Source organism: Aquarana catesbeiana, linkage group LG01, assembly GCF_042186555.1.
Source record: "Aquarana catesbeiana isolate 2022-GZ linkage group LG01, ASM4218655v1, whole genome shotgun sequence".
Taxonomy (NCBI): domain Eukaryota; kingdom Metazoa; phylum Chordata; class Amphibia; order Anura; family Ranidae; genus Aquarana; species Aquarana catesbeiana.
The window spans coordinates 795,882,848-796,004,743 of NC_133324.1; the positions used below are offsets into that span (position 1 = coordinate 795,882,848).

General features: G+C 43.4%; 1 protein-coding gene across 7 annotated transcripts; it reads right to left on the reverse strand.

The window, feature by feature from the left end:
* Positions 1–8,013: 8,013 nt before the first annotated feature.
* CENPU (centromere protein U) lies at positions 8,014–119,597 on the reverse strand. Of its 7 annotated transcripts, none has more exons than XM_073607227.1 (15): positions 119,451–119,597; positions 112,259–112,359; positions 107,325–107,423; positions 92,573–92,624; positions 88,734–88,857; positions 74,896–75,019; positions 65,271–65,364; positions 59,029–59,160; positions 49,131–49,203; positions 46,467–46,587; positions 42,368–42,443; positions 27,584–27,631; positions 20,886–20,947; positions 19,495–19,651; positions 8,014–8,371 (listed from the first exon to the last, which is right to left on the reverse strand). In XM_073607227.1, the coding sequence occupies exons 2-15, from the start codon at positions 112,297–112,299 to the stop codon at positions 8,255–8,257; spliced, it is 1,320 nt and encodes a 439-aa protein (XP_073463328.1). In that variant the 5' UTR covers positions 112,300–112,359; positions 119,451–119,597; the 3' UTR covers positions 8,014–8,254. The 7 variants fall into 7 exon arrangements, with proteins under 7 accessions (XP_073463328.1, XP_073463344.1, XP_073463319.1 ...); XM_073607243.1 differs by having other exon boundaries at positions 49,131–49,200; positions 119,191–119,551; XM_073607218.1 differs by having other exon boundaries at positions 119,191–119,550.
* Positions 119,598–121,896: the final 2,299 nt, after the last annotated feature.

Genomic DNA, 121,896 nt, shown 5'->3' on the forward strand with positions numbered 1-121,896 from the left:
GTTCGTTTATTTTTTATAGTGTCAGGGCACCCACTGTTTATTACCGAATAAAGGTTTAGCCCCCTGAGCATCTGATTAGCACCAGTACCGCTAACACCCACGCACGCAGCATACGCCTCCCTTAGTGGTATATTATCTGAACGGATCAATATCTGATCCGATCAGATCTATAATAGCGTCCCCAGCAGTTTAGGGTTCCCAAAAACGCAGTGTTAGCGGGATCAGCCCAGATACCTGCTAGCACTTGCGTTTTGCCCCTCCGCCCGGCCCAGCCCACCCAAGTGCAGTATCGATCGATCACTGTCACTTACAAAATACTAAACGCATAACTGCAGCATTCGCAGAGTCAGGCCTGATCCCTGCGATCGCTAAGTTTTTTTGGTAGCGTTTTGGTGAACTGGCAAGCACCAGTGGCCTAGTACACCCCGGTCGTAGTCAAACCAGCACTGCAGTAACACTTGGTGACGTGGCGAGTCCCATAAGTGCAGTTCAAGCTGGTGAGGTGGCAAGCACAAGTAGTGTCCCGCTGCCACCAAGAAGAAGACAAACACAGCCCCGTCGTGCCCATAGTGCCCTTCCTGCTGCATTCGCCAATCCTAATTGGGAACCCACCACTTCTGCAGCACCCGTACTTCCCCCATTCACATCCCCAACCAAATGCATATGGCTGCATGAAAGGCATTTCTATGTCCTCCCGAGTACCCCTACCCAACGAACCCCCCAAAAAAGATGTCGTGTCTGCAGCAAGCGCGGATATAGGCATGACACCCGCTATTATTGTCCCTCCTGTCCTGACAATCCTGGTCTTTGCATTGGTGAATGTTTTGAACGCTACCATTCACTAGTTGCGTATTAGCGTAGGGTACAGCATTGCACAGACTAGGACACACTTTCACAGGGTCTCCCAAGATGCCATCGCATTTTGAGAGACCCGAACCTGGAACCGGTTAGTTATAAAAGTTAGTTACAAAAAAAAGTGTAAAAAAAAAAAAATATATATATATATAAAATTTTTAAAAAATTGTTGTCGTTTTATTGTTCTCTCTCTCTCTCTATTGTTCTGCTCTTTTTTACTGTATTCTATTCTGCAATGTTTTATGGTTATTATGTTTTATCATGTTTGCTTTTCAGGTATGCAATTTTTTATACTTTACCGTTTACTGTGTTTTATTGTTAACCATTTTTTTGTCTTCAGGTACGCCATTCACGACTTTGAGTGGTTATACCAGAATGATGCCTACAGGTTTAGGTATCATCTTGGTATCATTCTTTTCAGCCAGCGGTCGGCTTTCATGTAAAAGCAATCCTAGTGGCTAATTAGCCTCTAGACTGCTTTTACAAGCAGTGGTAGGGAATGTTTGCTTTTCAGGTATGCAATTTTTTATACTTTACCGTTTACTGTGTTTTATTGTTAACCATTTTTTTGTCTTCAGGTACGCCATTCACGACTTTGAGTGGTTATACCAGAATGATGCCTACAGGTTTAGGTATCATCTTGGTATCATTCTTTTCAGCCAGCGGTCGGCTTTCATGTAAAAGCAATCCTAGTGGCTAATTAGCCTCTAGACTGCTTTTACAAGCAGTGGTAGGGAATGCCCCCCCACCGTCTTCCGTGTTTTTCTCTTGCTCTCCTTTCTCAACAGGGAACCTGAGAATGCAGCCGGTGATTCAGCCAGCTGACCATAGAGCTGATCAGCGACCAGAGTGGCTCCAAACATCTCTATGGCCTAAGAAACCGGAAGCTATGAGCATTTCATGACTTAGATTTCGCCGGATGTAAACAGCGCCATTGGGAAATTGGGAAAGCATTTTATCACACCGATCTTGGTGTGGTTAGATGCTTTGAGGGCAGAGGAGAGATCTAGGGTCTAATAGACCCCAATTTTTTCAAAAAAGAGTACCTGTCACTACCTATTGCTATCATAGGGGATATTTACATTCCCTGAGATAACAATAAAAATGATAAAAAAAAAAAAAATGAAAGGAACAGTTTAAAAATAAGATAAAAAAGCAAAAAAATAATTAAAAAAAAAAAAAAAAGCACCCCTGCTCTCGCGCAAAGGCGAACGCAAGCGTCGGTCTGGTGTCAAATGTAAACAGCAATTGCACCATGCATGTGAGGTGTCACCGCGAACATCAGATCGAGGGCAGTAATTTTAGCAGTAGACCTCCTCTGTAAATCTAAAGTGGTAACCTGTAAAGGCTTTTAAAAATGTATTTAGTTTGTCGCCACTGCACGTTTGTGCGCAATTTTAAAGCATGTCATGTTTGGTATCCATGTACTCGGCCTAAGATCATCTTTTTTATTTCATCAAACATTTGGGCAATATAGTGTGTTTTAGTGCATTACAATTTAAAAAAGTGTGTTTTTTCCCAAAAAAATGCGTTTGAAAAATCGCTGCGCAAATACTGTGTGAAAAAAAAAATGAAACACCCACCATTTTAATCTGTAGGGCATTTGCTTTAAAAAAAATATATAATGTTTGGGGGTTCAAAGTAATTTTCTTGCAAAAAAAAAAAATTTTTTCATGTAAACAAAGTGTCAGAAAGGGCTGTCTTCAAGTGGTTAGAAGAGTGGGTGATGTGTGACATAAGCTTCTAAATGTTGTGCATAAAATGCCAGGACAGTTCAAACCCCCCCCCCAAATGACCCCATTTTGGAAAGTAGACACCCCAAGCTATTTGCTGAGAGTCATGTCGAGTCCATGGAATATTTTATATTGTGACACAAGTTGCGGGAAAGAGACAAATTTTTTTTTTTTTTTTGCACAAAGTTGTCACTAAATGATATATTGCTCAAACATGCCATGGGAATATGTGAAATTACACCCCAAAATACATTCTGTTGCTTCTCCTGAGTTCGGGGATACCACATGCGTGAGACTTTTTGGGAGCCTAGCCGCGTACGGGACCCCGAAAACCAAGCACTGCCTTCAGGCTTTCTAAGGGCGTAAATTTTTGATTTCACTCTTCACTGCCTGTCACAGTTTCGGAGGCCATGGAATGCCCAGGTGGCACAAAACCCCCCCAAATGACCCCATTTTGGAAAGTAGACACCCCAAGCTATTTGCTGAGAGGTATAGTGAGTATTTTGCAGACCTCACTTTTTGTCACAAAGTTTTGGAAATTGAAAAAAGAAAAAAAAAATGTTTTTTCTTGTCTTTCTTCATTTTCAAAAACAAATGAGAGCTGCAAAATACTCACCATGTCTCTCAGCAAATAGCTTGGGGTGTCTACTTTCCAAAATGGGGTCATTTGGGGGGGGGGGGGGTTTGTGCCACCTGGGCATTCCATGGCCTTCGAAACTGTGATAGGCAGTGAAGAGTGAAATAAAAAATTTACACCCTTAGAAATCCTGAAGGCGGTGATTGGTTTTCAGGGCCCCGTACGCGGCTAGGCTTCCAAAAAGTCCCACACATGTGGTATCCCCATACTCAGGAGAAGCAGCTAAATGTATTTTGGGGTGCAATTCCACATATGCCCATGGCCTGTGTGAGCAATATATCATTTAGTGACAACTTTGTGCAAAAAAAAAAAAAAAAAATTTCCCGCAACTTGTGTCAAAATATAAAATATTCCATGGACTCAACATGCCTCTCAGCAAATAGCTTGGGTCTACTTTCCAAAATGGGGTCATTTGGGGAGGTTTTGTGCCATCTGGGCATTTTATGGCCTTCAAAACTGTGATAGGTAGTGAGGAGTGAAATCAAAAATTTACGCCCTCAGAAATCCTGAAGGCGGTGATTGGTTTTCAGGGCCCCGTACGCCGCTAGGCTCCCAAAAAGTCCCACACATGTGGTATCCCCGTACTCAGGAGAAGCAGCTGAATGTATTTTGGGGTGCAATTCCACATATGCCCATGGCCTGTGTGAGCAATATATCATTTAGTGACAACTTTTTGTAATTTTTTTTTTTTTTTGTCATTATTCAATCACTTGGGACAAAAAAAATAAATATTCAACGGGCTCAACATGCCTCTCAGCAATTTCCTTGGGGTGTCTACTTTCCAAAATGGGGTCATTTGGGGGGGTTTTGTACTGCCCTGCCATTTTAACACCTCAAGAAATGACATAGGCAGTCATAAACTAAAAGCTGTGTAAATTCCAGAAAATGTACCCTAGCTTGTAGACGCTATAACTTTTGCGCAAACCAATAAATATACGTTATTGACATTTTTTTTACCAAAGACATGGGGCCGAATACATTTTGGCCTAAATGTATGACTAAAATTGAGTTTATTGGATTTTTTTTATAACAAAAAGTAGAAAATATTTTTTTTCAAAATTTTCGTTTTTTTTCCGTTGATAGCACAAAAAATAAAAACGGCAGAGGTGATCAAATACCATCAAAAGAAAGCTCTATTTGTGGGAAGAAAAGGACGCAAATTTCGTTTGGGTACAGCATTGCATGACCGCACAATTAGCAGTTAAAGCGACGCAGTGCCAAATTGGAAAAAGTCCTCTGGTCCTTATGCAGCATAATGTTCCGGGGCTAAAGTGGTTAAGATCTTGCCCCGGTGGTACAGGACTCCAGCATTCTTAAACAGATGCTACCCGGAGGTATCAGACAATTGCTGGCGCTGTGGGGAGAAGGAGGGGATGCCAGTACATATTTTTTGGTCCTGCCCCAGAATAGAGAACTTCTGGAAAGAAGTTTGGAGAATTGCTCAAAAATTTAGCGACCAGGAGATTCCGGAAGACCCGTCCTTCTTCTTACTGCAGGATATTAAAAGCTCAGTTAAATCATATAAGCAATCTATCCTATGCCACTTGTTGAATGCAGCCAGATCATGTATTCCACTTATGTGGAAGCAGACACAACCACTGGTAGGAATGTGGCTTAAAAGAGTAGAACAGCTGAACCTTATGGAGGATTTGGTTTGAACATATGGTCTTTATGGAATCTTTTCATTAACACAGAGGGAAGAATCCTTATAGATGTGAATTCTAATGATTGAAAAATAAAGAGGTTGCTATTAAAGTCCTGGTAGATAGAGTGGTCAATGGGGAGAGGGGGGTGGGGGAGTTGTGAGACGGGTTCCACGATCCCCCCCCCCTTCTTAATTTTTTAAAACATTTTTGTGAGTGGTTTGTTTAGTTTAATTTTGTTTGGTTTATAAATGTAGAGGTAAGAGAGAGCTTGACACTTTAGGAATACATAGGGAGAACCTCTCAGGGTGGAGTCTGAGACATATTTAGACTCAGGGTGGGAGGCAACCCTTTGTATGATGTTACCCAGGGGACTAAACAGAGATAGAGTTGATTTTGTTGTATCCAGAGTATAAGCCCCGGAAGAAAATGAATTTATTTGTATATTAGATTAGTATATAGATACGTATAAGAGATTATATTTGATGTGGTAAAGTGTAAGCCTCCTTTTTCTTTGAAATAAATAAAATATTAAATTGTAAAAAAAAAAAAAAAAAAAGGAGGGAGGGGCCGAAGAGAGACATTTTTGTGCTATAAGCTTCCGAGCAATAAAGAGAACTCTGATAAAAGCAAGATATGTATTCGGTGTATATAATGCTTCATCTAGCCAGCCTAGGAGGCAAAGTTTTTACGATCTAAAGGAAGAGTAAGGCCTTGTTCACACCTATGCATTTGTTAGTGCAGTTTCAGTTTTGCAGAAACACACTACAGTCCATTTAACATGGTTTCCTATGGATGTAGTTCACATCTGTGCATTTTATGGAAAGGGCCAGGGACTTGAACTCTGGCTTTTGGTTCCATAGACTTCAATGGATGAAAAGCATGTATTGAAAAACAAACACAAAATGCACCTGCAATATGCAAACTGCATAAGAGTGAATCAGAACTAAGTTTCCATATATTGTTAAAGAGGAAGTAAACTTCCATCTTTAAGTTTTACCTATAGGCAAGTCTATAATAAGACTTACCTATAGGTAGTGTAAATATCTCCTAAATGTGCATCACTTAGGAAATAATTTACTGTACATGCAGCCAGTGAAATCACTGGCGCATGCGTTCTGAAGGAACAGCCGCCCGTGCTGTTTCTTCTGGGCCCTGCGCCGTGACCGATGGCTACCACACGCATGCGCAGGAGTGCAGTCATCGCGGCTCCGGCCAATCACAGAGCCGGAGTCCGCGAAGACCGGGTGAAGATGGACGCAGTCTCCAGCGATGAGATCACATCGCTGGAAGGCTTTGTTTTGAGGTAAGTTTGCATACTAGCACATTATGCCTTTGCCTTGCAGGTAAGAAAAAAAAGTGCAGGGGTTTACAACTGCTTTAATAGATCTAATAACATTTTTCCAGTATCTTGTCAAATTTGGACACTTTCAAAACATGTGAATGGGCATGGCATTGTCTATTTCACATCTAGGGCAAAGGGGAGAGTCTCTTCTATGCCATGTATATAACTTTTGGGGAGTACGGCAAGTACGATTTAGGATTAATTGTTGGGTGAGCTTCTGGGCTAGAGATAGAGAGACCTTTGGTATATTTGCGAGGATAGTGGACCATTCCACATCCAAGATGTAACCTATATCCTCTGACCAATGGGTTCTACTATCGAAGGCCATAGTATTCAATACTTTAAACATAAATTAGCTATATAAATTGATAAAATACACTGTTTGGCAGACCATAATCCTCTTTCAGTGTTAGTTGTGGAATGTAATTTAGGCGAAACATGGACCAACAATTAAATCCCTTCAGTTTCTGGAGTTCAGCATAGTTATTGTTATTAAAAATACAAATGAAAGAGGTGAAAACTCAAGTAACTAAAATGTTGCTTGGCTTTAGTAATAATGTAGCAACAATGGAGATACAAACCACTGACCTGAAGTAGCCAGAATGCATAGGATACACAGCGTTCAATTCATGAAACAGTATTTACTGCTTTAAGATTACAAGTAAAATAGCGAATAGCATTTTTCCCAAAAATGTTTGCTATTCATCACAAAAATGCTTGTAAAATAGGGCAATGTTATAAATGTGTGGTATTTATCTCATAAAAGCAATCTGTATTTTATCGCATGATGTCATATCTAGCAGGTTTTACCTCTTTGCTCGTATACATTTCTGAGGGACCTGGCAGAAGGAGGAGCAATGACGGAGAGTCCGGAGGAAAAAAAACACTGTCCTGGGTCTTGTAGAACAAATGGCACTTTTTTTTTTTAAACTACTTCCCACCCAGCCAATGTACATAAACGGCCGAGGGGGGAGTTTCATGTCTGAGTGGACGTACCCGTATGTCCCTTAGAACAGGGGCGCCGCGATTCTGCAAAGGCTGTGAGTGAGCTCTCCTCACTAAGTAACTTCAGCTTTCCACCCCATGCTTTCTGAAAGCTCAGACAAGCTGTATAAATTAACAACTGTAGAGAAGAGGGTAGACAACCAGGTACAGCTTACGTAGGATTTGTTTAATCTCTGTGTATCACCCGATGGTACACTCTTCACTGGGTATATGTAATAGTTTACAACCGCTTTCAACTGTTTGCCACATAGTTGCCCAATCCATACAGTGCATGGTAATTCTATTATAATTTATAAGAGAGGACATACAGCTGGATGGAACTGCACTGTATGAAATAGCTAGTTATATGTTCTGAACCCACAGAAGGTCATTGTCTGAGATGGGCATACGTTCAAGCTTTAACGCAATCAGCCTCATGAACAAAAGTGTCAGGATTCCCCACTGTGCAACAGGCACAGACATATAAAGAAACAAAACTTGATTCATATCAACATTACTTTCAGCTTCTCTATGGCAGATGCAAAATTGAAGTTAGATACTTGACATTTCATTCATGTGCTGAAGCCTAGCCCTCCTTCCCCACTATGCCAGCACACCTCTGGCTCACACATCTACTGAAATTCTATGAAGTGTGTCATCTGCTCACAGGCAATACCAGTCCATACATAGGCCAGGTCCCCCCCCACCCCTCTCGCCCAATAAAAAAAAAAAAAAAAAAAAAAAAAACAAAAAAAAAACAAAAAAAAAAAAAAAAAAAAAAAAAAACACCACACACTTTTTTTTTTTTATTATAAATATTTATTACTCAACTCTTTTATTCATGAAGAACAAAAAATATTGAAAAAAAAATAGTAATTTCAAAGAGAAAGAACAGAAAACGTTTTTTTTTTTTTTTTTACAAAAAAAAGCCTCCAAACAACTCTGCTAGCTATGACAAAGCGTGCAAACTACAACTCAAACGAAAGACAGGAGTTAAAAAACTGAAATAGAACCTATAATTTAAAGTCTTTTCTTTATGTCCTCCGTCCTGTGGCCTTCACTTTCCTTGTGCATGTGCGTTCTGCAGCTGTGCGTTCACATTGTGGAAATGTTGCTCGGCTCTCATAGTGCTTTGTGCTTGTAGTATAAAAGCTGGTAGACTGGATAATCCATACTGAAAGATGAAAGAAAAGATTGCACTGAAGTTTGCCAAGTCTGACACACATTTCAGAGTGAACATGATTTCAAACATTGTCCCATGCTTCCTCTTCCCCAGAGAAATATAGGGCCATTACTGACCTCCTTGTAAAAATACCAGTTGCCTGGAAGTAATGCTGATCCTGTGACTTCAGTACTTTTTTAAATAAGAACACAAAAAGAAATGCTGCTGGTAAATTTAGAGCTCACTGCCAGCATACGTTCCCAGTGAGGCAGGAACTATTGAAGCCATAGTGCAAGCATGACAGCCAAGCACCAAGCATGTTTAAAAGGCCAGAAATGGCAGACTGAATATTCAGGTACAGGTCTGCTTTAAAATTTTGAAAGTGTAGCTGTTTATAAGAGGATTCACCCCATTGAGGTTTTCATGTTTTATGGTCATAGAACTTTCAATCTCAGCAAGTTTTTTTTTTTTTTTTTAAATTCTATTTATTGATTTTTCAGTCAGTACAAAACAATAATACAACAAAACAGTACTTTGCGGTGACCAATTGGACACCCTTGAAGTATGGCCAACATGGCCTTCCTAATCTGACTAACATAGTTCAGCTGTCTATCCTATTTAACCCCCAGTCCCCCCTTCCCTCCCACCTTCCTTCCCACTACTACAAAGGAAAAAAGGGTTCCCAACTTGAGTCACAGCTCATCCTAGCGGATTTTGGATATTTTACTATCCTTAATATGACATTACATTACTCTAAAACAGCCACACATTGTATCTGTGTAAACTACACCGTATTACTATATCCATTAGTTTAGAATCTGCTGGTATTCAATACAATTATGCTGCAGTAGCTATGACATTTATATGTCTATTTACAATATCTTTAATACATAGCACATAACACCAGCTTCTCTCGTTCTATATGATCAGGAGACTCCTGTGTAGAGATATATCAGACTGTGTCTTTCCACTCTATCCCACTGTATTACTAGAGTTGTACCATGTGTGCCAGACTTTATCGAATTTTTTTAAGCAACCTCTTGCTTCATATGTGTGTTTGTAATATGGTAACATAGCATTAACCAAACCTTTCCAAAATTCCACTGTTGGGGCTCCGGGTTTTTTCCAGTGTAGCAAAATGGCTTTTCTACCATAGAATAGTAGGATATTAAGCATGGTTCTCATAGCACGTGACGGCACCACCTCATCCACCAGTCCCAGCAGACAAACTCTGATGGTTGTCGCTATGGGCACTGACAGTAAGTCTGCTATGCAAGATGTTATATCTGTCCAGAATCTTTAAACCTGGGTGCAGCGCCAAAAGACATGATCAGCATCTGCCGGAGACTGAGAGCACCTCCAACATTCAGCTGAGACATTCGGAAAAATCTTTGCTACTCTATCTGGCGTATAATAACTCCTGTGTAGAAATTTAAACTGGATCAAACGATCCCTTGCTGATACGAGGTGTTTAAATGGTTGTGTCCACATATCGTCCCAGTCCTCCCCCTGTACATCTTGTATCTCAGCCTCCCATTTTTCCCGACATCTAGATATTCCCTTCGGAGTGGATTTGAAAAATTCTTTATATGATAGTGATAATGTTTTTACCATATCTTCACTTGACAGTATTGATTCGAGAGACGACGGCAGAGATTCCACCCTCATCTCTCGAAACTGCATCTGAAATGCATGCCTGAGCTGTAGAAACCTGAACAGATATGAGTTTGGGAGATCATGTCTGGATTTTAGTTGAGGAAATGTCAGTAGTTCTCCGAAATATGTAATGTCCCTTAGTGTTTTTATACCCTTAACTGCCCATACCATGGGGTCTTGGAAATTATAGAAGTGGGGCAAAGCTGGGTTCATCCATAAAGGAGCTGATGGCGAGACTCCCCCAAAGCTTGGACTTGCCAGTCTCACCGCCATCTCCCAGGCCTTTGTCGCCTTCATTGTAGTTGTCAGTGGCAGGTCAGATCTAGTTCCTCTAAATAGGGCATATCTAAGGCTTTCATAGTATCCCAGTTGTGCTGCCTCTAACACCGTGGCTGCATCCCCCTCCTCTGCTATTAGCCACCTATGAGCAAAAACCATTTGTCCAGCTAAGTAATATTTTTGCCAGTCCGGAAGTGCTAGCCCCCTTTGATCGCCAGGCTCTTGTAGCGTTTTAAGGCCTATTCTTGGGGGCTTGGGAGCCCAAAGGAAGGAAGATACTATACTGTCAATCTTTTTAAAGTAAGATTTGGGGATCCAGATTGGTGCATTTCTCAGGAAGTAAAGAATTACAGGGAGGAATTTCATTTTGAGCAAGCATATTCTGCCTATTATGCCGCGTACACACGGTCGGACTTTTCAGCTACAAAAGTCCGACAGCCTGTCCGACAGACTTTCGACGGACTTTCGACGGACTTGCGGCGGACTTTCTAACGAACAGACTTGCCTACACACGATCACACAAAAGTCCATCGAATTCTTACGTGATGACGTACACCGGACTAAAATAAGGAAGTTGATAGCCAGTAGCCAATAGCTGCCCTAGCGTGGGTTTTTGTCCGTCAGACTAGCATACAGACGAGCGGATTTTTCGACCGGACTCGAGTCCGTCGGAAAGATTTGAAGCATGTTTCAAATCTAAAGTCCGTCGGATCTGAGGCTGAAAAAGTCAGTTGAAAGTCCGGAGAAGCCCACACACGATCGGATTACCAGCCAGCTTTAGTCCGTCAGCGTCCGTTGGACTTTTGTAGACGAAAAGTCCGACCGTGTGTACGCGGCATTAGGGATAATGGCAGATTTGTCCATGCCTGAAACCTTTGTTTTAGTAATGTTATCAGTGGCACTAGATTAAGGGGCATGTAATCCTGTATGTTGGAGGTAATTTTGACTCCTAAATATTTAAGGGAGGAGACCCACTGAAGTGGAAGATCCGGGTCCACCATATCCCGGGCCGCCAGATCCAAAGGCAGTATAGATGATTTATTCCAATTTACCCGTAGTCCAGAAAACCCTGCAAAACGGTCTATGATTCCCAGAGCTATCCTAAGAGAGTCTCGTGGGTCGCTGAGGAACAGCAGCATATCATCTGCCTTAATCTGCTTTGAAGATCTAAGAGCTACTGCCAATGGCTCCAAAGCAAGTGAAAACATGAATGGGGACAAGGGGTCCGCCGGGTCCCCCTCCCCACTGCGAAGTAGTCTGAAATGAAAGTACCCAATCGTATTGCTATTTTCGGGGATTTGTATAGTAAGGAGATCCATTTCCTGAATCGTGGACCGAATCCCATTACCTCTAGTACCTTGAGCATGTACCTCCAGTCCACAGAGTCAAATGCTTTCTCGAAGTCTATAGAGACTACAACTCTGGTATTTGAGAGATCTGACTGTATCTGTAGACGTGTAAACAATCTCCTCAGATTTGTGTCTGTTGACTTGCCTGGCATAAAGCCTGTCTGGTCAATATTGACAATGGTTTGTATAATTGTGGCCAGTCTAGTTGCCAGTATTTTAGTTAAGATTTTAAGATCCATATTCAATAAGGCTATGGGTCGGTATGACGCACATTCCAGAGGGTCTTTACCTGGTTTCAAAATGAGAACCATGTAATCTTCCAACATGGATTCTGGTAAGGTTGCATGCTCATGGCAATATGCCAACAGTGTATTTAACCTGGGGGCTAAGGTCTCTACATTTATTTTATAGATGTCTGCGGGCAGACCGTCTGGGCCAGGGGCCTTGTGCGGAGGAAAGGCGAAAATCGCCTGTTGTATTTCTTTTACTGTGATTGTAGCCTCTAGAATACTGGAGTCATTTTCTGATAATTTTGGTATGGGTAGATCCATCAGGAGGGAGTCTAAAGCCGATTCATCGTACGATGGGATAGGGGCATAGAGGGAGGAAAAAAAATTAACGAATTCTTGCATGATTAGTTTGGGGTCTCTGATTATGTCTCCCCCCGTACTTTTAATAAACGGAATATTAACGATAGGGTGACAATCAGCTACCAGTAACGCTAAAAGCTTCCCGTTTTTGTCCCCTTCAGCAAACGCTGTGTGTGCCTTTCTAGATATTTCAGATCGGGCCTGGCCCGTGATGTGCAACGATAAGGAACGTCGTGCCTCTAACAGAGACCTGTATGCTTCCCCTGATGAAGTTTTAGCATATTCCTCCTCTCTGTCCTTTACCTGATTCTGTAGGGTTTCATTTTCCTCATTATCCTGTACTCTAGCAGTTTTTATGGCTGAGATGCATTCCCCTCTAGTTACTGCCTTAAAGGCATCCCACACTATCGGGGGTTCAGCCGTTTTCGGGTTGGACGACCAATACGTGGTCATAGCCTCCCCTATCTGCGCCGCTACCTGGTCATGCTGCAGCCAACTAGGAGAAAGTCTCCATCCTCCCCCCTTTAACCCTGATGCAAAAGATATGGTGAGAGAAAGAGGGTTATGGTCTGTCAGGCCCCCTGCCAGATAATCTATGTCTGTCACAAATGGCAAGATACGGTCATTCCCAAAGGCCAAGTCAATCCTAGCTTCAGATCCGTGCGTCAACGATACATGAGAGTAACATCTATCTAAGGGATATTTCCATCTCCATAGTTCTTTAAAGCCTGTTACCGACACCCAGCCCGCCAAACCAGTTGATCCACCTCTGTTTGGATTGGAGGAGTCCAACGCCACCTCCAACACAGCATTGAAATCCCCCATTACCACTACAGGGAGGTGGGAGAATGGTGCCAACCTGGTTGTTAGGTCATATAGTATTTGTCCCTGAAAAGGAGGGGGTACATACACATTTACCACCACAATTGTCTTAAAACACATATCCATTACTACAGCCACATATCTTCCCCCCGGATCTGAGAGTACCTGTTGGATCGTGCAAGGGATAGACTTGCTGATTAGGATTGTCACTCCCCTCACAAACGTGGAGTACGTGGAGTGCAAGGCTCTCTGAATCCACGGTCTGCGAAGGGCTAGAATCCTGGCACCATCCAGGTGTGTCTCCTGCAGGAGAACAATATGTGGCTGGTGCTGCTTAATATATTGGAACACCGAGGCTCTTTTTATTTCGTGATTGAGACCTCGAACGTTCCAAGAAACCATCTTGACTTTACTCGTCATATTTATTTGTCCTATCAATCATTTTTCCCAGGGTAAGCAGTGCCTTATATTTTTCCCAGCTAATATTCCCAGAATTTGAACGGTGTATGAGTTATGAGTATTCTTAGTATTTGTAAATTGAGCTGTGACTCTACCAAACAAAAAAACAGAACTCACCCCTGCTATTATGCTAATAACAAAACTTTCCAGTCCAGCATATAGCTTTATCCCTGAACCAAAAAAACCCTGAACACTTGGTTTGAAATCCCACCGCCGTGGTCGAAAGTCTGGCATTTCCGTTTACAATTTCGTATCCTCTTCTTGTTGCTCCAAGACAGCATACACTGGAGCCTTGGTGGTAAATGCAGCCTTTTTCATTAAGGAGCAGTAGTATGGTGATAAAAAAAAAAAAACTGGAGTGCTCTCTTTAATTAGTTGACCGGATCATCTAGGTCCTGGCCCCTTCCAAATTTTACCTGAGAAAGATGAGTTTAACTCGTATCCAACTGTTGTTTATGGGCAACCACTTGATCATCCTTCACACTCATTTGCTTTAGCAATGTACACTGTTCAGGAGGACCATGTTGGACCAGGTGTTGAAATTATTGCTATTTGTATCAGCATTAACAGGAGCCACGTGTAAACTGTAAAAAGTATTTACCTTCTCAGGCTTATTTCCTCAGATGACTGGCTGTTAGAACTCTTTATCCATCCATTCACAGGCATCTTCTGGGTTTTCAAAGAATTTCACAGTTCCCTTGTATTGAATTCTGAGCTTGCTGGGGTACAGCATACTGTATCTTATTTCTTTTTCCCGCAGGCGTCGCCGGACCTCGTTAAAGGATCTGCGTTTATATTGCGTTGCTGCAGAAAAATCAGGGAAAAGCATGATTTTTGCATTTTCATATCTCAGGTCTTGCTGTTTTCTGGCCTGGGTCAAAATCATGTCACGGTCTCGATAATTCAGGAATCTCACCAGAAAGGGTCTTGGGAAGGCACCAGGGGGTCTATTTCCAGTGGGTACTCTATGCGCTCTATCACATATGTAGGTGGGAGATCTTGCAGCGACAATAGTTGTTTGAAGAAGAGCTCAGCGAATATTGTGGTTTTATCCCCTTCAGCCCCCTCTGGCAGACCGACCACCGGGATATTATTCCTTCTTTGTCTGTCTTCTGCGTCGTCGGCCCTGCGCTGTAATGCCTGTATCTGCTCCCGAAGTTCCGTTATGCGGCCATCATGAATGTGGGAAACATCTTCCACATCTGACACTCTGGTTTCAACAGTAGTCAGCCTGATGCGGATCTTGTCTAAATCATGCCTTATGAGCGTGCATTCAGAGGACAAATGATCTATTCTCCCCATCAGCTCTGCTTTGCTGGCGTTTATAGCTTCTAGGATAGGCCCTGTTATTGCCTCTGCATCCACAGCCATAACCGGATCTTCCTCCGGAATACATGCCGCTGATCCCTGTGCCATCCTACCCGCCGCCGTTTTGGCGCCCTGATCTTTCGGCGATGAAGACAAGATGGCGGGGGCGGAGCCTCTTCCAGCGTCTCCTGCAGAGCGCGCACTCCGGAGGTCCGTGTGAGCCTTGGCAGCCTTTTTGGCAGTTGATGAAGGCATCACTGTACCCAGGACACCTTCTCCTAAATCAGGGTGCAGCTGAGGAGTAGTGGGAGATTCTCCAGTGAGTCGGATAAAGACAGGGCGATGGAGCTGTAGAGGAACGCGCTCTGCCTCGATCACATCCGGCCGGAAGTCCCAATCTCAGCAAGTTTAATTTTTTTGTACTGAATGCAATTAAATACTGGAAAAATACGAATGGAAAACAGTTCTCTAGAAAAGGGAAATTACAACAAAAAAAAAAAAACACAAAATTAAAGTGGATGTAAACCTGATTCATCCAATTTGACCTAGGCACATACAGTGGGGATGGAAAGTATTCAGATCCCCTTAAATTTTTCACTCTTTGTTATATTGCAGCCATTTGCTAAAATCATTTAAGTTCATTTTTTTTCCTCATTAATGTACACACAGCACCCCATATTGACAGAAAAACACAGAATTGTTGACATTTTTGCAGATTTATTAAAAAAGAAAAACTGAAATATCACATGGTCCTAAGTATTCAGACCCTTTGCTGTGACACTCATATATTTAACTCAGGTTCTGCCCATTTCTTCTGATCATCCTTGAGATGGTTCTACACCTTCATTTGAGTCCAGCTGTGTTTGATTATACTGATTGGACTTGATTAGGAAAGCCACACACCTGTCTATATAAGACCTTACAGCTCACAGTGCATGTCAGAGCAAATGAGAATCATGAGGTCAAAAGGAACTGCCTGAAGAGCTCAGAGACAGAATTGTGGCAAGGCACAGATCTGGCCAAGGTTACGGGAAAAATTCTGCTGCACTTAAGGTTCCTAAGAGCACAGTGGCCTCCATAATCCTTAAATGGAAGACGTTTGGGACGACCAGAACCCTTCCTAGAGCTGGCCGTCTGGCCAAACTGAGCTATCGGGGGAGGAGAGCCTTGGTGAGAGAGGTAAAGAAGAATCCAAAGATCACTGTGGCTGCACTCCAGAGATGCAGTCAGGAGAAAGTTGTAGAAAGTCAACCATCACTGCAGCCCTCCACCAGTCGGGGCTTTATGTCAGAGTGGCCTGGCGGAAGCCTCTCCTCAGTGCAAGACACATGAAAGCCCGCATGGAGTTTGCTAAAAAAAACACCTGAAGGACTCCAAGATGGTGAGAAATAAGATTCTCTGGTCTGATGAGACTAAGATAGAACTTTTTGGCCTTAATTCTAAGCCGTATGTGTGGAGAAAACCAGGCACTGCTCATCACCTGTTCAATACAGTCCCAACAATGAAGCATGGTGGTGTCAGCATCATGCTGTGGGGGTGTTTTTCAGCTGCAGGGACAGGACGACTGGTTGCAATCGAGGGAAAGATGAATGCGGCTAAGTACAGGGATATTCTGGACAAAAGCCTTCTCCAGAGTGCTCAGGACCTCAGACTGGGCTGAAGGCTTACCTTCCAACAAGACAATGACCCTAAGCACACAGCTAAAATAACGAAGGAGTGGCTTCACAACAACTTCGTGACTGTTCTTGAATGGCCCAGCCAGAGCCCTGACTTAAACCCAATTGAGCATCTCTGGAGAGACCTAAAAATGGCTGTCCACCAACGTTTACCATCCAACCTGACAGAACTGGAGAGGATCTGCAAGGAGGAATGGCAGAGGATCCCCAAATCCTGGTGTGAAAAACTTGTTGCATCTTTCCCAAAAAGACTCATGGCTGTATTAGATCAAAAGGGTGCTTCTATTAAATACAGAGCAAAAGGTCTGAGTACTTAGGACCATGTGATATTTCAGATTTTCTTTTTTAATAAATCTGCAAAAATGTCAACAATTCTGTCAATATGGGGTGCTGTGTGTACTTTAATGAGGAAAAAAATGAACTTAAATGATTTTAGCAAATGGCTGCAATATAACAAAGAGTGAAAAATTTAAGGGGGTCTGAATACTTTCTGTCCCCACTGTATATCTGTAGTGTTTTCTTATCTCTCCCCAAAACACTAAGTCCTGTGTCTTTCTGCTGCTCGTTCTTCTGTTATCAGCATAACTTCGGGATACGTTTTCTGACAACCAAGATAAAACCAGCCTGAAATTTGTGTCAGGGTGGGTGCTATAGATTAGCAGAGAGCTTGCCTATTCACAGCACAGGTCTGCACATTCTATCCTATGTGGAGTGGGGGTGTGTGCCTTTCCTCCAATCAGCTGTCACACAGTGTATGCCAAGAATCCACACCCAGTGGTGAAAAAAAATAAATCTCTAACACAATGTGCACTTTCTAAAGAATATAGCAAGTTGAAGACAGATATACATGTAAAATATATGTAGGGAGATTTGTTTAATCTCTGTGTATCATCTGAGGTTGTTCACTTTATTGGGTATATATGTGAGGGTTTACAGCCATTTTAACTAAAAAAATCCATATGAACTATGTTTAATTCAGCACACATAAATCATTCTTGGTTCAAATGTTTTTTTTTTTTTCAAATTCTCATAATTAGTTACATAGCGATAACCTGTATGTAACAGTGGGTATAGAAAAGAATCACCTCCCTTTAAAATAATCACGTTATTGCTTTGCAGCCTGAAATGAAGACACAGTTTTTGTTTTATCCAGCTGTATTTACTCAGTGCAACTTATAACATCCAAGTGAAAGCTATAACACCAACACGTCAGAAAAAAAATTTGAAAAACAGAATCGCCGAGTTGAAAAAAGGATCACCTCTCTCCTAAAACGGACTTGTAAACTCAATCAGCTGTTGCAAATCACCTTCTCAATGGCACACAAAGCCATTTGACTTTCAACTGTGATCAGCTGTGGTAATTTTTATTAGCTCAGCATGAAAAGAGCTTTCCAGGAGCATTTCAGACCATGGTAGTGCAATTGAAGCCAACAATCTACTATGGATCGCATGGCACTGTCACTGAGATTCTCCAGCATAAAGCTGTGGACAGGCACAAGTCAGGAGATGGATACAAAAACATTTCAAAGGCGTTATCAATGCCTAGAAGCACAGGGACATCTATTATTAAGAAGTGGAAGGTATTTGGTACAACACAGACCCTCCCTAGATCAGGACATCGCTCCAAACTGGATAAAAAAGAGCCAGGAAGAAACTGATCAGAGAGGCTATCAAGAGGCCTACAGCAACTCTAAAACTGTTGCAGGAATTCATGACAAAGAGTGGTCATTGTGTGCATGTGACAAGATCACAAACTCTCCACATATGTGGCTTGTATGGGACGGTTGCAAGAAAAAAGCCACTCCTAAAGAAAGGCCACAAGCAGTTACGACTGAACTTTGCCAAAACACACCTTGAAGATTCTGAGGCCACATGGAAAAAGGTGTTCAGGTTAGATGAGACTAAAATTGATTTATTTGGCCTCAACACCAAACATTATGTCTGGCGGAAATCCAATACAGCTCACCATCCAAATAACACCATTCCTACAGTAAAGCATGGAGATGGTAATATGTTATGGGGCGTTTCTTGCAGCAGGGACTGGAGCACTTGTCAGGATAGAAGGAAAACTGGATGGGGCAAAATGCTGTCAAATTGTTGAAGAAAGTCTGCTGCCCTCTGCCAGAAAGTTGTCAATGGGAAGAAGGTATAACTTCCAACATGACAATGACCCAAAGCACTGAGCAAAAATGACCTAGTAGTTGAAGGCCTAAAAAGGTGAATGTTCTTGGATGGCCTAGTCAGAGCCCAGACTTAAACCCCAGTGAAAATCTGTGTAATGACTTGAAGATTGCACCATCAAATTTACCTGAACTTGAGCAGTTCTGCAAAGAGGAGTGGGCAAATATTGCAAAAGTTAGTAGCGACATATTCCAACAGACTAAAGGCTGTAATTAAGGTAAAAAGTGGTTCAACAAAACACTGACAAAAACTGCAAAACAACTAAATGTGACCATTTAAAAAGGGTGTATGTGTGATTATTTTCTATACCCACTGTAGTTGAGAGAGAGAGAGAGAGAGAGAGAGAGAGAGAGAGAGAGAGAGAGAGAGAGACTGCAATGACAGCGCTGGATTGTGAGTGGTGCCATGTAATTGTATAGGGGCAAGGAGGGAAAGAAGAGCTATGGGAACTTTTTTTAACCTTAATGCAGGGAATGCATTAAGGTAAAAAAACATTTTGCATTTATACTTTAAAGCAGAGCTAAACAGAAAAACATGATCCACATATTTGAAAAGCCAACATGCCACCTGTGAAATATAGGTTTTGAAAGCCAGGGTGCCTCAGCTAAGCTTGCAATGCAGTAAATCGGGGACTTGCCATTGTAATGTTTACAGTAACATTCCACATATAGTCATATAGTTCTAAATCTTTTTTGTGGTAATACTCAGTGGGGTATAATCCATTACATAAATGATCATTAAAATGGCACCCTTTTAATCTTTCAAAATCTATACGAATTTTCCTAATCAGAGTTGCTGGCTGATTAACCACTTACAGTTTCCTTGGCTCTGGGCTTTTTAGCCCTGCACTTCCTGTAATCCTCCTGTAGCTGCCCAAGGTTGTCTAGGAAGGTTTTGGCATTCTCGATGGATTTCTGCCTTTCCTCTAGTTCTGAACATTCCCTCTGTAGCTGGTTAAGTCTTGGTTGTTTCCTACAAATAGAAAATATGAGCTGTCCATCCATTTCACTTCTTAAGGTCCCTTGCACATGGGCATCATCATTTACTGATGTTTACTCAAGAACTTGTGAAGCCTGTGTGCAAGAGGCCAAAACCTGTGTGTAAAGACCTGATAAATGTTGAGTGTAGGCGAGTAAAGGTGTGTAAAGGTGTGTGAGCGTATAGATGAGTACAATTCTTCTTCATTGTCAGTATTGTAATAGTCTCATTTATACTTATGATGCCCGTGTGCAAGCGAGGCGAGTAAATTACTGCACACGTCTAAATTACTGCACTCGAATGAAAGGTTTTCTATTTTTGTTTTACTGCTCTGTACTCATTGCTATATTACTAATCTTTACTCAGCTGTGTGTAATGCCCCATAGGCAACAATGCATCCCATTTTGGATCAGTAAAAAACTCATAATTTTTTACTCTTTATTGGCTTGTATTGTAAATATCTGGTTCCTTCTTGTATATCAAGATAAAGAATGACATGTTGCACACATTTTAGCACCCATTCAGCTGTCTTGTAACAAGTCACTGACTCATAGTTGGTAAAGTTGAATTTAGAAACCAGTTCATTAAGTTTAACGTGTGTGAGTGTGCGTTCCTGTAAAAAAAAACAAAATAAATGATATCCCATATCCCTGTATGTTGTGCTCACTAAGATGCCCATCTACAAGTTTTTTGAAACCATCAATACTTCCTGCTGACACCACCAATTTTGGAAGAGAGTTCCACATCCTTACTGCCCCAACTGTCATAAAAATCTCCTATGCAGTTTAAGGTTAAACCGCTTATCCTCCAATTTCACTGAGTGGCCTCGTGTCTTCTTATACTTCCTGAGTGCCAGTTCACACTAGTGCGATAACAGACATCGCATGTGATTCACACAGCATTGCTGTGCAGATCACATGCGATGTCTGTGCAATGCGATTTCAGCCTTACAAACTGTATGCCTGAAATTGCATTGCATTTTCACCAAAATGGTGCAAGAGACTGAATAGTTTATTCCCTAGGCGAGAATCAAAACAGTGAGACAGTCAATCATAAAGCCAATCACCTAATATTTTCAGAGATACAAATAGGAATAATTGCTAGAGTGGACTTGATTTGTGGCAGTTATGGATTTGGGCCAATTTGCTCATCATTCATTTTCAGGTTGTAATGGAAATCTATCAGTAAAGTAAAAGTTTTAGCCAAAAGAAAAAAATACCCAACTTACTTAATAATCTCATCTTTCACTTCAATCAAGCGTTTTTGTTTTCTTCCAATTTCTAGTCGTGCCTGTGGGACATATCAAAGGCACACTCCATTAACTTAGTTGTAACAGCAAAGCAATACAAAATGGCACTACAAAACAAGCTGAGCCAGTATTAATCACCTCTACTAAACTTCCTTTCTAAACTGATTTAAAGGGTAGCTATACTATAAGTTATCCTATAGGGTTTGTTAACAGTACAGTGACTGGCAGATTCTGCATTGGATAAACACCAGTCACCACTAGTGCACGTAGAAAACAATCGTTTTCTTTGTGCCTTGTTCACACTGCAACACAGCCAGGAGGTGCGTTGTGGCAAAATGCAAATGTAGCATTTTTTTTCAATTCTTTATTTAGTAATATACCACAATTACAAAGGGTATACATGGTATAAACAAGACAAATATAGTAGCATCTTGGCATGGACAGCAGAATACAATGGTCAACAACTGAACAACAGGCAGATTCTGACATAAAGGTAAATTAGGTGTGTATCTGGCACTGTAACCTGCCGAAGCAGTCTGGTCTTGAAGGAGGGAGAGCCATCTAACAATATGCAACTCAACATGTATTACCCTTAATAAAATTACATTTCAGGGGATTGGATGAAAAAGGGAAATATAAAAGGGTGGAGAAAACCCAGGAGGGATATGCAGTGGATAAACCGGAGCAGGAACAAAACAAGGGTAGGGAAAATTAACATTTCACCCACTGCCAGGCCTTGGAGACTATTCCATGCCACAGCTCACACACCTGGAGTTAGGGCTCTTGCAGCAAGGTTTCATATCCAGGAGTGCAGAAGAATTCATGCCAGTAATCCTACTTTTTTTTTAATTTGTCATGAGTGCCCTTCTCTTTTGCAATCAGGGCCTCCATTTCATTGATTTCCTTTATTCTAGTCAGCCAGGCAACGATCAAGTGTGCCTGTCGCTGTTCCCAGAAATCCAGAATACAGCTTCTCATTGCACTAATCAAAAGTAGCACAATCGAGTGTCTGTAGTTAGAGCTAGGCAAATTGAGGAGGTGCAAAAAAAAAAAAAAAAAAAGGAAAGAGCATGGTCCAGTAGTGGAATCTCCCGGGTACATTTTTGAGTAATGTGCAGCACCTCCGACCAAAAGGTTTGAATAAGTGGTAGGTCCTCCACTGCTTCTCCACACCTTCAGCCAAGCTCCCTGCTTAGCGGATACATTTTATGTAATCTAAGTGGTGTATAGTACCATTTTGTCAGGATTTTGAACCCAGATTCCTGGTACTTAAAACGGAGAGAAGTTTTGTATGTGAAAAAGAGTATTGTATCTATCTGTTCAATGAGAGACTAATTTGATGGTCCCATTCTCATCTAGAGATATATGGCAGTTTGAATTCAGCTGGGGGAGAGATAAGTAGGTGATAGGTCAAGGTGATAGCATGTGTGAAGGGGGTCCTGGAATCACAAACCTGTTCAAATTGTGTAAACTTATGTAAAAAAGAAAATGCAGAAGGAAGGGAGAATGCGATAATTGTATTTTGCTCAAGGTGGACATGATAGGATGCAAGGCCAGCTGTTCTGTAAAGGACCAATGAATGTATACCATAAAGTAGCTAGCTTGGAACAGGTTTTGTAGTAAAAGGTCTTTAAAAGCGTGGATCAGACAGACCCAGGCGAAAGGAAGGGTTACCTAAAATAGGAAAGAACAGAGAGGAACTGGGAAAGATCAGTTTATCATGAAAAAATTTGGAACAAATATACCAAGTCTCTCCAATAGTGGGATGTGATCAATGGCATTGAGGGATCCTGAATGACCATCGTGGGAGGGTTGATAACAGAATAGTCAAGGCTGCCTGCTGAATTGAATGTAAGCTATATAGTATACGAGACACAATAATAATTTTTATAATATTACACCCTTAAGCACTTCAATGCAGGGTATTTTCACCCCCTTCCTGCCTAGACCAATTTTTAGTTTTCATCGCTGTCGAAATTTGAATGACAATTGCGCGGTCGTGCGATGTTGTACCCAAACAAAGTTGATGTCCTTTTTTCCCCACAAATAGAGCTTTCTTTTGGTGGTATTTGATCACCTCTGTGGTTTTAATTTATTTGCGCTATAAACAAAAGAGCGACAATTTAAAAAAAAAAAAAAAAAACAATATTTTTTACGTTTTGCTAATAAAATATCCCATTTTAAAAAAAAAAATACAATTTTTTTTCCTCAGTTTAGGCCGATATGTATTCTTCTACATATTTTTGGTTAAAAAAAAAAAAAAAAAAAAAATCGCAATAAGTGTATATTGATTGGTTTGTGCAAAAGTTATAGCGTCTACAAAATGCGGGATAGATTTATGGCATTTTTTTTTTTTTTTTTACTAGTAATGACGGCGATCTGCGATTTGTTTTGTGACAGAGATGGACACATCGGACACATTTTTGGGACCATTCACATTTATACAGCGATATAAACTGCTATAAAATTGCACCGATTACTGTGTAAATGTGACTGGCAGGGAAGGGTTAACACTAGGGGGTGATCGAGGGGTTAATTATTGTTTCCTAGGGAGTGATTCTAACTGTAGGGGGAGGAGACTGATCAGCGTTCCTCTGTACTGGGAACACATGATTGGTCTCCTCTCACCTGACAGGACGTGGATCTGTGCGTTTACACACGCAGATCCACGGTCCTGCTCGGTTAACGGGCAATCGCGGGTGCCCGGCGGACATTGCGGCCGCCAAGCACGCGCACCAGGTCCTGAGCAACGCGGCGGGCGCGCCCCCTAGACGACCGGGAAGCCCAGGACGTCATATGACGTCTGCCCGGGATGGTAGAGCCCTCCTGTGGGCGTCATATTACTATGGGCGGGTAGGGAAGTGGTTAAAGGAGGTGGTAAACCTTCCTTTATACTTTACCTATAGGTAAGCCTTATTTTAGGCTTGCCTATAGGTACTGTAAATATCTTCTAAACTTGCGCCATTTAGGAAATATGTACTGTATACTGAGCCGATAATGTAATCGCGCATTCTTTCTGAAGGAATGGCCGCCCCTTCAGAAGTGAGAGCAGTGACCGGCGGCTCCTGCCAGTCATAGAGCCGGAGTCCGCGGCCCTGGAAGGAAGACGGGCAAAGATGGATGCGGCCTCCAGTGGGGACGACGCGGGCTTCATTTGCTGGTAAGTGTCACATAATGTGCTAGTATGCGATGCATAATAGCAGAATATGCCTTTACTTTGTAGGGAAAAAAAAAAAAAAAAAAAACAGGAGAAGGTTCCCATTTATCAGACAGGTTTTGTTTGATCTTCGTTAAAAGGGGGAACAAATATATCTGTCAGGTTCTAAAGGAGGTGTCTGACCAACAATAGTGTCCACTTGAAAAGAAAGTTGGTTTTGAAGAGCCGTAGATGAATCTGGGACAGAGAGTTAAAGATTCCAATTTCTGGAAATTGACACAAAAATTGGAAAGTGATCCATATTTTTTTGTGTAGAGTGAAATATACTTGGTTGATTTTGCCTTCAGCTGTCCCTCCCATCTTCTTTGTTTTTCCACTGCAGGTTGAAATTGTGTAAACCAGCTGGTGTCCTTGACAGATCATTCTCAAATTTCAGTTCCCTTCTAAGCTCTTAATTTCTTCCTTTTTCTTATCTGTACAGCCCATGTGACTATTAAATCACACATGTGGGCATATACACAGTGGTAAATTACACTCTTCTCCCTCCCTCCTCCTTCATGCACTTATATTGCTAAACACTATGGGGATGGCATATAGTATGCTTATTGAAACGCTTAGTTTAATATAAAGCAGTATTAAAATGATCTATATAGAATTGATAAGATCCATAAAGTAAAAAAAAATCCTTCGATGCAAATGCCCTTTAAACAAAGTGAAAGCTAGTGTCAATCATCAAAAAATCAAATAAAAAAAATGCACAAGATGTTCAATAAAGATTTTCTGGGAGCTGTAAAACATTTTTTTATATTTATAATCGAAATTGAATTGCTCTTCAGAAACATTTTTTTTTTAACTCATGTGACTGGCACAGCAGCAATCAGGACTGGTCAGACACACAGTGTAGAGAGAATATATCAGCAGAGTAATAGAAGCACATCCCAAAGATCTTGCTCTTCAGATGCCAAAGAAAAGGGAAAGATCATGTGACCACACAACAGCGCTGCAGGAATATGGTACTTGGAGGCTTTAAAAGAGAAGTATGGGATTTTGTTTCCTATTCATAATTACCTAGGTGGATGCAGCATCAGACCGCTGCTGCAGTTGTCCCCCAGAGTCTCTGCACTGAGAACCGAGCCACTGAAGGTTGCCAATGGCTCAGTTCTCACTCCTCCCCGAGAGGAGAGGCAGCTCTCCTGTCTGTTCCTCCATGCTCATTGGAGTGCTGAGCTGTGGAGGGGAGGGGAACAGCCGTCTCAGCGGCTCGCTGAGACTGCCATCAGTCAAGACAGCTGGCGGATCCAGACTTCCAAATTAGGGATGACGTGCTGCAGACTTCAGATCGCTCTCTGCTGAAAAATGGGTCACAGGAGTGCAAAACGAATTGCACACCTGTGACCCATAGGAGAAGCCCAGCCTAAAAAGCTCAGGCTGGACTTTTCCTTTAAAAAATAAATCAAACAAAATAATACATTGCCATGATTTACAGTAGGGAAATTAATTATTTGATCCCCTGCAGATTTTGCAAGTTTGCCCACTTACAAAGAAATGAAGGGTCTATAGTTTTTATCATAGGTGTATTTTAAAATGATAGAGACTAGTCTATCAACCAAAAATCCAGGAAATAAAAAAAAAAAATCACCACATAAAACAAATGTTATAAATTGAGTTGCAGTTCAGTGAGTAAAATATAATATATATTTGATCCCCAAGCAAAACATGACTTGCATAAGGAGAGGATTTGGGACTTTATATGTAGCCAGCAATTCAGCGGTTAGGGATGGAGGCACTTGACCTTTGTCATGTGCCTCATACAAAGTCTCAAACCCTCTTTTTTTTTCTGACTTAGTACTTGGTGGAAAAACCCTTGTTGGCAAGCACAGAGGTAAGACGTTTCTTGAAGTTGGTGACCAGGTTTGTACACATCTCTGGAGGGATTTTGGTCCGCTCTTCATTTCAGATCTTCTCTAAATACTTATGGTTTCTTGGCTGTCGCTTGGCAACTCGAAGTTTCAGCTTTCGCCATAAATTTTCTGTAGGATTAAAGTCTGGAGACTCTCCATTACCTTAATGTGCTTCTTCTTGAGCCACTCCTTTGTTGCCTAGGCGGTTTGTTTTGGGCCATTGTCATGCTGGAAGACCCATCTTCAGTGTTCTGGCTAAGGGAAGAAGGTTCTCATGCAAGATTTTGCAATAAATGGCCCCGTCCATTGGCCTCTCAATGCGGCAAAGTCGGCCTGTACCTTAAGCAGAGAAACAGCCCCAAAGCATAAAGGTTTACCCCTCTGATCTTGACTGTAGGGATAGTGTTCTTAGGGTCATAGTCAGCATTTTTCTTCCTCCAAACACGGCGAGTCGAGTTCATGCCAAAGAGCTCAAATTTGGTCTCATCAGACCACAGCACTTTCTCTGAATCATTTAGATGTTCATCGACAAACTTCAGACATGTGCCTTCTTGAGTAGGGGGACCTTGCGGGCGCTGCAAGATTTCAAGCCATGTCGGTGTTGCGTTACCAATGGTTTGTTTGGTGACTGTGGTCCCAATTGCCTTGAGATCATTTACAAGCTCCTCCCGTGTAGTTCTGGACTGATCTCTCACTTTTCTTATGATCATCCTTAGCCCATGAGGCAAAACGTTGCATGGAGCTCCAGACCAAGGGCGATTGATGGGTATTTTGTATTTCTTCCATTTGCAAATAACCAGCAGTTGTCTCCTCACCAAACTTCTTGCTGATGGTCTTGTAGCCCATTCCAGTCTTGTGCAGGTCTAAAATCTTGCCCCTGATGTCCTTTGACAGCTCTTTGGTCTAGCTCATGAGCGTGAGGTTTGAATGGAAGAAAGATTCTGTGGACAGGTGTCTTTTATACACATAATGAGTTGTCGTTAGGAGCACCTTCTTAAATTGACAGGACTAATCTGTGTACCACATGAGCACATACTGTAGCCAGTCTGTGGGAGCCAGAATTATTGTTGGTTGGTAGGGGATCAAAATACTTATTTTTACTCACTGAACTGCAACTCAATTTATATCATTTAATTTATATCATTTGTATCATGTCTTATAAAATATATAATAAAATATAGATATGATAAAAATTTTAGACCCTTTATTTTTTTGTAAGTGGGCAAACTTACAAAATCTGCAGGGGATCAAATTATTATTTTCCCCACTTTATATGATTTATGTAAATTATGTAGATCTATGTTCAGAAGTGAGATGAATTCTGACATAATAGGGGGGTCTTTTCTCTCCTTAGCAATAACCATGATATTTGCCCTGAGAATTTTTTTTTTTGGGGGGGGGGGGGGGGAGATGAGGACCCAGATCCTACCGCATATGGCTTTACAAAGTAGTAAAGGAGCAAATATTTTGTAGTGCAGCCTTGCCAGCTTGCATCTGTGTCAGGCTCCTACTAATGCCTCCTCCATAATTGGACAACCCAAGTCAGAAAGAGCCATGGTGAGAAGACAGGGCATGCCCACTTCTTCAAGATTTTAATATAGTCTCAAACAAAAACTTACCTTTGCATTTTTTCTTTTCATATCTTTAAGCATTCGCACATTTCTTATCTAAGAAGATCAAATGAGGAAATTAACACAGAAATTGCTCTACTAACAGTCTTTAACCTAAAGACAAATATACAGTCAGGTCCATAAATATTGGGACATTGACACAATTCTAATCTTTTTGGCTCTATACACCACAATGGATATGAAATGAAATGAATAAGATGTGCTTTAAGTGCAGACTTTCAGCTTTAATTTGAGGGTATTTACATCCAAATCAGGTGAACGGTGTAGGAATTACAACAGTTTGTATATGTGCCTCCCACTTTTTAAAGGGACCAAAAGTAATAGGACAATTGGCTGCTCAGCTGTTCCATGGCCAGGTGTGTGTTATTCCCTCATTATCCCATTTACAAGGAGCAGATAAAAGGTCCAGAGTTCATTTCAAGTGTGCTATTTGCATTTGGAATCTGTTGCTGTCAACTCTCAATATGAGATCCAAAGAGCTGTCGATCAGTGAAGCAAGCCATCATTAGGCTGAAAAAACAAAACAAACCCATCAGAGAGATAGCAAAAACATTAGGTGTGGCCAAATCAACTGTTTGGAACATCCTTAAAAAGAAAGAAAGCATTGGTGAGCTCAGCAACACCAAAAGACCCGGAAGACCACGGAACAGTTGGCCAGATCAAGAACACTCCTCCAGGAGGTAGGTGTATGTGTGTCAAAGTCAACAATCAAGAGAAGACTTCACCAGAGTGAGTACAGAGGGTTCACCACAAGATGTAAACCATTGGTGAGCCAGGAAGGCCAGATTAGAGTTTGCCAAACAACATCTAAAAAAGCCTTCACAGTTTTGGATCAACATCCTATGGACAGATGAGACCAAGATCAACTTGTACCAGAGTGATGGGAAGAGAAGAGTATGGAGAAGGAAAGGAACTGCTCATGATCCAAAGCACACCACCTCATCAGTGAAGCATGGTGGTGGTAGCGTCATGGCGTGGGCATGTATGGCTGCCAATGGAACTGGTTTTCTTGTATTTATTGATGATGTGACTGTTGACAAAAGCAGCAGATTGAATTCTGAAGTGTTTCGGGCAATGTTATCTCCTCATATTCAGCAAAATGCTTCAGAACTCATTGGACGGCGCTTCACAGTGCAGATGGACAATGACCTGAAGCATACTGCGAAAGCAACCAAAGAGTTTTTTAAGGGAAAGAAGTGGAATGTTATGCAATGGCCAAGTCAATCACCTGACCTGAATACGATTTCAGCAAGTGAAATGCATGCTCAGACAAAACTGAAGGGAAAATGCCCCAAGAACAAGCAGGAACAGGAAGACAATTGCAGTAGAGGCCTGACAAAGCATCCCCAGGGATGAAACCCAGTGTCTGGTGATGGTTATGCGTTCCAGACTTCAGGCTGTAATTGACTGCAAAGGATTTGCAACCAAGTATTAAAAAGTGAAAGTTTGATGGATGATTGTTAATCTGTCCCATTACTTTTGGTCCCTTAAAAAGTAGGATGCACGTATACAAACTGTTGTAATTCCTACACCGTTCACCTGATTTGGATGTAAATACCCACAAATTAAAGCTGAAAGTCTGCAGTTAAAGCACGTCTTGTTTGTTTCATTTCAAATCCATTGTGGTGGTGTATACAGCCAAAAAATTAGAATTGTGTTGATGTCCCAATATGGACCTGACTGTATATTGCATTGTATGAAGGGTGACATGAACTTCTAAATATTAAGTCTTTAGTTCTTGGCTGAAGCAGCCCATAGTCACCAGTGACCGGGAAGCTGTGAAATCAATCCAGCTGATCTCCTGGTCACCATTAAAACTTTCACATCTTTAACTGATGCCTTGTCTGTTTGGGAGATGCAGTTTTACCCTGGATTGGTAACATTAGCCACACAGAGAACCCCAGAAACTATGGAAAACATCTGTAGGTGTACACACAGAACAGGTAGTAAGGATGATCTCTCCAAATTGATGGGAAATCCCTTCACAGACAGGTGTCAGTGAAACAAGTGACCTTATTGGACAATACCCTTCCAAGCCTGTTTGTGTGACAACTCCATTGACTGTGTGCGGTCAATGGACACACACAGAGCAGCACAGCAGCAAGCCTGCATATGTGCCCTAATAGCAAGCAGCTTGCTATGGGTGCACTCAGCAGGGGGGGAAAGCCAGGAGCTTCGGTGGGGGACCCAAGCAGGAGGAGGAGGATCAGGACTGCTCTGTGCAAAAGCATTGTACAGAGCAGGAAGGTATACCATGCTTGTTATTTTTTTTTACCTTTACAATCACTTTAAAAAGAACAAAAAAGTAACATTACCTAATAACATATCATAGGTTACAGAAAATGGCACAAATATTCTGAGTATATTCAGGGCTATCTCCACCAGCACAAAATGTGCTGACTGGAAAAAGTACCTCCTTTTCTATAAATAAAATGAGAGAAAGGAACTGCACCATGTTTCAGGTCTTGTAAATACGAAGGGATCCTGAGTGTGTACATATGTATGGTATTTTTTTTTAATTTGATATGGTTACAATATTTTTCACTAGGTTATGTATTGATTTTAGTTACCTGATCGATAATGAAAGGTTTATATTTTTATCAGATCGGGTTAAGGGTTGGCAGGTGGTTTTAAAGAATAGGTTGTGTGTGTTTGTGGAATATATATATAGGTCTAGGACTAAGAGATTGAACTGTTGTAATTAAGGTTGGAGAAAATACAAAGTTAGACTTACCAGTAACTAGTTTTCCAGGAGTCTTTCAGGACAGCACGTGAGAGAGTGGCTCCTCCCACTTGCCAACAGGAAACACTACTGCCACCAAACTTAAAAGGCGGCATCTTCCCACATATCGCCAGAGTACCTGCGGCCCAGGCTGGAAAACAATCATAATATGGTTAGTCACAGCATAAAAACAATAAGGGCGGGTCGTTGCTGTCCTAAAAGACTCCTGGAAAACAAGTTACCAGTAAGTCTAACTTGAATTTTCCCCAAACGTCTTTCAGGACAGCACCTGAGAGGATAAAACAAGACTTACCAACTAGGGAGGGACCACAGCCTGCAGGACCTTTCTGCCAAATGCCTGAATACCTGCTGACAGAAGATCCAGTCTCTAATGACAGACAAACGTTAGGGAACTTGACCACGTAACCACCTTACAAATTTGATCTGGGGTGGCAACAGCTATTTCTGCCCACATAGTGGCCAGAGCTCTAGTAGAGTGTGCTCAAATTCCCAGCGGGGGAGACAATCCCATCTGAGTGTAATTTACCAAAATAGCTAATTTAAGCCATCTAGCAATTGACCCCTTTGATGCTTGGTGTCCCTTTTTGTTGCCAGAAAAGAGAACAAACAGAGTCCGAAGACCTAAAGTCTCTTGTTACTTCCAAGTAACGCAATAGGATTCTTCTCACATCCAAATTGTGACTTGACTTTCTTTTTCCCCCCAAAGGGTTTGAGCAAAAGGTTGGCAAGATGATCTCCTGCGACCGATTATGAACTGTCGCTACTTTTGGCAAAAACCCTGGATCTGTTTTAAGTATACTCCTATCTGGGTAAAAAAAAAGGTTCCTTAACTGAGAGCGTTCCATTGTGAAGGCTTGCAGAACTGACAGATCCCATTTAGGAAAATGTTCAGCTGGAGCTGGTCTAGATCTATCTAGTAAGTGTCTTAAAAAATCTTGTGACCAAAGATTCTGAAGAAATTGGTCTCTCCAGAAAAACCCCCAATGCAGCCAACTGCACCTTAAGGGTGCTAACTGCAAGGCCTTTGTCTGTACCGTTTTGAAGAAATTCCAATACTGACACAATATCTTCCAAAGTTCTATTTGCCAAACGACACCAAAAAAAAAATAAAATTGTAGACCTTCCAAACCTTAGTGTAAATAGTTCTAATAACCACTTTACTTTCCAGTAGGAAAAAAGTAACTAGAGGTTCTGACAATCCCTTATTCCTTAATAGTTGCTCCTCAGATACCAGGCGGTGAGGCTTAGCCTGGCTACATCTGGGTAATACACTGGACCCTGCAGTAGTAAATCCTGTCAGAGTAAGCTGCCAGAGTGGTTTGACTGCCATTTGCAGAATGGTGGAAAACCAAGCTCTCTTTGGCCAGAACAGATTAATCAAAATTACAGACACGCTTTCTTTCTGTATCTTCCTTAATACTAATGGAATTAGCTGGAACAGGGGAAAGGCGTAACCCAGGTGAAAATTCCAAGGGTGTGCCAAGGTATATATCTCCCCTTAAAACGGTTGTCTCGGTGAAGGGAAAAGAAATGAGGGAGCTGTGTGATTTGATGCAAACAGGTCCACCTGTGGATGGCCCCAGAGCCTGGTGATCAACGCAAAAAATAGGATTTTTTTAAAGCAGCTTACCTGTAAAATCCTTTTCTTTCGAAGGACATCACGGGACACAGAGCCACAGTAATTACTGATGGGTTATATAGGTATCACTGGTGATTGGACACTGGCACACCCTATCAGGAAGTTCAACCCTCTATATAATCCCTCCCCCTTGCAGGGATACCGCAGTTTTGTAGCCAAGCAATATAGTGTATTAGAAGAGGGGCGGGACCTCTGTGTCCCGTGATGTCCTTCGAAAGAAAAGGATTTTACAGGTAAGCTGTTTTAAAAAATCCTATTTTCTTTCTCGAACATCACGGGACACAGAGCCACAGTAATTATGATGATGTCCCAGAGCAATGCTACCTGAGGGGGGGGGGGGGAACCACGACCAAGTAGGGTGCAATCAGACCTGAGGACCTTGTACCGCTGCCTGCAGCACACTACGCCCAAAGGCGATATCCTCATGCCTTCTCACATCCACCTGATAGAATCTGGTGAATGTATGAACTGAAGACCGGGTTGCGGCCTTGCAGATTTGAGCCATAGAGGCCTGGTGATGCACTGCCCAAGAAGCACCAATAGCCCTTGTGGAATGTGCCCTGATCTGAAACGGAGGAATCTTCTGTTTCAAACCGTAAGCTTGAATGATCAACTGTCGAATCCATTTAGAAATGGTAGCTTTTGACGCTGCCTGTCCTCTATTGGGACCCTCTGGCAGCACAAACAAAACATCCGTCTTGCGGATCTGAGCAGTTGCCCCTAGATAGGCCTTAACTGCTCTTACTACATCCAACGAATGTAGAGATCTCTCTTCCGGAGAACAGGGATCTGGAAAAAAGGAAGGTAGAACAATGTCTTGGTTTAAATGAAAATCAGAAACCACCTTCGGTAAAAAACTAGGATGAGGGCGTAGTACCACTCTATCCTTGTGTATAATCAAATAAGGCTCCTTACAGGAAAGAGCTGCTAATTCTGATACTCTTCTAGCAGAAGAGATGGCCACCAGAAAAATTAATTTCCTTGTCAACAAGACCAAAGGAATCTGACTTATTGGTTCAAAAGGCTGTTTCTGTAACACAGCCAGGACCAAATTCAAGTCCCAGGGGTTTAGGGGCGCTTTAACCGGAGGATTAAGACGCATCACCCCCTGCACAAAGTTTCGGACCAAAGAATGCGAAGCAAGTGGCCGCTGAAATAACACTGATAAAGCAGAGACCTGGCCCTTGATGGTACTCAAGGCCAGCTTCATCTCTAATCTGTAGAAAATCAAGGATTCTACCTATGACATATTTCCTGGGATGCCAACCTCTGGATTCACACCAGGTTATATAAGCCTTCCAGACTCTATGATAAATCATCCTGGAAGCTGGCTTCCTTGCATTAATCAAGGTAGATATGACAGGACCTGAGAGCCCACGACTCTTCAGAACGTGGGTCTCAATAGCCAAACCGTCAAATTTAGCGTTTGTAAGGCAGGATGGAACACTGGACTTTGAGATAACAGGTCTGGGCGTACCGGTAGGGTTCACGGGGAACCTACCGTCATCCTTACTATTTCTGCATACCAAGTCCTTCTGGGCCAAGCGGGGGCCACCAGAAGTACCGACTTCCTTTCCTGCCTGATCCTGCGAAGGAGTCGTGGTAGTAGCAGAATAGGCGGGAATGCGTAAATCAGTGAGAACCGATGCCACGGAATCACCAACGCATCCGTCCCGCATGCAAGAGGATCTTTTGTCCTTGCCACAAATCTGTCTATCTTTTTGTTGAATCGGGATGCAAAGAGATCTACATCTGGAACCCCCCATCTTTGGCATATGGCCCAAAAGACGTCGTGATGCAGAGACCATTCCCCTGGAAGTAACTGCTGGCGACTTAGATAGTCCGCCTGCCAATTCTCTATTCCCGGGATGAAAACTGTCGATATGCATGGCACATGCATCTCTGCCCAGACTAAGATCTGGTTCACCTCTTTTTGAGCAGCTCGGCTCCGGGTGCCTCCCTGATGATTGACATAAGCCACTGCTGTGGCATTGTCGGACTGGATCCTGACCGGACAACCCTGTAGCCTGATAGTCCAGGCCTTTAGAGCTAGATGTATCGCCCGGATCTCCAGAATGTTGATGGGTAAGGTCCTCTCTGTCTTGGACCATACCCCTTGGACCGCAGCCTGTTCCAGAACTGCTCCCCAACCTGACAGACTGGCCTCTGTTGTTACCACCGTCCAGGTAACCGGTAGAAAGGATTTCCCCTTCTGCAGGTTTTCGGGTATGAGCCACCAATTGAGGCTCTGACGCACCGCATGCGACAGGTGCATCGGAAGTCTAATGCCTGAACCTTCTTGTTCCAGGTCGACAGAATACTGTGTTGCAGCATTCTTGAGTGAAACTGAGCATAGGGAACTGCTTCGAATGAAGACACCATCTTCCTTAGTAGCCTCATACAAAGGCGGACTGAGGGACCCTTCTTGGTCCTTACTGTCAGAATCAGCTCTCTCAAAGCAGTGATCTTTGCCTGGGGTAGAAATATTTTCTCCTGGCTTGTGTCTATAATCAGACCTAAATACTCCAGTCTTCTTACTGGTTTTAGGAAAGACTTTTCTAAGTTGAGGATCCAACCCAGGTGTTCTAGATACCTGACCGTGGTCCTCAAGTTTCCATTCAAAGAGGCTACCGACCGGTCTATCAAGAGCAGGTCGTCTAGGTATGCTATGACAGCTATACCCTGAGCCCTTAATCTGGCCAGAGGAGGAGCCAAGATCTTTGTGAACACTCGAGGTGCAGTGGCTATCCCGAAAGGCAGAGCCACAAACTGAAAATGGCGCCCTCCTACCTCGAAGCGCAGAAACTTCTGATGAGCAGGAAAAATGGGCACATGCAGATATGCATCTCTGATGTCTATTGATGCCAGAAATTCTCCTCCCTGGAGGGTGGGAACTACTGTTCGAATTGATTCCATGCGGAAGGATTGAATCCTTAGGAATCGGTTCAGATCCCTTAAGTCCAAAACGGGCCTGACATCCCCATTTGGCTTTTGGACCGTAAAAAGGTTGGAATAGAAGCCCAATCCCTGGTCCTTTGCGGGAACTATCATAATGACCTCCTGCGACAAAAGTCGCTCTAACGCTAGAACGAGCGACTGCTTCTTCTCTGGGTCTCTGGGAACATTTGATCTGAGGAACCGAGGAGAGGGGAATTCCTGAAACTCCAACTTGTACCCTAAGGTTACCGTGGAGATTACCCATCTGTCCTGGAAGTCCTCCTGCCAGAGCTCTGAGAACTGTCACAGTCTTCCCCCCACTCGAGTGAGCGGGGGCGCCCCCTCATGCAGAGGTCTTAGTGTTTTGCCTAGTAGGCTTCTTTCCCCAGGACTTCTTTTGTCCCTGGGGTTGACTCTTGTCTCTGGACCCCGATGGAGGCGGCCGTCGAGACTGCCTGGAGGCTGAAGGCGCTGGGGAAAGAGTCCGTTTGAAAGAGGGACGCTTACTCTTCTTCTTGACAGGTAAGAGAGTGCTTTTCCCACAAGAGATTCTCTTGATATAGTTATCCAAGTCCTCTCCAAACAACCTTGCACCACGAAATGGAAACCCAGCCAGTAGCTTCTTACATGGTGCTTCGGCTGACCAATTTTTCAACCATAGGATTCTACGTATATGCACCAACCCCAGTGAAAGAGGTTTGCACGATAGAATCTCTAATGGCGTCAACCACAAAGCATAAGGCCGCTGGAAGGTTAGCAAACCCCTGGGCCTGCTGTTCAGGTAATACTTTGATGACCTGCTTAACATGGTCTCTTAAGTATTGACAGACTCCAATCGCTGCTACTGCAGGCTGGGCCACTGATCCTGCCAAGGAGAAAACATCCTTTAATAGGGATTCCATCCTTTTATCTACAGGATCCCTGTGCATCTGAGCATTGTCTACAGGACAAGTCAGGCTATTATTTACGGAGGAAATGGCGGCATCAATAGCCGGTATTCCCCACATTTTAATAAACTTTTCTTCCATCGGATAAAGTGTTGAAAACTTTCTCGGCGGAAAAAAACGTTTGTCTGGGTGATCCCACTCAGAATAAATGAGCTTTTCAAGTAAAGTATGAACAGGAAAAGCATGTGCTGCTTGGAAAGGTTTCAGTGACCCCAAAGCAGAAGAGGATTCTTTAGCAGTTTCAGGTATGGGCAACTTAAATGTGGAGCGGACCAATCCAGTGAGGATCTGCACTAAGACTTTCTCCTCTTGGGAAGTCGCAGAGGGTCCCTCTCCACCTGATTCCTCCGAAGAGGAATCATCCGTCCCATCCTGAACCTCTGAAAGGGATTCATCTCCTTTATCCCAGAGCTCCTCTGTCTGATCTGCCTGAACGGCTATCTTCAGAGATGGTGGCCATTAGGCCGCAGAGCCCGGGTGGTATAACCACTTTCTAGACCCCTGTGGCCCCTCTCTAGCCTGGGGGGAACATTCAAACATGAGAAATCTCCCTTTCCATCTTACCTGTTTGCAGCCTGCTTGAGACGCTGGGACATAATCAGCGATGAAAACACCTGAGACAGACAGTCAGCATGTGCAGGTTTGTGCTCTTGGCAGCCCCCGGTGGTCACAATAGGCATAGCATGCATTTACCTTAAAGGAGAAAAACCACTAGAACTCAAAAATTCTGTGGAATCTCCTCTTACCTTATCCAGCCGCAGGGTGCTGTTTACACAGACCCAATCATCACCTCTCACGGTGGGCTCCGTTTGAAAAAACCGTCAGAGACTGGGGCCCCCTACGAATAGGGGGATCCAACAGTTCTGGGACCATAAAGCACCTCGCCAGAAATTAGGAAGTTTAAAGCCATTTTCTGATCTGCGGGGTCCAGCTCTCTAAAAAGAGAAGCATTACGGGTAAAACCTCGTTTCTTCGGACACGAGGCCCAGGTACCATTCAATTCGGCCATGAAAAGACACTTTGAATGGATCCGGTTCGCCTGGCTTGCCCCAGTATAGGATATAGGATATTCCCTTTGGAGCTCAGCACAGGACATCTTTACACGTCCATCACCTAAGACACTGGCGTAAAAACTGAGGTATCCCTGCAAGGGGGAGGGATTATATAGGGGGTTGAACTTCCTGATAGGGTGTGCCAGTGTCCAATCACCAGTGATACCTATATAATCCATCAGTAATTACTGTGGCTCTGTGTCCCGTGATGTTCGAGAAAGAAATATCTAGATCCAAGCTCCACTCCGTCTCCTGAATTTGCCACCTGCTCAAAAAGTCTGCCACTCGGTTTGGTGCGCCTTTGAGATTGACCGCTGACAAGGACAGTAAATAATTTTCTGCCCACTCCAGAATTTCTGTTAACAGCAACTGAAGAGCTTTGCTTCGTGCCCCCCTGCTTGTTCAGGTAGGCTACGGTAGTGGCGTTGTCTGCAAGAATCTGCACATGGAAACCCAGGTTTGGAGAGAAGGCAGCCACTGCTAAGGCGACTGCCTTTATCTCCCTCCAATTTGAGGACTTCACTGCCTCTGTCCGGGACCATACTCCCTGTGCCAAACTCTGATCCAGGTGGGCCCCCCCAATCATCACACGCTGGCGTCTGACGTCACAATTTTTTTTGATCGGGAAGGACCAAAATAGGCCCTTTGACAGAATTGACTGATACCTCCACCACCAAAGTGTCCGCTTGACCCTGGTGAGGATCTTTACCTTTGTCTCTAAAGTTTCCAGCCTGTTCCATACCTTTAGGAGGGAACTCGACAGTGGCCTGAAATGTATCCTTGCCCATTGGATGACTGGCATAGTTGAGGTTAAAGTCCCTAGAGCTGACATAACCTTTCTGACCGACATCTCCGGATTTGTCTGTAGCATGGATACTACACCCTGGACCTTGACTTTCTTCTCTTCCGGAACAAAAATTCTTTGCTCTACTGAGCTTACTCAATACCCCAGAAATTGTACCTGCTGAGGTGGATTGAAGTTTGATTTTTGAAAAAGTTCACAATCCAACCCAAGGCTTCCAAATGACTGCGGGCCTTTCCCAGGTCTTCTTGCAATTTCTCTTTGGAGGGGACAAAGAAGAGGTGGTCGTCCAGATATGGGATTACTGCAATTCCCTGAAGGCGGAGAGAGGCGAGGGCTTCCGCCATTACTTTTGTAAAGACTCACGGGGCAGACGAAAGGAAGGGCCTTGAATTGCAGATGCAGCACCTCCTTCCCCATATTCACCGCCATCCTCAGGAATTATTGGGACTGAGGAGCTATAACAAACATGCAGGTAAGCATCTCTTAAGTCGATTGTTGTCCAAGGAATGCTTCATGGCATCATATTCCTGACCGTAAAGATGGAGTCCACACGAAACCGCTTGTATAGGACTAACTTGTTCAGTGGCAAGTTGAGGATCAAGACAAACTTCTGGATGGCTTCTTTTCTAGAAAGATATGGGAACAGAATCCCTGATGACAGTCCTCTGGAGATACCTGAACCACAACCACCTGTTGCATCAGATCCTTTAACAGGTTCTTCATAGCTAGGGCTTTTGTTGTATCCCTTGGTGGGTTTGTCACAAAAGTAGCTTTCTGGAGGAGGATCCGAAAACTCTATTTTGTATCCCTGGGACAGCATGTTTAGAATATATTGGTTTTCTGTCACGCTAGCCCAGTGAGTGAGGAATTTTTGAAGCCTTCCTCCCACTGGAGTCATTGCGTTTTGTTGGTTGACACAGGAAGATGGAAAAGGACATTCCCTTTGCTCTTCTGCGTTGGCCAATTTCTTCTTTTCTCTTGGAGTTTGCCACTTTGTTCCTGAGCCCTTTGAGGTTGAAAAAGCAGTTTAACCGGTCACTTTTACTTCAACAGGAAATGACTTTGTCGGCTGTCCTATCCAGAACTGAATCGAAATCAGGGCCGAATAATAAATCTCCCATGAATGGAACACCACAAAGTTTACTTCTGAATGCCGCATCCCCCGGCCAGGTCTTCAACCACAGAGCCCTCCTGGCTGAGTTAGTTAGGGCTGCAGATCTTGCTGTCATCTTATAGACTCTACCGATGCGTCTGAAATAGAAGCTACAGCCGCCGACAAGGTTGTGAAGGAATCAAGAATTTCTTGCCTGGTTGAATCCGCTACGATATGGGCCTTATGCTGGTTTACCCAACATTCCATATTTCTATAGACGCAAGTAGTTGCCATCACCGGTTTGAGATTGCCCATGATGGATTGCCAAGCTCTTAAGTTGTTGTTCCATTTTTTTGTCCATGGGGTCCTTCAATATTCCCATAGCCTTGAATACCAGGTCATATCCTTGAATGCCTTGAAACCTGGGAGAAGGCTGCATCGAGTTTAGGAACTTTATTCCAAAGTGCTGCTGGGTCTTCATCAAATGGAAAAATGCCTTTTATGAGCCCTTGGGGAAAAAAGGCTCTCTGGTTCTGCCATTTCCTTCTTAATGGCCTCAGAGATTACAGAGTGTACCGGAAAAGTAAGATGTTTAGGTTCACTGAGACCTGCGTACATCCTGTCATGCAGAGAAAATTTTTTTCTCTCTTCTTCCAAGCCCAAGGTAGCATAAATTGCCTTTAATAGGCCATCTACTTGCTCTAAAGATAGTTTGTATTTAGAGGGCGCATATTCCATCCCTTCCTCCTCCTCTTCCTTTGAATCTTCCTTGGAATGAGGGGAGGAATGTCCCTCTTGGGTAGGAGGACCTACTTCAGCCTCCCGCGTCGGGACTAACAGTGAGCCCTGAGAGTATTAGGAGGTAGCTGGCTGACTCAAAGATGGATTTGTAAGTGAAGAGCGAAACGATTGAATGGTAGCATTCAGGTCTTTAACTGATGCAATCAAATCGCTACATGTGGAAGAAGCTTCTTCTTTAACTAGGGAGTTAATGCATATTTGACACTGTGTCTTCTTCCAGCCCTCGGGTAATTTTGCTTTGCATGAAGGACATTTCCCTTTAACCACTGGGTCAGAGCTCTTGGCCTACCGTGACAAAAAAAGGAAACACAAGACAAAACCATCCCAGTGAGTCAACCTGAATCCTTCAAATATGCTCACCACAGGTACGCAGGAAGAACAATAAAAAAAGTCACATGCCCAGACAGGCCCCTACCACTGAGGCAAGTATTAGAGATAGAGAGACCCCAAAGTAAATAGGGCAGTACACACATCCATCCCTTACCTGGGCCTTGCTGGTGCCTGTCTCACTTGCTGCAGCTGCTGAACCCTCCAGCAGATGTGATGCCACACGCCTGCTCCTTGAATGCCGGCCCTTTCCGGATACCTCACTTCCGATGGACAAAGTCACCCAAATGCCAGTCTCAAGATGGTGGCGGCTGCATACCAGAGAGGCGGGCTGGACAGAAAGAAAATTATGTTCGCTGACAGCCTCACCGCCGCCTAGGAGCGGCATCCCATGGAGCAGTACCAGCTCTCCCTGAGCACTCAAGAGGGAGAAGGAGCCCGTCCAGCAGCTCTCTGTGGTATGGGAGGAAGGGCTCTCTGAAATACAAAAACGGTGGAGCAGGAAGCCGGGTCTCTCAGGACAGCACCTAAGAGCTCCTGACTCTCCACTAGGTGTTCCCTGCCAGAGGAAACACAAAAACTGTCGATATGTGGGAAAATGCCTCCTTTTAAGTTCGGTGGAAGTAGTGTTTCCTGTTGACATGTGGGAGGAGCCACTCTCTCAGGTGCTGTCCTGAAAGACGTTTAGGGAAACATACTGTATGTACACACTACTCTCGGTTCCTTGACTTAACATTTACAACTAAGCCTGGGGTTTGTGAAACAAATCAGAGTGCAGGAGAGTGGAGTGGGGTATTTAGGATTGAAACTGGAATACAATAAATAGCTTCTGATTAGGGCTGAAACAACTAATCGATTAATCGACAACTAATCGATTATGAAAATAATCGATTACTATTTTCATAATCGATTAATCGGCCAGTAACATAATGTGGTTAAAAAAAAAACTAAAATGAGCCCTTTATAGTACAAAAACAGCAAATGATCGCTACTGTAACTATTTCTTTCACAGTTCTACAGTAAAAAAAAAAAAAATGAACCCCCTTACAGTAGTGATTATTTGCTTTTTTGGTACTATAAAGGGCTAATATTCGTTTTTTTTACCCCATTATGTTACTAAACGTCTTACACCTGGTTTACATCTATGTGTTTTTTGGTGCTTTTTGCAGAAACGGACTACAGTTCATTTACATGGTTTCCTATGGGACACGTTCACATCTATGCTTTTTTAGCCGCTGCATATTTGGAAAGCGTCAGTGACTTTAACGCAAAACAGTGCTTTTTTGGTTCAACATACTTCAATTGAGAAGCTGCAGAAAAACATGTAATGCGTTTTTTGCAGCAATTTGTGTTTTTTAATCTGCCCAACAACAAATTGACCAAAAAACATGCAAAAACGCAAATCACAGCAAAATCACGTGCGCAAAAATCAAAACGCACAGAAAAGAGCACTGCAGAAACAGATCAAAAGCAAACTGCATAGGTGTGTACCGAGCCTTATGCTGGCCACACGGATCAATTTTCATATGAGAATATTCAGACGAAAAATCTTTGCACATTCGATGAATGAACGAATGTTTGAAATTTTCACTGGTTTTTAAAATAATTGTAATTTCTGAACGAAAACCACATACACTGTCTGATAATTCCTTTCACCTAGAAGTTTTTTATTATTTCCAAATTTTCCTATTACTGTGGTTGAAAATGAACGCCGATTTGACCCCACTAACGATTAGAAAATCGAAGGAACGTTCTTATCTCTCCTCTAATAGTATATAGAGTATATCTCCTCTTATAGTATATACACAGTATATCTCTTCTGCCTGTTATTCTCAGAGTGGATTAGATATTTTGCTCCCTATATATATAGTTGGCTATTTTTATTTACCACTGCATAGAGCTATTTAAGAATAAATTGCCTTTTTTTAAAACTTTACATATTAACTAAATTATACACAACACTTTTTTTTTTTAAGGTTATTAACCGATTAATCGAAATAATAATCGGCCAACTAATCGATTATGAAAATAATCGTTAGTTGCAGTCCTACTTCTGATGCCAGACATTTATGGATGGTGTAGTTCTCATCTCTCATAATTTACAGAAAATACCAGTATCATAATAAAGACATCATAAAAATGACTGAGGCTCCAATTACATTCCACTGTAAAAAGGATGGAGTCATACCCTACTTTCTATTGTTTTCAATATATATGGAAATGTACCAGATGTTATGCTAGGTAGTCAACACCAGATCCAAGGCCGTCACCAATATACTACTGCAATCAGTGATATCACTTTTTTAAAGATAACACTATTAGGACAAGTAGATGCTAATATTCTATTGCTTTTAAATTCTACTTCAGTTTACACTTGTAAGGTATGTAGTTATATCTGATATTAAACGCATTTCTGTCTAATACTTACAGTTGCAGTTAGTTGATCTTTATAACTGAGAAAAAAATTATCTACTGCTTTTCTACATGCCCCATCAATAGATTCCCTGTAAAAGAATGTTTTTAGCTTATATGACATGTAATGAACCATGGGAAATAGTTTTCATAAGAAATGCTTAATGATTGTACAATGCAAACAAAAAAAATTGTCAATATATGTTACTTTAAGGCACCTTTCACGCGATCGCGCCACTCGGATCCGCCTGTTCATCTGCAAGCGGATCCGAGCAGGTCACCCATTGACTTCTATGGGCAGGTGGATATCAGTGAGATGTGTCCGCTGAAATCCGCCTGCCTTTCCGATCCGAAAAGATCCTCTCAAAACAGACGGATGGCAATATGTTCACCATCCGTCCAATGGATTGGATGAAAATGGAGTCTGTCATTTTCATCCGATCTCACCATAGAGAACAGCAGGGCTGTGACAGGTCCATTCCTGCACAGTGAGCAGAGACGGACCTGTCATCCGCCTGCTCAACAGGGATCAACGGAGCGAACCTCTGGGTGAACTGGCGGAGTCCGTCCAGCGGATCCGCTCCATGTGAAAGGACCCTTAGAGATGTAAACAAAGCCGCCTTTGGAAACAAAGAAAACATGTTTAAAAACATTTTTATATACTTGGCACTAGAGAAGTAAAATTTCCAGAAATTGAAGCCATGGGGAAAAAAAAAACAAAAAAAAAAAAACGTATCCCTGTTTTCCCCCCCCAAGAAAAACAATTTGAAATTTTGGAAAAGTTGAAAAATAAATAAATCAGTGTGTAGTTTTACAAATTGAAAGTCATTTTGTTACACTGGAAACATGAAATACCGCGTATATAAAAGTATTATGCTTGAAATAAAAGTACAGCTTATTCAGTAAAAAACTAAACTTGCTCTTTAAATTTGGATTTATAAATTATAAATTGAATAACTGTATGTGTTCAGAACATGTCAACTATACATGAGAACAGGTACCCACCCACTTTCCCTCATAATAATTTAAAAGCTCCTTCCAATATGCATTTTCAGTTATGGACAAGGCTGATCCAGAAGCATATATTGCTCTTGCAAGAGCTTGATCAATGTTCTCCTGATTTTCAGGTGTCATTTTCTCTATAAAGGAAGGGATTGTGCATTTTTGGGAGGCCCTGGTCTGTAATACTTCCTTACTTCAAGATGCTGCTGGAGAAAAAACACTTTGTGATGATCCAGAAGCAGCAGAAAGAGAGTGTTTCTGGAATGAGAACTGCAAAAAGGAAAAGCTACTTGCACTTTCATTATGGTCCTCATCATTTAGTTCCATAAAGTATGTTTTTATATCTTTATATCTGTTTTGCCATCCTTGTAGCATTTGGAAAATAATATTTCTTCTCACAATATTTGCAAATTGCAGCTTTGCTCTCAGCAGAAATTCCACTGTGTAAATGTTTCCAAACTCTAGATATTGGTCTCATCATTTTATTGAGAGGAGGAAAAGAAAAAACAATTTACTGACCAGTCTATAGGTGAACATAATGCTGCAATGGTGGAGAATTGAGATGGTCCGAACATCAGAACTCCCGAACAGGGGAAAAAAGTCTATGGGAGCTGAACATGAGAAATCAAAAGTCCCCATTTTGAAGGCTTACCGTATATACTTGAGTATAGGTCGATCCGAATATAAGCCGAGGCCCCTAATTTACCACAAAAAACTGGGAAAACGTATTGACCCGAGTATAAGCCGAGGGTGAGAAATGCAGCAGCTACTGTAAGTGGAAAAGAGGGTCAACAATGCCCATCTGCAGCTGCATACCTCACTGTGTCTATTGCATACCTCCCTATGTCCTGTGCATGCCTACCTGTGCAGATCTCAGATCTATCTACCTCACTGTGTCCTGTGCATGCCTCCTGTGCCAGTCTGTGTCCTGTGCATGCCTCCTGTGCCAGTCTGTGTCCTGTGCATGCCTCCTGTGCCAGTCTGTGTCCTGTGCATGCCTCCTGTGCCAGTCTGTGTCCTGTGCATGCCTCCTGTGCCAGTCTGTGTCCTGTGCATGCCTCCTGTGCCAGTCTGTGTCCTGTGCATGCCTCCTGCGCCAATCTGTGTCCTGTGCATGCCTCCTGTGCCGATCTCAAGCCTCCATCTACCTGACACATACTTCCTGCACTGCTCATACCCCCCCCCCCCCCCCCAATACACAGCTGAATGTAGATCAGAGGATCCATCATCCTCCATACCACTCCATGGCCTCCCCAGTACCTGGCAGGCAGTATTGCAGGAGTCCCTGCCCTCCAGCTGCTCCTTGATATCCCAGCCGCCAGGAGGTCAGCTGGCAGCCACTGCACCTCTCCCATGGTCATGATCTGCTTCGAGCATTGCCCCTCCCCCTCCGCTGTTCCACAGTTTGCAGTGCCAGAGGGACAGGCTGAACCAAAATAGTCCTGGGGCAGGGGGAGCTGGAATAGGGTGCCGTAAAAAAGGATTGGCCGAATGCCTCACCGGAGGTGTAGGGGTCCGGGGGAGGCAAATCAGCTGCAGCACAGACCCTCAGGATGGCGGAGGAATAACTTTACACCAACCTAAATGTCACAAATGACTGACTGCCCACTCCCCCTGCCAATGCCACTGATGCAAGGAAGGGAGCCGGCTCCTCCGTGCCGGCACCGCCAATGCAACTGACTACCTGGCAGGGGATTCCCCCCCCCCACTAGCCTGGCTGCGCTGGCTCCGTGAGCTTGCATGCCCACAGAGAGGGCTCTGCGTGCCAGCTGCGGCACGCGTGCCATAGGTTTGCCATCATTGTTATATAGTTTGTATATCATGCCATAGATATATTACCATTGTAAAAGAACATTCCACACTTTCCAATTTTTCAGAACCCCACCCAAAACAAATGGCTTTGAAAAAAAAAATTTTTTTTCCATATTTTTCAGTTTTTTTCCCAGGCCTTCCCATCTCTACTTGGTACACAAATTCCATTAGTGGAAAAACAGACCAGTATGTACATTATTCAATAAGCATACAAGAAATAAGGTCTTTGGTTATATTCATAATGTCACCCCTGCAGAATACAAAGCAGAAAGCAACTTTATTCTTTCTGTGGCAATACAATTAGATATGAAGAGAAGATCCTCAGTTAAAAATACGTTTAGTGAAAGGTACTTTTTTTTCAGCTCTAGACAAAAAATTTAGGGAGATCATATACAGGTGTATCTTCTGGGATAGGGATAGGAGCACCCTATTCCCTCATTAAGTACCTCTCATTAGTGTCCACTTGTGTCATAGGTGGAGACCTCAAGATTCTCCCATTTAGAAGAGTGTAGCTCTCATGGTTCAGAGAAGCAGGATCTCACAAATCTATGGATAGTGTAGGACCCACTAATCATGGGGTACTTTGTCGCAGTAAGTGGGCTTAGCACCACATAGCAATATGGTGTGACCAAATCCCCATATTTTTGAAAATGTCTTTGAGAATGTTTAAGTGTTTTTAAACTAGCCTTGCTGGAGGTGAATGTTTTTTTGCAGGTGTGCGCTGTAATATTTTTCTTTTATTGTATGGTCTTATGGCTGCACCAGCTTTAATGAGAAGGTGTGCCCCCCAAATATCTTGTTTTTGTTCGTTTGTCTGCGTGTCAGCTGTGGCACGGGTGCCATAGGTTCGCCATCATTGTTATATAGTTTGTATATCATGCCATAGATATATTATCATTGTAAAAGAACATTCCACACTTTCCAATTTTTCAGAACCCCACCCAAAACAAATGGCTTTGAAAAAAAAAAAAAAAAACAAAGAAAAAAAAACTGTTTTTTCCATATTTTTCAGTTTTTTTTCCAGGTCTTCCCATCTCTACTTGGCACACAAATTCCATTAGTGGAAAAACAGACCAGTATGTACATTTACTATTCAATAAGCATACAAGAAATAAGGTCTTTGGTTATATTCATAATGTCACCCCTGAAAAATACAAAGCAGAAAGCAACTTTATTCTTTCTGCGGCAATACAATTAGATATGAAGAGAAGATCCTCAGTTAAAAATACGTTTAGTGAAAGGTACTTTTTTTTCAGCTCTAGACAAAAAATTTAGGGAGATCATATAAATTTTACATTTACCTATAATGATTAACCAAACTCTCACTCTCAAATAGTATGACATCAAGTTCATTCACATCTTTGGCAGTTACAGGTGTATCTTCTGGGCTCCAGACAGTCAGCTGTATATTTTCTTTTTGCTCTATAAATAGAAAAATAGGATTTTTGTATTTTTTTTCTTGGAGTCTGTTGAGAGACATAGGACATCTTTATGTATTTGATTATATTGCCACCTACCGGAGGACTGGCAAAAAAACAAACCGTAGGCCAGCCCAGGGTAAAATCTTCTCCTACTACCATCATGCCTCGGTTTTGTAGCAAAGCAGTACCAAGAGCATGATCATGAACATAGATGGGCGACGCCTGTGTTCCTCAATGGACTCCAAGAAGAATTTTTTGGCAAGTACAAAAATAGATACAGGAAGTCTTTAACCTCTGGGACATCCCAACAGAGATAAGGGTAACATAGCAAACGAAGGCCCAAGAAAACAACAAAGAACAAGAAACCTGCAGCAATCGGTCTTTCTAAAAAAAAAAAAAAAAAAAAAAAGCAGCGGCTGAGAGAGAAGACTTGCACAGCCTTATAGGTTAAAGTGGATGTAAACCCTCACATATACCCAGTGAAGTGAACAGCCTCAGATGATACATAGGGATGAAACAAATCTCCCTACATAAGTTTTACATATTACGTATTACATACGTATTTCTGCTGTCTCCATCTGTATATAGAAAGTTCACATCATGTTACAGATTTTCTCTTCCTGTTCAGCACTGAGTATGAAGTCTGGGGACACAGCCAAGACAGCTGATATGGGGAAAGGCACCCCCCCCCCCCTCACTCCACATTGGCAAAGGAAGGAATTAATGTGCAGAGCTGTGCTGTGAGAAGGCAAGCTGTCCGCTAATCTATTTATAGCAACCTTCCATGACACAAATTTTCAGGCTGCTTTTATCTCCTGTGTAGGAGAACTTGTCAGAAGTTATCAGGCTTATAACAGAGCTACAGAGCAGGAGAAGGAAAGCCATGGACTCAGTGCTTTGGAGAAAGATAAGAAAAACACAACAGATTTATGTGCCCAGCTCAAATTTCATGAATCGGGTTTACATCAACTTTAAAAAACTTTAACAGCAGAGGTGAAGAAAAGACATCCACCTCCCCGCTCCAGCAATCTAGCAAAAAACGAACCACTTCAGGTTTTACCCCCTTAATGACCAGGCCATTTTTTTGCGATACTGCACTGCAACACTGTAGTTGACAATTGCGCAGTCCTGCAACACTGTACCCAAATAAAATTGATGCCCCCCCCCCATAAATAGAGCTTTCTTTTGATGGTATTTGATCACCTCTGCAGTTTTTATTTTTTGCGCTATAGAAAAGAAAAAAAAATTATCTGAGTAATTATATATATATATATATATATTTTTTTACTTTCTGCTATAAAAAAACATATCCAATGAAAAAAAAAAAAATCAAATTTCTTCATCAATATTAGGCCAATATGTATTCTGCTACATATATTTGGTAAAAAAAAGAAAATCCCAATAATTGTATATTGATTGTAGACTGTATAACTTTTGCGCAAATCAAACTATGGGATACATTTATGGACATTTTTTTAATAGTTTTTTACTATAATGGTGGCAATCAGCGATTTTTTAGAGGGACTGCGACATTGCGGCGGACAAATCTGACACCAAGTGACACCAATACAGTGATCAGTGTTACAAAAAAAAAAAAAAAGCACTGTCACTATATAAATGACACTGGCAGAGAAGGGGTTAATATCAAGGGTTAAGTGTGCTCCTAGGGAGTGATTTCTAACTGTGTGGGGGATGGTTTAACTGGAGGAGGAGAGATCTGTATTCCTGATTGCAGGAACACAAGATCATAGGCATTGAGGCATTTCCCGGCCCGCAGCTGCACCTACACACACCCTGACTAGGCTGCCTATGATTGGCAGTGTGCAGTGAGGGCTTCCTGCTTGCTCAGGTGGGTTGGAACTACGAACGTGCCTCAGCCCATCACTAATCCTCCTGTAAGCAGCAGTATAACCTGGAATTTAAAGAGGAGCTTTACCAGATCATCAAAAAAAAAAAAAAAAGCACCCTTAAAATCTTTTAGAAATGCCAAAATAAAATAAGGAAGCATTCATTTTTTAAATGCAGGCTTTAGTTTACTGCAATACCTTTGTTTTAATCTCTTAACTACTGTGATCGTAGCAGCCATTTGCGGAGGAATCTCTCTCCCTTTACAGTATGGACACCCTCCGCGCACACACACACTGCTATGTACTACTTTTTACCCAGTATTAAGTTGTATATGAGGTTTTAAATGTATTTGACTTTTGGACCCTGAAAGATATGTGCAATGCAATGCATTTATAGAATTTTAACAAACTAGTATAGAGAGACTGAAGGCTTCTCACGGTCTCTTTTGTAATCCAAAGCTTAGCCACATACAATGCAAATCAGCTGCATAGCCTGACCACACGCCCAACCGATGTCACGCATCCCTTCAGCCAAATCAAGTCAAATGAGAATAGCAACATGCAATAAAAATATACTATAGCTTTCTAATACATAACAATGGAGAAGACATACAATATGCCATCATAAGAGTGTATAGTGTATAGGCTCTTAGCTATGTCAGGTAACAGGTAATATAACATCTTCTACTCAACATACTTGATTTCTTTGATTCCTTTTTCTTAGGTGTTTTCTTTCCATTAACTTTAGGCTTTGTCTTCTCATAAGTCTTCTGAAAAAAAAACCATAGTGATTTCATCAAAAGAAAAAAAGGTGGGGCTTGATAAAAGTGCAGAAAAAGATAAGTGAATGCCATACACAAGGTTTTTGCACCTTTTCCTAAAAGCTTTTTTCTTCTCGAGGGACACAGAATAGTGGTAACTCCTTGACAAGTGTGTTACACTGCCACCTATAGGAGATTTGGATACTGGCAAACAAAATAACCCTTAAGAACAGCCCCCATATAAACATTTTCATCAAAATTTTTGTCAGCAGCCTTTTTACAGTGACAAACACTAAAACGAAAAATACACCAAATTTTCTTCCACTGCCGAAAACCAAATCCGTTTTTGTTAACCAACAAAAATGTGAGGCAGGGACGTTTACCCTCGTGAGAGGGGGCTCCGCCTGCTTCTGCTGCCAGCGAGAAAGTCAGTCAAGTCTGTAGCATGCTTTGCTTTGCTTAGCAGCACAGTTGCAGCAGTGTGCATTTAGCATAGAGTTGCCATCTCATCCCTTTAAATCCGAACACATATGAATTACACAGGTTCTGAGGCAAATTTAATGCAGATGAGGCACCGAGTTTAATTACCACCTTAATCAGCCACAGAACCTGTGTAATTAATATGTGTTTAGTTTTAAAAGGGATGACGTGGCAACCCTAATCCAGCATTATAGGCCTCCGAGTCCTCAGACGACTCTCCAGAGCAGCACTGAGCATTACAGGCCTCCCAAAGGGAGTCCCAAGCCCGACGACAACAGTCCAGGACTGAGTGACTGTGTACATTACAATTACAGGCCTGAGACCTCCCCTCAGACCATCGTCCAGAGCATAGAGTAGCATTACAGAGAGAGATGCACCGAAATTTCGGCCGCCGAAACATGTCGGCCAAAAATGGCCTTTTCAGCAATTTGCCGAAAGAGAAAAATGGGCGATAATGGAGCCAAAAATGGGGCGGGATGGAGCCCCCCTGGTGCCGCCCATCACGGGGATGGTCCTATAGCGCAGAAGAGAGAGGAGAGCCGGCGCCGCCTGGTTGATTAAAGCGCCGGGAACATCACAGCTTTAATTTCAATAGCTGTGTGTTCCCCGCCGTCACGTACAGCCCCTACCCCTTGTCCGGGGAACTTTGATAGACAGATCACCCGTCCCAGGATTGGACGGGTGATCTGTCTATCAAAGTTCCCCGGACAAGGGGGAGGGGCTGTATGTGACGGCGCGGCAGGGAACACACAGCTATTGAAATGAAAGCTGTGATGTTCCCGGCGCTGTAATCAACCAGGCGACACCGGCTCTCCTCTGCCCCTGCACAGGCTGGCTGAACTGGGGGACACAGGCTGGCTGCACTGGGGACGCACTGGGGACACAGGCTGGCTGCACTGGCGACGCACTGGGGACACAGGCTGGCTGCACTGGCGACGCACTGGGGACACAGGCTGGCTGCACTGGCGACGCACTGGGGACACAGGCTGGCTGCACTGGCGACGCACTGGGGACACAGGCTGGCTGCACTGGCGACGCACTGGGGACACAGGCTGGCTGCACTGGCGACGCACTGGGGACACAGGCTGGCTGCACTGGCGACGCTGTGCAGCATTACAGGCCTCCTCAGACCACTGTGCAGCATTACAGGCCTCCTCAGACCACTATGCAGCATTACAGGCCTCCTCAGACCACTCTGCAGCACTACAGGCCTCCTCAGACCACTGTGCAGCACTACAGGCCTCCTCAGACCACTGTGCAGCACTACAGGCCTCCTCAGACCACTGTGCAGCATTACAGGCCTCCTCAGACCACTGTGCAGCATTACAGGCCTCCTCAGACCACTGTGCAGCATTACAGGCCTCCTCAGACCACTGTGCAGCATTACAGGCCTCCTCAGACCACTGTGCAGCATTACAGGCCTCCTCAGACCACTGTGCAGCATTACAGGCCTCCTCAGACCACTGTGCAGCATTACAGGCCTCCTCAGACCACTGTGCAGCATTACAGGCCTCCTCAGATCACCATGCAGAGCACTGTGCAGCATTTCAAGCCTCCCCAGACCACCGTCCAGAGCACTGTGCAGCATTACAGGCCTCCTCAGACCACTGTCCAGAGCACTGTGCAGCATTACAGCAAAAGCTCACATCATTGCATGACCTACTGCTGCCTTTTGCAGAACATACTAAATCCCTCAAGAGTGATACCATGTCCATGTCCCTACCCTCTTTGATCTACTCAGCCACCTTGAGGACTTTAAATAGAACACTAGCGACCAAGACCTGGCCACAATTACACAGAAAATGAAGGGGAATGTACACCAGCGTTTTGCTTCATTCTTAGATCCAACTGATGTGATCTCGCCACTTGCAGCAGCTGCTTGTTTTGTCAACCCTACTGTCTTTGAAACCCTTGTTAATGTAGCGGATGAGAATATTCAGGAACTGCTTAAAAAGGCAGGAGTATGCCGTAAGAAAATCCACATTGCCTGACACACAGAGAGGGTATTCCGTGTCACAGATGACCTCTCTAGAGGCCAGTGGAATAGAGTAAGGCCCCTTTCACACGGGACGGATCCGTGTTGATCCGCCCCGTGTTTATCCGCTGCTTAGCGGGGATCGCTCCGCTTTCCCCAGCTGAGCCGGCAGATGACAGGGCGAGACCCGCACACTGTGCAGGGACCGCCCTGTCAGATCTCCGCTCTCCCCTATGGGGGATCGGAGGAACACGGACCGTCTGTCCGCGTTCATCCGATCCGCTCTGCAGACGGATAGAAAAATAGGATTTTCTTCCGTCCGCAGAATAGGACGAGAGCGGAGCCGGACAACATCGGGTGTCAGCGGATGTACATCCGCTGACACCCGCTATCCCATAGGGATGCATGTATGTCCGTATTTCATCCGAAAACGGATGGATGAAATACGGACATACGGTCCGCATGTGTGAAAGGGGCCCAAGAGTCATGTTGCACAAAGTGCTTTCCTTAAAATGATTTGAAACAAACAGAAAGACATACCTGAAGAATAAAACACTTCTAACATAAGAAGCATACCTAATACTTGTGGGTTGTGCTTATTGCGATAGGAAGAATCAATATTTTCAACAACAGTTTTGTAAATTTAAATTCATAAGAAAAATGCGCAGGCTTCAAATGCCATAAGTATGTGGAACTATAACCATAACTTTTTATCAACTCTCTTAGCATTGACAACTTTGACAATAGAGGTAAATATCACACTAATGAAAAATAAAAATAGATTAGTAACTGTCAAAAAGGGCAGCCTTATGTCAGGGTCCTGCCCCTGGTAGTCTTTTTAGAGTGCTATTTACCTCTATTGTCATTGCGAATGCTGAGGAGAGAGGAGTTGATAAAAAAAAGTGATGACTAATCCACATACTAATGGCATTATTGTAGACTCTGCACTTTTTCTTTGAATGTATTCTGAGAATTAGAACTGTTGAAATAATAAACTGACAGTAAACCAATTCTTATTGTAGAAATAAGCATTACCCTCGGGTATTGGTTTATTATGCTGTGCCAGACTGCCAGTGACATTGCCTGTGCAGCGTGCTTGTAGCTGCTGAAATGTTTTGCTGTATTCTGTTCAGTTTCTTGAACTGACTGTTAAAGTACATGTAAATGTGCACTGCATGGTGGTTTAATCACGCAAATATTTTAATTTTTTTATTTTAACTTTACACTTCTGTCAAAAAAGCAATATTCTTGTAAAGAAACTTGGTTTTACTTAAATAAAGATGTTATATAACAACTAAATCTGTGTCTGTATGTTCAAACCTTAATACCATAAACATTTGATTTTGCACTCCAGGAGTATATAATAAGTTTGGAAATTGTAGAGAAATGCTTAAATAATGCATTACAATTTAACTAAACCCATTCGATTTTACACAACTATAATTAGTTTTGGTCGACTAAAATGTACTGGAGATTTTAGCCGACTAAATCAATTGCAGATGACTAAAATGGGACTTAAAGTGGATGTAAACCCGAAAAAAAATTTTTTTTATGTCATAGAGTAGAAGATTTCCTATCATTTGAGCCCAGTCTTGCCACAAAGAGTTAATCCAGCTCTGAGCAATCCTCTTTTATTGATCAGTGAGATAAAACTTGACAAACAGAGAAAAACTTTCTCAAATCCATCCCCCTATGGCAGTAGTTTAGAAAGGATGACATTGGGTTTACATCCACTTTAAACTAAAATGGCATTTTAGTCAAAAGGCTAAGACTAAAACTGAATCGAAATGTGCTTCCAAAATCAACACTGCTGTAGATGGGTGCAGAACAGCCCCATTCTTCAGTTGCTTTTATAGCTGTACCTCGTAGACGATCACAGTCTACCATCCACTCAAGAGGCAGATCTACAAGATAAAAATCCTCTGTCTTTTCTGCTCACCTGTCTACTTGAAGGTTCACCCATCTTTTTCTAAGTGGGAGGCTGTCTGTTCTGCTGTTCCTCTTCACACCTCATCCCTTTCTGTAGGAATTTAGTGGCTTATTTCCATTGGAACCATTTTTCCACTGCTACCTTGAGCTTCTGACATCAGAGTCTTCAAAGTACTTTAAAATCTTTTACTCTCTACCCATGGTATGAATGTTATGTCCTCTCTACTGTCCCGTTTCCTTGCCTCTCCATCATAGAATGCATTGGACACTAAATAATCATTGTTCTGGCTTCTCAAAGTTGCTGCTAAAAAGGCATCTTTTGTCTACACTTCTTGAGTATATCAGATCCTTCCCATTCCTCCCTTCATGGAATCTCTGGGATAATCTGGAAAAACCTTCCCCCATAGATCCCCTTCTCGAGCTATTGTGTGAAAATCACAGTATGGGCTAGCTTGTGACTTACCAGTCCAGCAGTGTGTAAGTAAAATTTCCAAATCCAAGCTGTGGAAATACGAATATACTTCAGCCCAAAAGCGAAGGCCCCTTTCACACTTGTGAGACTTGTCCTGTGACTTGGGTGTGCAAAGTCATATGACAAGTCATACCCCATGATTCCCAATGATAACCATTCATATCTGTGTGACTTCAAGTCGCACCGACGTCACAAGTAGTCCCTGTACTACTTTGGTCCGACTTTGATGCACATTGAGGTCCATAAACCTCAAGTTTACACAGGCATTTCCTGAAATCGCGGCAAAAATCGCAGCTGTAAAATCGCACGACTTTCAAGTCAACGCAGCATGAAAGGGGCCCAACTCACAAAGTTGAGAAAAGGTATTTAGCGGTTTAGATTTACTAAAATAATTGCATTTCCATGTTCTGTGTACTGTGGGAGGTCAGATATAGTGATATAGTGATATAGGTCAGATATAGCTTTCCGCCTGCCCACCGCCAAATGACGGCGGGGACGGCTCTCGTTCTGGGACGCTGTCATATGACGGCGTCCCAGAACGGGCGTGCAACACGGCGATCGCGGCCGCCCCGTGTTGCTAGGACATGACACGACCCCGATCCCTGTAAAGAGCCACATCCGCGGCTCTTTAACCATGTGATCGGCTGTGTCCAATCACAGCCGGTCACACGTAAACAAGGAGATGCCGGTAATCAGCTCTTCTCACACTGACAGAGTGTGTGGCAAGGAGAGCCGATCAGTGGCACCTCCACGCAGGGGGACATCTAGGAATGTAATCAGGGCACTGATCATCAATATAGAAATACAGTGTCACCAATCAGTGCCCACCAATTAGTGCCCACCAGTGGCAGCAATCAGTTCCCATTAGCGATGCCAGTCAGTGCTGGCAATCAGTGCCGCCTATTAGTGCTGCCCATCAATGCTGTCGATCAATGCCCATCAGTGCCGTCCATCAGTGCCACCTAACAGTGTGTCATATCAGGGCCTCCTCATCTGTGCCCATAAGTGCAGCCTCATCAAATGCCCACCAGTTCAGCCTATCAGTGCCGTCTCATCAGCGCACATCAGTGAAGGTGAAAAATTACTTAGTTACAAAATTTACTGACAGAAAAAAAATAAAAAACATTTTTTTCAAATTTTTTGGTCTTTTTTTTTGTAAAAAATAAAAAACCCAGCAGTGATTAAATACCACCAAAAGAAAGCTATATTTGTGTGAAGAAAAATTATAAAAAATTTGATTGGGTACAGTGTAGCACGACCGCGCAATTGTCATTCAAAGTGCGACAGCGCCGAAAGCTGAAAAATGGCTTGAGCAGGAAAGAGGTGTAAGAGCCCTGTAGGCAAGTGGTTAAGCAAGGTTTTATACGAAATAGATTGTGTTTGAAAATAAACTTATACTTTAGCATTATTAACAAAGAGTCTGTGGCTTAAAGCGATATTAAAGCCTTGGGGTTTTTTCTTTTTTTTTTATTAACAGCCCGGATCCTCTTTTCTCGGGTCCCACGACAAAGCTCCTGGCCCCTCCATTCTGCCAGTTGCCTCCACAGCAAGCAGCTTGCTCTGGGGGAACCCAAGCAGGCACGCTCCTGAGCCACTGCACTGTGTCCATTCACACACAGAGGTGCGACTGTCCGGCTCCTTCCATCTCCTGATTGGCAGCAATGGGAGTCAATAGCTCCCGATGCTGCCAAAAGCCAATCAGGAGTGCAAGTCCCGGGAGAGTTGAGGCTCTCGTGGACATCGCTGGATTGAGAGGGGGCTCAGGTAATTATTAGGGGGCTGGGGGGGGGGGAGCTGCACACAGGTATTTACCTTCATACATAGAATGCATGAAGGTGAAAAAACTTGTGCCTTTACAACCACTTTAAGGCGTCTGTTACCTCCTGCGCCGTTATACTTTATAACAATGCACTCTGGCTGTAAAGCCTTTGGCTGTGACAGGTTTGGTTAAAGAAATTGTAAAAACCCAATTCCCATAAACACTTTCTTGCATCATGTAATACATAATATTGTGAAAAGCAAAATCACATTGCGAGTACTTTTAAAACAACTGAGGATCAATTTTCTAAAAAGGATGTGCTCACCTTCGGAACACGCGTGACCCATTTTTAGGGTGGAACATGCAACGTGTTTCAACATCTGCAGCCTTTCCCCCCTCTCACCAATCCCTGCAACAGTGGGCCGGGGATCTTCTCTCTGCATCCGCTTTCACTATTTGAAAGCAGCGCAGGGCTCCGCCCACATGGCAGTATTATTCTTCATTCACAGTTTTCCTTTAAAATTTTCAATGAGCTGTGAGGGCGCTGGCGAGCGTTCTCATAGTCCATTGATCCAGCTTTCAGTTAACTACCTGCACGAGGCACACCAAATCTGCAGAAGCTGGAGATTGCACCTGTGATCTGCTGATCGTGGGTGCAATGCTTTGCTGGCTCCTTAGAAAAATAAATGCACATTGTGTAACCAATTGCTTACTGGGCACATACACCCCCTTCCTGCCCAGGCCAATTTTCAGCTTTCAGCGCTGTCACGATTTGAATGACAATTGTGCGGTCATGCAACACTGTACCCATATGATATTTTTATAATTTTTCCACACAAAAATAGAGCTTTCTTTTGGTGGTATTTAACCGGTTCAATATAGGGCATTTTCACCCCCTTCCTTCCCAGACCAATTTTCAGCGCTGTCGCACTTTAAACGACAATTGCGCGGTCGTGCGACGTTGTACCCAAACAAAATTGACGTCCTTTTTTTCCCACAAATAGAGCTTTCTTTTGGTGGTATTTGATCACCTCTGCGGTTTTTATTTTTTTGCGCTATAAACAAAAGAAGAGCGGCAATTTTGAAAAAAAAACACAATATTTTTTACTTTTTGCTATAATAAATATCCCAATTTTTAAAAAAAAAAAAAAATTTTTTCCTCAGTTTCGGCCGATACGATTTCTTCTACATATTTTTGGTTAAAAAAAAAAAAAAAAAAAAAAACGCAATGAGCGTATATTGATTGGTTTGCGCAAAAGTTATAGCGTCTACAAAATACGGGATAGATTTATGGTATTTTTTAAAAAAAATTATTATTTTTTTTTTTTTTACTAGAAATAGCGGTGATCGCGATTTTTTTTCGTGACTGCAACATTATGGCGGACACATCGGACACTTATGACACATTTTTGGGACCATTCACATTTATACAGCGATCAATGCTATAAAATTGCATTGATTACTGTGTAAATGTGACAGGCAGTGAAGGGGTTAACCACTAGGGGGACACAAGGGGTTAATTATGTTTCCTAAGGGAGTGTTTCTAACTGTAGGGAACGGGGACGCACAAGGGGAGGAGACCGATCAGTATTTCGCTGTACTGGGAACACAGATCGCTCTCCTCACAACTGACAGGACGTGGATCTGTGTGTTTACACACACAGATCCACGGTCCGGCCCGGTTAACGGACATCGCGGCTGCCGGGCACACGCACCGGGTCCCGAGCAACGCGGCGGGCGCGCTCCCCCTAGACGGCCGGGAATCCCAGGCCATCATATGACGTCCACCCAGGATGGGAGATCCCATCTGTGGATGTCATATTATTATGGTCGGGTAGGGAAGTGGTTAAAGTGGTTGCAAAGGTTCGCTTTTTTTTTTTTTTAAATAACAAAACAAACATGTCATACTTACCTCCGCTGTGCAGTTGGTTTTGCACAATCCTCCTCTTCTCGGGTCCCTCCGCGGCGCTCCTGTCTCCACCTCACTGAGTGCCCCGTCGGAGAAGCGCTCTACTTCGTGAACACCCATGCACGTGCTCTCTAGTGTTCTGCGTCTATTCACACAGAGAGCACGACTTGGCCCCGCCCACCCAACTCATTGGATTTGTTTGACAGCAGTGGGAGCCGAGACACCGGCTTTTGTTGGTGTGCTCGTACCCAAGGGGCGAGATAGAGTGAGTACAGGTAAGTAAAACGGGGGCTTGGGGGGGGGGCTGCAGCATTACAGGAGGTTTTTCACCTCAATGCATAGGATGCATTGGATGCATTGAGGTGCAAAATATGGGGTTTACAACCCCTTGAATCACCACTGGGGTTTTGTATTGTTTGCTAAACAAAAAAAGACTGAAAATTTTGAAAACAAAACCAAAAAATCCAATAAAACAGTTTTCATGATTTGTTATAAAATTTTGCAAACAGGTAATTTTTCTCCTTCACTGATGTGCGCTGATGAGGCTGCACTGCAGGCGATGCTGATAGGTGGAACAGATGGGTGGCACTGGTTAGGAGCACTGGGTGGGACCAATGTCCCTTTTACAGAGGCCGGTAATCAGCTTGTCGTTTTCTCTTCATGCTGTCAGCGTGAGGAAAGAAAAAAAAAAGCTGATTACCGGCTTCTGTTTACATCATGTGATCAGCTGTCATTGGCTGACAGCTGATCACGTGGTATAAGGGCCGGGATCTCAAAGCGCAGCGCAAGCACGTCCATGTACGCCCTCATGGCAATTTAATCCCCCACTGTAGCCATCTTTAAGCTATAGCGCAGGCTTCAAGTGGTTAACCTGCAAAAAAATGTGTATTTTTATTTTTTTGTTAAAAGTGAATGGGCGTAGTTTGGGAGGTGGAGGCATGACATCACACAATCCCTCTTGCCTTTCTCATGCTCCAAATTGCAGCACAAGTTCACCAAGCAGACATCAAGGAGTGGACCCTTCTTTTGTACAGCATTATTACGAGGATTGTACATCTGTCTCCCCAACACAGCCTGTCACTCACAGGAGGGGTAGAGAGCTGTCCCCTTATGTTTCCAGGTGTCGACCGCAGAGAATTTTGCCAGACATCAGCACTGTGTCAACATGCCAAAACTAAGCTCAAATACTTAGTACAGGGAAGATTTGTTGATTTTATTGATCACATTGTTCTTTTTTCAGGTTTACAACCCCTTTAAACACACCTCTATGAACCTTATTTTTGCAGCTCTAGCAGAAGCATACTGCATACCTTATCTGTGGGCTGTTCAGCAGGGGGTGTCTGCTGGGTTGACCCCGTTTTTTCTTCTTCTTCTTCAGGCTCTGATCCACCTTTTTCAGAAGCCTCCAAATCTCCTACAGATGTTGCAGTTTTTTGTGGAGTCTGAAAATAATTACACATAATTACAATATTTACAATGGACCTTTTACTTATGAATAAAAAATAAATAATTTAGAGATAGTACTAATAAAATATATGCATAAACCAAACGATAGTTATACCTAGTGAATATAAACAATAATAAAATATTATTATTATAATACACGATTTATATAGCGCCAACAGTTGAGGGGGGATAGCACAATTACAGTACAGTTCAATACAGAAGGGACAGGAGGGCCCTGCTCGCAGAGCTTACATTCTAAAGGGAGCGGGTAGTGGTACAAAAGGTAATAGATGCGGGGGATGATTTGATGGGGGTGGCTCGGGACATTTGTTAGGTGGGTGTAGGATACAGGGGCTGATCGGATATACCAGGGCAGGGAGTTTCAGAGGATGGGAGAAGCTCTGGAGATGTCCTGAAGGCGAGCATGAGGGGAGGTAAAACAAGGGAGCTAGAGAGCAGGAGGTCCTGGGAGGAGCAGAGGGGACAATTTCGGCGATATCTGCAGATGAGGTTAGTGATGTAGCTGGGGGCGATGTTGTGGATGGCCTTGTATGTTATGGTTAGCATTTTGAATTTTATACGGTGGGGTAGGGGAAGCCAGTTAAGGGATTAGCAGAGAGGGGCAGCAGCAATGGATCGATTAGTGGGGCATATTAGTCTAGCAGCAGCATTCATAACAGACTGAAGGGGGGGTAGCCTGCGTAAGGGTAGGCCATTAAGGAGCGAGTTGCAATAGTCGAGGCGGGAAATGACCAAGGATTGTACAAGTTGCTTTGTGGAATCGTTAGTTAGGAAGGGGCAAATTCTGGAGATGTTGCGGAGGTTAAGGCGGCAGGATTTAGCCAGTGATTGGATGTGGGGGCTGAAGGAGAGGTCAGACTCGGGGATTGCACCCAGCACCCTAGCATGTGTGGAGGGGCCAATGGTTGTGCTGTTGATCTTAATGGTAAAGTCATGGAGAGGGGACTGGGAAGGAGGAAATATAACAAGCTCAGTTTTAGAAAGATTGAGTTTGAGAAAGTGGTGTGACATCCATACTGATATGTCATTCAGTAAGTTTGAGAACCGTGAGGAAGATCGAGGTGGTGAGTTGAGGAGCGGAGAGATAGATCTAGGTGTCATCGGCGTAGAGGTGGTATTGGAAGCCATGGGAGGTCATCAACTGGCCCAGGGAAGAGGTATAGAGTGAGAATAGGAGAATATAATAATTCATAAATCTATATCCTAAATGTGCTAAATAAATAGATCACTGGAATTCCTAGTGTGATACCTAGTGTATATATTCACTAGATAATATCACTATAGTTTGGTCTATGTATACATTTTATTGGCACTATCTATTCTAGACTGATGTATTATTTGAGACCAGGGCGGCACTCCTTTTTTCTTTTAGCAAAAATCTGAGTGGCAGCGGTCTGTGACACCTATCCTTAGTAAGATTCCTTACCCTCTTTTTTTAAATTGTTGCTTGTGCACCATTAACCACTTCTGGACCAAGCCTATTTCTGACACTTGTTGTTTACAAGTTAAAATCAGTATTTTTTGCTAGAAAATTACTTAGACCCCCAAACATTTAATATATATATATATATTTTTTAACAAAGACTCTGGAGAATAAAATGGCGGTTGTTGCAATGTTTTATGTCACACGGTATTTGCGCAGCGGTCTTTCATGTGCAAGTTAAAAAAAAACAAAAAAAAAACCAAACAGTAAAGTTAGCCCAACTTTTTTGTATATTGTGAAAGATGATGTTACGCCGAATTAGATACCCAATATGTTACGTTTTAAAATTGTGTACACTCGTGGAATGGCAACAAAGTACGGTACTTAAAAATCCTCATAGACGACGCTTTAAAATTTTTTAAACGGTTACCAGTTCAGAGTTACAGAGGAGGTCTTTTGCTACAATCATTGCTCTCGCTCTGATGATCGCGGTGATACCTCACGTTTTCTTTGGCGCACGTGGGGACGGGGCGCTTTAAAGAGGTTTTGTGTTTTTTCTCTTATTTTTTTACACTGTCCCTTTAAAAAAAAATAAAAATCTGATCACTTTTATTGCTGTCACAAGGAATGTAAATATCCCTATCTTCTTCTTGGAGGGATCTGGCATCTAAGAGACCTCAAATCCCTCCTTTGCACTTAAAAGCATTTTAAAAAAATGCTAAAATCTGCGTTTTTGAATTCTAGGGATTATTTTAAAATCTGTGCCATTGGCAGCCGAGTAAACCTGAAGTGATGCCATGACATCGCTTCTGGTTTTCTACATCGGAGATCCGATTGATCCGATTCCGGCTTTGTTTGGGACTCCGGCAAGCCGGCATGTCCCGGTGGGACAGGAGACCAGGGCGGAGTGGCAAAAGCGGAGAGATGTCCCCTCCCGCTCCGCATTGGTTATCAGAAAGCCGACCGCAAGCTCTAATAAGCGGTACCGGGGTGAAGCCTGCAGCTGGTACAACCATTTCGCAGGAAGTGGTTAAAATGGCTGTAAATCCTTCCATATACCCAGTGAAGTGACTATCCTCAGGTGATACACAGAGATGAAACAAATCCTGTGACATAAGTTGTATATGTTTATCTGCAGACTTCTCTTCTCTACAGCTGTTCAAAGTCCAGAATTTATAAAGCTTGTCTGAGCGTTCAGGAAAAAAGAAGGGGGCGGAGAGCGGAAATCTCACTCTGCAGAGCTCAGTGAGGAGAGCTCTGAGAGCTGATTGGAGGCAAAAGACACACCCCTCTCCACACAGCTCACATGAACAGAGTTGAGGCTGTCAATCAGCTGGAGGCCCATCACCTGTCAACTTTTTTCTCTTGGTGTCAGGAAAACCTGTGAGGGGATTTGTGCGGATAGCAGAGCAATGAAGCAGCAGACAGAAATTACACTTAGCGCTCTTAACTGAGACAAGCACACACTATAGGGGGGACATACTTTGTTCGTATTTAATGTCTGAGGTTTACAACCACAAACTAGGAAAACCAGTGAGACCTGTTTTCTAGATTTAAGTCACAGCCAAGACACAAAAATGGAAAGTAGTGCTGCGCAAATATAAAAGTCCTCAAAAATCAAATATCAGATGTAACAGGTGAAGTGAATGACAGGAACTACCAGTGGACACTCCGGACGACAGAAAACAACTTTACAGTGACTGTGATCCCTCAACCGCACATGGATGGCCCCTCACCTGAGACAATCGACCTGAAACAGGTCATACAGCATAAATGGCATACACTAGATAGACCGATCCAGATGATGGTGGTTTCGTTTTCAGCACTCATCAGGTAGAAACGAATGATGCATATGTAATGAAAAAATGGCAAACATAGTGCTCTCCGTAGAAAATGTATTGAATTAAAAAGAGTAAAAGTGTACACTTACAATGACCGGCACTCAGATCCGAGTTCCGGCTGAGAAGCATTGCGATCGTAACAGCCGATGCCCGCGGGTGACGTCATGTGCTCCTGGCCCCTGTACGCGTTACGTCCTGTAGGCGGGACTTCATCAGCGTGGGGCGGGATGCGCAATGACGTCCCGCTTTGTTTATATACAGTACCATAGCGACGGCAGCACCAATCACAGTGCAGATGCAATAAACAAGGGAGAACATGAATCCAGCATGTCCGATCAGCTGCACCTGAACTGATAGTAAGCGTAATATTCAGCCTCCCCCGGAGTGAAGAAATAATTAACACTATCAGTCTGTGTACAGATAATTCCCCCAATAAGAAATGTAAATAAGATTTACAATAAAAAGCTTGGAAGCAACCCCGAGACGTAAAAATCCTCATAGAGAGTTGGCCAACTTTTCAAACAAGGGAAAAATAGCAATTAATTTTTAAAACCGCATACAAATCGCACTAAAAAAAAAATCGCATAAAAAGAAAATATAAAAAGAAGAAAAGACATCAGACCACGGGCATCGGCAAGATACGATCGCATATACATAATCAATTGCAATTACAGATATTACAAAAAAATCCAAAATTAAAAAATAAACAACATAAATAAAATTAAATAAAACAGTTTAAATCAAAATCAACATTCATTCCGGCTGGGGATAGGACCTTAGTCTCGTAGATCCAGAATGATTCTCTACGACCAAGTTGTCTGATGTAATGGCCACCCCTCCAGTGACGGGGAACCTTTTCTATCCCCCAAAACTTGAGACATTTGGGGTCCCTATGATGACAAAGGCGAAAATGCCTGGACACACTATGGGTTTTGACCCCCCGTTTAATATTACTAATGTGTTCGCCAACTCTCACATGTAATGCTCTTGAGGTTCGGCCTACATACTGGAGGCCACAGTCGCACTCCAGCATGTAGACCACCCCCACTGACGAACACGTAATCAGACCTTCAATTTGATAACTTTTGTGTGTGGCATTTGAGACAAATTCTTTCCGCCTTTTGATATTTCTGCTGGCTTTCCTACACGTGGCACGTTTGCCACACGCATAGAAGCCAGACAGAAAACCAAACAACCTGTTGGTCCCTATTTTTGGTGGATCAATGACCCCTGGTGCTAACCAACCACGTAAAGACAGGGCCTTACGGGAGAACAGGCCCAAGAATCCGATCACCTTTGAGGATGGGCCAGTGTCTAGCTATTATTTGCTCGAATTTTTTATACTGGATATTGTAATCCAGTATAATACGATAGCTAGTGGCATTATCTCCTGTTTCCGTGGGTTATCCGCCACAACAGTGTTCCTGTCTGTTGACAATACTTTAGCGATTTCTGAGTCGACCAAAGCTTGCGTATACCCTTTTTTCTTGAACCTATTTGCCAACACCTGTGACTGTAATAGAAAATCTTCATCAGAGGTGCAATTACGACGCAAACGGATAAATTGGCCTCTTGGTATGTTGCAGAGCCAAGACTTGTGGTGACAACTAGTCAGTGGAATGTACGCATTCCTATCTGTTGCTTTAAAGTGATTTCTAGTTTGAAAACCTGCCTCCCCCTTGAAAATTTCAAGATCTAAAAATGTGATCTGTTGTTGGTTGATCGTCCATGTTAGCTCGATATTTTTGTTATTGTCATTCACCTTATCCATAAAGATTTGCAGGCTCCCTGAATCACCTTCCCACACCATGATTAAATCATCGATGTATCGTCTGTAGCACGACAATTGCGACAGGGGGTCATGAAATATGGTATCTTCCTCCCAGTGGGCCATAAAAAGATTGGCCACACTGGGAGCAAACCTGGTCCCCATAGCCACACCTCGCGTCTGCAGAAAATAATCTCCATTAAACCAAAAGTAATTGTTCAGCAAACAAAACTCTAAACTTTCTAATAAAAAGGAGATATGGTCATTTGTGAGATCGGTGGTTGCTAAGCCCATTTAACAGAATCCACCCACCCTCCCATGTACCTCGTCTAGTATACTGATAACTGCAGACGTTGGTTCTTTATATACAATTATTGATCACAAGCAGGCCTTGGATTCTGTTAAATGGGCTTTAGCAACCACCGATCTCACAAATGACCATATCTCCTTTTACTCTTTTTAATTCAATAAATTTTCTACGGAGAGCACTATGTTTGCCATGTTTTCATTACATATGCATCATTCGTTTCTACCTGATGAGTGCTGAAAACAAAACCACCATCATCTGGATCGGTCTATCTAGTGTATGCCATTTATGCTGTATGACCTGTTTCAGGTCGATTGTCTCAGGTGAGGGGCCATCCATGTGCGGTGGAGGGATCACAGTCACTGTAAAGTTGTTTTCTGTCGTCCGGAGTGTCCACTGGTGGTTCCTGTCATTCACTTCACCTGTTATATCTGATATTCGATTTTTGAGGACTTTTATATTTGCGCAGCACTACTTTTCATTTTTATGTCATAGAGGTGTTGTTGAATTTGCCTTAGTGTCTGCTTGCATTTATTATCTGTGTCCGTTTGTTAGACAGCGCTGAATTTATTTCATATTCGTTTTTTGACAGCCAAGACACAAGCACAATTTGGAGACAGCCAGTGCTTTCTTCTGAATGTTAAATATTACCACAGTGCGTGTTTACCGGAAGTCTGCTGAAAAGTGAAAAGTGCAAGAGAAGAAGTAATAACCAGAAACAAGTAGAAAAATCCACATTTAGATACCTTTTGTTTTTTTCCTGGCACACTCTTTGGTGTTAATGAGCGGCGCTCTGAGGCAGCAGTTTTATTCTTCCATGGACTGCGATTTTTAGTCCCACTAAAAAAAAAACGAATTATACCATATTATTATCAATTCATACTATTTGATAGATGAAAATCATGCAAAGCGGCAGACAACTGGTGCAACAATGGCAAGCAAAGTGATGGCTATAGGCTAAAAGGAATCTGTCAAGAAAAAGGAAATAAGGGAGCGACCTCAGGTCAGTGACTTAAAAGGAGAGTTCCATTCTTCAGAGTTTACAGGTTTATTTGTTGTGGTTTTTCAGAACGAACAATCCTCTCAGTGTGGAAACATTTAAAAGCCTCATTTACACTTGTGGTTGGAGGGAGATAAAAACCACGTGACTGAGCCGCGTTTTTACCACACCCCAACAAGTCCCCCTTAAGCTGCAATGGCAGCAACGGGGGGTGTACACATGCTGTGGCAGCAATTATACCCCCTCTCCTGAATGGGGCTGCAATGCAAGCGCCCCACAACCGTGTGCAGTAGCAGTGCACTAGTATGACGTTCAAGCGGTTAAGGCAGGCGGTGAATACAACGCCTTCCCACCACATGTAAAATGCTCTCTGTAGAGTGATCCGAACACAAATTGCTCTTCAGAGAGCAAAGCTCATGTGAACAAGCCCCAAAAGCACCATTTAACTCCAGTTTTGTGAGGATTTAAGTGGTTCTAATGGCTAGACCTGTTTTACCTTGCATTCCCTGCTTTAACCCTTTCATGACTAAGCCTATTTTTGACATTTGGTGTTTACAAGTTAAAATCCGTATTTTTTGCTAGAAAATTACTTAGAGCCCCCCAAACATTATATATATATTTTTTAGCAGAGAATCTAGAGAATAAAATGGTGATTGTTGCAATATTTTATGTCACACAGTACTTGTGCAGCGGTGTTTTAAATGCAACTTTTTGGGAAAAGGGACACTTTCATGAGTTAAAAAAAAAAAAAAAAAAGTTTTTTGTTTAATGTGAAAGATGATGTTATGCCGAATAGATAGATACCAAACATGTCACGCTTTATAATTGCACACACTCGTGGAATGGCGACAAATTACGGTACCTAAAAATCTCATAGGCGACGCTTTAAATTTTTTTTACGGTTACCAGGTTAGAGTTACAGAGGAGGTCTAGTGCTAGAATTATTGCTCTCGCTCTGACGATCGCGGCGATACCTCACATGTGTGATTTGAACACCGTTTACATATGCGGGCGCGACTTCCGTATATGTTTTCTTTGCTGCGCGAGCTCGTGAAAATGGGGGCACTTTAAAAAAAAAAAATTTTTTCTCTTATTTTTAAGATTTATAAATTGTGTTTAAAAAAAAAAAAAAATTTTTGATCACTTTTATTGCTGTCACAAGGAATGTAAACATCCCTTGTGACAGTAATAGGTGGTGACAGGTACACTTTATGGAGGGATCGGGGGTCTAGACCCCCGATCCCTCCTTTGCACTTCACAGTATTCAGATCGCCGTTTTCGGCGATTCTGAATACTGTATATTTTTTTTTAAAACCGGCGCCATTGGCAGCCAAGTAAACGGGAAGTGACATCATGACGTCGCTTCCGCGTTTACAATTAGGAGGCTGGAACGAAGCCGCTTACAGCTTCGTTCCAGACTGTCAGTAGCTGCCGGAGGCGGCGGATTGGTGATCGGGCCTCCCGGTGGATCAGGAGGCCCGGTAAGAGCGGCGGGAGGACGTCCCCTCCCGCTCCTCCAGTATAACAGCAGAGCGGCTTTTAGCCGCATCGGTTGTTATACTTGGAAAGCTGATCGACAGCTCTAAAAAACAGTACCGGGATGCTGTGGGCATCATCCCGGTATAACCCCTGAAAGCCGAGTACGCACATCTGCGTACGTTCAGTGGGAAGGGGTTAAGGTTAAAAAAAAGGCTTAGTATTTATATCGCCCCCTCACCCTCCTGTATACTTAGATAAGTCCCATCTTGATCCAGCGCTGTGCCTGTGTGCAGCAGCTCTCTCCTCTCTTTTTGCTTACAGAGGCAGCAGCAGGAGCCATTGGCTCCTGTTGCTATCAATAAAATCCCAAGAACAGAGAGCGGGGGCAAGGCTGAGCCACGCTGTGCATGGCAATAGAAGCACACAGTCCGGCTCAGGATTGAGCCAGCAGGTGTGCCCCCATAGCAAGCAGCTTACTATGGGTTCACCTCAACAAGAAGAGGAGCCAAGAGTAGGTTCAAGGCTGCTTTGGGCAAATCCATTGTGCACAGCAGGTAAGTAGAACATAACATTTTGTCATTTCATTTGGGGAAAAAACTAAAACTTTACAACCGCTTTAAGATTCAGCACTACTTGAAGCTTGATGAATTCCTGCTGAAGCCTGTAAGCAACATGTTTAAAGCCACAGTCAGCACTGATTAAGATTCAGGTTCAGGATCCCTATATTGAAACAAAGCTTTTCTAAGCATACCAAAAGCGTTGCAAATAATCTTTGCAAAAGCTTGCTGTACACACTGCTCGTGAAGTGAAACATATGTGATCAAGGTTTAGAAGTGAACAAGATGCAGTGGGGCACCATTCTTATGTACACAACAATTTGTAAAGCGCTACGCAGACTGTTGGCGCTATATAAATCCTGTATAATAATAATAATAATGCAGGCTTCACACAACTCAGCCCCGGAACGATTTACCCCCTTAATGACCAGAGCACTTTTTACAATTTGGCACTGCGCTGCTTTAACTGGTAATTATGCAGTCATGCAATGCTGTACCCAAACTAAATTTGCGTCTTTTTTGGTGGTATTTGATCACCAATGGGATTTTTATTTTTGCGATATAAAAACGAAAAAAGCCCAAAAATTAAATAAATATATATATATATATATATATATATATATATATATATATATATATATATATATATATATATATATATATATATATATATATATATATATTTTATTTTTTTTTTCTACTTTTTGTTATAAAAAAAATCCAATAAACTTAATTTTAGTCATACATTTAGGCCAAAATGTATTCAGCCACATGTCTTGGGTAAAAAAAAAAAAACTGAATTTCAATAAGCATATATTTATTGGTTTGCGCAAAAGTTATAGCGTCTACAAACTAGGGTACATTTTCTGTAATTTACACAGCTTTTAGTTTGACTGCCTATGTCATTTCTTGAGGTGCTAAAATAGCACGGCAGTACAAAACCCCCCCCAAATGACCCAATTTTGTAAAGTAGACACCCCAAGGAATTTGCTGAGAGGCATGTTGAGCCCATTCAATATTTTTTTTTGCTTTTGCCACAAGTGATTAAAAAAAAAAAAAAAAAAAAAAAAAAAAGCCGTGTACAGGACCCCAAAAACCAAATCACCACCTTCAGGATTTCTAGGGGCATACAATTTTGATTTCACTCCTCACTACCTATCACAGTTTCAGGCCATGAAATGCCAAGACAGCACAACCCCCCCCCCCCCACCCCAAATGACCCCATTTTGCAAAGTAGACACCCCAAGCTATTTGCTGAGAGGCATGTTGAGTATTTTGCACATCTCACTTTTTGGCACAAAGTTTTGAAAATTTAAAAAATAAAACCACCACACACACACACACACACACACACACACACACACACACACACACACACATTTTCCTTTAACAAATGAGAGCTGCAAAATACTCGCCATGCCTCTTAGATACCTTGGGGTGTTTACTTTCCAAAATGAGGTAATTTGGGGGGGGTTTGTGCCATCTTGACATTTCAGGGCCTCCGAAACCATGATGGGTAGTAGAGCTGCATGATTAATTGTCAAGAATCGTTATCGCGATCTTGACTGATATGTTTCACAATTCTTTCTATGCATAGAATTCTCTCTGCTCTTTTGAAGCCACAGCCCTCAAAATAAAGGAAGAGATAAACTGGGCAGTCTTCCAAGAATCAAAACATTCTTTATCAGTTGAACTTAAGGCCTCATGCATACGGACGTTTTTACAGCCGCTTTTTTGAGCGTTTTTTGCAGCTTAAAAACGCCTGTCTATGTTAGTCTATGGCTTCATGCCGACCTAGGCGTTTTTGAGCTGCAAATGGCATAGGCGTTTTTAAGCTGTAAAAAAAACCCAGGACCAGTGGGTTCTGAGAGACGTTTTTCAGCTGCAAAAACGCTCTAACGCTGATAAACGCTCAAAAACGTTGCTTTTGATCCTTTGAAAAAAAAAAAAAAAAAAAAAAAAAGCTAAAAAGCGCTATTGCAAAAATGTTGAAAAAAGGTAAAAAAGTTAAAAAAAATAAATAAATCACTGCAAAGATACTGGCGTTTTCATAACGTAACTTTAACATCCCGTGCATGAGGCCTTAGTATAAACATTGTAACAATTTGTCAATGGAATAGACTTTGAGTGTAAGTGAAAAAAAGTTTACCACTTAAAAAGACTAAACCTTTTTCTGACATTTGTTGGTTTCAAGTTAAAATCATTTTTTTTTGCTAGAAAATTACTTGGAACCCCCAAACATATACATACATACATACATACATACATAATATATATAGAATTTCGTGGCAAAAAAAAAAAAAATTTCCCGAAACTTGTGGCAAAATATAAAATATTCCATGGACTCATTAGGCCTCTCAGCAAATAGTGGTGGTGGTGGTGGGGTTTGAGGGTTTGAACTGTCCTGGCATTTTATGCCCAACATTAGAAGCTTAGGCCACACATCGCCCACTCTTCTAACCACTTGAACCACCAAGTCCTGACACTTTCTTTACATGAAAACATAAAAAAAAATTTGCTAGAAAATTTATTTGAACCCCCAAACTTTATATATATATATATATTCTTAAAGCAGAGGCCCTACAGAATGGTTTTCAAATGCAATTTTTTTTTTGGGGGGGGGGGGTCACTTTTTCGAATTTTAATGCACAAAAAATAACACACTATATTGCCCAAATGGTTGGTGAAATATAAAAGATGATCTTATGCCAAATACATAGATACCAAATATCACATCTATGTGTGCCTAGAATGCATGCAAAACTGTGTGCGTTCCCAGCATGAAAAGAAACATGCTGCTCTTTCAGACACGTGGGAGTGCTAATAATTCTTAATGGCAGCCCCACGCATCAGCAATAGCGTGCAGTTTAGTGTGGCATGATTTTAAAAAAGGTTGGAGTCTCCTTTCCCTGCATTTCTCATTTCCCACTGCCATTTTTAAGATTTCTGCATACCATGACCTTCTGGGCCATGCTGGTGCTACCAGAATTACCGGCTTTCTTTCCAGCTTGATCCTGCAAAGAAGTTGAGGCAGCAACTGAATAGGGGGAAATGCATAGATTTGTGAGAACTGATCCCACGGGGTCACCAACGCATTCGTTCTGCATGCGAGTGGATCCCTTGTTCTGGCCAAAGTTGACTAACTTCATGTTGAACCTGGACGCTAAAAGATCTACGTCCGGAGTCCCCCATCTTTGGCAAACAGCCCGAAAAACATTGGGGTGAAGAGACCATTCCCCAGGGAATAACTGCTGGTGACTCAAGTAGTCCGCCTGCCAATTCTCTACTCCTGGAATGAAGACTGCCGATAGGCACGGAACATTCCTTTCTGCCCAAGTTATAATATGGTTCACCTCTCTCTGAGCTGAGAGACTCTTGGTGCCCCCTTGGTGATTGATATAGGCCACAGCTGTGGCATTGTCGGATTGGATCCTGACAGGACAATCCCGTAACCTGAAAGTCCAGGCGTTCAGAGCCAGACACACTACCCGAATCTCTAGAGCAGGGATATGCAATTAGCGGACCTCCAGCTGTTGCAGAACTACAAGTCCCATGAGGCATAGCAAGACTCTGACAGCCACAAGCATGACACCCAGAGGCAGAGGCATGATGGGACTTGTAGTTTTGCAACAGCTGGAGGTCTGCTAATTGCATATCCCTGCTCTAGGATATTGATGGGCAAGGTTCTTTCGGCTCTTGACCACTGTCCCTGGACAGTTGTCTTTTCTAGTACTACTCCCCAGCCTGAAAGGCTGGCATCTGTCGTTACCACTTTCCAGATAACTGGTCTGAAGGATTTTCCTTTCAGCAGATTCTGGGCTAGTAACAACCAACTGAGGCTTTGGGACAGCTGCATTGGCAAGACTAAAGCTTGAATCGTTTTGTTCCAAGTAGACAGGATACTGTTTTGCAACAGTCTTGAATGGAACTGGGCATAGGGAACCGCTCCGAATGAAGCCACCATGGTTCCTAGCAACCTCATGCAAAGGCGAATGGAAGGATCATCTTTTGACCTTACCATCTGCACCAGCTCTCTTATGGAGTTGATCTTTGACTGAGGCAAGAAGACATTTTCCAGGGCTGTGTCTATGATCAGACCCAAGTACTCCACCTTTTTTAGCGGTATTACCAAAATTTCTCTAGGTTGAGAATCCAGTCCAAACTTTCCAGGTAACTGGTTGTAATGCATACGCTTTGCTCCAAACGAGCCACAGACTGGTCTATTAGCAATAGATCGTCTAGGTACGCCAAGACTGTTATGCCCTTAACCTGGCCAGGACTTTTGTAAACACCCAGGGTGTTGTAGCTAGCCCAAAGGGCAGGGCTACAAACTGGAAATGCTGCTGTTCTAACTCGAACCGCAGAAACCTTTGGTGAGTGGGAAATATAGGAACATGCAGATATGCATCCCCGATGTCGATTGATGTAAGAAGTTCTCCTCCTAGACGGACAGAAACTACCGACCTGATAGTCTCCATGCGAAAGGAGCAGATCTTCAGGAACCGATTCAGATCTAGAATGGGTCTGACATCTCCATTTGGTTTTGGTACCATAAAAATATTTGAATAAAACCCCAAACCTTGCTCTTTTGTGGGGATCTGTATGATCATCCCTTGAGATATTAATCGGTCTAGTGCCTGAAACAGAGATTGTCTTTTCTCTGGATCTTTGGGAACACTTAACCTCTGGAAACGAGACCGTGGAAAGTCCCGAAATTCCAGCTTGTACCCCAGCGTTACCATGGAGATGACCCATCTGTCCTGAATTTCCTCTTGCCAGACTTCTGAAAACTGTAGAAGTCTTCCCCCCACCTTGGTGAGGGGGGTTGCCTCTTCATGAGGAGGCTTTAGGATTCTGCTTTGCAGGTTTCTGGCCCCAGGACTTCTTTTGAGCCTGGGCCTGACCCTGAGGTTTTCCTCTAGAGTTTGACGGCGGAGGCCATCGCCACTGCCTAGAGGCGGAAGCCCCAGGCGTAGGGGAAAGAGCCAGTTTAAATGAAGGGCGATTATATACTTTCTTTTGACTAAGGGAACCTAGTTAGGAGGTTTTTAAATGGTGTTTCGGCTGACCAATTTTTTAACCACAGGATTCTACGCATATGTACTAGCATAAGCGTAAGGCAGGACGCCTGGTGAATAGAATCTTCAATGGCATCTATGGCAAAGCATAATGTTTTTGGTAGTTCAGCCAATTCTTGGGCTGAACCTCTTCTTTAAGGGCCTGCCTAAATTGGTCCTTTAGGGATTGACAGACACCTATTGCAGCGACTGCGGGCTGAGTAACGACACCTGCCAAGGAAAAAGCAGATTTTAACAGGAATTCCAACCTTTTATCTGTTGGATCCTTAAGCATTTGTGCATTGTCTACTGGATAAGTTAGGCTTTTATTCACACTGGAAATCGGAGCGTCAACTGCTGGTACTTTCCATTTCTTGGTGAATTTCTCCTCCATGGGATGGAGAACTGTAAAACTCTTTGGAGGGAGCAAATACTTATTCGGGTGACCCCATTCAGCAAAAATAAGCTGTTCTAGTAATGCATGGACAGGAAACACATGCAAAGGCTGTGAAGGTTTTAAAGGAACCCAAGGAAGAAACCAAGCTTTTAGGAGACTCCATTAGGGGTAGCATGAAAGTAGAACGAACCATCTCCTTAAGAGATTGTATCAGCAATTTCTTAGATTGTGAGGCTGAAAAAGGTTCATCTACCGTTGTTTCATCGGTTTGTTTTTCCTCCTGATCGCCTGAGGGTAACACCTCATCCTGTGCCCACTGCTTCCCTTGCAAGGGTCTGAAGTGGGGGAGGGGGATCTAGCACGCTTCCTATCCAACTGAATAGAGGATGCGATTAAAGCTGCTAATCTTCCTTCCAAATCCCTGCAGGTTGGAGGAAAGGACATCTTCAGTCACGTATACAGGGGCTGGGATGTGAGAAGCAGTTGCACCATCAATTTGTTCCAATGGCTCACCCTGGCTTGCCATAATTGGTAATTCAGGCGAGGATGACAGTGTGGAAATGCGACTGGAGATCCTAGCGCCTGGGGGTGAAACCTTTGGTACCTTTTTGGTCTTTATGGTGTCTTTTTTGGCAGGCATACTCCTAAGCACAAAAACAGGCACTATTAAATTGCACTTAATCGCTGGACATAGTCATGACAGTAAAGTCGCTATTAAGTTGGGAAAAAAAGTCCTTCTTGTATCAGGAATGCCAGTTGCAACCCTCACGTGCCCACAGCTCCTGTGTCCCTGTGTGCAGACTGCTTGTTTCCACCTCGTCAGCCGAGGAGAGACTACAGTTCCAACTACATTTTTATCATCCTGCTTGCCTGCCGTGCGTCCTCGTGGACATTGCACGGCGCTGCACCTTTTTTAAAAAATGTTCACGCGCACAGGTAACGGGTCTACAGACCGAACACGAGGGGGGGGGGGGGGGAGCGGCAGAGCCCCTGACACCAGCCAGCAAAAGGAACAGCAAATGGAACGGAATCCGGGACCTCCGCACCCCCCGGCGGGGGCGTACACCGCTGGCGTTTCGCTAACCCTCTGTCCCTTCAGGAGGAAGGAAAAAAAGCATTTTGGCAGATCTCTTACCTAAGAGAATCCCCTTGCGCAATCTGCTGCGGCCACACAGACTGACACTGAGCTTTACAGTGAAGACAACAGATTAAAGGTATGTGCATAGACTCCCTCTAGTGGAGAATTAAGGCATGACAACATTTTTTCCCCTAAAGAAGAAAGCATAGGTGGACTTTTTAGTTCCCAAGTTTCTTCCCTTACCTTATCCCCGCTGCAAGATTTGCTGAATTAACAGACAATCCAACCTTCACCCATCACGGCGGGCTGCGTTTAGCAAACCTTCAATGACCGGGTCCCTTTATATCGGGGTTCCACTCCTTTGGACCTGTAAAAAGCACCCCACCAGGAAAGCTTTAGGTAATGTAGCATGACCAAAGCCCTGGGTCCCGGGGTCCAGTCCTACAAAGAGGCAAAACCTTGTGCTTCGGATACAAGGCCCAGGTACCATCCACTTTGGCCTCAGTGGCACTTTGGATGGATCTGGTGTATGGAGGCTATTTAAATCCAGCATGGATCCCTCCTGGAGCTTCTCAGAGCACATCTTCACTTGTGACCAACACCTTAGAAACTGATGTGCTCCTGGAAGGAGGAGGGGTTATATAGGAAGTGAACTTCCTGGATTGGGTATACCAGTGTCCATCACCTGAAGGTGGCCTATAACCCATTAAATTATTACTTAAGGCTCGGTGTCCCATGATGTACGATAAAGAAACATACATGCTATTGATATTTATTATCCCGTTCACACTGTTTGACATCACCTTTTCTCTTGGCTGACATTTGGACCCGAAGATGCCCTGCTGGCTGACTTTTGGGAAGAAGCCTTACTTTTCTCCAGTAGCTCTTCATCTTCAGTATACACAGCAGTGCTATGTAATGGAGGATCTTACAAAATGGAAAAAAAAAAAAAAATACATTAAGCAGGTCTATAGAGATATCATGTGCTTAATGAAAGACCGTTTATAATTCAAGATTTGGACAAACCACATTATGACCAACTGTATAAAAAACAGCTTACATACACTACCCGATAACCTTGCTCTGCTTTCCCATATGTAGTTGGCAAAATATTACCTGGACAGAATGCACATGGGAAACCAAAGTACCAGTAATTAAGACCAATTCTGATCCGACTACAGGAGGTACGCCAGTACTTATAGCGTGTTTTCTTAAATCCGATTGAAAAAGGAAAAATACATAAGATAATACACAATAGAAATATATAGGTTGCAATGGCTGACTTTAAGAAAATGCTAGTTAAAATTGCTGCCATTCCGATTTGTAGTAATATGACTGAACAGGAGTGACTCCATCTTGATAAGTTCATATAAGATTAACTTGGGTTAATCTGCTAGTTAATTTAAGTTCTGTATTCACAGACTAACCGTTTTTGCAAGGCACACATAAGAAAATATAGCTTACAGCAGCATTTATGCTCTGCACCTTTCTATATAAAGCTTTTGTGGTAAGAGTTGTCTGGGATGCTTTCCTGTGTAAAGGGGAACACCAAAGGCATGACTATGAGTCATGGAAGCAGATGGCATGGTTACTATGGTTTAAGGGGTTGGGCATTTGAGTATTGATGGTATGTAATGATATGAAATGTACACCCCTGTATTAAATCACTCCAATGTTCTATGCAATAATTGGTTGATAATAACGTATATAAATAGTGTACCCGCCCAGAATTAAATCAGGTAGCTTCTTTGTGAACACAAGAAGAGATGAGTCAAAGTCTATGTTCAAAGCCATCTCCTCAGTAGTACTGCAGTACTGAGTGGGTCTTGTGAGTGTGGCAATTGCCATGATTATACCTAGCTGGTCTTGTCAGGTATATAGAAATACAATTTGATTCCACTTCAGTTTGGAGGCACCGCTTGAGATTTTTGAATTTAGCACTGAATTTAGATAAGGCTCACCTGGGGTAAGGTTTTTCTTGCCTCAGCTCTGTTAAAACCTTAGTTTTTTTTTTTTTTTTAAGAAGTGTGAGACGGACCATGCCTGTTAAGAAGTGGCTTTTGGGAAGCTCCTGGCTTTAGGTAAGCCTTTTAAAAAGTTTAAAATGTAGTGTGGCTTTTGGTAAGCCCCTGGCTTTAGGTAAGCCTGTGAGAAGTTTTAAAATGTAATATAACGCTCCTTTTTGGTGAAGGAGAATAAGATAAGGGTAATAAGGCAATTACTACCGGGACCCACAAACTTTTGCTCTATTTGGCTTTTCTTGTCTATCGCTTTTGCAACATAAAAGTTTAAGATATCTGTTGTGTGGGATACAGGGCTGTAAGGGGTAAGGCAGCCCTGTGTTTCACTGTGTTATATGATGTCCCAAAAGGGGCAAATTCATTTAGAGTGAAGTAAATTTCCCTTGTTATGTTCAGGTATCGTGGAAGGGGCGAGTACTGTTATATGCATATTCATTATAAGTTTGCTAAAGGTTTCTTTGAAGAGGTAATGGTATAGTATGTGAATAATATGACTTCTCCCCTTTGCTAGTATTTTGGTTATAGAGCTTTAGAATTAGAAGTGCTTGATTCTGCTTGAAAAATGCATAATTTGTTTGTTCATGTTTAACATGTTTGATGACTCTTTGAAGGTAAAAAGAAGTATTTTGAAGCTTGTGAAAGAAATGTGTTTAGATGGGAGGGGGTTTGTTGTATAAGAAAAGGGAGTGTTTCGGAGAACGCCCTATGGTGTGATGAGTTTGGAAAGTGAGTAGTTTAAAAGGTGTTTTTTAATAAAAACATCCTACATTATAGAGGGTAAAGCAAGTGAAGTTGAGAACGTAAAGAGAGATTTGAGTTATTTATTAAAGAAGGTTTGCATTATACGAGGCTTTTGCAATGCATTTTTTTAGAGAAACTGACACAAGCTGTTTTTAGAACTAACATAGAGAAAGGAAAAAAAAAAAAAAGGAAAATAGCTTTTAAAAACGGGAAGTGACAGTCAGAGTTATTTGAGATTTAAAGGGGACGTTGAATGTTGGGACATTTTACCGGCATTGCATACCGAGCCTGAGGGATTTTTTTTTCATGTTTGCTGTAGCAATGTGGAGATATTCGTGATCAAGTATTTATTGATCATGAAGAATTTGAGGAACGATTTTAAAGGACAGTTGAGACAGGAGGTTTTTAAGCAGTTAAGGAAATTAACACAGAAAGAGTTTTGTTTTGTTTAAAATAAGGAAGTTAGAGTGTTACGGCCAGGGTTAAAATTTGGATGATCAGATAAAAGGAATAAGGATTTTTGTGTAGACTTGCCCTGTCCGTTTGTTTGTTTATTGTTGTTTGCTGAAGTTATGAGTCGGTACAGGTGGGTCAGTAAAATGTGCAGATCACTGTTCGGCAATAGGCACAGGAACAGAGGGTGGTGGGGACTGGTTCCCTGGTGGCATCAGGACATGGTGCCTCTACTACACCAGACATATCTGATGTGGGGGAGGAGGACCGTGAGACAGAGGCTTCAGGGGGGGGCACCCAGACCCGCTTGAACAGGAAAAGGTTCAACCAAGGGTAAAAAGAGAGAGAGCTGGTGGGGAGGCTAGCACCCTCGTTGAAAGCACCCCACCTCATGCAATGAGCAGCCCCTGATGCTGGGGTCTCGTGAGACTTTGCGGGATTACGGTACCAGAGATTTACAGAAACACCGAGATGTCAGTTTATTGGGCAGTGATAAAATTGTCGCTGCTTGGTACACTTAAAGGGGGGCATGGTTACTGTTTTTGGGGGATCTGAATGAGGTTGAGAGAAGTTATAAATCTTCCTCCTTCCCCCTCGGATTCCCCCAGATTCTCTCTTCGCTCCCCGATTCTCCACCTCTGGGCTGGTGAGTTTGGGGGTGCGAGTTCTGACGCGGATCGACAGTGAGGCGCTGGGGTCGCAGCTTTGTGGACTGACCTTTTCTGTGTCAATCATTCTCGGTGTGCGGAGATCATCGGCGGGAGAACATGTTCAAACACTTCTCCCACGATTGTCTCCGTTTCATAGACTGTTTGTGGACTGCGATCCTTGGGGTCGCCGCTGTTCGCAGTTTCTTAAGACTGACACCTAGGTAGGGGAAAGTTGTTGTTAATAGAGATAAACGCTTAATTTTATGTGTATTTTTGTCTTGTAGTTGATATATATGTCCTATGATCCTGCCAAGACAGAGAGCGTTGCTAAAGAGGGCAGGTGAGAGGGACAGAGTAGGGTACTCATCTGTGTGTGGTGCTTTAAGAGGATTGAATCGCGGATTTGGACAAGGACAAATTACTATTTGAGTGATTCCTCCTGTCCAAAGTACTGTTTAGCACAATGCACGGAGGTACATATCCGCTCGCAGAGATCTGCTATTTTGCTTCAGGTGGAAGAGGGGATCAAACCACCGACCAGGCCTTCACCATCGGTTTTGTGGAGAGCATATTGCTATATTTGCATTCCATAGTCAGCGAGTCAGAGAGACTTGCTGAGGTGGAGAATGAATGTTAGAGAAGGATTTGATTCAGAAAAGTTATCCATAAAAGTACATGTTTATTGTTAAAATGTTGAAACTATCATCAGTCTATTCATGAAATAGGGCATACCCAGGCTCGGTAAAACATTGTGAGGGATAAAAAAAACAAAAAAAAAACAGAAAAACAAAACCTCTTCACAGTAGTGCCGTTGGTGGCACTAGAACAAAGCTCCATGCTCCAGTAGCTACTGAGATTGTAAGAGTATTGTTCGTATCAGCAGCACAGGGGTAGCAGCAAGTCATATTATATAAGAAGAAAGTCACAATAATTAGGCATGTGGATTGGACGTGGGTTGAACTTCATACAAAATACGTGTACACCTGGTCTTTTGTAAGGCAATCTATTAATCAGGTGAGTCAGGGTCAGGATTGGTAGATAGGTCCTCTACCCAAATGTCCCAGACCTTGTGGAATTTTTTGGAGCAACCTCTCGCTAGATAGGTTGCCTTGTATAGTGGTAAGTTGACATTAATTTTTTCCACGAGCTCAGGGTTGGAGCTGATGGAGATTTCCATTGGAGAAGAATAATTTTCCTTGCATAAAACAATAATAATCCTATCAACGTTCTGGAGGCCCGAAGATGAGCCGGAGTGTCCACCAAACCCAGCAGACAAACTGCCACCATCCGGGGCACATCAATGGTGGTCACAGAGTATGTCCGAGACCACCACTTCCCAGAAAATTGGAATATTAAGGAATTGCCAGAATATGTGGATAAAGTCTGCTGAGTCCGCTGCACACCGCCAGCACTCTGCAGAGACGGAGGGATATATTCTGTGTAACCGCGCAGGCATGAGATAGATCCTATGTAAGATTTTGTACTGAATTAACCTTGTAGAAACCAGCTGTGAGAATGCACACTCCCATGTTTCTTCCCGCCCTTCATCATCTAGGTCAGGGACATCCAGCACCCATTTAGATTTAAGAGTTTCCAACCCTGAGTGGATAGAGGGAGCCATTGTCTTATAGATAGTTGAGAGGGGTTTAATGAGGGTATCATCTCTAAGTATTTCCTCTAGGTTTGAGGTATAAAAAGTTACTGGTTGTTGTTTGAATTGAATTTGAAAGGCTTGTCTCAATTGTAAATATCTAAAGAAGTATACGTTAGGGAGGTCAAATTGCAATTTTAAAAGGTGTCAAAGGGTTTCAGTTCTCCAGCTATACATATCTGCTCTAAATATTTAATACCCTTCCTGCCCAGATCTGCGGGTCAGGTATAGAGGCAAATTCCGGTAGTAATGGATTGAGCCATAGGGGGGTATGTTGTCAGATATGATCTGGGGGGCTAGGACGTAGGCCTGCACCCAGGCTTTCAATACAGCCTTCATGGATGCAGTCAAAAGAAGGGAGGCAGAGGCCCCTCTAAATAAGAGGTTTTTAAGAGCCTCAAAAGAACCTATGCAGGAAGCTTCTAATACTACCGCATTGGACTCATTCTGTGTGAGCCAGTTATGGGCATGTGTGAGCATTGCTGTCAGGAAATATTTGTAGAGATCTGGGCACGCCAAACCTCCCTGCAGCCACGGTCGCTGCAAGACTGTCAACTTAAACCTTGGTTGTTGTGAGCCCCAAATGAAAGCAGTTAAACTAGAATGAATTATTTTAAAGTATTTTTTGGGAATCCACACTGGACCATGCCAGAGCACATAGAGAAAACCAGGTAACAACTTCATTTTAAACTGGTTTATGCGCCCTATTAAAGTCAAAGGGAGATTGGCCCATACTTTCAATTTAGATTTCATATTGTCGATAAGTGGAACTAAATTTAAGACACAATATTTGGAAGTATCCGGGGAAATCTCAATACCCAGGTATCTGATCCTGGGTGACCATGCTAAAGGTAGAGATGGGTCAGCTCCGTCTCGGACCTCTTTGTCAATAGGTAAAATTTGTGATTTTCCCCAATTCATTTGTAGTCCAGAATAAATGGAAAATTCAGACAGTATAAGTAATGCTTCTTTAAGAGATGGCCCTGGGTCATTGAAAAACAATATGAGGTCGTCTGCATACATTGCTATCTTTTCCATCAAGGTTCCTGCACGGATACCAATGACAGTGGAGGCCCTCTTTATGGCCAGTGCCACCGGCTCCATCACAATAGCGAACAGACCCAGAGACAATGGGCAACCCTGTCTCCTACCCCTCCTAATTGGGAAGGGGTCTGAGAGCTTGCCCCCTAGTTTAACTTGGGCTGAAGGGCAGGAATCTAACAACTGCACTCATTTCAAAAACTCAGGCCCGAACCCCATAGCCTCCAGTACTGAGAGCATATAAGGCCAGGCCACAGAGTCAAAGGCCTTCTCAATGTCAAGTGCTGCTAAGACTCTGGAGGTGGATTCAGTTGGAGGTAGCTGCAAATGGGTGAAGACCCGGCGGACATTGATGTCCGTGGACTTCCCCGGTATAAACCCTGTTTGATCGATGCTGAGTAGGTCAGGAATAATTTTCATCAATCTAGTGGCTAAAATTTTAGTTAAAATTTTTAGATCGTAATTCAACAAAGAAATGGGCCTATATGAGGCACATTTGGAGTGGTCCTTTCCTGGTTTAGGAATGAAGACTATATGGGCCTGATACATAGAGGGGGGTAGCGTCATTTTTTCTAAATATTCAGCGAACAGGCTGTGTAGTTTGGGTGCCAGAGTTGAGATGTACATCCTATACCACTCTCCTGGGATACCATCTGGACCCGGAGTTTTCTTCCCAGGAAAAGAACGTATAGCTGCTTTGATTTCTTCTAATGAAATGGGTTTGTCAAGAAGTACCACTTCTTCTGGTGAAAGTGTGGGGAGGTCTAGGGTACTGAGTATTTCACAGTTAGCGGTTTCTGATGGGCCTGGGACTGCGGAGTACAACTGGCTAAAATTTTCAGTGAATTCGTGTAGAATGTTAATGGGACCAGATGTCACAGTATCATCAGCACAGCTTATGCTTGAAATCACTGTTCGAAACCTATGATCTGCTACTAGATTAGCCAGCAGTTTCCCATTTTTTTCTCCGGACTCAAACACCCTGCCAGCCACAAAGCGCAGATCTAAATGCGTAGCCGAAGCCATATGTAAAGATAATTCACGTCTTGTCTGCGCAAGTGGCTCGAAGTTGTTCACAGTCGGGGAGCCAGTAAAGGTTTCCGCTGCTTTTACCTCCTCTTCCAGGTGTTTTATTTGTGATGGCAAGTCTAATTTGACTGCTTTAATGGCAGATATATATTCACCCCGTATATTTGCCTTAAAAGGCATCCCATACCATAGCTTGTGAAGTGGATCCCTCATTAATTTCCCAATATTGGTTAAATTTGGGTGAGACGAGGTCTCCCACCTTCTCGTCCTGTATCCATTTGGGCGCTAGACGCCAGCAACTGGAATTCCTGGCATCCTGCAAGGCCATACACAGTTCTAAGGGGGCATGATCAGAGAGACCAGGGGGAAGATAGACTACACTTTAAAGGACCTGCTGGTTAAAGGGAGGAGATATGTAAATATTGACAAAGGCAAATATCATAGCATTCATTTATAATAACAGGATAATATATCTGCCCAGTGGATCAGTAATAAGATGTAACACCTTATACGGCAGTGGATTTGTTCAGAAGGATTGCCACACCCCTAGCGTAACCTGAGTAGGTAGCGTGGAAGGCCTGCTGAACCCATGACCTGCATAATGCCAAGATCTTGTTGCCTGTAAGAAAAGAATATGGGTTCTGAGGTAGTTCAGATATTTGAACATTAGAGCCCTCTTAAACTTATCATTGAGCCCTCTAACGTTCCATGATAACAGTTTCAAATCCATAGATCAAATAAGGAAATACATGGTCTGAGCAGGAGAGACCCAAAGAGATGTATATAATGTACATATTGTGTGAGGTATGAGGAGTTGATATCTTGGAGAACCCTGGGGGGGGGGGAGGATTTGCGGTAGTGATGCATAAGTTGAAGAGCTGAACCAAAAAAGGAATCTGGAGCATAGTACGCAAAACAAAAAACCTTGATGGAAAAAACAAAAATAAAAATACAACTGTAACGCCCTACTGACCATGAGACCCCAACAATTAACTAGGTCAGTTTCAGTCCCAAAACAATCCTTAGTTGAGTGTACGCTAAGAAACTATGAGCACCCTACTAACAAAGAACTATCAATTTTAACATCTAACAGAGTTCCAATTGCTTCAATGGTGTATTCCAGCTGGGATGAGGGGTTACATCCCAAGCGTAAACTTCAGTTAGCACCGAGATAAGCCAATAGGAGGGAGCGTAGACTTATCTTGTGGAGTCTCGTGTGAATAGCTCGCTTAACGTAGGATTTCCTAGGCATGGGAGGATGGAAAGCCGGCATTTGGGAAGGGAGCAACATGGGAGTCATTCAGAGACAAGTCCCGAGTTGGCAGGAATCCCATGGGCATATTTCTAAAGGGAGTGCCTTTGAAGGGTATGCGATTAGCCGGTCCGCTCAAATAACAAGAGCCACAGCTCCGGGCCTCATAGAAGATGCGGATAAAAGTCTGAGAAGTAAGGCAGCATGAACCCTTGGCAAAAAACGGATCGTGTAGATATAAACATACCGTTTTTAATCAGGAGAAATGCACCTTGGAGAGCCCCCCAGACTTTCATGGTGGAGTAGCCCATCTGGTCTTTAAAGCATCATAGTGAGCCAGGCATCTGCCTCAGCCGGTGTGTCAAAAAACTTGATAGATCCCTCATGTTGAGCTCGCAGGCAACTAGGATAGAGCATCCCATATTTAATGTTGCAGACTTGTAGTCTGCATCGAACGTTGGTGAAGGTTTGCCGTTTTTTTTGACGTTCCGGGGAGAGAAAAAAAAAAAACGGAACATAATGCGTGCATTACCATATTGCAGATTCGGGTGTTTCCTGGCCTCTGAAAGTATACAGTCCCTATCTCGATCGTTTAGGAAACGTACCAGGAAGGGGCATGGAGATGTACCTGGGATAAGTCGACCCATTGGGACTCGATGGGCACGTTCCGCCACATAAGTAGGGGAGACATCTGCTAGTCCCAGCAAGTCCTTAAAGAAGGTTTCCGCAAAATTCGCCGGGTGATCCCCCTCCGAGCCCCAGCACTCTAACGTTGTTACGTCTCATACGATTTTCGGCATCATCAGATTTTGCCACCAGAGCTTTTATCGTGTTTTGCAGGTCGATGAGCTGGTCAGTATGTTGTCCGGTTTGATCTTCCACCTCTGAGATCCGGTTTTCGGATTCAGAGATGCGCCCCCGCATTTTATCCAAATCATTACGGATAAAATTGCACTCTTCTGCCAGATGATCGATCCGCACCAATAGAGATGTCTTACTGCTTTCGATCGCTGCTAAGATCATGTTTATGTCACCTGTGGGGGACTGGGGTGAAGGAGCCACCAGGGTGCCAGCAGGGGAACTGTCCTCCATATCCCCAAATAGGGCCTGTAACTTCTGGAGTAAAGTGGAATCCACGCGTGTGGGTGGGGATGCAGCCTGTACCCTGGATTGTTGTTTAGCTTGCGGTTGCTTCTTTGGAGGCATCAGATGGCTCCTTATCAGACAGGAAGTTTCTGGAGCTGGGATAAGCAAGGATCAGGCATAGAGGAGACAGGGGGACCAGGAGTGAGTGCTGTGGTGTATTGAGACTGCCGCTGTTCACAAAGTTGGCCCTGTGAATCGTCCCTCCAGTAGCTATGGAAACAGGGAGGTGGTTCTATAGCAGCTGTAGGTGGAAGGTTGGTAGACAGATTGGGCAGCTATGGTAGCAGTGAGTCAGATACAGAGGAATTAGGGAGACTAGGATTGATTGTGAGTGTAGCAAGATGGCCGCCACTTGTCACACAGGGACTAGGATTAGGGCTGTGGCCGTTACCCTCTGCACAGATGGAGATGGGCACCCTCTGCTGTGGGGATGTGGTCTGACAGTCTGGGGTGTGCTAGTTTTGGCAGTGGCTTGGGGAGGGCATAGAGGAGTCAGGTATGCTGAAAACGAGCGCCTGGGTGTAGCAAGATGGCCGCCACTTACAAGGCCGGATCCAGTTCGTCCTCCAAGCTGCCGTTGCGGGTTGATATACGGGAGCTGCAGGTATCGATCGGCGAGCGGGTGAGGTCCGGTAGTCGTAGACGGAGGAATCCAACACAGGGACGATCGGGGAGGCTAGGAGTAAGTACAGGGGCCGTGGCTGGGTAGAGCAAGATAGCTGCTACTCCCGGAGCTAGGCCTGAGCCGCGGTCCATCCCTCAGGCAGCTGTAGCTTCAGAGAAAAGCCGCGATGGCGGCTTCGGGCGGCGCGCTGACAGGCTGGGAGATTCCGGGGTGTATGGAGAGTACAAGGCAGGCTCGCTGAAGGGAGAAAGCTGAGGATAGGTTTCAGGATGGCAGGAGCTCTTCACTCACATGTCTGTTCAGGCCACCATCCAGTCACACCCCCCAAGGAAGTGACTTCAAGGGTGTGTAATTCTATGCACTAGAGAAGAAATATTAGGCCACCATCCAGTCACACCCCCCAAGGAAGTGACTTCAAGGGTGTGTAATTCTATGCACTAGAGAAGAAATATTAATGTGTTTAAAAGGTGTTCAAAGGGAAAATATGGAAAAATAAAGAGTGAATGGACTGGCCAAATGAATGTAGAATGAGAAAGTGGTTGTATTGTGTTTAATGAACGCATAGGGTATCATTTAGATTAGTAATGTATCTTAAGTGTGTGGTTAAAATGTACACAACAAGATGTCTCATATTGTGTTCAGGCCCACGCCGGTAACAGAAGGGTGAAATTTGGGGAAAATGTTGCTGCATATATTGAGTCCATGGGGTACTAAAATGTGATGAGAAGGATTTGTTTGAAATAAGAAAATCAGAATGACTATTCTGGATATTTACCTTTTGAATTCCCAGAGTGACATTTCAGTTATGAAATGTTAATGATATAATGTTGTTTATCCATCATTTGTTGCTAATGATCAGACATATTTGCAAAGTTGGGAGACTTCTGAGTCAGAATATGTTTGGGTAAAATGTTCTGTTCTAAGTCCCTCGGGTCCACTTGGGTCCCGGGAATAGAAGAAACTAAAAGAGGTTTAAGTTTTGTTGAAGTTCTGCTGTAATACTGAATTTGGAAAAACATATTGAATCTATATAATGAAAACCCTTGCTGAGAAACATTTTCATTCCTGCATGCTTTACTTATGTTTGAGTCAATGAAGAATATTATTTTTAATACCTCCAGTGGTTAAGGCCTGAATTGATCAGGTAGATTCTGCGATTACTCATGTCGGATGAGGAGTATCTGCCCCAGCCAGCCAGCATTCAGCCCCATACACATGAAGAAATGCCCACCCCAGTCATACCCTACACCCCATTCATACCCTGCCCTATACCCTATCTGGATGAAGAGACGACTACAGCTTTTACATGGAAGTCTTCGTTGTTCATCTTTGTTGTTCAAATACCATAGGAGGTGCTTAGATGACTAAAGGCGGACTCCTGCTGGAAAGTGTTCTTGGGAATGACACCTTGAGGGGGAGCCAAATGACGGAAACCCGAGGTACAAAATTCCCGTGAGCACCACATGAGAGAGATCCAGATGTGCCAGCCCGAAGACCCAGGTCTAGCCCAACACATCAGTTCCAGTTTGTCTGTGGATATCAAGTTCTGTCCTTACAAAGAGGCAGTGTTTTGGGGTAGAGAAGTCATGTCTGTACATATGAGTGATCACAGAATTAAACCAAAGGTTTTGGGAAAAGTTGAGGAGAATGAGAGTTATAATGTGGACATTTCTTTTCGTTCCTTTTTTTGCGAATTTAATTAATTTTTATTTGGCCTAAAGACTGTCATGCCCCTCCTACTTGTTTTTATGGACGGTCACGCCCCTTCCTCTCTTTTGCATTCCATGGACAATTGCTATGCAGCTGAGATTACATGTTTGTTGTTTTCTATTTTTGCATGTTTAGAAGGTGGTCCAGGTGAGGGCTTGGGGGCATATTGGGATTGTTGTTGTAGTATGCCCGGAAGTGCTCGACCACTTCAGTGTGTATACTGTTTGGAGGGATGCTGGCATGAGCACTGTACTATATATGTATTGGTTCATATGTCATCCACCAGCTTCTGTGTTCTGGAGGGGGCCTTAAGGTTATATGTGGCCCACCCGATAACACCACTAATAACACACTCATTGGACACAGAGGGGATGTGTATTCAAAGCCTGAGGGAACTCCATAGTGTTTGACACCTCAGATCATGCCTTAAAATCACACTATATATGCCTTCATGCATGCCTCTGACCCCCATACTGAGATGGCTAGGCTACTCTCACAGCTTGCCCTTGCAGGATTCTCTGAAGGTGCCCAACGGGTCCTTAGGCAGAAAGCCACTGGTCTTGGGCAACGGCACATACATTTGTTGTGGAAGAACATGCCATCCATGGATTCTCAATGATTCGAAGGGATGGTGTTACTTGGCCTCATTGGTTCCGATAATGGGAATTCTCGGGGACAGTGAGGAGCGTCACTTGCTCAAGGCTAGTGTTCATCCTAAATGCCCCCTCAAACATCGTTATGCCAGGTCATTCTTTTTGGAAAAGGACATGACCTGGGCATGGTTCCCCTCTGGAACCTAAGGGGGTATTGACATGATGAAAAGGCTGAATAATTACTTGGGAACCCCCTGGGTAACATGGGATGGTTTGGTTTCAATGGAGTATTTTCCTGTATATGGGATATTGCTGTGTGTATTGTAGTGACTTTACTCCTGGCATTATTTCTGTGTACCTGCTTTGAGTTTGTTATGTGTGTGTCACAAATGCAGATAATTCAGTCACCTTCGTGTCTGAAAGAGGGGATTGTAGTAATATGACTGAACAGGAGTGACTCCATCTTTATAAGTTCATATAAGATTAAACTTGGGTTAATCTGCTAGTTAATTTAAGTTCTGTATTCACAGACTAACAGTTTTTGCAAGGCACACATATAAGAAATGTTTTCTTGTGTAAGGGCCCTTTCACACTGGGGCGGTTTGCAGGCGCTATTGTGCTAACAATAGCGCCTGCAAACCGACCCGAAAGTGCCGCTTTCACACTGGAGCGGTGCGCTAGCAGCATCTTCGGAGCGGTGAAGGAGCGGAGTATATACTGCTCCTTCACATTGAAATCAATGGGACAGCGCAGCTATACAGCCGGCAAAGCGCCTCTGCAGAAGCGCTTTGCGGTGGTTTTTAACCCTTTCTCGGCCGCTAGTGGGGGTAAAACCGCCCCGCTAGCGGCCGAATACCGACGGTAAAGTGCCGCTTACAATAGCGGCGCTTTACCACCGATGCTGCCCCAGTGTGAAAGGGCCCTAAAAAGGGGAACACCAAAGGCATGACTGAGTCATGGAAGCAGATGGCAGGGTTACTATGGCTTAAGTGGTTGGGCATTTGAGTATTGATGATATGTAATGATATGAAATGTACACCCCTGTATTAAATCACTCCCATGTTCTATGCAATAATTGGTTGATAATAACGTATATAAATTGTATACCCAGCCAGAATTAAGTCAGATAGCTTTGAACATCGACTTTGACTCATCTCTTCTTGTGTTCACAAAGAAGCTATCTCCTCAGTACTGCAGTACTGAGTGGGTCTTGTGAGTGTGGCAATTGCCGTGATTATACCTAGCTGATCTTGTCAGGTATATAGAAATACCATTTGATTCCACTTCATGATTCAGTGAGTGAAGGGGCACCACCCTCAAAACATGTATGCAGATCAGTATCTTACTTCGCTGGCTGCATGTGTATTCTAGATCTGTCACCCTTTTAGACTATCGAAGCCTGAGACAGCTAGGAAATAAGCATTTTCAGATGGGAGAAAACAATGACAGGCTCCAGCATGGCTGTTTATAGTTGCACTGGCTGAGGTACTAGTGACCACAAAGGCACTTCGGAAAATCTCCCAAAAGGAGTACAGAAAGCAAAAAAAAACTCTGAGGTCTAACTCTTTACTGTTCTACAAAAAGTAATTAAAAATATAAGTTTTACTGCTGTCTGTAACCCAGTAGGAGACATTCTGTAGCAACCGATGCAGAAACAGATAACAGTCCACTTAAACAGTAATCCATTAAAAAGTAACTTTACCCATGAATTGTACATTTGTCTACTTACTAAAAGATTCTTCTGAAAAATCATCCTGCAGAGCTTCCCCTGCCTGCTTCAAAATGGTGAAGGAATCCAAAGCGGTTTGTGTTAACTGAACAGACTTCCTTTTCTTGCCGTCCCTCTCTTTTCCCTTAACATAAAGTGAATAGATGAGAAAGTGGACCATTTTTGTGTAGCATTTACAGGATGAAAACAGTTAATTATGGGAAGCCGAGTTCTGTACTCCAGAGGAAGTCCGTGTCAGACCAGCATGTAGCAAGTGCTGGCCAACCCAACATAAAAACTTCTTATCCCTTAGATTTCTGTTTACGCAAAAGTTACCCACTTATATTCATAGCTTGGCAACGTAATGAATAAGTGCTCTATTGGATTTTTATTTTGGACGTTTTTTTTTTTCAGATCCAAAATGGCTTTGAAACATCCAAAGAAGATCGCACTGAACTCGTTCTCATGTATGCATGACATTAATGTACCGGGGGGAGGGTCTTTCCACTTTGTTTCTCCATAACATTCCGTTGCCGGACCGACACAATGTGGTTTCAACAAGACGATGCCCCACCACAGTCTGCTATTGCTGTGAGAATTTTTTTAAATCAAACTTTTCCTAACAGATTGGGAAGCAAGGTCCATTCAAATGGCCCCCAGGTCTTCAGACATAACACAACTGTATTGAAAGCATATGTTCATACTAAAACATCAATCAGCTCTATTCTGGGAGTGTTGAATAAAAAATTAAAATGGCCTTGCTGACCATCACTTAAAAGAAAAGTGCACTTGTTCTTCAGAGTCCCTCTCCCCTTGGTGACCATTTGTCCCTGGTGTTTTTTAAGTGTGCAGTTTTTGAACACCAAAGTGCCTTTTTATTTAAAATCTAACCAGTTGCGTGTACCGTGCAGTTTCTCAGAGGATGGCCTCATTTGCGGATCCACTGAAATAAACAGACTGTGGAGCATGTGAGTAGATGGTTGCAGCACTGGCCAGATTTTAAAGGCTGTGTTGTGTATGTAGGTTGTACAGTAAAGATCACCAGTCTCAGTGATCTAAGAAGATTTTATTTACATACTCAACACGTGGTGTGTCTGTACTTTATAGATTTATGGACTAGATGGCCCGTCGTTAGTCAATCTCTGGTTTATGGCATATAAAAGATTTGTCTGTTAAAAAAATTATCAAACAGCATCCATAGTAGTTGTGATCTCTACTCCAAATTTGACGCGTTTTGTGTTTTAGACATTTTTTTTCCTTGACTACTGTACTCTCATTAAAACATTTACAGTATGTAGCGATAATCCTAAATTTTGCCCTCGTTTGCTAAATCGTATACCACTCAATAACAAATAAACGCCATTCAAGTACAACTAAAGGCTGCAACATGACAGCCTTAACAAGTACCAAATCCAGTTAATTATGTAATGCACAAGTTCATTTACCTTTCTTGATTCAAATACTTCTTTATCCCACCCAAGCAGAGGAAGTCACATTAGGTATACTTCACTAGCAGGATCAACAGGTATTTGTGGGACTTTGCTGGGGGCATAAGAGAAAAGTGCAAGTACAAATGCACTTACTGTAAAATTGTGCTGAATATCCCCAGCTACATCTCTGTTGTACCCCACAGTAGAAAATCCTTTACTTCAACCGGGGCTTACAAACCCAGGTTTCCAGACAGTGAAAACAGGTAAAACTAGAATGAAGCATTTTGCAAACCTTTTTTTGATCCAGAGTAAGGAAGAGTTCAGGCGTGTTTGTAAACCGCACGTGCAGAGCCTGCCAGGAAGTTGTGACTGTGGAGCGCTCATCACAAGCAGTGAGACATTGTCCTGATGCGCGGCTGCAGAGATCGGGAAAGGTCTCACTGCCTGTGATTAGCGCTCCTCAGTGCAGACTTCCTGGCGGGCTCTGCACGTGCAGTTTGCGAACATGCCTGAGCTCATCCTTAATCCTCAGTAACTGACATGCAGCAGATCCCATTATACTCCTCTCTGGGTTTCTGGGGAATGCGACAATTTCACCATTTTTGGTCTACATTGCCAAAGACTTCTACTTGTCCACAATGTGAATTACTATGCTTCACAAGTAGTTTTATTGGATTGCCTTTAGTTACTCTGACTATATTTCTATTCTTGCTACTCCCTGAGCTTTGATAAAACAGGCAGGCTTGCAAATAGAAGGAACTGGTTGTTGACATTGCGAGGGGTCCTTGCGCCCCTCCCACTTTTCTTTTTTATATTATTCCTCTTTCTTCCTACAATCCAATCCCCCCTTATGCCTTGACCTTACAGCGTTTCCCTGCTCTACTCCTTTTTTCTACTTCCACTTACCTCCCTTACTCCCTCTTCCCATATCTTACCCTGCTTTAGCAGGAATCAAAGATGCTATTCCATATGTAGCGCTTACCCCCGAAGGAGCGGCTGATTAATTGTTATATCCGTAACTCACGTTTACCACCTGACCCATCGCAGCCCACACAACCAGACACAGTCCAAATTGCATTTTTCTCCTGCTTTTATTAAAGTAACATGAACTGGGATAGGAGAAGGGTTTCTTTTGAGATGCTCTTTCGTTGCTTTGTAATATTTTCTTTGCCTCTCATGCAAAGACCTAGCAGCATTGTGGATAATAGTAAATCACGCTATGTGATTTCTTCAGCAGGGAAGATGGAAGTCGATTTGATAGAGAATAATTGATAAAGAGTCACTCTGAATAACTTCATCTGCAGAACTTTTTAAGGACAGTCTGTTTCTCTACATGTGAACTTGCAGCTTCACCGTTACCTTTTTACCACTACTTCCAAGTTGAGCTAAAGAAAAGTCACTCTGAATAACTCCTCCCGCTTGACTGATTGGAATCCCGGGGCATTGCTGAACCCAAAGTCACAGGCCATCACCGCCTATCTCACTGACTTGCGTACCAACATCCCTCAGCCTCTGGCAGTACCCTTCCCTTGGGCTTTCACTCACTTGATCAATAGTCCATGTGCCACACAAACGATCGATCACCCAGTTGTCCTCCGCTTAGTTGCTACTTCTTCCGCAATGATTCCTTCAGCCCTTTCCTCCATTATGGCACGCTCCCTTCCCCGCAGGGGCGGCCAACAACACCAGCAACTACATTCTGTACGGTGTCATTTCTTCCTCTATGGAGGCCGTTTCCCCACTCTTCTCGCAAGGGGAGGCTCCGCTGGCTCCCCGGAGGGGGAACCTCTCCCCTCCGGGACCAGGCTGGGCTTCTCCAAGCTCGAACAGGAAACTCCTCACTGACCATGTGATCCGGCTTTTATACGAGAGTCCCGGGGCATTACCAAACAAATTAATGATTGACCAAGACTCGCATACAAACCACCTGCCACTCAAATCCCAAATGAACAAACAGGCCTGCTGTAATGATACAAGCCTGCCTAAATTTACACACACACACACACACACACACACACACACACACACACACACACACACACACACACACACACACACACATACTTTTTTTCCTTCCTATAAAAGCTTGTCATGAAGCAAGAAAATTTGAATTGTCTTCTGAACAACCCTGTCAATGCCTCACACATCTACATAGAAGATAAATTGGGTGCAATCATTTAATGCTAATAGCAAAAGTCCTGTTTACAAGACATTGTCCTGAGATGTGATGTAGCGTTATGTTCGTGTTGTTAATAATTCAAACATATATGATTGAGGTAATGTATACATATAATGTAATGCCTTGCTTCATTCCGTGAAAATAGATTAAATATAAAATTGTGCTGCACGATATATTTTCGCCCATAGTGTTACTTTAAAATCTTTATCACAAAATAAATAGTAAAACAATGATTATGAAGAACCACTTACCTTTCTTGGTAGCTCTCTGGCCTCAACATTTTCTCTATATAAGCTTGTTTTCCTAAACATAACACAACAGAGTTGTGAAGGAAAAAAAAAAAAAAAATATATAAAATCACAACTACATAAAAGTACAAGACCATTGTTATCTATTATTTGGTATGTGGGCTATTGTGCTGTCTATATCTGAGGTTCCCAAACTTTGAAAAAAACATTTACTGTTACACATACCAAAGGGTTAAAATATAAAAAAATTGACATAAGTAAGAGGGTGCTGCCCCAAAGAAACCAATCAGCTTTTGATTGATTGCCATGAGCACCATCCCTTTGCTTGCTTTTCATAACTGAGCACCGAAAGCTTAAAATAAATAAATAATATAGGATTTTTATAACAGCTTACCTGTAAAATCCTTTTCTTTGAATACATCACGGGACACAGAGCCACATTAATTACTGTATGGGTTATATGGCACCTTCAGGTGATAGACACTGGCACACCCTAGACAGGAAGTTCAATTCCCCATATAACCCCTCCCCTTACCAAAAGTACCTCAGTTTTGTAGCAAAGCAATACACGTGTAACCAGAAAGAGGGGAGGGACCTCGGTGTCCCGTGATGTACTCCAAGAAAAGGATTTTACAGGTAAGCCGTTATAAAATCCTATTTTCTTTAGCATACATCACGAAACACAGAGCCACAGTAATTACTGTATGGGATGTCCCAGAGCAATGCTATCTGAGGGGAGGGGACTCCAAAAAAAAAAAAAAAAATGAAGGGTGCAATCAGACCTGAGGACCTGTACTGCTGCCTGCAGCACACTGTGCCCAAAGGCGATATCCTCATGCTTTCTTACATCCACCTGCTAGAATCTGGTGGATGAATGGACTGAACTCCAAGTTGCAGCCTTGCAGATTTGAGCTATGGAGGCTTGGTGATGCACTGCCCACGAAGCACTAACAGCCCTGGTGGAGTGCACTTTGATTTGAAAAGGTGGAACTTTCCTCTTTAAACCATAAGCTTGAATAATTACTTGCCAAATCCATTTGGCAATAGTGGATTTTGATGCTGCCTGTCCTTACATAGTTACATAGTAGGTGAGGTTGAAAAAAAGACACAAGTCCATCAAGTACAACCCATGTGTGTGATTATAGATGTCAGTATTACATTGTATATCCCTGTATGTTGCAGTCGTTCAGGTGCTTATCTAATAGTTTCTTGAAACTATCAATAGCCCCCGCTTAGACCACCGCCTGTGGAAGGGAATTCCACATCCTTGCCGCTCTTACAGTAAAGAACCCCCCACATAGTTTAAGGTTAAACCTCTTTTCTTCTAATTTTAATGAGTGGCCACGAGTCTTGTTAAACTCCCTTCCGCAAAAAAAGTTTTATCCCTATTGTGGGGTCACCAGTATGCCATTTGTATATTGAAATCATATCCCCTCTCAAGCGTCTCTTCTCCAGAGAGAATAAGTTCAGTGCTCGCAACCTTATCTCATAAATAATATCCTGCAGACCCTTTATTAGCTTTGTTGCCCCTCTTTGTACTCGCTCCATTTCCAGTACATCCTTCCTGAGGACTGGTGTCCAGAAGTGGACAGCATACTCTAGGTGCGGCCGGACCAGAGTCCTGTAGAGCGGGAGAATTATCGTTTTATCTCTGGAGTTGATCCCCTTTTTAATGCATGCCAATATTCTGGTTGCTTTGTTAGCAGCAGCTTGGCATTGCATGCCATTGCTGAGCCCATCATCTACTAGGACCCCCAGGTCCTTTTCCATCCTAGATTACCCCAGAGGTTCTCCCCCCAGTGTATAGATTGCATTCATATTTTTGCCACCCAAATGCATTATTTTACATTTTTCTACATTGAACTTTATTTGCAATCTAGTTGCCCAACCCATTAAATTTGTTCAGATCTTTTTGCAAGGTTTCCACATCCTGCGGAGAAGTTATTGCCCTGCTTAGCTTAGTATCATCCGCAAATACAGAGATTGAACTGTTTACCCCATCCTCCAGGTCGTTTGTGAACAAATTAAATAGGATTGGTCCCAGCGCAGAACCCTGGGGGACCCCACTACCCACCCCTGACCATTCCGAGAAGTCCCCATTTATCACCACCCTCTGAAATCGGCCTTGTAGCCAGTTTTCAATCCATGTACTCACCCTATGGTCCATGCCAACGGAAACGTAAACGTTTATGGGGAACTGTGTCAAATGATTTTGCAAAATCCAGATACACCACGTCTACAGGCCTTCCTTTATTTAGATGACAACTCACCTTCTCAGAAGGTTAATAGACCTTCAGGCAACACAAACAAAACATGTTTTCCCGAATCTGAGCAGTCGCCTTCAAATAGATTTTGACTGCTCTCACTACATCCAAAGAATGTAGTGACTTTTCTTCCTTAGAACAGGGTTCTGGGAAAAAAGGAAGGTAAAACAATATCCTGGTTTAGATGAAAACCTTAAACCACCTTTGGCAGAAAGCTAGGATGAGGGCGCAATACTACTCTATCCTTGTGAATGATTAAATATGGCACGCAAAACTTGAGAAGGCTTTAGTGAACCCAAACAAGAAGTGGGCTCTTCAACCGACTCAGTTAAGGGTAGCTTAAAATGTGGAAACGGACCATTTCAGTAAGAGAATGCACCAGCAACTTCTCAGCATGTGAAGCTGAAGAAGAAGGTCCTTCCCCACTTGAGCCCTCAGAAGGAGTCATCAGTCTCTCCAAATCAATCCCGAGGGGGATTAATTTCCCCCCTCCCACTTTTCCTCTGTTTGAGGATCCTGGGTGTTAAAAGGGACCTAATGCATTTTCTTCCACTCTGTGAAGATGCAATTAAAGCCGGTAACCTTTCCTCCAATCCACTCAAAGCTGAGGAGAAAACCTCCTCAGTTATATAGACAGGGGCTGAAGTGTCGGAAGCAATTGCAGCCCTGACGACCCCGATGGCTTACTTTGACAAGCCTCCCTAGATCTTTCGGGGGGGTGGTGTTGCAGAGGGAGGGTCTTTAGGGCGACCCCTTTGTGCCCTTGCTTTTTGTATTATTTGTACCACCCCCTCTGGTCAAAGTGCTGAGCACAAACGCAGAGGTACTGCCAAAAAAAAAAAAAAAATGCACCCACTGCTGAGCAATAGTCCAGCAACTGCCGCTGCTATTAAATCTCAGCCTGATGCTTAAATAAACGTGCCCTAGGAATGCCTGTGTCACCAGCACTCACATGCCACCCATCTAATCTGTGTCCCTCAGTCAGATGCATGCACCTGAAAAAAGGTGCACTTTATAGCTTACACTGCCCGCCTTGTGGACACTGAAGCACACCACTAAGCCCCGCGCCCCCTTCCTCCGACCACCCACCGCCCCCCCCCCCCCTCATCTTTTTCAAAAGAGACAGTTTTCCTGTGCGAGCAGGCTCCGTGGAGGAGGGCTGGGGCGCAGGAGAGCTGCCGAATGGAGAACCGCTGTAATGGAGGCGGGAGCGTCGCGGCACACCGTCGACTGAGCCATGCTCCCTCTGCCTCCTGGAGTGAAGCTGTCCAGGTGGGGGACATTCCAAAGAGAAAAAAAACCCCTTCCAACATCTTACCTGGGGCTTGGGCCGGAGGAAGTGTGCAGCTTGTGACACAGAGCGAGACTGACAAGCAAGGAACCAGGTACGTGCTCTTGACAGCCCCCGGGGGTGACTATAGGCATGACAACATTTACTTAAAAGGAGAACCACCACAAGAATTAGAAAAATTCCTTAAGAATCTCCCTTACCTTATCCAGCTGCAGGGTTCTGTGGTAAACCAAACAGACCCAATCTTCACCCCTCACGGTGGGCTCCGTTAAAAAACTTTCAGGGACCGGGGCCCCTTTTTAATCGGGGGATCCACCCCCGGGCCTGTAAAGCACCCCGCCAGGAATATGGCTGAGAAAAGCAAATACTGGATCCCGGGGTCCAGCTCTCCAAAAAGAGAAGCGTTACAGGCAAAACTTCATTTCTTCCGACACGAGGCCCGGGTACCATTCAATTCGGCCTGGAAAAGACACAGAATGGATCCGGTTGCATAGCTTGCCCCAGCAAGGAATATTCCAGCGGAGCTCAGCACAGCACATCTTTACTCGTGACCAACACCTAAGACAATGCCGAAAAAAACTGAGGAACTCCCGGTAAGGGGAGGGGTTATATGGGAAATTGAACTTCTTGTCTAGGGTGTGCCAGTGTCCATCACCTGAAGGTGCCATATAACCCATACAGTAATTACTGTGGCTCTCTGTCCTGTGATGTACAATAAAGGAAGGTTAACCACTTGCCTACTGGGCACTTTCACCCCCTTCCTGCCCAGGCCAGTTTTCAGCTTTCCGCGCTTTCACACTTTGAATGACAATCACGCGGTCATGCAACCAGTGTTAATTTTGGCAGCAAATTTAGATGGCATTTTAGTTTTAGTCCCATTTTAGTCTTCTGCAATGGTTTTAGTCCTATTTAGATGGCAAAATCTCCAGTGCATCGTAGTACTAAAATAGAATGTGTTTAGTTAAATAATGCATCATTTAAGCATTTATTTAGAATTTTAAAAATCATACACTCTGGGAGTAAAAAAAAATCTAATATGTTATTATTTATGGTTTGAACAAACTACACAGACACAGATTTAGTTGTTATATAACGTCTTTACTCTGTAAAACCAAGTTTTGTCACGAAAATATTGCTTTGAGTCACAGCTTCATTCCTTGCGATAAGTGCAAACTACTTTTCTGTTGTTGAAAACAAGTAACCCAAAAGTCCATCCACACACTGCACGGTCAATTAAATCACTGTGTGGACAAATGCTAGAACGAGTGGGACATACCAAAGAGGAAGATCCTAAGCGTTTTATAACCGACAATAGGAGTAGTATGATGGCAGCATTTAAACAAACCACAGCAGCAGCAGAACCACCACCCAGCTCTAGGGAGGAAGACTCCCCCATGACAGAAAGTGACTGAGTCCAAAATTAATGATCTGAGCCATTTTTTTTTTACATGACGCTACAGTCAATTATCAAATGAATATGAAATAAATGATCTTGGGGCTGTCTGCTTTACTGGTGTATGTGTTATTTTTCCACTGTATTTGTATTTTGTGTAAAACTATTCCCATAACATCTTGGACCGGACACTCTGTGTGGTCTCGCATGTAGGCAAGTGTTAAAAGTATCTTTGATAAAGCAAGATCAACGTCTTCAAGTCTTGCATTCCATTGCAACACTGAAGATACTGGAGCATTGTGGCCTCTTAACCACTTCAATACCAGGCACTTACGCCCCTTCCCGCCCAGCACAATTTTCAGCTTTCAGCGCTGTCACACTTTGAATGACAATTGCGCGGTCATACAAAACTGTAGCCAAAATAAATTTTTTGCATTATCTTCCCACAAATAGAGCTTTCTTTTGGTGGTATTTGATCACTACCGGGGTTTTTATTTTTTGCTAAACTAAAAAAGACCAACATTTTTGAAAAAAAAATTAGTTTTTCTTAGTTGGTCATAAAAATAGGATTTTTTAAAACAGCTTACCTGTAAAATCCTTTTCTTTCGAAGGACATCACGGGACACAGAGCCACAGTAATTACTGATGGGTTATTTAGGTATCACTGGTGATTGGACACTGGCACACCCTATCAGGAAGTTCAACCCCCTATATAATCCCTCCCCCTTGCAGGGATACCTCAGTTTTGTAGCCAAGCAATATAGTGTATTAGAAGAGGGGTGGGACCTCTGTGTCCCGTGATGTCCTTCGAAAGAAAAGGATTTTACAGGTAAGCTGTTTTAAAAAATCCTATTTTCTTTCTCGAACATCACGGGACACAGAGCCACAGTAATTACTGATGGGATGTCCCAGAGCAATGCTACCTGAGGGGGGGGAACCACGACCAAGTAGAGTACAATCAGACCTGAGGACCCTGTACCGCTGCTGCCTGCAGCACACTACGCCCAAAGGCGATATCCTCATGCCTTCTCACATCCACCTGATAGAATCTGGTGAATGTATGAACTGAAGACCAGGTTGCGGCCTTGCAGATTTGAGCCATAGAGGCCTGGTGATGCACTGCCCAAGAAGCACCAATAGCCCTTGTGGAATGTGCCCTGATCTGAAACGGAAGAATCTTCTGTTTCAAACCGTAAGCCTGAATGATCAACTGTCGAATCCATTTAGAAATGGTAGCTTTTGACGCTGCCTGTCCTCTATTGGGACCCTCTGGCAGCACAAACAAAACATCCGTCTTGCGGATCTGAGCAGTTGCCCCTAGATAGGCTTTAACTGCTCTTACTACATCCAACGAATGTAGAGATCTCTCTTCCGGAGAACAGGGATCTGGAAAAAAGGAAGGTAGAACAATGTCTTGGTTTAAATGAAAATCAGAAACCACCTTCGGTAAAAAACTAGGATGAGGGCGTAGTACCACTCTATCCTTGTGTATAATCAAATAAGGCTCCTTACAGGAAAGAGCTGCTAATTCTGATACTCTTCTAGCAGAAGAGATGGCCACCAGAAAAATTAATTTCCTTGTCAACAAGACCAAAGGAATCTGACTTATTGGTTCAAAAGGCTGTTTCTGTAACACAGCCAGGACCAAATTCAAGTCCCAGGGGTTTAGGGGCGCTTTAACCGGAGGATTAAGACGCATCACCCCCTGCATAAAGTTTCGGACCAAAGAATGCGAAGCAAGTGGCCGCTGAAATAATACTGATAAAGCAGAGACCTGGCCCTTGATGGTACTCAAGGCCAGCTTCATCTCTGATCCCATCTGTAGAAAATCAAGGATTCTACCTATGACATATTTCCTGGGATGCCAACCTCTGGATTCACACCAGGTTATATAAGCCTTCCAGACTCTATGATAAATCATCCTGGAAGCTGGCTTCCTTGCATTAATCAAGGAAGATATGACAGGACCTGAGAGCCCACGACTCTTCAGAACGTGGGTCTTAATAGCCAAACCGTCAAATTTAGCGTTTGTAAGGCAGGATGGAACACTGGACCTTGAGATAACAGGTGTGGGCGTACCGGTAGGGTCCACGGGGAACCTACCGTCATCCTTACTATTTCTGCATACCAAGTCCTTCTGGGCCAAGCGGGGGCCACCAGAAGTACCGACTTCCTTTCCTGCCTGATCCTGCGAAGGAGTCGTGGTAGTAGCAGAATAGGCGGGAATGCGTAAATCAGTGAGAACCGATGCCACGGAATCACCAACGCATCCGTCCCGCATGCAAGAGGATCTTTTGTCCTTGCCACAAATCTGTCTATCTTTTTGTTGAATCGGGATGCAAAGAGATCTACATCTGGAACCCCCCATCTTTGGCATATGGCCCAAAAGACGTCGGGATGCAGAGACCATTCCCCTGGAAGTAACTGCTGGCGACTTAGATAGTCCGCCTGCCAATTCTCTATTCCCGGGATGAAAACTGCCGATATGCATGGCACATGCATCTCTGCCCAGACTAAGATCTGGTTCACCTCTTTTTGAGCAGCTCGGCTCCGGGTGCCTCCCTGATGATTGACATAAGCCACTGCTGTGGCATTGTCGGACTGGATCCTGACCGGACAACCCTGTAGCCTGATAGTCCAGGCCTTTAGAGCTAGATGTATCGCCTGGATCTCCAGAATGTTGATGGGTAAGGTCCTCTCTGTCTTGGACCATACCCCTTGGACTGTTCCAGAACTGCTCCCCAACCTGACAGACTGGCATCTGTTGTTACCACCGTCCAGGTAACCAGTAGAAAGGATTTCCCCTTCTGCAGGTTTTCGGGTATGAGCCACCAATTGAGGCTCTGACGCACCGCATGCGACAGGTGCATCGGAAAGTCTAATGCCTGAACCTTCTTGTTCCAGGTCGACAGAATACTGTGTTGCAGCATTCTTGAGTGAAACTGAGCATAGGGAACTGCTTCGAATGAAGACACCATCTTCCCTAGTAGCCTCATACAAAGGCGGACTGAGGGACCCTTCTTGGTCCTTACTGTCAGAATCAGCTCTCTCAAAGCAGTGATCTTTGCCTGGGGTAGAAATATTTTCTCCTGGCTTGTATCTATAATCAGACCTAAATACTCCAGTCTTCTTACTGGTTTTAGGAAAGACTTTTCTAAGTTGAGGATCAAACCCAGGTGTTCTAGATACCTGACCGTGGTCCTCAAGTTTCCATTCAAAGAGGCTACCGACCGGTCTATCAAGAGCAGGTCGTCTAGGTATGCTATGACAGCTATACCCTGAGCCCTTAATCTGGCCAGAGGAGGAGCCAAGATCTTTGTGAACACTCGAGGTGCAGTGGCTATCCCAAAAGGCAGAGCTACAAACTGGAAATGGCGCCCTCCTACCTCGAAGCGCAGAAACTTCTGATGAGCAGGAAAAATGGGCACATGCAGATATGCATCTCTGATGTCTATTGATGCCAGAAATTCTCCTCCCTGCAGGGTGGGAACTACTGTTCGAATTGATTCCATGCGGAAGGATTGAATCCTTAGGAATCGGTTCAGATCCCTTAAGTCCAGAATGGGCCTGACATCCCCATTTGGCTTTTGGACCGTAAAAAGGTTGGAATAGAAGCCCAATCCCTGGTCCTTTGCGGGAACTATCATAATGACCTCCTGCGACAAAAGTCGCTGTAACGCTAGAAGGAGCGACTGCTTCTTCTCTGGGTCTCTGGGAACATTTGATCTGAGGAACCGAGGAGAGGGGAATTCCTGAAACTCCAGCTTGTACCCTAAGGTTACTGTGGAGATTACCCATCTGTCCTGGAAGTCCTCCTGCCAGAGCTCTGAGAACTGTCGCAGTCTTCCCCCCACTCGAGTGAGCGGGGGCGCCCCCTCATGCAGAGTTCTTAGTGTTTTGCCTAGTAGGCTTCTTTCCCCAGGACTTCTTTTGTCCCTGGGGTTGACTCTTGTCTCTGGACCCCGATGGAGGCGGCCGTCGTGACTGCCTGGAGGCTGAAGCCCCCGGCGCTGGGGAAAGAGTCCGTTTGAAAGAGGGACGCTTACTCTTCTTCTTGACAGGTAAGAGAGTGCTTTTCCCACAAGAGATTCTCTTGATATAGTTATCCAAGTCCTCTCCAAACAACCTTGCACCACGAAATGGAAACCCAGCCAGTAGCTTCTTACATGGTGCTTCGGCTGACCAATTTTTCAACCATAGGATTCTACGTATATGCACCAACCCCAGTGAAAGACGGGAGGTTTGCACGATAGAATCTCTAATGGCGTCAACCACAAAGCATTAGGCCGCTGGAAGGTTGGCAAACCCCTGGGCCTGCTGTTCAGGTAATACTTTGATGACCTGCTTAACATGGTCTCTTAAGTATTGACAGACTCCAATCGCTGCTACTGCAGGTTGGGCCACTGATCCTGCTAAGGAGAAAACATCCTTCAATAGGGATTCCATCCTTTTATCTACAGGATCCCTGAGCATCTGAGCATTGTCTACAGGACAAGTCAGGCTATTATTTACGGAGGAAATGGCGGCATCAATAGCCGGTATTCCCCACATTTTAATAAACTTTTCTTCCATCGGATAAAGTGTTGAAAACTTTCTCGGCGGAAAAAAACGTTTGTCTGGGTGATCCCACTCAGAATAAATGAGCTTTTCAAGTAAAGTATGAACAGGAAAAGCATGTGCTGCTTGGAAAGGTTTCAGTGACCCCAAAGCAGAAGAGGATTCTTTAGCAGTTTCAGGTATGGGCAACTTAAATGTGGAGCGGACCAATCCAGTGAGGATCTGCACTAGGGTTGTCCCGATACCGATACTAGTATCGGTATCGGCACCGATACCGAGCATTTGCCCAAGTGTTGGGCAGCACAGTGGTGTAGTGGTAGCACTCTCGCCTAGCAGTAAGAAGCGTCGCTGGTTCAAATCCCAATCACGACACTACCTGCCTGGAGTTTGCATGTTCTCCCTGTGCCTGCGTGGGTTTCCTCCGGGTACTCCGGTTTCCTCCCACACTCCAAAGACATGCTGGTAGGTTAATTGGATCCTGTCTAAATTGTCCCTAGTATGTATGAATGTGAGTTAGGGACCTTAGATTGTAAGCTCCTTGAGGGTAGGGAATGATGTGAATGTACAATGTATATGTAAAGCGCTGCGTAAATTGACGGCGCTATATAAGTACCTGAAATAAATAAAAAAATAAATAAAAAATACTCGGGCAAATGCTCCTGATGCTTCCCCCGATACCTTGACTGTCAGCGGTGATCGGCGCGTGGGGGAGTTACAAGCTTCTCCCTCCGCGGCTTTCAGCTGCTTTAGTGACATACAGCGGTGATCGGTGCTTGTAACTCCCCCACACACGATCACCGCTGACTGTCACCTCATCCCCCTTAGTCCCCCTCCGTTCCTCTGTCCCCCTCCGCTGTCCTGCTCCGTTCCTGACCCCCTCCGCTGTCCTCCTTCTTTGCTCTGTCCCCGTCCGTTCCTCTGTCCCCCTCCGCTGTCCTGCTCCGTTCCGCTGTCCTGCTCCGTTGCTCTGTCCCCCTCCGTTCCTCTGACCCCCTCCGCTGTCCTCCTCCGTTGCTCTGTCCCCCTCCGCTTTCCCCATCCGTTCCGGCTTTCCGCTGCCCCCCTCTCTCTTCCTCTGTCCCCTCCGTTCTGCTGTCTCTCCGCTGTGTGAATGGACAGAGTCAGCTGACTCTGTCTATTCACATAACTGAAACATTGTAATCACCTGTGATTACGATGTGTCAGTTTATGAATGGAGAGGAGCCGCTGTCTTCTCTCCATTCATTCTCAGTGCAGCTGAGGCTGCAGAGAAAGGGACTGGGTAATCTCTATCCTCTGTCTCTTTCTCTGTCTCAAAGGGGAGATATCAGAGGTCTGTTAAGACCCCTGATATCTCACCAAAGCCCCCCAAACAGGGCTGATTAAAAAAAAAAAAAAAAAACACACACACATAGTGCAATAAAGAATAAAAAAAAATTAAATTGTCTGGCTAAAAGCCTTGCTACCCAATGCTCAGTCTGGTGTTACTTCAGTAAATGCTGCCTAGGAGAATGCCTGTGTCCCACCTTACATGCGACCGTCAGCTCTGTGTCTCTCAGAAGGCTGTGTGCACCTGTACAGAGTGCCTTTAATAGCCTGCAGCTGGCCTGAGTGGGAGTCTAAGCACCTGTGCTGACGTCCCGCCCCCTCCTCTACCGCCCCCCCCTCGAGTTTTGAAAAAAACGAGCGCTTCCCGCGCTGCCGACTCTCCTGTCATGCTTCTGGAGAAAGGCTGGGGATGGGGGGGGGGGGGGGGGGAGGCTGGTAACAAGATCTGCCTGAACGGCTATCTTCAGAGATGGTGGCCATTAGGCCGCAGAGCCCGGGTGGTATAACGACTTTCTAGACCCCTGTGGCCCCTCTCTAGCCTGGGGGGGGACATTCAAACATGAGAAATCCCCCTTTCCATCTTACCTGTTTGCAGCCTGCTTAAGACGCTGGGACATAATCAGCGATGAAAACACCTGAGACAGACAGTCAGCATGTGCAGGTTTGTGCTCTTGGCAGCCCCCGGTGGTCACAATAGGCATAGCATGCATTTACCTTAAAGGAGAAAAGCCACTAGAACTCAAAAATTCTGTGGAATCTCCTCTTACCTTATCCAGCCGCAGGGTGCTGTTTACACAGACCCAATCTTCACCTCTCACGGTGGGCTCCGTTTGAAAAAACCGTCAGAGACTGGGGCCCCCTACGAGTAGGGGGATCCAACAGTTCTGGGACCGTAAAGCACCTCGCCAGAAATTAGGAAGTTTAAAGCCATTTTCTGATCTGCGGGGTCCAGCTCTCTAAAAAGAGAAGCATTACGGGTAAAACCTCGTTTCTTCGGACACGAGGCCCGGGTACCATTCAATTCGGCCATGAAAAGACACTTTGAATGGATCCGGTTCGCCTGGCTTGCCCCAGTATAGGATCTTAGGATATTCCCTTTGGAGCTCAGCACAGGACATCTTTACACGTCCATCACCTAAGACACTGGCGTAAAAACTGAGGTATCCCTGCAAGGGGGAGGGATTATATAGGGGGTTGAACTTCCTGATAGGGTGTGCCAGTGTCCAATCACCAGTGATACCTATATAATCCATCAGTAATTACTGTGGCTCTGTGTCCCGTGATGTTCGAGAAAGAAATTGTGTTTGTCCCTTCACTGACGAGGTGGTACTGATAAAGTGGCACTAATATGTAGAATTGATGGGCACCAATAGGCGGCACTGATATGCAGCACTGATGGGCACTGACAGGCGGCTGTGATGGGCAGCACTGATGATGAGGTATTGATAAGTACTGACAGGTGTTACTGCTGGGCAGTGATTGGCACTGTGGTGGGCACTGGCAGATTTAAATCTTGGGACATTGATAAGCACTGGTTGGCAGGTGATTGGCACATTTGAGGGGGCTGTGCTGATTATCAGCGCAGACGCCCCCCTCTGACAGGGAGAGCCGCCAATCCACTCTCCCTAATAGTGCGAACCGAGGAATGCCGTTTACTGGCACTTCCTGGTTCACGCAATGATCAGCTGTGATTGGTCACAGATGATCACGTGGTAAGAAGCCTCTGACGGAGGCTTATCACGATTGGAGATGCGGGGTGTCAGACTGTCACACTGCACTCGTGATCGCTGCGCGCCCCCACAAGCGCGCCCCGGCATGTTATCCTGCTGGACGTGATATGACGCCCAGTCAGGATAACAGAACCACTTCCTGGCCGTAAAACGGGTGGGAAGTGGTTAAATGACTGCCCCACACGCTGGTCAAGTAATACTACTAGTATATTGAGCATGATTGAAAAAGACTCTTCAAACTAAAAAAGTCGGTTTGCCAAATCACACAGCTTGCTCCCTAGTTAAATGGAAAAAGCGCACATCATTGCATGACCTACTGTTGTCTTTTGCGGAGCAGAACGTACTAAAACCCTCCAGCACGACACCATGTCCATGTCCCTTCCCTCTTTGATCTACTCTCTACTCAGCCACCTTGCGGACTATAAACAGAACACTAGCTACCAAGACCTTGCCACAATTGCACAGAGAATGAAAGAATGTGAACCAGCGTTTTGCTTCATGCTTAGATCCAAGTAACTGATGAAATGTTCTCGCCAGTGCTTGCAACAGCTGCTTGTTTTTTGTCAATTCTGCTGTCTGTGAAAACCCTTGTTGATGTGGCTGATGAGAATATTCAGGAACTGCCTAAGAAGGCAGAAAAGTATGCCCGTGCCGTAAGAAAAACCACATTACCCCACTTACAGTGATCAGAGGAGGCCTGTAATGCAAACACAGTGCTCTGGACTGTGATCTGAGGGGAGGCCTCAGGCCTGCTGTAATTGTAATGTACTGCACAACTGTTACTGTACACACTCACAGTCTGCTCTCTGTCTATTCTGGGTGCGTGAGAGCGCGGTCATCTCGCGAGTCAGGACTCGGGATCAGGACAGACTCAGTCTGGTTGGGACTTGGGCTGGCTTGTAATGCACAGTGCTGCTCTCTGGCAGTCGAACGCGCTTGCTAGCTGGGAATGGATTGCAGAAGCAGGCAGAGCTCCGTGAGTACTTTTCGTTTCCATCATTGTAAAAATGCCACTGACGAAAACTTTGACAAAAAACGTTTTCATTGACGAAATTAACACTGCTTTTAATACAGTACCCAACATTACATTATCATTTTTTTTTTTTTTTTTTTTAGACAGATAGAGCTTTCTTTTGGTGGTATTTAATCACCACTGGGTTTCTTATTTTTTTTCACTAAACCAACGAAAAAAGATAGAAGTTTTTTTTTTTTTTTTTAAAGGTTTTTCTTATTTTGTTATAAAATTTTGTAAGTAAGTAATTTTTCTACTTCAGTAATGTGCGCTAATGAGGCTGCACTGATGGACACTAATGAGGTGGAACTGACAAGCGGAACAGATGGACAATGACAGGCAGCACTGGTGATCATTGCCCTGATTATCAGTGTAGATGTCCCTTGTGTGGATTGCTGCTCATCGGCTCTCCTCTCCTCACATGCTGTCAGTATGAGAGGATTGACGATAACCGGCAAATCCCGTTTACACTGTGATCAGCTGTGACTGGACACAGGTGGTCACATGGTAAAGAGCCGCTGTGACTGGCTCTTTACCTCAATCTGCGGCCAGCTGTGCATGAAAGACACAGCGATCAGAGATCACTGCCAATACGTGCCACAGGGGCGCGCAGCAAGTGCGATCACGGGAGAACGTCATATGACGCCCTCCCAGCAATGTAGCTGTCAATCAGCTGTAGTGTGGTCGAGAAGGGGTTAAACATAGCAAGCATTCAGACAGGTACTGGGCACCCATTGGGTGTAACAGGTGGTTGAGATGCGACTCCAGGGACACTAGGTATGGACTGTCATCAGTGGTTCCCATCCTTTTCCTGTTTCAATACATTTTTACTGAAAACAGCACGTGTAATTTGTATCATTTTCATTACACAATGGTATTTGGTCAGTGGTCTTGCAATACAATACAACATTAGTTTTCAAATTCTAAAATCTAAATCTACAGTACTGTCTTTTTGAAGGGACACTTTTACTAAATATTTTTAACTAGAGTACAGTTCCCAACTTTTTTTTTTTTTTTATAACTTGCATACCCTTTGGCAACCAATTTCTATAACTCGTACCCCTCAATGGTTCAAGAGTGCAGGGGTCAGAAGTAAGTAAAGTGCAGAGGGCAGGGATCAGGAGCAAGTAAAGCAGAGTGCATGTGTCAAAAGTAAGCACAGAGCACCTCCCAAGTGAAAATTCCACCCATGCTTGTTACCTGGATGCTGTCTTTAACCTCTGATCCCTGCGCCTCAGTTCCACTGTTCTTGATGCCAGCTCAAAAGCCGTGCTTCTCCGCTTCTTAATCTTCTTCCCCCTGTTCATTTGAGCACATTTTCAGATACACAAGTTACATGCAGAGTAAATACAGATTTTACGAAGACTGTATAACCACTTTTTGTGCATTGGTTCTGTACTTGATAACTTTGATGTGATCTATGAAGTACAGAACATATATACAAAAAGGTGGTTATGTTGGAGACATCTGTATTGTATTCATGCTGACTGTAACTGAAAATTTGGTCTAACATGTATCTACATATATTACACACTGGGGGAGAGGGATGGAAAGAGGAGACTAAAATATGTCACCAATATAACTACTTTATGAACATTTGTCCTGTACAACCAGTTAGATTTTAGGTATAAATGCTGGTCTTAATTTAATCAATTACATAGCTGGAGGCAACAACCTGCAAAGTCTGCAGTATACGGTGACTGCCATTGGTAGGCAGCACTTCAGCAGGGTGGCATCACTTCAACTTTCTCCTCCAGCCAGCTGATGCCTGCACTGTGCTTACTGATCAAACATGTGCACTGTTCTTGCCGACATCGGGGCTTTGTAGGTTATTCTGAGATTAATTAAAAGGAAATGGAAGGGAAGAATCCCGGCTAAGGGATGCCCAAAAAGTTTCAGGGGGAAAACACCAAGTCTGCTGCTGCTTCCCAGAAAGGCGGAGGCAAAGGCTGTAGCTGAAGCAAAACGTCAGCAGGCTCTTGAGGATGCATATTGGCAATACCATGACAAACTGTGCTATTCACAAGGAGTAGAGGAAAGAAGAAAAAGGAAAAACATTGTCTGGAGATGTTGGAAAGGAAAAAGCCAAGGTTCACTAGATGTAAACAAGCAAAATCCGCACTTCGTGCAAAAGTTACAATGACTCAAATGGAAGAAACTAAATAAGGAGGAAGCCGAGAAAGGAAATGTTGAAAAGGTACGTGTCTCAGCCTTGAATATTTTATTCATTTTATGTTACTTTTGTTTAGCTATTTTGGCTTTTGTTTTGTAACAACTTGTTCACACTATGGTTTGGACCCTACATTTATGGTTGATCTTACTGGGCCGATGACGGTCCATTATCTTGAGGACTCTCATTCTTGTTTCAGTACCTTGAAGGGGTCCTTGCTTTGGTATTATGTTATGTTTTGTTTTTGTACTTACTTTCTAATAAAAATATTATGGGGAAAAAAAAAAAAATTGCTTCTCAAGACACATGCATTGTTTTACGTTAAAACACAAGATGTGAGGGATTGCCCACGGATTAGGGGTTTTCGGTATGGCGAATTGCATGAAAAAATCATGCTCTACGCCGACGACATGCTTCTGTTTTTGGAAGACGCAGAGGGATCCCTGGACCAGGCAATGTCACTTATAACTGAATTTGGCCACTTTTCAGGCCTCACTATTAACTGGACTAAATCTGCCCTAATGTTTATAGACGGTTCCCTGATGACTAATGTGAGACCCCCGACTCAGATACCTGTAGTGTCTACCTTTAAATATTTGGGTATAAATGTCTCGCCTAAACTCACGGACTTTTGTAGCCTAAATGTCTACCCTCTGATGTCGCGGTTTAGAGATAAAATAAATGTTTGGAATAAACTTAAGATGTCCCTGGCAGGAAAAGTGAATCTCATAAAAATGATTCTGATGCCACAATTTCTATACATGCTACATAACACTCCGGTAGTTATTACGCTGAAGATATTCAGAGTGGTTAACTCCTTATTTCGGCTGTTGTGGCATACCAAACCTCCCAGAATTAAGTTGGAACAGCTGCAGCGCTCAAAGGAGGGGGGGGGGGCCTTGCTCTACCCAACCCTTGGATATACTACCTGGCGGCGCAACTGCAGCACCTGATAGGTGCCATGGCCCCTCTACCGCTGGGCTCATCTGCTAAGCTTATGCTAGGGCACAGGGGCGGAGTCAATATCCGAGGGATTGGAGGCTCACCTTTTCCAAAGGCCCAATAAGCAAATGCCCACATATACACTTTTGCAGAAGGTATGGAACAAAGCTAAACAATTACAAAATGTTTTGGGCTTTACTAAGTATAGCCCGATATGGGAAAATAAAACATACGTTGAACTTGCCAAGCTCCAACAGGGGCACAGATGGCGCTGCAGGGGTATCACCCATATGTACCAGATTTTCAGTAATGGAACATTGTTGTCATTCAGAGATTTACAAGATAAATATTCTCTGCCTACCAGTATGTTATTTTACTATCTACAATTACAGCATGCAATTAAAGCACAAGGGGTTGCGACAGATTGGTCCCAGTCCCCCACGCCTGTTTTTCATATAATGCAGGAGGCGTCAGAGACTAAAGGTATAATATCACAGTGCTATAACATGTTATTAGCGTCACTGTTAGAGGGGTACCCCACAAAGGCGGCTGCTCAATGGGAGGCGGATGTGGGCCCCTTGTCGGGGGAGATGTGGGAAGAAGCTCTGCAGGCGGTTAACACCTGCTCACTAAACGTGGCCCAGAGGGTCTCCCAACTGTATATCCTATTGAGAGTACATTATACCCCTGTAAGGTTACATAGAATGGGCAGAGCTCCAGACTCATTGTGTGGCCGATGCAGGGCAGTGTCTGGGGACCTGATTCACCTCCTTTGGCGTTGCCCCAAACTCCATAGGTATTGGACAGAGGTCCTGGCTACACTAAATCAGGTGTTCCAGGCCAATGTCCCCCTAGATCCATTGTGTTGTATACTGGGAGTTCTGGAGGGGGTAATTACGGAGGAGGTGACGAGGGTTGCATTTGCACGTGCGCTGTTCCAGGCTAGGAAGGTAATACTGATGGGATGGAGGTCTGCTACGCCACCTAGTAGCAAAACATGGATACTAAATATGGGAAAAACGCTTATAATGGAAAAAAATATATACCAGCACAGGGGCAGCCCTGGAAAATTTGACAGATTGTGGGACCCGTGGTTGGATGTGCCTGGAATGAGTCCCATGGAATTGGTACAGATGAGGTTGCTAAGAAGTGTTTAAAGATGTGACAGGCAGATGTCGAGAGAGTGTATTGGAGAATGGAGGAGGAAGGTGTGTGGATACTAGAGAATGTATTGCCGGTTTAATCAGATGGGACATATAGTCCGAATGCTGACAGTTCTAAGATGTAAATTATAACACCCAATTGATAGCTATATATCACTACGTGGAAGAAAAAAAGAAATGCTGAATATGGTTCATGTATAACTGTAATGTGTGTCTTTTCTTATAAACAATAAAACCTTTTCTGATTTAAAAAAAAAAAAAAAACACAAGATGTGAACATGCCTTAATGTCTGCATTTTATTATTATTTATTAGATGTAGTAGGTTAATATACAAAAAAATATATTGAGGCTGAGCAACAGTCATATCAGTCAATATATATATATATATATATATATATATATATATATATATATATATATATATATATATATACTGTATATACTCGAGTATAAGTCAAGGCCCCTAATTTACCACAAAAAAAAAAAAAAATGGGAAAAACGTATTGACCCGAGTATAAGACGAGGGTGAGAAGTGCAGAGAGTCAATAATGCCCATCTGCATGCCTCCCTGTGTCCTGTGCAGCCTACGTGTACCCTGTACATGTGTGTCCTGTACATGTGTGTCCTATGTGCATGTGCAGCCTACCTGTGTCCTGTGTAGCCTTCCTGTGGCGATCTCCTTCCTCCCTGTGGCGATCTCCATCCTCAGATGGCGGACGTGTGATGATACTGTTCGGCGGCCATTCCACAGTTCAAAAGCCGCGCCTCCTCCTCGTCTGTGATAGGCTGACCGCTGACTGCCTATCACGGACATTCTCTCATTCTCATACCACGGGCGAGGATGAGAGAATGTCCGTGACGGCTGTACACTGACAGCTGTTCAGCCCATCACAGAAGAGCAGGAGGCGCGGCTTTTGAAAGCTGGAATAGCCTCCGAGCATTATCATCACACGCCGGCCGCCGTCTGCCTGCATGACACGCTGATCATGCAGACAGACGGCGGGGACTCGAGTATAAGTCGAAGGGAAACTTTCAGCCCAAAAAAAAAGGGCTGAAAAATTTGACTTATACGGTATATATATATATATTTCCAGGAATGCTCCTGTTGTCAGTGTAACCAGTCCCCTGCTTGCTGCTTCATACTTATTATTTGAATATTTTTTATTCCATTTTAAGAAAAAGTTTGAACACATTTGCTATCATTTCCAATGATATGATTCCTTTTACCAGTTTTTGTTTCGTTTGACACTGTGACCTAAAACCCATGCAAATCAATTACTTTCCAATATATTCTGTTAAGGTTTTCTTTGATTATCCAGTAATGTAAATGATCATAAAAAGGAAATATCTGTTACATTGTACCAAGCACACTACACCTAACACCCCCAACTTCTCTCATAATTAAATTTTGCTTTAACCTTAAAAAATTACCACAAAATACCTGCATTGATCTGATCAAAATATTAAAAAAATCTAATTGAAACGTGCACATCCAGGCATTACTGGTAAAATAAAGCCTGTCCAAAACTAACAGTTACTTTACTAAGTACCATTTGGCTACCTACATAATCATATGCAGGTTGGAAAGTGCTGACTACTAGTTCTGGGTGAGATTTATGCAGTCTTGTACATAACTCACACAGATAATTCTCTGACATCTACAGAGCACAATACAGCTTCAATCACAAGGCTGTCTAGAACAGTGATGCTCCACTACTGCAGTGTAGTTGAGCATCATGGGAATAGTAGTTCCAAAACATCTGGGGTGCCAAGGTTCACCATCACTGGTCTAGAATCAGGAAGATGAACACATCCCATATACTGTACATTAGATTCCCCAAGATTTGAGGGAACTTACGCCGAGCTCTTATTTCTTGACTTGTTCTTCTTTGTTGACATGTTTTCTCTTTACAGTCTCACGCTTTATAGAATTAAGACATATTGTTTCTGTGGTTGGCCCTGTAAAACATAATATTTTCAAAATACTAATTCTACATTATTTTGACAAATCTGATATTTATAAGGCTGACTGTGAAAGCAGGTTTAATACACTTGTCCCTTATAATTAAACTGTCATGTCATTCTCACCTAGGCAAGAACCCAGATAGCAAGCAATTGAGCTACAAGTTTGAAAATGACTTGCCAAGCTATTGCTTCACAAGTTTGTTACACAATTCCACATTGCATGACTCCAGATCAACTTTTTTTGCAAACATTCTGCAAGTTATGGTTCAGTTATGTTGTGCAATAGTCATCCCATCTCACTGTGGCTGAATTCTCTCGCTGTAGACTCACCACTGCTACTTTGCTCTAGCTAGAGACCTGCCACGCAAATTTGCTACAAAATTGGAATTTGTGTCAACTAGAAGTTGTGACTAACAACTGACAAATTTGGATGGTGCTGCGCTAATCCTACAATAAATTATAATATCTAGGTGTACTGGGTATCAACTCTTGTCTTTACTGAGCTATAGGGTGGTGATCTAAACCACCATGGGGAATATAGCACTATGTGGACGTGCAGGCAGTATGTGCATAATAGAAAAAAATATTAATAATTTAAAAGGGTGGAGCCCACCAAAAAAACTATACATATGTATCTCTCAGCTTAAATAAAAATAAAACCATGGTGAAATCTACAATAAAATGTAAAAAATTGAAAAATAATAAAGTATTCTTTTTCAATAAGATAGTGATTGCCGCTGAGACATTAAATGCCAGTACAAAGTGCTGTGAATTAATATCCGGAAATTATTATAGTTCAGTGAACCATGATTCATATAAATAAATAGATGGCTAAAAACTAAATAACATAAAAGCAAAAATTGCCAAATGATACAATGTTACATTGAATGTCCCAAGTGATCTTCATAGTTGTGCATCATGCAATATAGTGTCCAGCAGGGGGTGCTCAAACTTAAAATAATACAATCCAATAAAGGTAACTCAGTGCAACAAAAAACAGCTTCAATGCTTCCTTAGTGATACCAGACAATTAAAGGGGTTGTAAATAGAGGTCGACCGATATTTGGCTCTTTTTACTTAATCGGCATCGGCCGATTGTGCTGATAAAAAAAGCCGATTATACCTTCAGCGGGACTTGCAAATGACTTCTGTAATAGTCAATGCAAGTTGTCTGAAGTTTTCTTCTCTCCTCCTCTGGGCAGCCTGCCAAGTCTGATAAGAAGATACATTTGTATCTCTTCGGGTTCTTTTATCAATGGACTGAACTCCATGGAGAAGTTCTCAGTTTAACCATTTAAAGACTAAATCTTTTCTGACACTTGTTGCTTACAAGTAAAAATCCTGTATTTTCTGCTATAAAATCACTTAGAACCCCCATACATTATATATATTTTTTCTAGCAGAGACCCTAGGGAATAAAATAGCGGTTGTTGCAATATTTTATGTCACACGGTATTTGCGCAGCGGTCTTTCAAACGCAATTAAAAAAAAATACACTAATGAAATAAAAAAAAAAAAAAGCAGTAAAGTTAGCCCATTTTTTTTCGTCCAAAAGTTTTGATGACCTGTTTTTGTGTATTAAATATTTAAGATATAGTTTTTTTTTTAATCTAAATTCTACATACAAGTGAAATGATTGGAGGTTTGTTTTGTTTAATAAATGTTTAAATATAAAAAATTTTCTGTATCACTTATTACTTAAGGCTGCTTTCACACTGGAGCAGGCAGGCGTTGACGGTAAAACGCTGTTAGTTTTAGCGGCGCTTTACCGTCATTTTAGCGGCGCTATTCGGCTGCTAGCGGGGCGCTTATAACCCAGCTAGCGGCCGAGGAAGGGGTTAAATGCGCCCATGAAGCGCTGCTGCCAAAACGCTTTGCAGGCGCTTCGGCAGCGGTGCGCATTCATTTCAATGGGCAGGAGTGGTGGAGGAAAGATGCTGCTTGCAGGACTTTTTTTTTAACATCCTGCCAGCGCATCGCCTCAGTGTGAAAGGGGTCTAACTGTTAGATTTTATGAGATGAAGGGAAAAAAAAAAAAAAAGAAAGAAATCGGCCTAATATATCGGCCCCAAAAAAATCGGCATCATACATCAGCCATCGGCCACCGCGATTTCTAAATATCGGCTTTGGCATCGGCCAGAGAAAAACCCATATCGGTCGACCTCTAGTTGTAAAGGTAAAAATGTTTTCACCTTAATGCATTCTATGGATTAAGGTGAAAAAACTTTTGACAGTACCGCCGCCCCCAGGCCCCCCGTTTTACTTACCTGACGCCTCGAATCTTCGCTGCTCGTCCTCGTCAGCTTCATTGCAGCTCAGCCTGGTCGCTGATTGGCTGCAGTGGATGGATTGAAAGCAGCGCAGCCATTGGCTCGCGCTGCTGTCAATCACATCCGATGACGCGGCGCGCCGGGGGGCGGGGCCGAGTGATACAGCAAGCGGCTATAGCCGCCGGCTGTATCACGGGAGCGCGCCCGCAAGCACTCACCACCGTGCGAGGGAGCTCGCATGAAGGTGGTAAATGCTTGCGGGGAGGAGCTGAAACAGCCGCCGAGGGACCCCAGAAGAGCAGGTTCGGGGCCACTCTGTGCAGAACGAGCTGCACAGTGAAGGTAAGTATAACATGTTCGTTATTTAAAAAAAAAAAAAATAAATAACTTTACAACCCCTTTAAGTCGTGTGGATAGCAGCTGAGTTTAAAAATCATTTGTTCAGAAGAGTGGTGAATGTGAAGTGTGCAGCAGGATCTCCTCCATGCAACAATCCTCTAGTGGTAGATAATGGCCCCTTACCTCACTATACTGAGGTTACAGCATAGAGCAGACAGCGCTTGTGGTGTCTCCTGTGCAGGGGGTCCTAGGTAATGGACTGTCATTTATCAGACCTCAGATCCATGGGGAGCATCATAGTAAATGGAGAGATGAAGATACCATATAGTGTAGTATTTCAAGCATGTATCAGGCTTAATTCAACATCAGCAGCATACAGGGTACCCACACAGTAAAAAACGAAAGGTACAGTGTATCCAGACGAGCGGCGAGCTCATACACTGCTGACAGTGGGCGGTGCCTGTCCCTACATGTGGTGTCACGGGTCTGATGAAGCCACATTAAAATTAAAATGAAAAGCCTTCTGTGTACAGCAGCCCCCCTTGGCCCCAACACTTACCTGAACCCCATGTCCAGCGATGTCCACGAGTGTCTCAGCTGCGGCTTTCGTGTCTGAATGGACACACGGAGCTGTGACTCGGCTCGAGTACCCCCATAGCAAGCTGCTTAATGTGAGGGGACTCGACAGGAGGGAGGGACCATTAGCACAGAAGAGGAACCCGAGAAGAGGAGGATCTGGGCTGCTCTGTACAAATCCACTGCACAGGGCAGGTAAGTACGGTAAGTATAACTTTTTTTTTTTCTATAAAAATAACAACCAATAAAACTTTACATTCACTATAACTACTTAACCACTTCTGACCGCCCACCGTCGTTTTACGTCAGTACTTTGAGGGAGCATATCGTTGTTATGGCAGCAGCTAGCTATTATTGCATTTTAATGAAAATATGAGATCTGAGGTCTTTTTGACCCCAGATCTCATATTTAAGGGGTCCTTTTTTAAACAGTGTAAAAAAAAAAAAAAAAAAAAAAAGGAAAAAATAAATATGTAAAAAAAAAAAAAAAAAAAAAAAGGGAAAATAAATATGACAAAAAAAAGTAGCGCCCGCATATGAAAACAGTGCTCAAACCACACATGTGAGATATATTGCTGTGATCGGTAGAGTGAGAGAAATAATTCTAGCACTAGACCTCCTGTGTAACTTTTTAGTTTTTTAAACGTCGCCTATGGAGGTTTTTAAAGGTAAAAGTTTGTCGCCGTTCCACGAGCGGGCGCAATTTTGAAGCGTTACATGTTGGGTACCAATTTACTCGGCGTAACATTATCTTTCACAATATAAAAAAAAAAATTGGGCTAACTTTACTGTTGTCTTATTTTTTAATACAAAAAAAAGTGTATTTAAAAAAAAAAAAAAAAAGTGCGCTTGTAAGACCGCTGCGCAAATACGGTGTGACAGAAAGTATTGCAACGACCGCCATTTTATTCTCTAGGGTGTTAGAAAAAAAAATGTATAATGTTTGGGGGTTCTAAGTAATTTTCTAGCAAAAAAAAAAAAAAACATAAAAAAAAACTGTTTTTAACTTGTAAACAACAAATCTCAGAAAGAGGCTCGGTCCTTAAGTGGTTAAGGACCGCCAACCGTATATATACTCTGGCAGGGCGGCCCTACTGCACAAAACGACGTACCCATACATCGTTTCGTGCACAAGTCACTGCCGGCGTGCGCGCCCGCTGCACAGCAGGGGAGCTGATTCGCGGGTCTGGGGGCCACCCACGATCGCTCCTCAGGGAGGCAGAATGGGGATCTGCCACTGTAAACAAAGCAGATACCCGTTCTGACAGGAGAGTACAGTCTGATCGTCTGTTCCTAGTGATCAGGTACAGCGATCTCTCTGTACTCCCAGTCAGTTCACTCTCTCCAGTTAGAAAATCCTCCCTGGGGAACACTTAATCCCTTGATCGCCCCCTAGTGTTAACCCCTTCCCTGCCAGTGTCATTTATACAGTGATCAGTGGCTAATTTTTTAGATCTGATCACTGTAATAATGTCACTGGTCCCAAAAAAGTGTCCGATCTGTCCGCAGGAATGTTGCAGTCCCACAAAAAACAACCACAATCAATATACGCTTATTGTAATTTTTTTTTCACCAAAATTATGGAGAAGAATACATATTGACCTAAACCGATGAAGAAATTTGTTTTTTTTACATTTTTTTGGGGATATTTATTTTAGCAAAAAAAAAATTTTTTTTTTTTCCCCCAAAATGGTCTGCCTTTTTTTGTTTATAGTGCAAAAAAATAAAAACCGCAGAGGTGATCAAATACCACCAAAAGAAAGCTCTATTTGTAGGGAAAAAAAGGACATCAATTTTGTTTGGGTACAGCGTCGCACGACTGCGCAATTGTCAGTTAAAGCGTTGCAGTGCCGTATCGCAAAAAATGCTCTGGTCATTTAGGGGTAACTCCTTCCGGTCCTTAAGTGGTTAAAGTGGATGTAAACCAGATTCATGAAATTTGACCTAAGCACATAAATATGTAGTGTTTACTTATCTCTCTCCAAAGCCCTGAGTCCCATGTCTTTCTGCTGACAACCGAGATAAAACCAGTCTGAAATTTGTGTTCAGGTGGGTGCTATAAATAGATTAGCAGACAGCTGATCTATTCACAGCACATTCCTTCCTTCCTCTGCCTATGTGGAGGTGGTGGGGGTGCCTTTCCTCCAATCAGCTTTTACACAGTGTATGCCAAGTCTATGCCAGTGCTGAACAGGAATAGAGATGGGATCGGGCGTGTTTGCAATCCCACATGCCCGATCCCGCCAGGAAGCCGACACTGCACAGCGCTAATCACAGGTAGTGAGACATTTCTCGGTCCCCAGCTGTACAGATCGGGAAATGTCTCACTGCCTGTGATTAGCGCTGTGCAGTGTCGGCTTCCTGGAGGGATCGGGCATGTGGGATTTCAAACACGCCCGAGCGCATCTCTAACCACTTTAGCCCTGGAAGAATTTACCCCCTTCCTGACCAGTGCGTTGCGATTCGGCACTGCGTCGCTTTAACTGACAATTGTGCGGTTGTGTGACGTGGCTCCCAAACAAAATCGATGTCCTTTTTTTCCCACAAATAGAGCTTTCTTTTGGTGGTATTTGATCACCTCTGCGGTTTTTATTTTTTGCGCTATAAACAAAAAAAATAGCGAAAATTTTGAAAAAAAAAAAAACGCATTATTTTTTACTTTTTGCTATAATACATATCCCCAAAAAATATTTTAAAAAAACATTTTTTTTCCTCAGTTTAGGCCGATACGTATTCTTCTACATATTTCTGGTAAAAAAAAAAAAAAATGCAATAAGCGTTTATTGATTGTGGTGGTTTGGGCAAAAGTTATAGCGTTTACAAAATAGGGGATAGTTTTATGGCATTTTTATTATAAATTTTTTTTTTTTTACTAGTAATGGAGGCGATCAGCGATTTTTATGGTGACTGCGACATTATGGCAGACACATCGGACATTTTTGGGATCATTGTCATTTATACAGCAATCAGTGCTATACAAATGCACCGATTCCCGTGTAAATGACACTGGCAGTGAAGGGGTTAACCACTAGGGGGCGCGGAGGGGTTATGTCCTGGGGCGTGTTACCAACGGTGGGTGGATGGGCTAGCTGTGTCACTACTCTGATCACAGGGAGCAGAAATCAGTGACACTGTCACTAGGCAAAATGGGGAGATGCTGTTTACATTAGCATCTCCCCGTTCGTCCTCTCCGTGAGGCGATCGCGGGTATCCCCGCGGCGATCGAGTCAGCGGCTCCCGGCCGGCATGCGGACGCAATGGCACGGCGGCGAATTCAAAGGGACGTACACGCCCATTTTGCCCAGCCGTGCCATTCTGCCGGTGTACATCGGCGTGCACCAGTCGGGAAAAGGGCTAAACAGGAAGGACAAAGAAGAAAAAAAAAAAAATCTGTAACACGATGTGCACTTTCTAAAGAATATATCAAGCTGAGGACAGCAGATATACATGTAAAACTTATGTAGGGAGATTTGTTTCATCCCTGTTTATCATCTGTGGCTGTTCACTTGACTGGGTATAGGAGAGGGTTTACATCCACTTTAACACTCAGCTGTCACAGCCCTGTCCTCTGCCGCCCTCTAGTGGCACACGTGGATACATCAGGCAATGTTTTTTTATAGCCGTCTAAACCACAACTCACCTCTCCCGGTTTGCAAGTCGCCGATGGCAGCAGCGCTTATACCAGAGGTGGCAGCTCTCCTCTCCCAGTTGTAATGGAAACACTGCGTTTTCCAATGAACCGCTGTTACCGGCGGAAGGAGGTCAGAGAACAACTGGAGAATGATAAGCCTGCCCCCTTCGTTTATCTCCTGCGGAAATATCACCCTTTACAATACAGACCGCGCTTCTTACAGTGTTCTCAATCGCCACACTTTGAATTTTGTAGAGCCCGCTAGTTACCCGATCTCATCAGTCGGCGCCAAACCAGGAGAGAGTCATTGGAACGCAAACAACTCACTTCCGCTTCCTTCTTCCTGATTATAGCACTTCCTGCCTTCTAACAGCGGAGAGAGAGGTGCACTTTCTGCTTCCTGACAGCAGGTGGCGATGTGCTGCATGGCTGATTATAGTGTGATGGAGGTCTTCTCCGATATTGTATGCTTGTTTCCATTTGAAACAAGGCGGTTTAACGTGAAGACACTATATAAAAAGCATGGTGTGTATAACATACAATTGTTTTTTTTTTTTTTTATAAATCAAATAACTTTAAAAATTATGTTTTTTTTTTTTTTGGGGCATCAGAACGGCTGATCCCCTGCAGTCTATTTGCAGCCACTTCCCATGTACATACATGCCTGTCTTCCGTCAGAATCTGTGACCCTTCAGATTTTGTAACGGAAGTACTGTTCCGTGGTGGCCATCTTGGTACACCCCACACTCGTCCGCAGTAAGCCTACAGTCAGAAGTCGGTGTTTCATCAGATTTGGTGACTTGTCAGAATTTGTAACGGAAGTGACGTTTCGTCACTGCCATATTGCTACACCCCGCACTCCTCCACAGTAAGGCCCCTTTCACACTCGGGCTTTCACACTGGAGAAACAGCAGCGGCAGTTTTAGGCCGGTTTGCAGGTGCTATTTTTAGCGCAATAACGCCTGCAAACCGCCCCAGTGTGAAAGGGGCCTAAGGATACACTGAGAAGGGGGCAAGCGGACACCTTGTTACACCCACCAAAGTTTTGCATTTCACACTTATTTTTAACACTAAATGAAGCTTATAAATACAGGATTTAGAAATCCGTCTGACTGTTTACATGTTGAATTATAAAATCAGGTGTGTTCTGTCAGATTAGCAAACCTGAGATCAGCAGGTCTACCGCTGCTTTTAAAATGTAACATCTAAACATTCGGACGGATTTCCAAATACTGTATTTAATATGGCGGCGACGAAACCTCACTTCTGTTACAAATTCTGACGGGTCACCTAATCTGGCGAAACATCGGCAAGCGGACATCTTTTTACACCCACCAAAGTCTTGCATTTCACACTTATTTTTACCAGTAAACTGAGCTTATATAGTAAAATAGAGCATTTAGAAATCCGTGACACTGTTTTGATGTTGTTTTTGAAACGCAGCAGCAAGCCTGCTGATCTCACAGGTTTTGCCAATCTGACAGAACAGCGCTGCTTTTACAATTCAACATCAAAACAGTCTGACAGATTTCAAAATACTGTATTTCACTATACAAGCTCAGTTTACTGGTAAAAATAAGTGTGAAATGCAAGACTTCGGTGGGTGTAAAAAGATGTCCGCTTGGCACCTTCTAACTGTAGGCTTACTGCAGCTGAGTGCGGGGGGTACCAAGATGGCCACCACAGAACGTCACTTCCATTACCATATCTGGCGGGTCGCCTAATCTGACGGAACATCTGCACTCCAGCAACTATTGCAAATCATTTCTCAGGAGGGTTGGTGATACGTATGGGCCAATGCTGTTAAATTTGCATCAGGATGTCCACCTGCATAGCTCCCAACAATCCTTCGCTTGCGAGGGCGGACTCTGTTTTGGAACCAAATCCCTCTTTCATGTTGTGAATTCTGCCTGTCTGCTGGCCATCACTTTCCATAACTTCCTGGATTCCCCGAATGCTTTGCAGCTTCTCCTCTCCTCGTCATTCCTTTCAGCAGGAATCTTCAAACTACGGCCCTCCAGCTGTTGCGGAACTACACGTCCCATGAGGCATTGTAAAACTCTGACATTCACAGACATGACTTGGCATGATGGGAATTGTAGTTCCTGAACAACTGGAGGGCTGTAGTTTAAAGACCCCTGCCTTTCAGTTTCAAAGGACTATATCCCACGGTTCTTTGCTTCCTGTAAGCAGTGATTCCTGTATTGTCTCTGCCTCCTGAAACTCCTCCCCTCAGTACCTCTATGGAAGGCGAGCTTTGTGAATTCTGCAATACAGCAGAGCCTACTCAAAGGGAATAATAAATATGTGTCTCACAAATTAAAAAAAAATATTGCCAAGCTTTACATACCCTCTCCACACTCCAGCGCTATCCCCAGTTGACTAGAGTTCCACTTCAAAGCTTGAAATTTTAGTGAAATGCCTGCAAATTAGGGGAATCCCTTGGGGACCCCCAGGTCACCAGAACTAATGTCCCCATTGGAAGATTTTCCGTCTATTATTTTTCTGGGACAACCCAAAATTTGGCATTTTCTTTTACGTTCACTTTCAAATAGTACACAGGAGAAATAGAGAGGGCGACTCTCCCTAATGGGGGCACAGACAGCATTTAAAACCTAATAGGTGTTCTAATCCCTTGTCATACAATTTAGTTATACTTTAACTGTGTAGTTATACTTTAAAGTGATATTAAACCTATATATAAGCCTTCAAGGG

Excerpts from the sequence above, each read along its gene's own strand:
- CENPU (XM_073607227.1), bottom strand. The coding sequence starts at position 112,299 with ATGTCAACAAAGAAGAACAAGTCAAGAAATAAGAGCTCGGC. Across the intron at positions 107,424-112,258 it reads TCAAGAAATAAGAGCTCGGC|GGGGAAGAAGATTAAGAAGC; the intron begins GTAAGTTCCCTC and ends TCAAATGAACAG. Across the intron at positions 59,161-65,270 it reads TGCCAGGAAAAAAACAAAAG|ACTCCACAAAAAACTGCAAC; the intron begins GTATCTAAATGT and ends AATTATTTTCAG.